Source organism: Dendrobates tinctorius, unplaced genomic scaffold (assembly GCF_039654945.1).
Source record: "Dendrobates tinctorius isolate UK_male_01 unplaced genomic scaffold, ASM3965494v1 ptg000058l, whole genome shotgun sequence".
Lineage (NCBI taxonomy): Eukaryota > Metazoa > Chordata > Amphibia > Anura > Dendrobatidae > Dendrobates > Dendrobates tinctorius.
In genome coordinates, this window is record NW_027361726.1 from 9,656,778 (window position 1) to 9,800,956 (window position 144,179).

The following is a 144,179-nucleotide window of genomic DNA, read 5'->3' on the forward strand; positions in this document are numbered from 1 at the left end:
AGTTGCGAGAAATGTCTGTGCTGCCGTTGGATGTTCTAGTTACGGAGGACGCCTTATATTGGGTCTGGACTCAGAAATCCACTGGAGACTCCGATCGGTCCGTGGAAAGTCTGCGTCCTGGATTTCAGCTGCAGAAAAATAAACGGGCTTCAATAGAGCGGTTACAGCATTTCCTCTGCGGTCAGTCCTGCAGTCGTCATCTCATATCAGCGTTTAGTTAGCAATATTTGTCCCTAGGAAAGCTGGGTATCAACCATTATGACCACCCTCTGAGTTCTTATGTTTCCCATGGTCAATATGCCATGATATGAGCAAAGCACCAGCATGAGGAGAATTAGGAAGAATTCGCCATTCCGGAGTCCTAAAGAGTTGGGCGACAAGTATGACATCTGTCTTCGTCGTAGCCATGTTTAAATGTAGAAAATAAAAAGTGAATTCACTGGAGTTTCTGATTTAAGGTGGAAATTCTCTTAAGGCGGAATCTAGTAAGTGTCGAGACTTGCTCCCCCATTAGCTCTAATCGTGTGACGTCTTTTTGGATCCATGTCATGATCTCCACAAGCCACAAATCTGCTGCCGCCGGATTATGAAGACGTCATAATTGCACCGCAGTTGCTGAATTTGATCCTTGTGGCTAACGCTGGGGACTTGTCAAGTACTCCGTCTTCATCGCAGTAAGTGATGAAACCTAAGAAGGAGGAAGGTAGTCCGGGCTTGTCCTGGGCGTAATCCCACAATGGCGGATAATTGGAAGGGATGGGACGGAAAACAAATTTGTCACGATGAGGTCATAATAAAAAATAATCAGCAAAAATAACATTTCCATTTATTTCCAGTCCCACCTATTTCTATGCAGCCGCACACTCCAGTCCCGAGTGCCGGTGGAAGTGCCGGGTATTGATGCGCGAGTTTCTCGCATTAGAAAAGAGCACAGAGAAGTGGCATGGGAGTCATGGGAATAGCCGCAAGCATTCGTCACCCTGAATCCACCATGATCGGGCCATTAAATTGCTATATTAGTCGTCACCCCCCAAAAACAAGGGTGCTGCAAAAATAATGCAGTTATGAAAATCATGTTAAGCCCTTCATGACCGATGACGTAAATTTACGTCATCGAAGGTGTCCCTGCCTTTGATGCAGGCTCTGGCGCTGAGCCAGCATCTTTCCCCACACTTCATGGCTGATTTAATCAGCCATCAAGTAACTAACAGCGGCGGGTGGATCCACCTGCGGCTGTTAACCAGTTAAATGCAGCTGTCAATCACTGACAACGGCATTTAACATGTGCAAGCTGGAAGTGCATCACGAGTTCCACCCATCCGTACCCTTGTCACATGATTGTGGGGCGCCGCACGTGGCCGGACTCCATAGAAGATTTTGCTATACATAGCAGTGCTGCAGCCATTAGGTATCACACAGGCGGTTGGACAATCGCAGCTTCAAGTCTCCTAAGGAGACTATTGAACACAGTAAAAATTAAAAGAAAAAGAAAAAAAAACATATTTGGTATCGCCGTATTCACAAATGTCAGATCAAAACCGAGTAAATTAATCCGATCAGTAAATGATGCAACGAAAAAAAAAAATGAAGCCCCCAGAATTACCTTTTTTTTTTTGGTCACTGCAACATTGCAATAAAATGAAATAACAGAAGATCAAAATATCACATCTACCAAAAAATTGTATCAATACAAATGTCAGCTTAGCGCCCAAAAAATAAGCTCTCACACAGCACCAGATCCCGAAAAATGGAAATGTTACTGGTCTCGGAAAATGGCGACAAAAATAAAAACTTTTTTTTCATAGATATTTCAGAATTTTATTTTCACCACTTAACTAAAAAAGAACCTATACATGTTTGGTATCTGCGAACTCGTACTGACCTGAGAAATAATACTGTCAGGTCAGTTCCATATAGTGAACATGGCAAATAAAAACCACACCAAAATTTGCGGAATTGCATTTTTTTGTTCGCAATTCCACCGCACTTGAAATTTTTTTTCCATTTTCCAGCACGCCATATGGTAAAATGAATGGAGTAATTCAAAAGTACAAGTCATTCCGCAAAAAAAAACAAGCCCTCAGACGGTCATGTTGATGGAAAAAATAAAGAAGTTATGGCCCTTGGAAGAAGGGGAGAAACAAGAAAAAAAAAAAGGGAAAATCGCCCAGGGTTGAAGGAGTTAAAAATGCATCATAATAATTCACTAAAATACATGAGTTACTTTGTTGCCTTTTTTTAACCGATTCTCATATCTGCAGCGTTTTTATTAATAATAAATGGCATGATTTTCCCAAACTTACAAAAATGGTGGCATAAAAATGTATCAAAATCTGTATTAAAAAAAAAAAGTTGATGCCAATTAAAAGGAACCTGCATTTGATTGGCCAAGAAAGAGAGGGGGTGCACTTATTTATTACAGCTTCTGGAAAAGTTTCTTCCACCCCCAAGTCTCCAGTCTGTAGCATCAGAAGACGCATTGAGCTTCTCTTCTTCTGCGGGGTCGCGACAATTATAGGTCTCGGAATAGACGAGCCGCTGAACGTTGGACACAGCGTAGTAATTATCCTTTAGAGTAAAAATAACTTTTCCAATTCCTAATATATAATGGACGGCCCATTGGAAACATAATTGCAGGTGATAAAAAAAAAAAAAAAAAGAGGCCATTGTTGGCTGTCGTGTTTTTACGAGGCTCCGTTCATGCTGCATGGTCATGTAACACCCACACAACGGGTTGTGGAGTGGGTAAGGTCTAGTAGTGACAGTCCCATATAATACCCATATCTATGGCCGTGGTGATGGGAGGGCATAGGGGAAGCTACATATAAAATAATACCCATATCTGTATCCATGGCTGTGGTGAGAAGAGTAGGGGGATACTGCAAAAACAGCCCATAAGTGCAGCCATGTAGAGATTGGGGATTGTAGCAAATCAAGATCAAATAAAGAAGATAATATAAAACAAATAAAATAATATAAATAAGTAATAAATAAAAGAAACATTGCAAATAGAAATAATCAAGAATATTCAAATAAAGATAAAAAAATGAAAGAAAAATATGGAAATACAAAATGTAAAAACATAATAAAATAAATACAAATGGCAAATAAAGACAAAATAAAGGAATTAAATACAACTAAAAATATAAATACATATAATCAAAATTATAATGCAATAAAGACAATATTGTAAAATACATATAATATAAATAAAAAATGCAAACAAAGATATTAAAGCATATGCCATTAAAAGAAAATAATATTAAATACATATAATATAAAAAATAAAATTGTACATAAATATTAAATAATGAAGTCTATGCAACTTGCACGCCTTCTTAGCGCCACCCCAATCACCGCGTGGTTCGCTCTGCTCCACCCAGTACCTGACCATTGCTCTGAGCTGTCTTGTGCTATGAGCCATAGGGGAGCATGGCCGAACTCTGCAGGAATTGTATCCATTCTGTCCTGCAGACATCTGCTTCCCCGGGCACATAAAGTTTTCCAGCAATTGATTAGATATATATCATTAGTCTAATTTGTCTCAGTGTTTTGACCCGTTTGATAGGAGCCATAATGCTAGGTAAAGCACAGTGGACACCTTTTTTATCAGGCCAAATATGGAATTGTAACCAATGAAATGAAAACCCAGGGACAATATATTAATAGCAAACTGATGGTTTGCACTAATTATGACACATGGGCAGCTAATACCCTCATCTGTAGCCATAGCGGTGGTGGTGGGGAGTGTAGGAGGATGTTGCAACTAAGGGTTTAATAATAGGGAACATAAAGTTTTTCACAATGGACAATTAGATATATGTAATTTGACTGATTTGATCCCAATAGCTACTCAGGAGGAGCCATGATGCTAGGTAAAGCATAGCGGACAGTTAGGAAACAGCGCCACCATCATTCAGGCCACACATGGAATTGCCATCTTTAACACGCCACCTTCTAGCGATAGGAGATCGACTGGTGTGTAAATGCAGCTTCGGATGTAAATGGAGAAGGAAACTTTAACACCAGCAGGAATAGAAGTATGTGCAAAGTGTCTCCAGGTTTCTCTAGGTTTATAAGCCATTACCTGGGGGGCTGTCTGGGGGACCCTGCCAGTAGCATGTGCTTGTCTCAGTTATTAAGCCATTGATGGTACAGTGAAACTGCGAATGGCTCCTCAAATCAGCGCAAAAGTGGAAAAGTCCCTCATTCAGGATCCTCATGTAAGTTCCAGAGAAGACAGCAGCTACAAAGAATCGCTCGCTTGGAGGACCGACATGTCTGTGCATTATACACACAGCCCGATGATTTCAATACAAACTGTGTAATGCTTCATTTCTCCTGTGGCGGCGCTGCAGGAAAACTAAACACTTCCTGCTGGACTCCCCGATTGCTGGAGAGCCTGGCAGAAGAAGAGACTGCTATGATCAGCTTATGGTGAAGGGCTTCTGAATAAAAAGAAAAAAGATAGTAAGATGCGGAGAAAATCCTTAAGCCTAATCCTTGTGGGAAAAAAATTTGTGATTTAATCTGCTCCACATGCAGATTTTTTTTCTAATTTATTTCTAATTTTTATGTTGTTCTAAGAAAAATCTTCAACATCTAGTAAATGTTCAGATGCATCAGCACTGAGGATGTTATACAGCAGTACTGAGCAGTATAGTTATGAATCCAGCACCGGATTATATTACAATACTGAACATTGTAATTGTAAATCCAGCACTGGGGGTGAGATAAATACTTACTATAAATCTGCAGGATGGAGGACATTAGACTGCAGTGCTGTACAATTTAACTGTTAATCCAGCTCTGGGGTGAGATAACCACTTAGCAGAAACCAGTAGGATGGAGGATATTATATTGCCATACTGAACACTGTAACTGTGAATCCAGCATTCTCAGAAATTAGCAGGATTATTATACTATAATACTTAACATTGTAACTTTGAATCCAGCACTGGGGTGAGATAAACACTTACTTTAAAGAAACAAAACCGGTTTAAGCTTCTCTCTCACTCTGCTCCTCCCCATAGACTTCAATAGGCAGCAGTTAACTGAACCCTCAGTGAGTCTTGTTTTGACCGGGATTTTTGCATTTATTATTTTCGCTTGTACTAACGATGTAGAGGCCATATAAAGGTGGGCTAGTTTGCAATATTTTCAAGTATACAAAACAGTGAAAAATCCAATAACACATATTAGCTGCACATGACGTCTAAGAACCAGGTCTCAGCAATAATAAAAACATCAATAACATCTGGTTGGACCAAGACGCTGGACGTCATGGATGGAATCGAATACTTATTACTGAGCTGGCTTTTGTGCCCACAGTAACTTCTGGTCCTGGCATATTGGTGTATAACTGTCAAATATAAATCATAGCAATAATATAGCCAAATAACAGAAAACACATCAAAATGGAAGAAATGCTAAAGTGTCTAAGCAATAGTAGCCATTTGCTACTAATATTTCTTGTGTATTAGTAAATAACTGTGTTCTGATAAATAATAGTAGTATTCCATTGTGCAGAAATGTGATGTTTTCTCCTTTTTCCAGCACAGCCTGAAATCCTGACTAAAGCCAGTAGCCCCCAGAGTGGGTAGAGCAGCCCCCTGGCACCTCCTCTGCTGGTGGTGGGTGCCCCACGCTCCCTCCAGTGTGCACAGCCCTGCGCTCTCCAGCTCAGCTCCGTCTCTCCCTCTCCCTCTCCGTCTCTTCAGCTCTCTCAGCCTTGCACACAGTCATTTCTCTCCCACCCCTGACCCAGTAGCACAAGCTGTGGAGAGCACACCGATCTGCAGAAGGAGCAGCAGCAGCCAGGACCCCCTACTCCAGGTGAGCCCCCCATGCCTCCTCCATCACACAGCCCCTGCCTGTGCTGTGCCCAGCTATCAGCTCATCTCTCAGGGCTTCATGTTCAACCAATTGAGTTGCAAAAGGAAGGAAGGAAATGGGAGTTAAAAATATAATAATGAAAAAACAAACTTTGCAGCCTGAGCTGTGCAGAGAACTCCCAGCCCTGCGCAGGGTCCCACAGCTCCACCTGAGCTCTCTCTGGGGGGAACGATCGTGGGGGATTCAACTGCACAGACAGCATACTTGTGCTCTGGGAAGTGAAGGGGTTAAGGACACGCAGGTAAGGACTGACTTCTCTTTCCTGGAGGTCTCCATTTGGACGCTTGATTAGGGGAATGGTAGGGGGATGCCACTTCCAGCTCAGGTGCAGTACCCAATAGTGCACCTAGGGGGCGCTGGCGAGTCAATTAGCGCCCTCTGCAGGAATGTGTTGGGTGGGTAACAAGATGGCAGCACTTACTGTCTCTGATGTTTTGCTAGAAGGGCTATTTTTTATTTTTTTTTGCTACAAACTGTTTCATCTATGGATTTGATATAATTAATCCACCATAAGAAAAATCTAAATTAGGGGGCAAAAACTACCCTAAACTGCAGTTAAGGGGAGCAGCACTGTCCATGAGTAGCCCTTAGATCAGCCAATCAGGTCACTGGGTTGCTCTGCTGGAATGACTGGTAAGAATTGGTTGATTGCAGTACCCGCCACGGCCTCTAGAGGCCACAGTTGCCAACTGTGTTTGTTCATTGGCGCCCTCTTCAGGAGAATGTTGGAAGTGCTGGATGTATCAGAAGCCTGGCAGCAGAAAGCTCAGCTAAATGAAGACTTTCTCTAGAATATTTGCAGGTAGAAGGTTTGATGTTTTATGTAGCAGATATTCAATGAGCTGCATGCTGCGAGGAAATGGACGCACAACCCAGCATTAATTGGAGCAAAGACAGCAGGTGCCCTGCGCTGTTCTGTTATCTATGGACCACAAGTGTCAGCATGACCTATCAATCTTTTTATCAGATTCTCCCACTGAGGAATAAATAACCCAAGGTAACATAGAATGTAGCAATCGTGTATGCAAGATATGGCGGTATAACTAGTAGTATAATTAGATGTACGATCTAGTGGTGTAATATAGAAGTGTAATACAGCTGTATAATAATAGTATATTATAGTGGTATGATAATGTGGTATACTATAGTGTAATACAGCTGTATATTATACTGGTGTGATATGGCGGTATATTATAGTAATATAATACAGCTGTATAATTGGGGTATATTATAGTGGTGTAATATAAGGGTATAATATAATAGTGTAATACAGCTGTAGAATAATGGTGTAATATAGCGTTGTACTTAAGGGCTATAGTGGTGTATTATGACGTAATAACAGCACGGTGATACAGCTGTATAATACAGGAGTACATTATAGTGGTGTAATTTAATGGTAGAAATAGTGTAAAACATTGGAAGATTAAAGGGGTATATTGTAGAGCTGTAATATAACAATATAACTTAGTGTAATACAGCTGTACAATAGAGTTAAATCATAGTAGTGTGTTATAACGGTATAATAATAGTATAATACAATAGCATAATACAGCTGCATAATTGTTGTTTAATGTAGGATTATAATTAAGGGGTATATTATAGTAGTATAATTGGTATAATTAAGGGTTATATTATAGCAGTATAATACATGTGACTATAGTTGCCTACTGTAATTTGATAATATAACAATATAAAATGTTACTATAATACAGCTTTATAATGAAGAAACATATTATACTGGTATAATATAGTAGTGTGATGCAGCTGTAAAATAAAATTGTATAATATAGCGGTATGTAGTGGTATAACATGGTTGTGTAATGGATCTGTATAATATAGCAGTATAACATGGTTGTGTAATGACTCTGTATAATGTAGCGGTATAACATGGTTGTGTAATGGATCTGTATAATATAGCAGTATAACATGGTTGTGTAATGGGCTCTGTATAATATAGCGGTATGTAGCGGTATAACATGGTTGTGTAATGGATCTGTATAATATAGCAGTATAACATGGTTGTGTAATGGCTCTGTATAATATAGCGGTATGTAGCGGTATAACATGGTTGTGTAATGGCTCTGTATAATATAGCGGTATGTAGCGGTATAACATGGTTGTGTAATGGATCTGTATAATATAGCGGAATATAGCAGTATAACATGGTTGTGTAATGGATCTGTATAATATAGCGGTATGTAGCGGTATAACATGGTTGTGTAATGGATCTGTATAATATAGCAGTATAACATGGTTGTGTAATGGGCTCTGTATAATATAGCGGTATGTAGCGTTATAACATGGTTGCGTAATGGATCTGTATAATATAGCGGAATATAGCAGTATAACATGGTTGTGTAATGGATCTGTATAATATAGCAGTATAACATGGTTGTGTAATGGCTCTGTATAATATAGCGGTATGGAGCAGTATACCTTGGTTGTGTAATGGCTCTGTATAATATAGCGGTATAATATGGTTGTGTAATGGATCTGTATAATATAGCAGTATAACATGGTTGCGTAATGGATCTGTATAATATAGCGGTATGTAGCAGTATAACATGGTTGTGTAATGGCTCTGTATAATATAGCGGTATGTAGCAGTATATCATGGTTGTGTAATGGCTCTGTATAATATAGCGGTATGTAGCAGTATAACATGGTTGTGTAATGGATCTGTATAATATAGCAGTATAACATGGTTGTGTAATGGGCTCTGTATAATATAGCGGTATGTAGCGTTATAACATGGTTGTGTAATGGATCTATATAATATAGCAGTATAACATGGTTGTGTAATGGATCTGTATAATATAGCAGTATATCAGTATAACATGGTTGTGTAATGGATCTGTACAATATAGCAGTATAACATGGTTGTGTAATGACTCTGTATAATGTAGCGGTATAACATGGTTGTGTAATGGATCTGTATAATATAGCAGTATAACATGGTTGTGTAATGGGCTCTGTATAATATAGCGGTATGTAGCGGTATAACATGGTTGTGTAATGGATCTGTATAATATAGCAGTATAACATGGTTGTGTAATGGCTCTGTATAATGTAGCGGTATAACATGGTTGTGTAATGGATCTGTATAATATAGCAGTATAACATGGTTGTGTAATGGGCTCTGTATAATATAGCGGTATGTAGCGGTATAACATGGTTGTGTAATGGCTCTGTATAATATAGCAGTATGTAGCGGTATAACATGGTTGTGTAATGGATCTGTATAATATAGCGGAATATAGCAGTATAACATGGTTGTGTAATGGATCTGTATAATATAGCGGTATGTAGCGGTATAACATGGTTGTGTAATGGATCTGTATAATATAGCAGTATAACATGGTTGTGTAATGGGCTCTGTATAATATAGCGGTATGTAGCGTTATAACATGGTTGCGTAATGGATCTGTATAATATAGCGGAATATAGCAGTATAACATGGTTGTGTAATGGATCTGTATAATATAGCAGTATAACATGGTTGTGTAATGGCTCTGTATAATATAGCGGTATGGAGCAGTATACCTTGGTTGTGTAATGGCTCTGTATAATATAGCGGTATAACATGGTTGTGTAATGGATCTGTATAATATAGCAGTATAACATGGTTGCGTAATGGATCTGTATAATATAGCGGTATGTAGCAGTATAACATGGTTGTGTAATGGCTCTGTATAATATAGCGGTATGTAGCAGTATATCATGGTTGTGTAATGGCTCTGTATAATATAGCGGTATGTAGCAGTATAACATGGTTGTGTAATGGATCTGTATAATATAGCAGTATAACATGGTTGTGTAATGGGCTCTGTATAATATAGCGGTATGTAGCGTTATAACATGGTTGTGTAATGGATCTATATAATATAGCAGTATAACATGGTTGTGTAATGGATCTGTATAATATAGCAGTATATCAGTATAACATAGTTGTGTAATGGATCTGTATAATATAGTGGTATGTAGCGGTATAACATGGTTGTGTAATGGATCTGTATAATATAGCGGTATGTAGCGGTATAACATGGTTGTGTAATGGATCTGTATAATATAGCGGTATGTGCAGCTCTGGAGTATAATACAGGATGTAACTCAGGGTCAGTAATGTAATTTATGTACACAGTGACTGCACCAGCAGAATAGTGAGTGCAGCTCTGGGGTATAATACAGGATGTAACTCAGGATCAGTAATGTATGTACACAGTGACTGCACCAGCAGAATAGTGAGTGTAGCTCTGGAGTATAATACAGGAGGTAACTCAGGATCAGTTATGTAATGTCTGTACACAGTGACTGCACCAGCAGCATACTGAGTGCAGCTCTGGACACACCCCAGAAGAGGAGGAGCGTCGCAGCTGAGCCTCTGCAGGCTGGGGTTTTGCTAAGCTCCTGGGAAGGGAGGTTTTTTTTCCTGCAAGGACTTTCCATCTGCCCCCTTCCCAGGAAAGAGGACTCTCCCTGGGACTGAGCGCCGGGGCTGTGCCCCTGGCTCCCACCCTCCGGCAAGCCAGCTGGGGGTGGGGGGCCTCATCCACCACAAGGAGGCCCAAGGCACAGCCAGCAAGTCCCAGGGATGGGGAAAAAGCGGACCCCAGGGGGCCGCAAGGCTCCAGGGTCCGGGACCCCCGAAGTGAAGGCTGTGGCGGGCCCTTCCCCCGGAGGTGCAGCAGCCGGCAGAGGTGAGGCGGGGCCCCCCCTTAACATCTGGGGCTCCAAGGTTGCGGGAGAGCCAGCTACCACCTACGCCTCCCGCATTCATGCCCACCTCTCCGAGTATGAGGAGGCCGGCAAGCAGCTCAGGAGACTCCGGGGGGAGTTGGAGGGAGCCCGGGTCATCAGTAAAAACAGGCTCCCTGCCTCAAAGAGAGCGGAGGTCACCGCCACGGTCAAGCGGCTGAAAGGGGAGATTCGGGCCCTGGAGGACAGGCGAAGTTCCATCATGGCCGGCAGCGGCCCCTTCCAGGAAAAGCTGCAGAACGAGGACCGGTTCAGGGCCATGGCCGGTGGGTCTCCTGGGGGGTCAGGGGTCCCCATCCAGGTGGAGGAAAGCGAGGAGGAGGAAGAACAAGATGGCGCCCACACCACATCCGGGCCACCTCCACCTGAAGACCTGGCGGACACCAGCGTGAGTCAGGTAACATGCAGCGGGATAGCCCCCGAGCAGGTGGCCCTCCCGCTGGACTCCAGTAACGCGGAGGAAAGCGGGAGCGAGGGGGAGGATGGAGGGAGCGGGAGTAGTTCTGAGGGGGGCTGCCTCATCCTTAAACAAGTACGGCAGACTGAATCCCCAGCACGGTTTGGCACGCTGTTGTTTGGGTATGAAGTCTGCCCGGAGGATGAGGCAACCGGGAAGAGGAGAAACAGGAGGCGCAGGCGTAAGGCCTCTGAAGGCGTGGAGGAACAACTGGTTTTTGCTCCTCTTCCCGGGGCCCCTCTGTCCCGCTGTGTGGAACCCGCTACCCACCCCGGCTCGGGCCCTGTGGTGGGTCCGCAGCGAGGGAGCGGGGAGAGAGATGACTGTTGTGACCTGACTGTCGCATCTGGTGACAGTTCAGACCAGGGCAGCGACATGGAGGTCGGTGCTGGTTGTGGTGTTGGTGGTGGTGTCCAGGCTCAGCCCTCGGTGGCAGGGGAGGCTGGCCTGGCACCAGGTAAAGTTGGTACAGCCAGGGCCGCACCTCCGGCGGCGAGTGCTGGGGCTTCTGGACCCCCCACGTACGGATCCGCTAAGTCTGGATCGCTAGTGGGGGTCCAGAAGCCTAGGAAGGGCGAACAGAACATCAAGCAGCAGCTGAGGCGGTGCAAAGTGCTGGTCGCTCCCATGTCGGCGCCTGTGGTGAGAGCGGGGTCTCCGGCACGTCGACCCAAAAAGGGGTCCGTGCAGGGGGCTCCGCCTCCGCTGGGCAACGAGGGGGAGTGGCCGGCCTTGCCTGTCTCAAGTGGTGGGCATGGGGTGGCAGCGGTGGTCCGTGAGAGGGGCGTGGCCTCCCCGAGTGTTGCCCGGCCTGCAAAGGCTGTGGCGTGCGGGGGGGGCATGTCCTCCTCGGCCGTCATCCCACCCGCTGCGTCTGCGTCGCCCGGGGGGGGCATGGCCTCGCAAGGGGTCGCTGCTCTGCCCGTGGTGGCTGTGACTGGCGGGGGGGGCGTGGCCTCAGTGGTCGCGACTCCGCCCGCTGTGCTCGCGTCACCCGGGGGGGCCGTGGCCTCGCAGGGGGCCGCGGCTCTGCCTGGGGTGGCTGCGACCGGCGGGGGGGGCGTGGCCGCTGCGGGCCCGCTGCCCTCTGCTCCACCCACCCTTCCAAGTAATGCTGTGCTGCCCCCAAAAGCTGGCGGGGAGTTGTCGGGGTCCCCGGCCCACCTACCTTCATCTGAGGGTGCGGGGACTCTGGCGCCCCCTGGCAAGCCGGCGGCGGGGGTGAAGAAAAATGCAGGGCAGGGAGCGGTGCCAGTGGCCGTCCCTGCCCAGAGTAAACAAAACTCAGCAAAAGAAAAAAAAATGGAGCTGAAACCAGGAGCTGCTGTTGCTCCTAGGCCCAGCCAGGGCAGAGTGCATGATGTCATCTGCACTGAGGCATTTAAAGGGGCAGCAGCGCTCCTGGACAGGAGCTGGAGTAGCTCCCAGCAAGAGAGCTCAGGGCCCCCAGCAGGCAAAGAGAGGAACTACACTGGTTTGGGAAATGTTAAAAATGTAAAAAATGTTGCTATGTTCACCAATTGTGCGAGTGAGAGTGAGTATGAAAGCGGAGTGGACATATTTGAGGAGATGTTTGCTGAAGTAAATGGTGATATGAGTGACATGGATGAGGGAATGAGTGCTACTGTGAATGTGGGTGAGTGTGCTGGAGTGAATGCAAATAATAAAAGAGTGAATGGGAGAGTGAGTGGGAGGACGAATGAGGGTGCTGGCACAAGTGGTGGTAGTGGTGGGAGGGCTGGCCCGTCTGCCCCCCTGGCCGCAAGACCCCAACATAGTTATGCGGGGGCCGCGGCTGGGGGTCGGGGTGGTCCTCGGGGTGGTCCTGGGGGGGTCTCCTCGCCTCCGGGCTCCAGGGACGGCGCTTTGCACCACCGTTTCCTGGAGGCCCTCAAAAAAGGAGAAAGGTCGATAGTGGTAGAGGGGAGGACAGTGGACTTGTCTTTCTGGATAGAGAGACACGGCCTTGCTGCCTTCCAAAACCAAAGGGAGGGAGGGACTGTTTGGTCTCTCCCCACAGCCGGGCAGGGGCCGCAAAGGAGGAATGTGGTCCGTCTTAGGTGGGGGGGCAGTGAAGCTTGTCCACCTAGGAGCAAGGTGGTGGAGCTCCTCCTTAAGATGGGCTTCGGGGCGAATGACATCTTTGCCCTGATACATCCTTCGGCGTCCCGCTTCTTCGACGTCAGCTTTGTGCGGCCAGAGGGGCTTGAGCTCTTCTGGTCTAACTATGAGCTGGTGCGGGAAGAGCCCGGATGGCGAGACTTCGTTGCGCAAGCGGTGTCTCGCCAAAATTCCGTCAAGCGAGTGACCGTGGTCACTTGTAACGAGTCACTTGCCGGCGTGGACATTATGACGTGGCTTTCCCGTTACGGGGAAGTCACCGAGGTCCCCAAAAAGAACAGGGACGAATTCGGCATCTGGTCGGGGGGCTGGACCTTCATGGTTAAACTGAAGGTTTCCGGCGGCACGGTCACCCACATCCCTTCCTCGGCGTTCCTGGGAAGGGACAGGATCCTGGTCTTCTACCAAGGGCAACCGAAGGTCTGCCACAAGTGCGGCGACCCCACTCACTTCAGCGCTAGCTGCAAGGTACAGAAATGTGCCTTGTGTGGTGGGGTAGGTCATCTGGCCGCCTCGTGTAAAGACATTCGGTGTCACTTGTGTGGTGACCTAGGTCACCCTCTCAGCCGCTGCCCTCGCTCCTTTTCTAATGCCGCTGCAGGCCCGGCGGGAGGAGTCCGTGAGGGAGAAACCTCTGGCGGCGCTCCTGCAGCTGTGGCAGGTGGTGGCAGAGGGGAAGGGGCTGAGGGACCGGTGAGGAAGGGCAATGCCAAGGTGAGGGGCCCCGCGTATGTGCGGAGGCAAGAAAAATGCCATGGGGGTGGGGGGCAGGTGAAGTCTCGGGCAACCGGGTCGATGCCTGCTCCTCCCTCCAGGCCCGTGGCAAAAGCCTCTGAGGTCCTGAGGGAGAGTGTGGTGAGAGAGGAGATCAGGAGGATGGAGAGGGAGGATAAAGCGGCTGACTCGGACGGGTCCTCACAGTATGAAAGTGTTGATGAGGAGGTCCAGGAGCAGCCTACAGCAGCGGGTGGCAAAAGTAAACGTGCCAATCGTAACAAATCGGGGGGGAAGAAGGCTGGCAAGCCTTCAAAATCTCCCCCGCCCCCGACCACCAGGGTGCGCACGGAAGGGCCCGCTGACCCCCCTCTGATTGATCTCTCCAACCGGTTCAGCGTCCTCGGAGGCTCGGATGATGGGCCGCAAGACGAGGATGCTGGGCCGGGGGTACCACCGGAGGGTCCTTCGGGGGATGGTGGGGTCCGTCCCTCAGGGGGCAGTGTTCCTCCTGGGGGGGGGACAGACCTGGAACCCGGGGGCGAGGACACCGGGGGGGGTGGGATGGACACAACGGGAGCTTCCCTGAAAAGGAAGGTGTCCGACCCCTCCCCAGGTGGAGGTGATAGCAGTGGTAAGAAGTTGGCCATCCAACTTGATCACCCATGATGGCGGAACTCGCCCCGTTGACGCTGGCATCTATTAATGTTGCCAGCATAAAGTCAGATGCGGCTCGCTTCACGGCCTTTGATTTTTTCTCCCGGATTGAGGCAGAAATTTTATTCTTGCAAGAGACCAGACTAACAGACATGGGGGCCATCTATAAAGCACGGAGGGAGTGGAGGTGCGGGCCCTCATACTGGTCTCTTGCGGCCGAGCCGTATAGCGGGGTGGCAGTCCTTTTTAAGACTGCAGCTGTTGAATGCCGACGGGTTACTGAGTTGGAAATGGGGAGGTGCCTGATCCTAGATGTCTTCATGAGGGGACAAGAGCTCCGGCTCATCAACATCTACGGCCCGCAGTCCAAGTGGGACCGCAAATGTCTCTTCCTGAGGATCAAGCCCTTTCTTTTTACGAGCCGGCAGGTGGTCTTCGGTGGGGACTTCAACACCATTACGAGGTCCCGTGACCGGGGGGGTCCCGGAGATCGCCTGGCTTATGATAGCGTCGCGTTGAATAGCATAGCCAGCGAAGCTCGCCTGGTGGATGTCCACATCCGGCACACCCCAGGTCACGGAGGTTTCACCTACCATAGGGGTAGCTGTAGGTCTAGAATAGACAGGTTTTTTTTGAAGGAGGACGCCATCTTTTCTGCTGTGTCCGCCGTTGAGGTGGAGTTCTCCGATCACTGTCTAATTTTCCTTTCTCTGAATGTTGCAGAGACTCATCGGATGGGAAGAGGGCTGTGGAAGCTCAATTCGTCCCTGCTGGAAGAAGCGGAGGTGAGACAATCCTTCGAGGACTTTCTTCAGAGCCAGGTACCGCTGTTGGATCTCTGTAGTAGTAAGTCAGAGTGGTGGGAGATCTTCAAAAAGCGGGTGGCGGGGTTCTTCCGTCAGCTCTCGAGCCTCAGGAGTCTGAACAGGCACCGCTTGTACCAGGCCCTGGGGAGGAAACTCGAGCAGCTTGTCTCGACTGGAGGTGACCGTGAGGAAATCTCCAGAGTGAAATCTTTGCTCAAGAGGTGTCAGTATGATAGACACACATCTTTAGTTTTTGAGAGGGACTTCGGGAAGTACCGCTCACCTGACCCTTACCGAAACTGTAAGATGTCAGTGAATTGTAAGATGGTGACAGGACTGATCGACAGTACGGGGTCCCTGAACAGATCCAAATCAGGGATCCTGGAGGTGGTCAGATCCTTCTACTCACACCTCTTGGAAAAGAAGGATCTGGATCGGGACAGGATGTCGGCTTTCCTGGCTGAAACCGTCCCTGAGCCAGGGGGTGATCCCTCTCTTGGTGTTTTGGCAGAGGAAATCAGGGAAGAGGAAGTGAGACTGGCCATTGATGGGCTTCGGCCCAAGAAATCGCCAGGTCCGGATGGCTTAACATCCGAGTTCTATAAGACTTTTAGGGACTCCTTGGTCCCCCTCTTGACAGGGGTATTTATTGAGTGTCTCTCCTCGGGCACTCTTCCCGACTCAATGAGGAAGTCAGCCCTCATTATTCTGTCAAAGGGTAAGGATCCGTCCCGTATCGAGAATTGGCGTCCCATAGCGCTTCTCGATACGGACCGGAAGGTTCTGGCCAAGGTGCTGTTTAATCGGCTGGTGAAGTTTGCACCCCGGCTCCTTTTAGGGGCCCAGCATTGCTCTGTTCCGGGCCGCAGTACTTTTAGTGCTGTGCTCGGTGTCCGAGAGGCAGTGGAGCAGGGTAGGGCAGGTCACTGGAGGGGGTACTTGCTGTCATTAGATCAAGCGAAAGCCTTTGACCGGGTCAACCACGAGTACCTCTGGTCCGTCCTTTTGAGGTATGGTCTGCCTGGGAGGTTTGTAAAATGGTTAGAGATCTTGTACCAAGGGGCTGAGACTGTTCCGCTGGTGAACGGTTGGTCAGGTCGCCCTTTTGAGGTGGGTTCTGGGGTCCGTCAGGGCTGTCCGCTGAGCCCGCTTTTATACGTGTTCGCGATCGATCCCTTCATAAGGAGGGTAGATCGTGGACCGTTGGCGGGAGTCGGGATGGACCAAGCGGGCTCTGGGTCCTCTCTGAGGGTGGTGGCGTATGCCGATGATGTTTCCCTTTTCGTGTCCTCGAGAAGGGAGGCGGATTGGGTCATGTCGGAGGTAGTGCGCTACTCGGAGGCATCCGGGTCCATGATCAACCGGGATAAGTGTGAAAGTCTCTGGCTGGGAGGGGGAGATCCCAGGTTTGATCTCCCGGACACCCTTCCAGGGCCCCAGGCCACCGCCAAAATTCTAGGCATCGAATTTGGCCCCGGGGATTACCCCCAGCAAAATTGGGAGGGCAGACTTAAGATCGCCGCCCAAAAGGTGGACCAATGGAAGGGTTGGTCTTTAACCCTGAGGGAAAGGGTTGCCCTGGCTAAAGGCTTTCTGCTACCTTTATTAATATACCTGGGCAGTGTGTGCATCTTGCCGGAACCTCTCTGGACACGGGTCTATAGCCTGTTCTTCCAATTGTTATGGGGGAATAGGCTTAACCTAATCAAGAGGGAGGTTACATACCGTACGAGGAGACTAGGTGGGTTGGGTATGGTCAACCCGGTGGTGTTTCTAGTAAACACCTTTCTTAAGACTAACATCTCCAACCTCTGGCTAGAGAGGGCTCCTCCGTGGGTAGTCTCCTGCAAGGGTTGGCTTTGGCCTTTCTTCCAGGAATGGGAGACAGGAGGGCAGGTGAAGGACCTACGCACACCTCATGGGCATCTCCCGGCTTACGCTACCCCGGTTCTGAAGGTGATCCGCCGGTGGGGTCTGGGAATGTGGGAAATCAGGACCATGTCGAGGCAATGCCTTGACAGGAGGGTCCTGTTGACCCATTTCCAGAAGCCCCTGGCCCTTAAGGATTGCCCAGGCCGGGATCTGGAGGTCGGGCTGGGGCTTTTAAATTCTAAGCGGATCCCCATGAAGTTTTGGGACTTGACCTGGCGTTGCTTCCACGGGAGGCTGTATGTAAAGGATAACCTGAAGTGCAGGAAATCCGATGATCGGGGTTGTCCCCGTGAGGAGTGTGGCGACGTGCTGGAAAGCATGGAGCACTTCCTGCTTCAGTGTCCCTTTAATGCAGAGGTGTACAACAGGGTGGGTGCTTCCATACGTTGGCCGCGGCTGGCGTCCCTCTCCTACGCTGAGTGGGTTTATGGAGCGTTCAGATCCCTGGGTGGCCGGGACCCGTGCACTTTATTTCTAGTCAGTGTAGTGGTTAGGTTCTACACTTGGAATGCACGGTGCCTAGTTTCGACGCGGAAAAAAACCCTCCCAAGGGATGAGGTGGTAGGAAACATCTTGGGTGACCTGGTGAAGGTCCGTTCTTTGGAGTTCGAAAGGTTGGGTGTGAGGAAGGCCTCTTGGCTTTGGAGAGGCCTCTCCTTTTAAAAACGCACTCAAGGGAGAGCTAGCTCCGTGTGAATGAGGGTAGGGATAGCATAAGTTTCACTGGGTGTTAGGGACAGAATTAGGGGCAGATAGGGACAGGGAGGGACAGGCACTGAGGGACAGATAGAGAGTTAGTTATGATAAGTTAGGTAGAGTAGGGGCAGGTAGGGACAGATAGGGACAGTTTTTTTTTAGGGACAGAAGTAGGGACAGTCTTAGTTGTTGAGGGACAGGGTGAATGTGTTAGTGAGGGATGGGGCCTCCAGAACTCCTTTCCTGGTGTTGGGCTGGTGCATGTCACTTTAGCTTTTTGTTTTGGAAGCATGAAATTTAATGGATATTGGGCTTGCAGGCACCAAACTTGGGCCTGTGGCAAGGTTTTTGGAAATGTGGTTAATACTTATTGTTTGGGTAATATTATCAATGGTTATAGCAGGTCGTATCTTAGGTGTATAACAAGTGTAGTATGTGCTTTTTGTGTATCTGTACATGTATGCAGTATTGTATGTATGTCGCTAGGATGGTGCTTTTAAAAAAAAAAATGTATATATTATAGTTAGGAAAGGGGGAAGGGGTACAGTCAGGTTGGGTGGGGGTTTCTTGCGGGAGGGAGGGGGGAAGTTTGGACCCTGGAATGGACCCTGAGAAATCAAGGGCCGAAGATCAGAAGGAGATGGCCTGGGAACTACACCAAGGACCATGGGAAATATATAAGGAAATGTAGATACGGGCCATAAACTTTCCTGGACCCTGAGGTGCTGTTTTTTTTTCTGAGGCCATAAACTTTCATGGACCTAGGTGTGGAAAAGGCTACGAACTTGTGGACCTGTGGTGTGGGTGGTGGGAAAAAAAAAAATAAATAAATAAAAAAAAAAAAAATGTATGTATGTATATGTATATGTATATATATATATATATATATATATATATATATATGTGTATGTGTGTGTATGTATGTGTGTATATATATATATATATATATATATATATATATATATATATATATATATATATATATATATATATAAAAAAAAAGGGAAAAAGGGGGGTGGTTTCTTGCTGTGTTGAGGGGAAGTAGTTGAGGGTCTGCCAAGATGGCTGTTTTTTCTGTTTAAGGCAGTGGGCCAGAAAAAGTGTTTACTTTCCTGTTTTAAATCCAGTATATAGGAATGAATGGGAGCATGAGTGAAGGTGTGAATGGGGTTGAATGTGAAGGAATCGATTTTTGTTTGTTTTCTTTGTTTGGAGTTTCCTGCTGGGGGTCCCTCAGGCTGCAAAGCCTGGAGACACTGCACTATGTCCTTCAGAGATGGACTGTCGTAAGCTAGCATATTTGCACAAGTTTTTTTTTTGTATGTCGGTGTGGTTTATTTTAGTTCATGTATCGTGGTTTTTGATTTCTGGAATGTTGTTTTTGTCTGTCTTATGTATTGTGTTTTTGATATTTTTATAATAAAAGAGATACAGGATGTAACTCAGGATCAGTAATGTAATGTATGTACACAGTGACTGCACCAGCAGAATAGTGAGTACAGCTCTGGAGTATAATACTGGATGTAACTTGACGTTGGTAGTGTGAAGTAGTCACCTAAGGGGGCACGAGCATCACAACATCCCATAGCCTCCCCCTGTGATTTCTTTTTGGAATGTTATGACCACAGCAGCCTTTATTAAACACCAAACAACAAACAGTGAATCATAAATCACAAATATATAATAACTTGAACACTGAGAAGGAGTCCTTGAAGCCCCAAGATCTTGGTGAAGAAACCCAAAATGCTGTGGACAAAACCCATCATGATTGCTCCCAGCCGTTACCCCACTGGCTCGGGAGCATCAACACCGATATATATTGTCCACTAAACTACCTGGGGATCCGCCCACTTCTGTCAGAAACTCCCCATCCACCTTTCACCAGATCACTCCCAACGTACCTTTGAACGAAGGAGACCCTAGACACTGTCTCCAAAACCAATTTTCAACCGACTTCAAGGATTCCCCCCCCCTCTCGAAACCGCCATGACCCAAAATAAAAGTAACCATCAACACATACCAAAACAAAGGGAGGGAGGGCGGGACTGCTTCTTTGCTGGGAGCAGGATCCGAAAGAGGATGGGGGCACCCCCCGCCCCTCCACTACATGCTCCCCCAACTCCTCTCCTCCCGGGTACACCCCCTGTGCTCATGACCACCCCCGTCATGCTGACCTCCGCCTATGCCTCCTTTGGGAGGGTGGGGAGGCTGTGCTCCGGCCATTTCTGTACACAGTGACTGCACCAGCAGAAAAGTGAGTGCAGCTCTGGGGTATAATACAGGATGTAACTGAGGATCAGTAATGTAATGTATGTACACAGTAACTGCACCAGCAGAATAGTGAGTGCAGCTCTGGCCTGGGGTATAATACAGGATGTAACTCAGGATCAGTAATATAATATATGTACACAGTGACTGCACTAGCAGAATAGTAAGTGAAGCTCTGGAGTATAATACAGGAGGTAACTCAGGATCAGTACGGGATCAGTAATGTAATGCAAGTACACAGTGACTGCACCAGCAGAATAGTGAGTGCAGCTCTGGAGTAAAATACAGGATGTAACTCAGGATCAATGTTGTAATGTATGTACACAGTGACTGCACCAGCAGAATAGTGAGTGCAGCTCTGGCCTGGGGTATAATACAGGATGGAACTCAGGATCAGTAATATAATATATGTACACAGTGACTGCACTAGCAGAATAGTAAGTGAAGCTCTGGAGTATAATACAGGAGGTAACTCAGGATCAGTACGGGATCAGTAATGTAATGCAAGTACACAGTGACTGCACAGCAGAATAGTGAGTGCAGCTCTGGCCTGGGGTATAATACAGGATGTAACTCAGGATCAGTAATATAATATATGTACACCGTAACTGCACCAGCAGAATAGTGAGTGAAGCTCTGGAGTATAATACAGGATGTAACCCAGGATCAGTACAGGATTAGTAATGTATGTACACAGTGACTGCACTAGCAGAATAGTAAGTGAAGCTCTGGAGTATAATACAGGAGGTAACTCAGGATCGGTACGGGATCAGTAATGTAATGCAAGTACACAGTGACTGCACCAGCAGTATAGTGAGTGCAGCTCTGGGGTATAATACAGGATGTAACTCAGGATCAGTAATGTATGTACACAGTGACTGCACCAGCAGAATAGTGAGTGTAGCTCTGGAGTATAATACAGGTGGTAACTCAGGATCAGTTATGTAATGTACGTACACAGTGACTGCACCAGCAGTATAGTGCGTGCAGCTCTGGGGTATAATACAGGATGTAACTCAGGATCAGTAATGTAATGTATGTACACAGTGACTGCACCAGCAGAATAGTGAGTACAGCTCTGGAGTATAATACTGGATGTAACTTGACGTTGGTAGTGTGAAGTAGTCACCTAAGGGGGCACGAGCATCACAACATCCCATAGCCTCCCCCTGTGATTTCTTTTTGGAATGTTATGACCACAGCAGCCTTTATTAAACACCAAACAACAAACAGTGAATCATAAATCACAAATATATAATAACTTGAACACTGAGAAGGAGTCCTTGAAGCCCCAAGATCTTGGTGAAGAAACCCAAAATGCTGTGGACAAAACCCATCATGATTGCTCCCAGCCGTTACCCCACTGGCTCGGGAGCATCAACACCGATATATATTGTCCACTAAACTACCTGGGGATCCGCCCACTTCTGTCAGAAACTCCCCATCCACCTTTCACCAGACCACTCCCAACGTACCTTTGAACGAAGGAGACCCTAGACACTGTCTCCAAAACCAATTTTCAACCGACTTCAAGGATTCCCCCCCCCTCTCGAAACCGCCATGACCCAAAATAAAAGTAACCATCAACACATACCAAAACAAAGGGAGGGAGGGCGGGACTGCTTCTTTGCTGGGAGCAGGATCCGAAAGAGGATGGGGGCACCCCCCGCCCCTCCACTACATGCTCCCCCAACTCCTCTCCTCCCGGGTACACCCCCTGTGCTCATGACCACCCCCCGTCATGCTGACCTCCGCCTATGCCTCCTTTGGGAGGGTGGGGAGGCTGTGCTCCGGCCATTTCTGTACACAGTGACTGCACCAGCAGAAAAGTGAGTGCAGCTCTGGGGTATAATACAGGATGTAACTCAGGATCAGTAATGTAATGTATGTACACAGTGACTGCACCAGCAGAATAGTGAGGGCAGCTCTGGAGTATAATACAGGAGGTAACTCAGGATCAGTAATGTAATGTACACAGTGACTGCACCAGCAGAATAGTGAGTGCAGCTCTGAGGTATAATACAGGATGTAACTCAGGATCAGTACAGGATCAGTAATGTAATGTATGTACACAGTGACTGCACCAGCAGAATAGTGAGTGTAGCTCTGGAGTATAATACAGGAGGTAACTCAGCATCAGTAGGCTATCAGTATTATAATGTATTGAGAGGGGTTGACTCACTCATCTGCTTCCCAAGGTAGACACAGGAACATTTCTTGTGGTAAATCACCTGCCGGTTTATTGTGGAACAGCATAAACCATAGCACAGTTTAGCAAAGTAAACATGGCCTTTCTGGCATAACGGCAAAACAAAAAAATAACGTATAGTAAAGTCCATATGTCTGAGGGATTAGCCTGCTCAGAGCACCATGTGTCTTCAGTTCCACCAGGAGCCACTGTTTGGAGTCTTTTCCTCAATAAAGCACAGCACACTGCCAATTTAGTCCAGCAATTTAAACCCAGACCATGTGACTGATCACATGACTGTGACATCACACAGGTCCTGTCAGCACACGGCTGTGCTGACAGTCTGTGGACATGTTCCCACCCACTCTAAAGATGTACACATAAAACCAGCCCATGTATGCAACTTTAATTTAACCCTCACAACACGTAGTGTGCTGGAGGAAAATACTCTGGTTTCACATCACTGACGCCATTACGTGCAGTGACACATATCTCCCCTCATATACCGTGCCAGTGACCCTGTCACATATCCCCCCACCTCTGCTCAACGCCGGGGGTTTTGGCACCTTCAGACACCAAGCAGGGCATTCGGGAGAGAGTATCTGCATTACCATATAACTTCCCTGGCCTATGCTCTACATGGAAACTGAAATCTTGAAGTGCTAAGAACCTCCTAGTCACATTGGCGTTTTTACCCTTCTTTTCTCTTAACCATGTCAGATGGGCCTGGTCTGACACTAGCTTAAACCTAAGGCCTAGAAGGTAATACTTTAGTTTGTCCACGGCCCACTTAATGGCTAAGCACTCCTCAACAATTGCGTAGTTTTTCTCGCAGGAAGAGAGTTTCTGGCTCAGGTATAGGATGGGGTGCTCTTCATTTATTTCCTGAGACAGCACAGCTCATAACCCAACTTCAGAAGCATCCGTCTGGACCACGAATTCTTTGCTAAATCTGGTACGACCAGATCCGGATGTTTATACAGCGCCTGCTTCAGTTCTTGAAAAGTTACCTCTGTGTCAGAAGTCCATTTCACTATCGTTGACTTGGTGCTCTTAAGGAGATCCGTTAATGGTGCAGCAAATATGGCGAAATTTGAGATAAACCTTCAGTAATACCCCACAATTCCAGGAAACGCCCTCATTTGTTTCTTGGAGAGCGGTTGCGGCCACTTCTGAATTGTCTCTATCTCGATTTCGCCTCTCCCGACAATGTAGCCTAAATACTTGGCCTCTTCCTTCCCTATGGCACAATTTTTGGGATTTATGGTGAATCCAGCTTTTCTCAATACATCCAGGATCACCTGTTCCTTTGGTAGATGACTACTCCAGTCAGGGCTGAAGACCACAATGTCAAAAAGGTATGCTGCAGCCTACTTTTTATGTGGAGCCAAGATCCGATTTATTGCCCTCTGGAAGGTAGCTGGTGCCCTCTGCAGTCCGAAGGGCATTCTAGTATACTGGAAACACCCATCAGGCGTCAATAAGGCAGTCTTCTCCTTGGCACTCTGGGACATGGGGATCTGCCAGTACCTTTTTGTCAGGTCAAGGGTTGTGCTTTACCTCACAGGCCCAAGTTGCTCAGTGAGTTCATCCACATGGGTCATTAGATATGCATCAAAACTGGACACCTCGTTCAGCCTGCTGTAGTGATAACAATATCGCCACTCGCCATCGGACTTTGGCACAAGGACGATGGGACTCCATCATCCACTTTTTGACTCCCCTATCACATCGAGGTCTAGCATTCTCTTCACCTCATTTGATAGTATCTCCTGGCGTGCTTCGGAGATTCTATAGGGCTTTAAGTTCAACCTTACATGTGGCTCTGTTAACACGTCATGTTCCACCACCTGGCTACGCTCTGGCAACTCCGAGAATAGATCATGGTTCCGCTGCAGCAGTTCTCGACACAATTGATTTTGGTCTGGCGTTGGAATCTCAGCAATTTTGACCTCCTCCACTTTCGCTTCGGGACGGGTCCCCAGGCAAGTAGCTTACAGCGATTCCTGATCTCGCTATGGTTTGAGCAAGTTTACAACCGGGCTGGTGTACCTTGTAATTCACGTGACCCAGTTTTTCCACCACCTCGTATGAGCCTTGCCACTTGGCTAGGAATTTGCTCTCCACTGTGGGGATAAGCACTAGCACGCGGTTCCCAGGCTGGAATTGCCTTAGCCTTGCTGATCGGTTATATACCCTTACCTGTGCCTGGAGAACCTGTTCCTTCACAATAGGCATCACGTATGCCATTCTCTCTTAAGGCTTACAACTGGGCGACATGCTTAGTGACCTTGGCTTCCCAGGTTTCCTTGGCATTGTCCAGGAGCCCTTGCAGATGTAAACTGTACAGGCACTCCAATGGTGAGAAGCCAGTGGAGGCTTGGGGGAACTTCTCTGATGGAAAAGAGCAGAAATGGAAGCAGATAGTCCCAGTCTTGACCTTCCTTCTCAACGACGTTCTTGAGCATGGCCTTCAAGGTCTTATTGAAGCGCTCTACCAGGTCATCGGTCTGCGGATGGTAAACTGAGGTTCGCAGCTGGGGAATCTGGAAGACTGTACACAGCTCCCTCATCACTTTGCTCATGCAATGGTATTGTGAGTTCATTTTTCCCTTCACCATTGAGGTCTGATGAACTCCCTCCTCTGGTGCAGGAAGGTAGTGAGGCTGATTACCAAACACCTGGGCAGCTAGATGATGACTGGGTGGCTGTAATTGAGAACTGGATATAAGGCTGCCGACGCCCTTCTTCCTGGCTGGTGATTTTCCTGCTGGATTCTTGGAGACCAGTCTGATTCCTGCATCTCAAAGCTAAGTTTTTCTGCTCTGCTTTCTACTCTTCAGTTTTGTTTTTGTTTTGCCTTGTTTTTTGGGAGTTCTGCCATCCCCAGCCGGGGGTGAGCTGAATTCCATTTTTGTCTCTGATCTGTTGATCTTTTGCTCTGTCTTCAGAATATACCTGAGTGCTGATATAGTCTTTTGAAGCCTAGCGACTTCAGGGCCTGTTTTTCCTATCAGTCGGTTGGCTCATTTTGATAGGGTTTTTGCGGATGGCAGACAGCAGCTTTCCTATCCTGTCCTATGTAGTTAGCTTGGGCCCCATCATTTGCTCAACCTATCTTTCTATCTGTGTTAGTGTTTTCATCTTGCTTCACCGTCATTATATGTTGGGGGCTGCCTATTGCTTTGGGGGTCTGCTCTGGGGCAGTTTAATTTTTCCCCTTTCTGTCTTTAGGCTATGTAGTTCTCCGGCTGTGATCGAGGGGTCTAGGGCACCGTAGGAACCCCCCACGGCTACTGCTAGTTGTTGTGGATAGGTCCAGGGGTCTGCAATCCGATAGCTGCCAGCCTCTCTGTTTTTTCTGGACTTAGCTGGTATTTTGATTTTTTCCTCCTTCGGTGACTCATCATAACAGAATCACCAGCCCTACCGCAGATCCTAGGGTACTCAATAGCAGGAGAGAATTGTAAAAAAAAAAAAAAAAAAAGTGTCAGAATTTTTTTTTTTTGTTTTTTTTGTGTGCATATTTTTTCCTCTATATCTCTGAGGCCGTAGGGGGAATTTTTCTCTCAATGGAGATGAAGCAATTGTCTGATCGTGTGGAGCAGCTCGCTGCTGAAGTGCGGGGAATTTCCGCCTATCTTGCTCATTCACATGCTGCTGAACCAAAGATTCCCACTCCTGATGTGTTTTTTGGGGATCGGTCAAAATTTTTGAATTTCAAGAATAATTGTAAATTATTTTTTTGCCTTGAAGCCTAACTCGTCGGGAACTCCGCACAGCAGGTTAAAATTGTCATCTCTTTGCTGCGCGGCGATCCCCAGGATTCGGCGTTTTCTTTGAAACCTGATGATCCTATTCTGAATAATGTGAACGCATTTTTTCAAGCCTTGGGGTTGTTGTATGATGAACCTAATGCTATTGATCAGGCTGAAAAGACCCTGTTGGCATTAAGCCAGGGTCGGGATTCGGCAGAGTTGTACTGTCAAAAATTCCGAAAGTGGGCAGTCCTTACTACATGGAATGATGGTGCCTTGGCAGCCCTCTTTCGGAAGGGTTTGTCAGAAACTGTAAAAGATACTATGGTGGGATTTCCTGTTCCCTCTGGTCTTGACGATTCTATGTCATTAGCCATTCAGGTGGATCGGCGTTTACGTGAACGCAAAACTACACGAGAGATGTTGCCACCTGTTGAACAAATGTCTGAACCTATGCAATGTGATAGAGTTTTGTCTAGGGCGCAACGTCAGGAGTTCAGAAGGCATAATAAGCTGTGTTTTTTTTGTGGAGATGCCTCGCATATTATTTCTGTCTGCCCTAAACGAGAGAAACATTGTGCACACACATTTTCTGTGGGTGGTGTTCAACCTAAGTTTCTTCTGGCAATTACTCTGATCTGCTCCCTGTCCACATTTTCCGCCAAGGCTTTTGTGGATTCAGGAGCAGCTCTTAACCTGATGGACTTGGATTTTGCTAAACGTTGTGGATTTCCTATGACACCTCTGCGGACCCCTATCCCTTTGAGGGGTATTGATGCTACTCCTTTGGCGAAGAATAAACCTCAGTTTTGGACCCAGGTGGTAATGCGGGTCGCCCCAGACCATCAAAAAAATTGCATATTTTTGGTGTTGCATAATTTGCATGATACCATTGTTCTGGGGTTTCCCTGGTTGCAAATCCATAATCCAGTTTTGGATTGGAAATCTGTGTCTGTGGTGAGTTGGGGTTGTCGGTGTGCCCTTAGTGATGCTCCTGTTTTCTCCACCTCTCCCCAGTCGCATGATGTTCCTGACTATTTGGCTGACTTTTATGATGTATTTAGTGAGAATGATTCTGCGTCTTTGCCTCCTCATAGGAGTTATGACTGTGCAATTGAGCTGAACCCGGGGTGTAAATTAACCAAGGGTCGGCTTTTCAATTTATCTGTACCCGAGCACGAGGCTATGCGATCCTATATTAAGGAGGCATTGGAGAAGGGTCATATTAGACCATCCTCTTCACCCTTAGGTGCTGGTTTTTTTTTCGTGGCTAAAAAGGATGGTTCATTAAGGCCTTGTATTGACTATCGTGCCCTCAACAAAATTACTGTTAAATATCAGTATCCGTTACCCCTGATTTCTGATCTATTCTCCAGAGTTAAAGGTGCTTGCTGGTTTACCAAGCTTGACCTCAGGGGGGCGTATAATCTTATTCGCATTAAGCATGGGAATGAATGGAAGACAGCGTTTAATACTCCGGAGGGACATTTTGAGTCCCTGGTGATGCCTTTTGGGCTCACTAATGCCCCTTCTGTCTTCCAGTGCTTCATGAACGATATATTCCGAGACCTTGTGGATAAATTTTTGATTATCTATCTGGATGATATTTTGATATTCTCCAAGAATTGGGACTCTCATGTGGAACTTGTTCGGACTGTGTTCCGGATTTTGAGGGAGAATTCCCTGTATGTCAAGGGATCGAAATGCCTTTTTGGGGTACAGAGGATTTCATTTTTGGGATTTATTTTGTCTCCGTCAACTATTGAAATGGACCCGGCCAAGGTACAGGCCATTTATGATTGGGGTCAGCCCACTTCTTTGAAGGCCCTCCAGAAGTTTTTGGGTTTTGCTAATTTTTATCGGAAATTTATAGCTAATTTTTCTGGTATTGCCAAGCCATTGACGGATTTAACTAGGAAGGGTGCTGATGTGCTGAATTGGTCTCCGGAGGCTGTTTCTTCCTTTCAGGAGCTGAAACGAAGATTCACTTCTGCTCCGGTTTTCCGGCAACCTGATGTCTCACTCCCGTTTTAGGTGGAGGTGGACGCTTCTGAGATTGGTGCAGGAGCGGTGTTGTCCCAAAAAGATCCTGTGACATCTAAAATGAATCCTTGTGCTTTCTTTTCCCGAAAGTTCTCCCCATCCGAACGTAACTATGATGTGGGGAATCGGGAACTGTTGGCCATGAAATGGGCATTTGAGGAGTGGAGACATTGGTTGGAGGGAGCCAAACACCAAGTCGTGGTCCTTACTGACCACAAGAATTTGATTTACCAGGAGTCGGCCAAGCGCTTGAATCCTAGACAGGCTAGGTGGGCCTTGTTTTTCACACGTTTTGATTTTGTGGTCTCTTTTCTTCCGGGCACTAAGAATGTCAAGGCAGACGCCCTCTCTAGGAGTTTCCTTGCTGATTCTCCTGTTGTGACTAAGCCTGCTACCATCTTAGGCGAGGGGGTAGTTCTTTCTGCCATCTCGCCCGATTTGAGACGTGCTCTGGAAGAGTTTCAGGAGGACAAACCTGAGCGTTGTCCCAGTGGAAAGTTGTATGTTCCTGACCAGTGTTGGAAGAGAGTGATGTCTGAAGTTCATTGCTCTGCATTGGCTGGTCATCCAGGTATTTTTGGTACTAAAGATCTGGTGAATCGGTCTTTTTGGTGGCCCGCCTTGTCTCATGATGTCAGGAATTTTGTGCAGTCCTGTGGGACTTGCTCCCGGTCTAAACCTTGTTCTCGCTCTAGTGGCTTGTTGATGCCTTTGCCGGTGCCCAGGAGGCCATGGACCCATATTTCAATGGATTTTATCTCTGATATGCCTGTCTCTCAGAGAATGACTGTTATTTGGGTGATTTGTGATAGATTCTCTAAGATGGTCCATCTTGTACCACTCCCTAAGTTGCCATCTTCCTCAGAGTTGGTGCCCTTGTTTTTGCAACAGGTGGTTCGCTTGCACGGGATTCCTGAGAACATTGTATTTGACAGAGGAGTTCAGTTTGTGTCTAGATTTTGGAGGACTTTCTGTTCCAAGCTGTTAATTCAGTTGTCCTTCTCCTCTGCGTTTCACCCTCAGACCAATGGGCAGACGGAGAGAACAAACCAGACTTTGGAGTCGCATTTGAGATGTTTTATTTCTGCCGATCAGGATGATTGGGTTTCATTTTTGCCCTTGGCCGAATTTGCTTTAAATTATAGAGCTAGTTCTGCCACTTTGATGTCACCTTTTTTTTGTAACTTTGGTTTTCACCCTCGATTTTCTTCAGGGCAGGTGGAGCCTTCTGCCTGCCCAGGTGTTGACACTGTGGTGGAGAGAATGCTCCAGATCTGGGACCAAGTAGTGGATAAGTTGTCTCTCTCCCAGGAAAAGGCCCAGCGGTTTCCCAACCAGCGTAGGACCGTTGGTCCCCAGTTTAAGGTGGGTGATATGGTTTGGTTGTCATCAAAAAATATCGCTATGAAGGTGGCTTCTCCTAAGTTTAAGCCTAGATTTATTGGACCTTACAAGATTTTGGAGATTATTAATCCTGTCTCTTTTCGGTTGGCTCTTCCTGTCACATTTAAAATTCATAATGTGTTTCATAAGTCCTTGTTGAAGAGGTTTGTTGAACCAGTAGTTCCTGTGGTGGCACCTCCTGACCTTATATTGGTTGAAGGTAACATGGAATATGAGGTAGAGAAGATACTGGATTCCCGTCTGGCTAGACGGAGACTCCAGTATTTGGTTAAGTGGAAGGGTTATGGTCAGGAGGATAATTCCTGGGTCTCTGCCTCTGATATTCATGCCGAAAGATTGGTGCGTGCCTTTCATCGGGCTCACCCGGATCGCCCTGGTGGCATGGATGAGGGTTCGGTGACCCCTCCTCAAGGGGGAGGTACTGTTGTGAGTTCATTTTTCCCTTCACCATTGAGGTCTGATGAACTCCCTCCTCTGGTGAAGGAAGGTAGTGAGGCTGATTACCAAACACCTGAATTGAGGACTGGATATAAGGCTGCCGACGCCCTTCTTCCTGGCTGGTGATTTTCCTGCTGGATTCTTGGAGACCAGTCTGATTCCTGCATCTCAAAGCTAAGTTTTTCTGCTCTGCTTTCTACTCTTCAGTTTTGTTTTTGTTTTGCCTTGTTTTTTGGGAGTCCTGCCATCCCCGGCCGGGGGTGAGCTGAATTCCATTTTTGTCTCTGATCTGTTGATCTTTTGCTCTGTCTTCAGAATATACCTGAGTGCTGATATAGTCATTTGAAGCCTAGCGACTTCAGGGCCTGTTTTTCCTATCAGTCGGTTGGCTCATTTTGATAGGGTTTTTGCGGATGGCAGACAGCAGCTTTCCTATCTTGTCCTATGTAGTTAGCTTGGGCCCCATCATTTGCTCAACCTATCTTTCTATCTGTGTTAGTGTTTTCATCTTGCTTCACCGTCATTATATGTTGGGGGCTGCCTATTGCTTTGGGGGTCTGCTCTGGGGCAGTTTAATTTTTCCCCTTTCTGTCTTTAGGCTATGTAGTTCTCCGGCTGTGATCGAGGGGTCTAGGGCACCGTAGGAACCCCCCACGGCTACTGCTAGTTGTTGTGGATAGGTCCAGGGGTCTGCAATCCGATAGCTGCCAACCTCTCTGTTTTTTCTGGACTTAGCTGGTATTTTGTTTTTTCCTCCTTCGGTGACTCATCATAACACAATGGGTTCCCTGGTCCATCAAAATCTCCTTTGACAGGCCCATCGTAGAGAAGATATGGACAATCTCCCGGGCGATACTCTTAGCCGAAGACGCTTCAGGGTACCAGGTCGCGTAGTAAATGACCACTAGGATGTACTGATGGCCCCATGTAGATTTATCTAGGGGACCTATTAGGTCCATGGCAATCCTCTCAAAGGGGACCTCGGTAACAGGCAATGGGACTAAGGGGCTTCGGAAGTGAGAAGTAGGAGCTGTTATCTGACAGGTGGGACAGAATCTACAATAATTTAGGATCTCTCGGTAACATCTTGGCCAATAAAACCTCCGTGGGAAATTCCATTCCGCGGGAAAATGCATTTTAAATTCCTGCATTTTTCCCGCGGAATGGAATTCCGGAATTGTCACGGTAACTTCCGCGGGAATTCCGCTACTTGTGAACTTAGCCTAAAGTAAACATGGCCTTTGTGGCATAACGACAAAACAAAAAGATAACGTATAGCAAAGTCCATATGTCTGAGGGATTCGCCTGCTCAGACCACCATGTGTCTTCAGCTCCACCTGAAGCCATCGTTTGGAGTCTTTCATTTCCTCTCCAAACCACAACACACCATTGCCTCTCAAGTCCAGCTATTTTTTACCAGGTGGAGATAAGATGGACATGTTCCCACCCACTCTATAAATGTCCACATAAAACCAGCCCATGTATGCAACTTTAAATTAACCCTCACAACACATACAGTAGTGTGCTGGAGGAAAATACTCTAGTTTCACATTACTGATGTCATTGTGTGCAGTGACGTATAGCTTCCCTCATACACTGTGCCAGTGACCCTGTCACGTATCCCCCCTCCTCTGTCCAAAGCCGGGGGTTTTGGCACCTTCTGACACCAAACAGGGGATACGGGAGAGAGTAATACCTGAGCAATACTTTGCTGATTGTTTCCCTTTATTGACATCAGTAGGTAAGAGTCAGTTGCTTGAAAGTTGAATCAGCACTCAAAATGTCAGTCTCCAGCATCCTGTGTGACAGATATCATTCTCCTTTCCTTGGTCCTATCTTGGGTATGTACATTGTCAGCACTACTGTGTCAGATGTAGAGAGTCACAGCGCCTCCACCAGCCCCCCGGCTACAGATGCGCTTGCCCCTGTGATGAGGCTGCAGATCTGGACCTTGTGTTGTCATCCCAGATTGTCCTGCAGTATTATTATTATTAGATTTTGTAGTAAAAACCCACAAATCGAATGTGCTACATAGTTCCCTTACACAATCGTCTTCTGTATCACAGATTTTGTAGCATGTAATGTGTGTAATGTGTGCATTTTATGATAATTGTGTCTAATCTAAAGTTTGTAAAATGATTAAATAATTAGAAAAGTGACTTTGTGGTCCGTCATCAGAAGTCATGACGCGGCGTATGGCTGCCTGTGTTACCTACTGTCTGCCTACTGGAATCTATAGCTGTATAAAAGAGAGATCCCATGTTAGAAGTACTGTTTATAGGTGTAAATGTGTATGTTCATTAATAGGAAACCATCAGCAGGTAGGATGAGAACTCCTAAGATAAATCTGTATTTAATTATCTCAGTGTGTGAAAATGGGATTTCATTATCTCCAACACAAATACCTTGAAGGGTCCATTCCCATGGAGAAGATTTTCAGCTGTGGATTTGTGAGTGGTAAATGGTCCGAGTATTAGCAGTAGCAGCATTCTGAACAAGATTCATGAAATCTCATCTACACGCAAAGAAAATCCGCAGCATAAATTTACTGGTGATGTGGATTAGAAATGTCAATTTATGTTGCAAAGGTCACCGTTTGCAAAAGTGAAATATGTATATACAGCATTTCTGCAGTGAAATAAGCAGGAGCAAAACTACGTCATTTCCTTTTTTTTATATGTGTCCCCTCCAGACTTCTCTGAACTTTGTCCCCTCCAGACCCTTCTGTCCCCCTCCAGACCCTTCTGTCCCCCTCCGTCCCCCTCCAGACGCTTCTGTCCCCCTCCAGACGCTTCTGTCCCCCTCCAGACGCTTCTGTCCCCCTCCAGACTCTTCTGTCCCCCTCCAGACTCTTCTGTCCCCCTCCAGACTTCTCTGCCTCATCCAGATAATTTCTTGTAGGGGAAGTCGGGAGACCCCCAGACAACTTAGTTGGTTGGTGAGTTCATACAACATGAATCTAATCTGTATTTGATAAACTAAAACCTTTTAATTCCCACTGACCACAGATGTTACCTGTGTCCTTGAAGGGGTCCTCCGTCCCCAAGCCCTACAAATTGCGGTACAAAGCCTATAGTGACTGACCATAGACAGTTACTCATGGCTCTGCTGGAATACCAGGAGTGGCAGTGATAATTGTGGGCACCAGGGAAGGTGGCATTTTCTTTATTGCTTTTGATCGCCATTTATTGATGTTGGAAAACACCAGAAAACAAAACCATACAAAATTTTTTTATTTTTTTTGGAAAGAAATAAAAAGCCGCCTGAACCCTGGCATCTGAACAGTTAAAAAATGAAGTCCAATATTTCCGTAACGTTTGCAAACAGATTATAATTTCACGTTACGGCGGGGAAAGCTCGCCACATCCTGCAAACAGGTCGCTGTTTGTTCTATGGGTGTGAATGTGTTTTTCACCGGTCTGCACTTTGCCAAAATTAAATCCCACAAAAATCCAGATTTCATCTAGTACAGGAGGGTATTTTTCACTCGCAGCTCTGGGGGAGTGTGGTGCCTGAAGAGTTTGTTTTTCGTGAGCTGTGGGGAAACGAATCACCACCTCAAGTTGGGAACCGAGCCAAACTCCGCACAAAAATATCTATAATGAGACAATCCGGCTATTCATGATGATGGCGAGCCTGGCGATTAAAGGGGTAATATATGTCTGTTCAATATAAAGGCCAATCACTTTATACATACACTATATGGAGAAAAGTATGTGCCCCTCCGCCTCCCAGGGCACCTTGACCTCCCGTCCTACATCATAGACATTAATATGGAGTCGCCCCTCTGCAGATATATTGTCTCCTGCTCTTATGGGAAGGATGTATACAAGGTTTTAGAGAAGTTCAAACCGTCATTGCACACAACGCGTCTCCTCCAGAGTCCAGTGTTGGCGGCTTTACACCACTCCATCTGACGCTCCACATTGTGCTTGGTGATGTACAGCTGCATGTAGCTGCTCAGCCACGAATCTCTCGGTGGAGGCGCAGTGGTTGTGCTGATACCAGAGGAGATCTGGACTCTGCTGTTATGGGGCCAGCAGAGTGGTGGTGACTTTTTTGCCCTCCCCTCCTTAGCACTCATCCACGAAGTGGAGACCCCATAACGATACAGAGCGGGGGTGTAGTTGCTGCAGTTCCTTCCTTTTCTCAATAATATGACTCACAGGTGATAGGGAAGATTCAGAAGGAAGAAATGTCATGGATGGACTTGCAATCCCGGTGGTTCCTATTACAGGAGCACACTGGGATCAGTGAACTCTGGACCACCGGCCATTCTGTCACATGTTAATGGGTCGCCCTCCCAGGGCTGTGGGGTACCGGGCCGGTATCAGCGGGATGTGTCACAGCAGCGGGGACCCGGTCCGTGGCCCTGGGTGCCCAAGTAATGGGGGAATTTAATGATTTGAATGAATAGTTTGTGACACCACCTGTGGTGTTCGGCAAGTGAGATGTTAGGCCGACGCTGCGTGCAGATCCTCTGGGGCTGGTGGTGTGTTGTAGCCAAAATGGTGAAGCTCCCCACAGGTGGAGCTGTAGCCCCAGGGCAGTGTAGATGTGGGGGAAGAGGAGAGGCACAAGCGGTGTGGAAGCTGGTACCCAGATGTAGCGGGGCTGGATGCGTTGGCGCAAGAATGAATGGAGGACACAAGGGCTTGCAGTTCCAAAGCTTTACTCACAGTCTGTAGTACACACAGGTGCCTGCCTCCATACTGTGTCCTCCGGGTCAGGGACTCGGTCAACCTCCAGGCAAGATGGAATGCTCCCTTCCAACGCTCCGCCAACATGTGCATTACTGAACGTCTCATCTATAGTGCCTATAGTGTGAAGTACTCCCAGTACTGAGTTACACTGGAGTGCCTCCTGACAGATGTTCCCAAGAACTCTACTTGTACGGCAGACAGCTGTAGCCTGCTTCGGGGACTCCCTCCTCCTGAGTCCCGGCTCACTATCCAAGTTGCTGTTGTGCCCCCAAGTCTTAGATGGGAGTAGTGCATTTACAGCCCACTACTCCACCGGTGTCTGCTGCAGAACCATTAGTGTCCATACAACCTCGGGGACCGGGCCCCGGCCTTGCGCTTAGAAATTCTAGGCAGGGTTCTTCCTCTAACCCACGTCCTCTCTGTTCCCTTTTACTCCTTCGTTCCGTTCTAATCTCTCTCTCTTAGGCTAAGTGCACACGTACCGGAACTCTCGCGGAAATTACCGCGAGAATTCCGGAATTCCATTCCGTGGGAAAATCGCATTTTAAATTCCCGCGATTTTCCCACGGAAAAACTAGCGTTTTGCAAGCGTAATTAGCTTGCAGAATGCTAGCGTTTTCCAAGCGATCTGTAGCATCGCTTGGAGAACTGATTGACAGGTTGGTCACACTCGTCAAACATAGTGTTTGACGAGTGTGACCAACTTTTTACTACTGAGGCCGCCTATGCAGCATCAGTAGTAAAAGATAGAATGTAAAAAAAAATAAAAAATGGTGTTATTCTTACCTTCCGACGTCCCACGCAGCCGTTCCCAGTAATCCTTTGCGAAAATGCCCGCGATGGCGTCCGTTCTCGCGGGATCGCGACGTCTCGCGAATGACCGCGAGACTTCGCGATCCCGCGAGAACGGACGTCATCGCGGGCATTTTCGCAAAGGATTACTGGGAACGGGAGCGGGGAGAGAGGCGGGAATACTGCGCGGGACGCCGGAAGGTAAGAATAACAATATTTTTTATTTTAAATTCTATTTTTTACAGGGATATGGTACCCAAAGCCCGGAGGACAATTTCCTCTCCTCCGGACCGTGGGTACCATCCGCAATTGTTCTGCTTACTTTCCGCATGGTGTGCACAGCCACATGCGGAAAGTAAGCGGAACAATGCATTCCTATGGGTGCAGGATCGCCGCGATTCCGCAAAATAATGAGCATGCTGCGGTTTTTACCGCAAAGCGATTCCGCCGCGGTAAAAACCGCAGCATTAGCACAGCATTGCGGAATCCCATAGGAATGCATGGGATGCTTATTTTTCGCGTTTTCGCAGCAAAATCGCGCGGTTAAAACCGCCGCGGAAACGCAAAAAAAACGCCACGTGTGAACTCAGCCTTATGGAAAATCAGGTTTCAGTACAATGTCTTTCTCCTTCTTTCCTTTCCCATGCCAGCAGACCCAGGTCACTCAGGTCTGCTGCAGCACCTCCTTCTGCCATCCCTCTCTCAGGGATCTTCTTTCCTCACTCCTCTCTGAGTGGCTTCCTCTCCTAGACTGACCCGTAATTCTAAACCTTCCCGCTCTTTTATGTATTCTCAACTCCACCCGCCTCCCAGCACGTTTCGTGTTCCAAGCAGGGAGCCTCTGCTACTCTCTAAGCAAGGAGCCGCAATGTGGCTTTGCTGAACTACTCTGTTGTGTGGGTGCGAGTGTTGGAGCGTGGTCAGGAGCCTCCAACTTACCTGGATGGTGGGGCACTACACCTCAGGAGGAGGTGCAGTACCTCTGTGGCGACTGAGCCTCAGGGGCGCCCCATTAATAACGGCAGATAACATGGCGGGGGGCCAGATATTATACACTGGGGGTGGGGGGGGCAATGAGGTCGAGCCTCATGCACCAGGATCCAAGGGGCCATGAGGTGGGACATTGTGCTCCAGATTCTGAGGGTTGGATGTTATACACAGGATAGGCGGCAATGAGGTCGAACATTATGCTCTGGGGGTCGGATATTATACGTACTGTACACAGGTGAGGGGGTAATGATGTCGGACATTATGCTCCGGAGGCTAAGGGTCTGATGTTATACATCAGTGTGAGGCAATGAGGTCAGATATTATGCTCCAGAGGCCGAGGGGCGGATGTTATACACTGGTGAGGGGGCAGTTAGGTCAGACATTATGCTCCGGAGGCCGAGGGTCGGATGTTTTACACCGGTAGGGGAGCAATGAGGTTGGACATTATACTCCAGAGGCCGAGGATCGCATGTTATATGGCCAGTGGAGAGGGGCGATGAGGTCGGACGTTATGCACCAGGGGCTAGATGTTATAGACTGGGGGGGGCCAATGAGGTCGGACGTTCTGTACTGGAGGCCGAGGGTCGGATGTTATACATTGGAGGGCGGGCAATGAGGTTGGACATTATGCACCAGAGGCAGAGTGTTGTAGAATGGAGGGGGGCAATTGGAAAGAATGAGAAACTGGAATTTACTGGTTAAGTTGTGTTTCCAGATTCTTTTCTCCATATGGTCCATGATGCATCTTAATTCTTTTGGGTGAGTAGGGAGCTTGCCCAGTAACAGGCCTTGCTTACAGGAGTGACCGTCTTTATGTGAACATACCTACCCTCTGTGCACCTCGTGCCTATCACAGTGCCATATATATGTTTACTACGGTTTTACGCATTTTTGACGCATACAGCCGTCCTACAGTGCACAGATATAAAACTCGGTCCATTGTCTAAGTGCTACATGGAGCCAATATCCAAGATCTGAGCAATGAATAATTCAATCTGTTCCGACTTCCTCTTCCTCTGCTCTTTGCAATTAACAGCATTTTTTTTTGCTCAGAATATCCGTATCATCAACTGCTAGGATGTGAACACAAGGAGGATATTGGGTTTATTATGAGGCTAAAAGACACCCACATGTGTTTTTCCATTGGATTATTATTGTTATTCAGCAGTGTGGACTTAAAATGATCATTGTCTTGCCATGTGCAAGCAGCCGGCACACTGTATGTGACTTTTATTTTATGTGGCGCCATATGGCACCATTATTAGTGCACTGTATGACACTATTGTTGTATGGCTGTAATGTTGCGCCTGTATACTATTATAATTTGGGTGCCAATGATGATTTTTCTTTATGGTACTGTTAGTAGGATATTTTATGGCGTTATTATACGGAACTAGTGATCAGGCAATCTACCAAAATTAGTATTTGTCAATTTGATCAATTTTGGCTAGGAGATTTAATTAGCATTGGATTTATTTAATGTGAATTGAATGCTCCTTTTTATGCTTTAGGGTTTCTACAAATCCCAGAGAACAATAAACATAGGGGTTAAAAAAAGATGTTATACTCACCTCGCCGATAGCCCCTCCACCCACCCCACCGTGGCATCTCCCCGCCTGGTACTCTGATGGTTCCCTTAGGCTCTGGTCTTCATTGCAGGTGTTGTATTTGTATTTGGGATGAGAAATGCTTGTAAAGTGCACGCAGGGTAAAGAAAAGGTTATTTAAAGGGGACTGGTCACTTGCCAGAAACATGTAATTTTATTACCTGGTGTGAATGCCGCTGTTCTCCTGAATCCGGCGTTGTTTTTCTTTTATTCCTGCGCCTCTCCATTCCTGAGATATGCCCTCCTCGTTCCTGTATATAAATCTAGCCTTGTTACTAAGTGAGTGTGCTCATAAACTCTTAGTGGGAGTGTCTTCAGGACCACACCCAGTTGGCTAACAGAAATAGGAGGACATATCTCTGGAATGGAGGGTGCGGGAACAAAAGAAAAACATAGCCGGATTCAGGAGAAAAGCAGGTTTTACACTAGGTAAAAATAATTACTTATTTATAAAAAGTGACAGATCCCCTTTAACACTCTCACAATGTACACTGTGGTTTTTTGTGTTTGTAGCTTTTTTCAAACAATTAGTTTTGCTTTATTCAGTTGCTTTGTGACGTTTTCTCCCTTAGAGTGCATGCATTGTTTATGTTGTCGGCATTTTTGTTGTGTTTTTGACAACATAATATTAGAGAATCACATGATCTGTGACTGGTAAAAGCAATTCTAACAGACATCACTGAAAAAATGAGAAAAATAAGAACGTGTTAAAGAAAGTATACCAGTAGTGTTAGAGAATGTGGATCTCAACATGACTCCCCTCAGCAGAGACCTGCCTGAGGTAATATGAAATGTAAGTCCATAGAATGTAAGTCCGCAAGGACAGGGTCCTCTCCCCTCTGTACCAGTCTGTCATTGTAAATTTGTTTACTGTTAACGATATCTATAACTTTGTATGTAACCCCCCCCTTCTCATGTACAGCACCATGGAATTAATGGCGCTATATAAATAATAATAAAATAATAATATGAAAGCTGAGCTCTGATTGATTGCTCTGGTAAACTGAACACTGAGCCTTGATTGGTTGCTAAAAAGACAGTGTTACTGTCACACAGTTCTGATGACTGAGGCCAAATGAGCCTCATCCTGTAGGAACCGCACCAAGGGAACGAGGGCTGGTTTTGGAGGCTGCATATGTTTGCTATGGTGCAATGCTTTTATTAGAATACTTTGTGGCGGTACTACATGGGTACTCTGGTAGTACTACATGTGTGGTCTGTGGCAGTGTTACATGGGTACCCTGTGGTGGTGTTATGCGGGTGCTCAGGTTGGTACTACATGGGTGCTGTTACGGGCTGGTGGAATGCACCAAATAATAAAGATGAAATAATATATATAAGGTGCATTCGCAGCCCAGGGCCCACCGTGCAGAGGTGACAGCTGCAGCTAAAACAATGGGGAGAAGGCGTGTAGGAGAGAGCCGGACACAGGTGGGAAAACACTAACCCAGTGCGAACAGGCACGAACCCTGTTACTTCACGAGGCACGTGCCAGCCGGCGAACAACCGCAACCTTTTAGCGTCACAGGTCACGGTAGCGTGAACCACCGCTTAGTACGGATGCACTGTCTGCCCTGACGGACGCCACTAACCAGCCTAACAACTGAGCTGGAAAGCGCTCCTATGGCGCATTGCGTTACTTAGGCGGACGCTGCGGTAGCAGTGGTCCAGAAGGCCTGTACTGGCCGACGCCCAAGGCGCAAGAGGAAGACGATGAGGAACACTGCGGCGCTTTGCAGTGTGAGAGCTGCTGTGCTGACTCCAATTCCTAACCCTAACACATGCGTAATATCCAAGGAGGGGGAATTATAATGCGTCAGTCACCAGGCTCATTCATCCATCATCACACATACACTAAGTACTATAGCCTCAGAGTCTATCATAGCGCATGGCGGGGCGGCCATGCGAACCTTTAATAGCCGTGCCCTTCCGGGAACTTCCTGATGGACCAATCAGAACTGGAGAATGACCTGAGCATGTGACTCCCAATCCCCAATGGAAGATCGTCTCATGAGCATGCCCAGCAGCCCGAAGGAAGGACTCTGGAGTCTTTTGTTGCTGGCCAGGCTGCATTGCCATAACTGAACCAGAGGTGGCAGCAGCAACCGAACCCACAATGCTGTGTGGGCTGAATGACGGGATCGTGAAGTCTACTGAGCAGGCTACACTGCGGCCGGAGAGGAATGGGAGACCGAGGATGGCAAGGCTCGGGATTCCTGCTGTGCAGCGCCCAGAACCCGACGACTAACAGGTGCTCTGTTGCCATGCGGGCTTTGGTAGTACTACATGGGTATTCTGTGGCGGTGTTATGTGGCTACTCTGGCGATACTACAAGGGTGCTCTGTGGTGATGTTACATGGGTACTCTGTGGTGGTATTATGTGAATACTCTGGTGGCACTACATGGGTACTCTGTTTCGGTGTTACATGGCTGCTCTGTGGAGCTTCTTGGGTGCTTTGCGGCGGTACTACTTGGCTACTCTTTGGTGGTATTATATAGGTTCTAAGGTTCTCTATAGCAGTATTATCCACATATTTCTGTAAATAACAGTCCATTCAAATATCCAGGACAATGGTGAAAACGTATAGAAATGTTGCTGTTGTACTTGGTGCTAGTGCAACATTGTCCACCATAGATTTAGAGGGGCCATTGAACGGCCGCTCCTTGTTTGTAGTGATCGGTTAGTTGTAGAGTTCAGACATATTTATGGGCCACCCCAGTGTTTCCTCGCTCGGCCTACCCCTTTGTGGTCTTCCTGGATGTGCTCGTGGTCTGAGTTGTGGGTGCAGATTTTGTGTGTCCTGCATGTTCCATTCTTGGCAGTCTTAGGGAATATATGAAATCCCGTGTCTGCAGCCGACTCTGCTCCCTGCGCTCTCTGACATCACTTAGACCTACAGGTTTTGTGAGTGCTGCACCTACACTCGGGAATTCCCAGACTTGCTCAAAGTTGCTTTTTTTTACCTGCAGCGTTGAAATACTTTAGTTCAGGACACGTCAGAGTCAGCTTAAAAAGACTTAATGGCTACTGCTGGATCAACAGCGGTATAAGACGCAGTGGAGCGCAGCTCTGGAGCCACTTAGCTGGGCGTCTGCAGAGCGTCCACAAAGTACAATATACACAATGGCGGAGATCACCATGCAAAGAGGCACAGGGAGCGGGATACAGGTATATAGTGAGGGGGAGTGTAATATAGGTGTATAGTGTGGCAAGGGGAGCAGGATATGGGTATTTAGTGTGGCACATGGAGCGGGATATAGGTATATAGTGAGGGGAGCGGAATATAGGTATATAGTGCGGCACATGGAGCGGGATATAGATATATAGTGAGGGGAGCGAAATATAGGTTTATAGTGCGGGATGGGGAGCATGATATAGTAATATATAGTGCGGGATGGGGAGCACGATATAGGTGTTTAGTGAGGCACGTGGAGCGGAATTTAGGTATATAATGAGGCAAGGGGACCGGTATATAGTGAGGCACGGGGAGCAGGATATAGGTATATAGTGCGGAACGGGATATAGGTACATAATGCGGGACGGGGAGCGGGATATAGGTATATGGTGCAGGACGGGGAGCAGGATATAGGTATATAGTGAGGCACAGGGAGCAGGATATAGGTATATACTGAGGCATGGGGAGCGGGATATAGGTATATAGTGCGGGATGGGGAGCAGGATAAAGGTATATAGTGCGGGATATAGGTATATAGTGCAGCACAGGATATAACACGGCAGGGGATGGGACACAGTCATGGGCGAAAGTGTGGGCACTCTTGAAATTGTTCCAGAAAATAAAGTATTTCTCCCAGGAAATTATTACAATTACATGTTTTGTTAGACACACATTTATTTCCTTTGTGTGTATTAAAACAACACAAAAAAAGAAGGAAAAAAGGCAAATTGGACATAATTTCACACAAAACCCCAAAAGGGCAAGGACAAAATTGTTGCCAAGTTTCCAAATTGTGGGTAAACAGATTTGCTTCAAGAATGTGAGTCTGAGGAAATCACTGACACCGACGCGATGGGGTAAGTGTGACTAAGAGCGGGATTATGGGTGGGATTATGGGCAGGAGAAGGGGTGAATAATCATTTCGTATTTACATACTCTTGAATTGCTGGTGCACAACTATACATTTTTGGGGGCTTACAGCAACAGAATGGGGCAACGTACAGCATTAAAAGTTATGTATCATGAAATTGCTGCCCAAGCACGATATCAGGATGCTATTAGTATGGGATGCAAAAATGACCTGACAGATTCCCTTTAACCCTAGAACGCATACCTGTTATGAATGAGTCACCCTAGGAGGCAACAGCAGAAATACAAGCTAAGTCCAGAAAACCAGAGAAGTTGGCAACTATCAGATTGCAGACCCCTGAACCTATCAACACAACTAGCAGTAGCCGTGGGGGGTTCCTACGAAGCCCTAGACCCCTCGATCACAGCCGGAGAATTACATAGGACTAAAGAAAGAAAGGGGAAATCTAAACTGCCCCAGAGCAGACCCCAAAGCAATAGGCAGCCCCCAACATATAATGACGATGAAGCAAGATGAAAATACTAACACAGACAGAAAGATAGACTGAGCAAAGACGGGGCCTGCAACTATCTAGATAGGAAAGGACAGGAAGGCTGCTGTCTGCAATCTGCCAAAACCCTATCAAAGACATAAGCCAACAAGCTGATATGAAAAAGGCCCTGAAGCAGCTAGGCTTCAAAAACTAAATCAGCACTCAGGTATTTTCAGAAGACAGAGCTAAATGAATTCAGCACACCCCAGCAGGGAATGGCAGAAATCCAGAAAAACAAAGCAAAACAAAGTCAAAGCACAAAAGCAAAAGGCCGAGCAGCAAACTTAGCTTTATAGGAGCAGGAATTCAGACTGGTCTCCAAGGATCCCACAGAGAAATCACCCGCAGGGCAGAAGGGTTTCGGCAGCCTTATATCCAGTCCGTAACTCCACTCAGCCAGTCATCATCATCAGCCTCAGGTGTTTGATAATCAGGCTCACTACCTTTACCAGAAGAGGGAGTTCCTCGGGCCTCAGTAATGAAGGGGAAAATGAACTCACAACACATACCCATAGAAATCTACACATTCACGCACCTGGGGCCTTTTAGGCCTGTTTACAATTATCATGGAATAACTCAAATAAAAATACTTTTCAAAGTTTATTGCAAAGTAAGGATGCATTCCCACTAGCGCTGGGGTCCTCCAGGACGGGATTCCGTAATGGATCTGACCTCCTGGTGACCCCAGCTAAGGCTGGCGGACGCATACCTGGGGCCTCGCAGGCCTGCCAGGTTACATGTTTTCTATTTTCTGTAAAAGTACTTTAGTTAGAATTTTGAAACTCTAGGTATTCCTCAGGCATATAGTTCTTAGTAATTTCCAGTTGTTCATATATTTTTATGTTATAGGCATTTCGGTATAACAACCTTTTTTTGGGACTACCCCATATTCACGCACCTGGGGCCTTTTAGGCCTGTGTGCAAATAACATGGAATAACTCAAATAAAAATACTTTTCAAAATTTATTTTACAATTGCAAAGTAAGGATGCATTCCCACTAGCGCTGGGGTCCGCCAGGAGGTGATCCGTAATGGATCCGTAATCCGTAGAGCAAGTGTTTTTACTATGTCGGAACATAGGTCTTTCTGGACTGGAGCATCAGCTTCTTTGCCACAGTAAATCAGACCATTCATCCCATAATAGCTTGCTGAATCGCACATCCAGAACATTTTTATGCCATACTTAGCTGGCTTACTGGGCATATACTGAATGAATTTGCAACGTCCCCTAAAGGCAAGAAGTTGCTCGTCCACTGTCACATTATCACTGGAATGGTAAAGCTTTGTACAGTTCTTGATAAAAAGATTCCAGATATAGCTAATAGGGGCTAATTTATTGGTTGCCAACCTCACAGGGCGAGTTCTCTTTTCATCAAAACGAAGGCATCTCCGAATACCCTCAAATCTATTGATGGACATAGTAGCTTTGTAGTGTGGATCTGCAAATGGGTTCTGCAATAACTCTCTGATTGGAACATCGTATGATTTTGTCGACCCTGCCAGAAGAGTAAGGCCAATATAAGCATATCGTTCCTCTATATTTATATTTTTCCATGCTTTTTTCTTCCTGACGCGATACGTTTTCCTTCTACGTTAGTACACATAACTACCTCATCTGCAATATCATCCGAAACAAATTTACAGAAAACATCTCTTTTGGACATGAATTGGGGAATTCCGACAGCTCCTTGAGCAACTCTAATAATGTTATGTGATGGGGTGCGTGCAGGAGCCGCAGCAGTACTGTTCCAAAAAATATTCGTTTTAGATGTTCTATTTGAACGTTCTGCTGGATCCACTACTTCTTCATCATCTGAAGAATCGCTGGACAATGAAGTTGATACATTAGCTGGTGGCATGTACTCTTCATCAGACAAAGAAATTTCACTTTCTTCATCACTATTGAAAACAATCACCTCGATTTCATGGTCAGTCAATCCCCTGGAAGTAGACTGTGCCATTGTAATTTTAGATGTCAGTAAACTAAAAAGAAAAAAAAAAAAGATTACAATCAGGCTTGTGCACTGTAAACAGTATGTGATAAGACTCTTTGTTAGGGTCCCAGCACACCAAGCGATATAAAGTAGGTAAAGTGCAGCCCCCCTCCTCTTACCGCCAACAGATCACTTTCTTGTAGTGCAGTAGAAGCCTCTGGTTTTGGAGCTCAGAAAGCTGACTTCTTCCTCCAAAGTCTCTCCAGCAATTAGGACAAAAAGACCTGCGATGAGGTCAGAGACACATGACTTTGTGAGGGAGTCTCCCTTCCAAGATCACATGACCATGTTGTTATGCAGAACCCACACTCTTCCCAGCAATAGCAGAGTCATAAAAGTTCTTCCCCAGCAACAATACAGACAAAAAGACTGAGTATCACATGTAAACCTAGTACAGGCCTAAAAGGCCCCAGGTGCGTGAATATGGGGTAGTCCCAAAAAAAGGTTGTTATACCGAAATGTCTGTAACATAAAAATATATGAATAACTGGAAATTACTAACAACTATATACCTGAGGATTACCTAGATTTTCAAAATTCTAACTAAAGTACTTTTACAGAAAATAGAAAACAAGTAACCTGGAAGACCTGCGAGGCCCCAGGTATGCGTTCTAGGGTTAAATATACTGTATAACACAGGACATGACTATAACGAGGCACAGGATATAATACATCAGGGGATGGGTATTGTGATGCAGCTAGGGGAATCATACACGAGGGCCGTTATGTGACCCCCAGGATGTACATAGAAGCATATTGAACCCACTGGAGAGAGATGTAATTACAGCCATTCCTGTGGTTACCATGAACAATAAAAGAGAGCATGAATTTGGGTGAACTATTTGACCAAAACAGATTTAAGGAGACCCGACATGGGATTTTATCTTTGGCGAGATCTGTATGTTGGTAGTGGGACGGATCTCTCCCTCCACTCCAGGTGTTGGGATTGGCCCATGTCCACGATTCCCATTTAAACTTTCAGTTACAGTTTGGGTGTGTCATTATTGGGTTTTTGCAAGCAGAGACTTGAGCAAAGCCGTGGATTATACAGTGCTGCAGTCATCCATGACAACGGACTGACATGGACGTTCCAACTGTGAACTGGAGGATAACGTTTTGGATTTGTTTGTAAGTTGGAAAATAAAGTTGCTTAAGTTGAACTTTCTTTGGTCATTGCCTCATTGCTGCATGGACACGAAAGCTGCTGCCTTAGAGCATATAGTGAGGAACTGGGGAGTCTAGTATTAATATCCCGATCCTTATCCAGGCTATGGGTGAAGATTTGTCTCCATGTCCCTCTTTATCATCTTGTTATGATGCGGCAGCTTAGGCTACTTTCACACATCAGGTTTTCGGCGTCAGGCGCGATCCGGCGTCGTGCCGGAATGCCGGATCCGGCAAATGTTTTGTAAAACCTGAAGTGCCGGATCCGGTTTTCTGCCGGATCCGTCTTGTTCTTGACAGACAAAACCGGATCCGTCTCATCCGGTTCATCCGTTTTTCTATCCGTTTTTCTATCCGTTTTTCGACGGATTACGCCGGATCCGGTTTTTAAAATTGACCCTTGTGGCCTTCCGAACGGGATTGGCTACTGGAAAACTAGATATAGCATGTTCCTACAGCCCTTCTTTGACAGGTTGTAGAGAAGAAAGTGCAGGTTGGAGAGAAGAGCAAGTTACTGGCGAAGATGGATGTTGTCATTGGAAATATTACCACTAGAAGTTCTGTGACGGTTTCAGGGACAATTTTCCACTATACTTTATGTCACCTCAAGGCAGAGTACACTGGGATGACAGAGTGTGAAAGATTTGTGCCCTAAACTTGTGTACCTTCTGGACCAACAGTATATACCTTTGCCAACCAAAGTTGGCTATCTTGTCATGGTCTTACTATTTTTACCTTTAGGCCACAGGTGTGTACCTGGTTGTGTTTTATGCAAAGTATTTCACCTTTTAACAAAAGTTGTGTACATTGTTAGGAAATCACCAACAATAAACACAACTTTAGGTGAAATACTTTGCTTCAAACACAACCAGGAACACAACTGTGGCAAAAAGCTAAAATTTACCCACAGTTATATACCTGGTTTTGAATACCTTTTTACCTTTGAAATACCCTGTATTTAACCTTTTTTTAAAACATAGTTCGCCGCAGAAAGAAATGACAGACAACCATTGTGAAACGATAATTTAACTTTTATTTAAATTTTTTTTTTTTTTATGTTTTTAAAGTGCAAAAAACTTTTTTAATAAAGGTTTTAAACCCAATGGGCATTTTTATTACACAAAAAAAAAAATTACAAATCTGTGTACTGTGGGGTGGAAATACTGCTGGAGGGGCTGCGGGACACTTCGACACTGGGTCTGTGGAGAGAGGACTGGGATCGTGGTGGGGAAGGAACAGTTAGAGGTGAAGGTGTGGAAAAAGCTACAGAATGGGTGGACATGTGGGAGGCAGAAGAGGTGGTGGGCGGTGGAGTGGAGGGTTGGGCAGGGACTGTAGAAGCAGATGATGTTGATGGAAAGTTGTATGGGGAAGGAGTTTGGTACGGGGAAGGAGTTTGGTACGGGGAAGGAGTTTGGTACGGGGCAGGTTGCTGGAAGTGGGGAGATGTCTGGTACTGGTGAGGTTGCTGGTATGTAATAGGAGGGGGAGGATGGAAAGTGGCTGGAGGGGGTGCAGATGTAATAGGAGGGGGAGGATGGAAAGTGGCTGGAGGGGGTGCAGATGTAATAGGAGGGGGAGGATGGAAAGTGGCTGGAGGGGGTGCAGGTGGAGGAACTACAGTGGTGGGAGGTGGAGGTTGGGAGGTAACCTGCTGTAGAGCACCGTGGCACGAATGCATTACATGCATCTGCTGGGTAGGAGATAGTGTTGCCATGCGCTCCACAACAGACCTGAAAAAGGTGTGGTTTGGCGAAGATCTTGCTTCTGAATGCATGGTTTGCAGAAGTGTCTTCACCTCCAGAATGCTGGAGTTGATCTGCTGAAAGCCTGCGGAGATTTGCTCTGACAAGACTTTGAGACAGTTCTGGAAAGATGCATTCAGATGCAAGAACTCTGGCGCATAAGTCTTTTCCTGACCCCTCTGCCGCTGCCGCCCAGTACCCGCAGGTGTACTAGAGGTGGCAGGGGCATAAGGGTGGGGTAAAGGGAAAGCGATCTCCTCACCAGCAGCTTCATGTAATGTAGGCGGCCACGATGCTCCTGTGCTGGTGGATGGGACAGATGGGTCGAATGTGTGGGAAGGCTGGGAAGGTGCAGATGTACCGGGGCGATCGAAGTGTCCCTCGGTGCCGGTCTCCTCAGGGATCGCCTCAGAAGGGTCCAATCGTGCAGGCTCCCGAGTGCTGCTCACCGTGCTGTGGAATAAAGAGAAAAAAAAACAATTAAAATACTGACATGGTATGGCCCTGGCTGAAAAAAAAAAGTTACATCTAACATTTTTTTCACATGTGGTGTGTAATATTTACCTTCTGGTGAGCATTGTTTCCCGGAGGAACGACAGGGCTTGTGCGTACTTGTACTTGCTCCTGCGTCCTCCAGATCCACTCGGGGCCCGCATCTCTTTATTGAACTCCTTCTTGAAACGATCCCTCACAGACCGCCACCGATTCACAATTCTGTTCCCTGAAACGAGAAAGGAGTGGTTAGTATACAACATCAGTGTTTCACAAACTCCAGTCCTCATGGTCCCCAGGGGTCATGTTTTCAGGATTTCCATAGTAAATAGAAATCCTGAACACATGATCCGTGGGGACCACGAGGACTGGAGTTCGGGAAACACTGGTTTACATAAAGCAACCGGTACTGTATATACTTACGCTCTTTAATCTGGGCCCGAGCTTCGAGGTCCTCCCAGCGGCCCACAAGGAGAGAACAGATTTCCTCCCAGAGTCGTCGGGTAACGATAAGGTCAGCGTGGCGGCGGTCAGCCATATTCCAGAGCGGCTCCCTTTCTCTGACGAGATCGATGAGGTGGTCCACATCGAGTTCTCCATCCTCACCGTCAGAGTCGGGAGCACGCTGTGAAGGCTGTTAAAGAAAAAGACAAAAATAACATAATTAGCCTCCACAAAAGAAATGAAATAAAAAGTGCAAAAAAACAAAGCAAAAATATTTATACTTACATGCTGGTGACCGCCGCGTTGCTGTCGCCGACGACCCTGGGAGGCACTGCGAGGACCTCTTGGCCAAGCACCAGATTGGGAAGACTAGAGAAGAAAACAAAAAATGTTATGTCTTTGGATGTAGGCATTTGTTTGCTGTGTGTGGTCTGCAGAACATTGTTTTCTATGTGTTGTGTGTAGTGTGATGTTGTGTTTCTGCGTTTGATGCAAAAAACTTACCAATTGTGAGCCCACTCCAAGCGTCTGTCCACCCCTTCCTTCTTCTTCTGGGAGCTCCTCTTCATCTTGTGATTCCTGTTTTGAAATAAAAGGCAATGAATAGACATATATTACAGAGATGATGGATTTTGGAAATAAAAACTTACCGTCAAACGCTGACGATGCGAGGGAGGGCTCCCAGAAGAAGATGTGCTGTCCTGTTGATGGCCAGACTCCATGGCTGTGGGTATTGCTGCTGCCAGTGATGCCATTTCTGCTGCTGCTGCTGCTGCTGCATCTCTTTGGCGGCTGTTGAATAAAGAGAAACAAAGGGCCAATGAATATCTTGATATTCCATGGCCCTAGTTTGGAGGAATGGGGGATTTGATAATTACCGTCTCTCATCTGCTGCTGGCCTCCCCTCCTCAGCATGTTCTATTTGCTGCTCCATTTGGGGTGGTGGTGGTGCTGATGGTGCTGCAGTGGTCTCCTGCCTTCTCCTGCTTCGCTTGGTTGCTTTCTTGGGTGGCATGTTGGGTGTGGCTGTGGGTCCCACTGTCTTGCTTTTATATATGTCTTGTGGGCAGAGCTACTGAGCATGCTCAGACCAAAAAACCGGATCCGGCCGCCGGATCCGGCTTTCGCCGGATCCGGCGCATTGCGGCGCTCATAGGCTTTCATTGTGTGAAAAAGCCGAACGCGCCGGATCCGGCGTGTCCGGCTTTTTCGCCGGAGACAAAAAACGTTACAGTAGACGTTTTTTCCAGACGCCGGATCGCGACACATTGCGACACATTGCCGGATCCGGCGAAAACCGGATGAAACGCATGGCCATCCGGCGCGATCCGGCGCAAATGCAAGTCAATGGGGGGGAAACCGGATCCGGCATTGCATTTCGCCGGATCCAGTTTCTGTCAAAAGCGCCGGATCGCGCCTGTCGGCGAAAACCTGATGTGTGAAAGAGGCCTTAGATGTTCATTATGAGGATTGCAAAGTAGGGGACCTTGAATTCTCCACTGCTGGTCCTTGTTGGAAATCCTGGTGTCAGCTTGTACTGAATACTTGTTTTTTATATGACATAGAGAACATTATATTTTTTACCCTTGGCTAGCTTTTCTTGGCAGCAGGTGAGCAAGTTTCTGTAGGGTTAGTGTTGGTGGGTTTCTCTTTGGCCTTCGTCCGCATTGACCGCTCTGCGCGTAGGGAGCTCCGGATAATATCAGGTTGCACGTTACACTTTCCTGGTGCAGAGTTATCCTGGTGTAAATGGATTTGACTGATTGATTCATCTGAATAATTATTGTGACAAAAGATCAGCGGCGCCACCCACATCAAGTGTAACAAGGAGGAGTACAGCGAGGAGAAGAGTTTCTGCCGGAGGCCTATCTCACGCTGCTCTGTAATTTTCATGTTTTATCTCTTTATTTCCAGGGATGATTGATATTGATATGACGGGAGCATGAATCACTTGTAAGGAACATATTGAACAGAGTCTATTAAACAGATTTACCCGTTAATTTGGTCTTAAAGGGATTGCCCAGAAATCATCCAAATCAATGGCATTGCACATCAGCCCATCAACTTCAGCTGCAATACCAGACACAACCTGTAGGTGTGGCGCAGTTTCTAAAAGAAAGCAGCCGCGTATCATTAGTCTGTGACAAACTCTCCCATTTTCTCTTAGTATGGTAGGAGCTTTTGTTGTGCTCAACCTTGCCCCCTGCTGTTTAGAAACTGCATTGAGGAGCAGAGGAGATGGAAGTGACAACTTCTCTAAACACATTTCTGCTTTACAATTAGTGGTTGTCAGACAAGTGTGAACAATGTGATCAGTTTGGTTACTGCGGACCGCTGCATTAGGCGGCCGGGCGGCTCGACTGCGCCCCCCTGCTGCCTGCCCCCCCCTGGATACGCCACTGCCCTGGGCCCCCAAAAAACCTTGGGCCCGGGGCGACCGCCCCATCCGCCCCTATTAAGATCCGCCATTGGTTCTGACTGCCAGAGGAGTCACATTGGATCCTAAAGTTCTCAAGACTTTTCAGGTTTTTTTGGATACAATCCCAGCAAATATAAGGCTTTGCTATATCTAAAGGGGAGCGGTTTCTATAACCCTTTCTAAAAATGGCTGGTTCCAGGTTAAAAAGAGAGGCGGGACTTAAAGGGGTTGTCCAGGATCAGAAAAAATGGCTGCTTTTTTTTTTGGAAACTGCAGCACCCCTGACCATGAATGGCGCATGGTATTGCATTTCGGCTACATTCACTCCTATGGGGATAAGTTCCAGTACCAGACATAACCAATGTTCAGGGGTGGTGCTGTTTGTGGAAGAAAAAAGAAAGCCATTTTTCTTTAAATCCTGGACGACCCCCTTTCAATATCTATTTTCTGCCAACAGCGCTGTTAATAAGTTTGGGGTTTCCTGTAAAAGTCATAAGTTTGTTGACCCTTTAAGCCTCATAGTAGCTGCACAAGATCTACAAAGTTGGCGTTTCCCAGTTCCTGGCAGAGGCGGCTGATGGAGGGCTCTTCTCACCACCTTTATGCTTCACTATGAATGCCATCCATTGGGAGAAAAGATGGCAGAACTTTCCTGATCTTGTCATGTGAAGATCTCAGAAGTGACATGTGTTCTGTGTGGGATGTCATCTCCCCGACAGACTGTTCTGGAGAACAGGAAGAGCGCTATCAAATGGACATTACAATGAAACATTGTGGAGTCCAAAAATACTGCTGAGCGTGTGGCACTGAGCCGAGGCTTCCTCATCCCAGAGACCTGACATGCAGTTTTCTATAGCTGCCAGGGGTGCACTTAAAGGGTAATTTCATTTTTTTAAAAACATTTCACCGTGTAAATCTACAGAAGAAACTGAATAACTTTGTAAATACTTTGATTTACTGATTGCATACTGATTTCCAGTTATCTCATTTTGTTTTCTCCATTCGATTCTGGTTTAGCTCCGCCCAGATGTCAGATATCTGTTACATGAGCTTCCACAGTGCGCTGCTCTGTGGATGGAGAGCAGAGGTTTCTCTGTAACTTCAGATGATGAAGAAAACACTATGAGAATGATACAGATTGTTGTGGCCTCCTTTTTACCATCCAAAGATTGTGCTGGATATCTGACACATTATGACTGGAGGGGTCTGATCTGTGGAATCCCCAAAATATCGAGAGGAGCCTCTTTAGCATTTTCTCTGTGCATTGTGGAACCTGAAGGGAGCTGGGATGAGCAAATTGGGTGGAATGTGAAAAACTGGTTCAAATTTGGCCAAAAAATTTGATTTGCATCGTATTTATTTGAATATGTAGTATTTTTGAAATCTAGGGCTGGTGAGGGCTTTTTTTTTTTTTTTTGCAAGGTTGAGAAGGGGTTAAAGAGTCTGTCAGCTGGTTTTTGCTATGTAATCTGATGGCAGCATGAAATAGGGGCTGAGATAATGACTTCAGGGATGTGTCACTTACTAGGTTGTGCACTGTTTCCATACAAACAGTGTTTTATCAGCAGGAGATTATCACTCCTGGACTGGCTCCTGCCTGCCAACTCGTCCACCCACACCCTGATTAGCGGGTTACTGTCAATAAATAATGTGCATAAAAAGCTGCTAATCAGTAATGTGGGTGGGGTTAGCCTTTTAAGCACTGTTCCATCTACAGCAGAGAGAACATGGATTGTATCACAACTGCTACACCCAGTAAACTAAGTGATAGGTCGTTGGAATCCCTACATTTTGCTGCTTTTGGATGAGGTAGTTACATTCTCGTAAGAGATTCACTTTAACATGATAGTTCTGGCCTTCAGACCTTTAGCGTCTGAGCAGTAGCTGTTGGGTTTCTTGTAATCTCCCGGAGTGAATTTCTTGGTTATTGTGTTAACCCCTGAATGCTCCTGACCAGCAAACTGGAAACATTTTTGTCTAGGACACTTGATTAGCAGCACCTGGCTACTACTTACCCACTTATTTTCTATGGAAACAGTAAGGATGTACTTAATTATTCACACACTGCTTCTACATTTTGGGCTAGTTTATGGCAAATTTGTGTAACTTGTCATGTACTATTTTTCATCAGGTTGTATTTATCTAATTTTAAGACCTTAAGGAGTAGATGTTTTTTTTTTTTTCAGTATGTCCTGATACTTAAAATCATAAAATGCAAACAGGATCTACCCATTGTTTCTCCTGACACATATATACATACAAATAAGTTGTACAGGTGTAGGACCACCTCCAAGGATCCAAAATTGCACATTTGCCTAAAACTATCTGTGACAGAAAGGGGGATACAGCTGAGACATAAATGGCAGGAATACTTTGCGCTAGTAAAGAAAATGTGAAAAATATTATTCCTAAAATTCACAAACGATAAAAAGTAATATTAATATGAAACAAGTGAGCGAATAAAAACCTGTGTATCACACACATATATGTATCTGTGTGTGGATACCTGAAGGAGATGTTAGTTTTCTCCCCAGGGACTATCTATTACTGGAGTCTGATGTATAATCTTTATATGTCTACAAGAAATTCACTGTGGCGCAGGCTGATTCTGCAGCACAATGACGCCGTCCGCCCTCCTAAGTGCTTTATTGTGGTGAGGAACATTTAAGGATATGATCAAACATTACAACACTTCAGTGAATGTGGAGGCTCAGCCACATACAAGAACTGAGCCCAAAGAGAAAGAATGTCTTATTCTAGGTGTGATGACCATCAAGGGTTCGTCAAAGGGATTGGTCATCTTTCCTCAGTCCTTACATTTCCATCCTCCCATCTCTGCATCCTGACATTCCTCTCTTATTCCTCTTGCAAAATGTATGCGTAAAATACCATTCTCCTTGTCCAGAGGGCGTGTTCTTGCATAGTCAGAGCTGATTGGACAATGTCAGCGTGTGCAGGGGCACATCCCTAACTGTTCACACCCAACTATCCATTTTTTTTCCCTAAAATTGCAGGAGAAATAATAGAGGAATTTTAAATTTTATAATTATTTAAAATTTCTTCGTCGTTAAGTATTCAGTTCTACCTCACTCAATTTTTGAAGCAAATGCCATGATTTGCTAAAGTAAATAATAATTAAAAAACAAGTGTGCTAGGGGGACACAGTGTTTCCCCATAGTGCCTTTTGTTTTTGTTTTTTAGGAATGGCACGATACAGAGATCTAAGGCAGGATGATTCAAACTTAGAATATGAATAGAACGCATGATGGGAAGATCCACTTAGCCACATCTAATACATATCTACAGCATAGGATGAACAGATGGGCAATCTATTTTTTTCCAAAAACAGCGCCACCCCCATCTACAGGTTATGCGTGGTAGTGCTGCCAGGCTCCATTCACTTCCATAGAACGGAGTTGCAACACCACACACAACCCATGGTGTGGCGCTAGAAGAAAGGACCCATGTTATTCTTACCATTGACAGAAGCTAAACATGCCTCATGCCACATTTGTATCTGTGTATGCATAGGGGTTTTTTTTTATTGGTCCTTTAAGAGATGAACTGTGAGTTTGTCACGATTGTTAATATTGATCGCCTCGGACAAGTCATCGAGGAGAATCCATTCAACCTATGACAAGGGCAAAGTAAATGTTGGCGATAAAAAAGAAACCTAACGTTTCCACGAGAGAGATTGACCGGTCGTGTGTTCTTCTTGCTCTCGGTAGATCATTGCATTGATTATAATAATACTGAATATTCACAAGGCGGCACGGCGCAGCACCTCCAACCTCCGCATGCAATCCTACATGTAGTCAGCCCTGCTTAGCTGCAAACCTGTGACCCAAATACATCTCTAATCTGATGCTTTTCACAGCTGAGGGCTTGTTACAGTTGCATCCAGTAAACGAAAGACATTCGTTTTTTACAATGTAGGAAAGCGACAGTGGACTAAATTTAGGTTTATGAATATAAACAGGAATCCTGCAACGTGACAAAAAGCAGAGATTAAAAGATAAAGTTTACTAAATATTTAAAAAAAACTTTTCATTAACGAGTCATAAAGATTTACTACCGTAACGTGGAAAACCATTTTAAAAGGATTAGAAAAATATGGCTCCTTCCTTCCAACAACAGCGCCTCACCTGTCCACAGGTTGTATATGGTATTGCTGCTAAGCCCCATTGACGTCAGTAGTGCTTGCCTGAAATGCCACACACAGCCTGTAGACCTTTAGTGGCGCCCTTTTTAAAAGAAAGTAACCCTTGTTTTTAACCACTTTCCGCAGCAACCAACTTTTGTGCTTTAGTTTTTTCCATGAGATTCAATAACTTTATTGTCTTTCTATCCCCGTGACATTTCAGTTTTCACTCTTCATAGCGATTACTATACTGGTCGATTATTATTATTTTTTTTTTCATAGATCGGACTCGTACAGATGAGGCAGCTCTGAATATGCTTATTAGCAAAAGTGGAACGATTCAAATTTTTATTCATTTATAACTTTTTTTAAAAAAACTTTTCATTTTGTGGCACCAGCGGCATTTAAGTGGTTAAGCGAAAGCTAGCTCTTATTGCTCATGTTAGAGGCAGGTGTCAGCTGTATAAAACAGCTGGCACCTGCCCTGTATGGAACGGGCTCAACTCCTGAGCTCGCTGAATACGCCCGAAATAATAAGTCATGGCGTGGGAAGGGGTGAAAGTCTCAACAGGACAAACTCTTGTCCTTATGTCCTATTGGTCACAATAAAGGGATCCCCCAATCATGACCCCCTTATTTCTGAATTACCCCCATGTAAGTACTAAATGTACCTATAGAGATTGCTGCAAAGAAAATGCTGGCATAATGTGGCTCCCACTGGCAGAATTACCGTAGCTGTCTACCAGGGCTCCTCCATGCCACGGTGACTCCATTCTTAACGGAGTCATTAATAAATGTATTAGTTTCTTAGTTCTATCTGTCTCTGGATGATAACTTAAAGGGCTACCCAACTATGTAGAAGGCTAATGTCCAGGTGACTAGATAGGAGGGGGTGGGGAAAGGGATAGCTGTGACTCTAGGAGGAATATGGAACCGCTAGTTGACACCAATGAGGAACTTGTAGGGACGGTCTTAGGCCATGTGCACACGTTGCGGATTGTGCTGCGGATTTTCCCACGCGGATTTGGCAAAATCCGTAGGTAAATCCGCAGGTCAAAAGACCTGCGTTTTACCTGCGGTTTGACACCTGCACAATGGAGCAGGTGTAAAACTGTTGCGGATTCCACACAAAGAATTGACATGCTGCGGATTTAAAACCGCAGCATGTGCACTGCGTTTTTTTATTTCCATTGAATTTAAAGGTACTGTACAACGCAGCAAAATCTGCTGTGGATCCGCAGGGCCTAAAAAGCTGCAGATCCGCAGCAGAATCCGCAACGTGTGCACATGGCCTTATTGGATGTCACCCAGCTTATTACTGAGATATGGCTATATAGAGGTTTTTTTTATACTTGGTATAAGTGGGTGACTCAAGGGCTGTTCAAGGAACTACGACTTACATGACATGAGGACATGCTGGGAGTTATACTTTCTCTGTGGTCAGTCCGAACACCGCTCTATAATAGTATTTATTTGTTACTTCTCAGACTTCATGTGTATCTGAATGTTGCAGTCAGGGATCTGGTGATGTTGTACTTTGAAAGCAGGCAGCCAAAGGTTTAGTAAATGAGAAGTAAATAAGATGTAATTGGCTGAAACACTTTCTAAATTAGTCATCGGATGAGAGAGAAATAATATAGTGTCACTGACACCGGCATCTGACTACACGAGTCCCAGATCCTATACCCTGACCTATATACATACCAAAGGAACCTGGAGAAATGTGCATAATGTACAGAATCCCTGTCTTAAAGGGAGACTGATCCACAGCAAATTGGCATTTGTAATAAAATATAACTTACATTATCCATTCATATATAAAGGTGTTCCTACAAAGACCATCAAACATTTTCACCCATACGAGGCAGTATTATATTAGTTATATTCTTGTATATAGGAGCAGTATTATAGTAGTTATATTCTTGCACATAGGGGCAGTATTATATTAGCTATATTCTTGTACATAGGAGCAGTATTATAGTAGTTATTTACAAGATTTTGCCTACTATAATACTGCCCCTATGTACAAGAATATGACTACTGTAATACTGCCCATATGTACAAGAATATGACTACTATAATACTGCTCCTATGTACAAGAATATAACTACAATAATACTGACCACTATGTACAGGAATATAACTACTATAATACTGCTCCTATGTACAAGAATACAACTACTATAATACTGCTCCTATGTACAAGAGTATAACTACTATAATACTGCTCTTATGTACAAGAATATAACTACTATAATACCGCTCCCTATATACAAGAATATAACTACTATAATACTGCCCCCTATGTACAAGAATATAACTACTATTCTACTGCCCCATGAACAAGAATATAACTACTATAATACTGCTCCTACGTACAAAAATATAACCACTATAATACTGCCCCTTATGAACAAGTATATGACTACTATTATACTGACCCTATGTACAAGAATATAATTACTATAATACTGCTCCTATGTACAAGAATATAACTACTATAATAGTGCCCCTATGTGCAAGAATATAACTACTATAATATGGCCCCTCTGTACAAGAATATAACTATTATAATACTGCTCATATATACAAGAATCTAACTACTATAATACTGCCCCTATGTACAAGAATATAACTACTATAATACTGCCCCTATGTACAAGAATATAACTACTATAATACTGCCCCTATGTGCAAGAATATAACTACTATAATATGGCCCCCTATGTACAAGAATATAACTACTATAATACTGCTCCTATGTACAAGAGTATAACTACTATAATACTGCTCCTATGTACAAGAATATAACTACTATTATACTGCCCCATGAACAAGAATATAACTACTATAATACTGCTCCTAGGTACAATAATATAACCACTATAATACTGCCCCTTGTGAACAAGACTATAACTACTATAATACTGCTCCTATGTACAAGAATATAACTACTAAAATACTGCCCCTATGTACAAGAATCTAACTACTATAATACTGCCCCTAAGTACAAGAATATAACTACTATAATACTGCCCCTATGTACAAGAATATAACTACTATAATATGGCCCCCTATGTACAAGAATATAATTACTATAATACTGTCCCCTATGTACAAGAATATAGATACTATAATACTGCTCCTATATACAAGAATATAACTACTATAATACTGCTCCTATGTACAAGAATATAACTACTATAATACTGCTCCTTTGTACAAGAATATAACTACTATAATACTACTCCTATGTACAAGAATATAACTACTATTATACTGCCCCATGAACAAGAATATAACTACTATAATACTGCTCCTAGATACAAGAAAATAGCCACTATAATACTGCCCCTTATGAACAAGAATATAACTAGTATATTACCTCTCACTATATACAAGAATATAACTATTATAATACTGCCCCCTATGTACAAGAGTATAACTACTATAATACTGCTCCTTTGTACAAGAATATAACTACTATAATACTGCTCCTATGTACAAGAATATAACTACTATTATACTGCTCCATGAGCAAGAATACAACTACTATAATACTGGTCCTATGTACAAAAATATAACCACTATAATACTTATGAACAAGAATATAACTACTATTATACTGACCTTATGTACAAGAATATAGCTACTATAATACTGCCCCTATGTACAAGTATCTCACTACTATAATACAGCCCCTATGTACAAGAATATAACTACTATAATACTGCCCCTATGAACAAGAATATAACTATTATAATACTGCCCCTATGAACAAGAATATAACTACTATAATACTGCTCCCTATGTACAAGAATATAACTACTATAATACTGCTCCCTATGTACAAGAATATAACTACTATAATACTGCTCCCTATGTACAAGAATATAACTACTATAATACTGCCTCCTATGTACAAGAATATAACTACTATAATACTGCCCCTATGTACAAGAATATAACTATTATAATACTGCCCTCTATGTACAAGAATATAACTACTATAATACTGCCCCCTATGTACAAGAATATAACTACTATAATACTGCCCCTATGTACAAGAATATAACTACTATAATACTGCCCCTATGTACAAGAATATTATAGTATTTATATTGCTGAACATAGGAACAGTATTATAGTAGTTATATGGCTGTGTCTCTGGGAAGGGCTCCATATGAGCCACATGTGTAACCTGTAGTAGTATATAACCCATATTTTGTAGGATTATGGGTATGATATATGTTTCAGTCTTTTATTTGTTGCTGTGTAGTCTCCGGATTGTTGAGCACACATTCTCCTATACATTATTGAAATGTTCCTCTGTCAGTTGTAAGCCTTAGGTGGTTGAACTATGAAATCAGGTCCAATTCCCAGCAAATAATGAAGCTAAACCCTTGACAAAGATGTTTTATGACCTTTGGTTACATACAAATATTTCTGTGAAATCTCCGCTGGGAACATTTGAAGTCATTTTGCAGTAGAAGCGGAAGAACAGCGGCAGGGGAGATCTGGGTCAGAGGTCTGGGTTGTCTTCAGGTGTCATTGAGGTCTGAGATGTCTTCAGGTGTCATTGAGGTCTGAGATGTCTTCAGGTGTCATTGAGGTCTGAGATGTCTTCAGGTGTCATTGAGGTCTGAGATGTCTTCAGATGTCATTGAGGTCTGAGATGTCTTCAGATGTCATTGAGGTCTGAGATGTCTTCAGGTGTCATTGCATACTGATTTCCAGCCGGTCGCGCCTCTTTGTACTTTTCAGGGTGCAGCTCTCGTGACCTGCTTATTGTCTTTTACATCTCTGCAGTATGACGGAAGTAATGAATACGTGTGAACCTGGGATGGAAGAGTTTACGCTTAGTGCGACGTCCGGGGCTGAAGGACATGCGGTGCAGGTAAGATCTGCTCTTTTTTTTATACTCCTGGAGCTTTTGGGCTCATTCTAAAGTTTTTACAACTTGGCAAAAACTTAGAGGTGGCCTCATGATGTGGATTTTGTCAGGACCCGATTATGAAGATGCTACTAGGATATGAAGGTCCTGGTGGCTTTTTGCATCCTCTTAGCCTGCACCTCATAGTGTCCTCCTCCTGTAGTGTCAACAAAAATGTAGCCAACTTTTAGGGTATGTGCACACATTGCGAATTTTGATGCTGATCCTCATCGTTTTTTGACACGCGGATTTGCATCAAATCCGCAGTGTAGTGCACAGGCAATGTTAGTCTATGGTAAATTAAGAATTGCTGTGCATATGCTGCGGAAAAATCTATGTAGATTTTCAGCGTTTTTTTTTCGCAGCATGTAAATTCTTTTGTGGATCCGCAGCAGCTTTTTCCAGTCTGGCTCATAAATCTCTCTCTCTCTCTCTTTCTCATACTACCTAACAAATCTGCACACCAAAAATGTGCCATAAGTAGAACGCGAGACAAGCAAAATAGAGGATATATTTTTGTCTGCTATTTCTTTCATCGAAGAATGAATGTGTCATTGTCATGTACTCTGTCATTATCCTATTCCAGATCTTTCCAGACTCCCATGACAAGCATCCAAAACTGGCAAAGCGATTACCATCGATAGTGGTGGAACCCACAGAATCTGGGGACGTAGAGAGCGGAGAACTCCGCTGGCCTCCAGAGGACGTCTCACCCACAGATGACAAACGAGAGGCAAAATCATGCCAGGGATGTTCAGATATCGGAGGTAAGAGCAAACGTGGTCTTCACTGGCCTAGAACACAGGACATAATTGTGTCTACTATGTGCAGTATCTTGACTCTGTAGTCCCACAAATGCATTGAAAACAATGGAAGACCTGTAATACTTACACATTCCTGTAATGGGGCCACAAAAGAAACAAGTATTTACACTGTTCTGGTTGTCGCAACCTTCTCATTCACCTCCACTCTAAGGTAACCTGCAATCTTGTATTGTACTCCAGAGCTGAATTCACTATTCTGCTAGTGCAGTCACTGTGTACATACATTACATTACTGATCCTGAGTTACATCCAGAAGGGGGCTGGGGAAGGGCACAGCCTAGGGGAAGCCCCCCATGACTGCCATGGGCGGGAAGTTTTAGAACTGGTGTTGTGCCAGTTTGAAATGGTTGGCCGGGACGGGGGCCGGGGGAGGGGTTTAAGGTGGGGGCAGCCTGTATTAGGGAAAAAGTGCGGGAAAAACCGCACTCACCAGCCAGGAGCAGAGAAGTCCCACCTGAATCAATGGACGACGAGCAGCAACTTTTCGCCAGGCTACAGGATGTGGCCAGGTCCAGGAGGGGAGGATGGCTACAGACCCAACTTTCCTCCCTCCTCAGCGCTGCGGAGCAGGGATCCAGCCAGCGTGGAAGGAGGACCCGTCCCCCCCGAAAGGCTGTCACTGGAGGTGTCAGCCCGCAGCAGGAGGCGGCTGCGGAGCCCCTCCAGGGACCCTGCGGGCGGCGCAACAGATGGGGCTGCATCCCCTCCCTGTGCCCGTCCCGGCAGGAATCCGCCCAGCCGGCCGGTCAGCACGGGCGGCAAGCGTGTGGGAGCCAGACAGGAACAGCAGGCCGGACCGGAAGTGTCGTCGCGGGCAGGAGCCGAAGAGTCGCGCAGCAGGGAGGAGACTGAAGGCCGCGGCAGGCCCTCACAGCGGCGAGGCCGGCGGCGGCCGGCGCCGGGTAACACAGTGGCGGGAGGCAGGATCGAGGGCGCCCCCGGGGATGAGGACCGCTCGGGGGTGTCTGCCAGCCAGGGCGCCAGACGTGGCGCGGCGGGCAGGAGGGGGCGTTGCGGCAGCGCCCTGCCTGGCCCCACCGTCATCAGAAGGACCGGAGGTGAGGCTGCCGCCCTGCCTGCCCCCATTGCAGTCCGTAGCGAGAGAGCTGCGGTCGGGAGGGGGCAGCACGAGGACGCCCTGCCTGGTCCCAGCAGCACGTGGAGCCCCGACCGATCGGCGGACGGGAGGGGGCTCAGCGGGGACGCCCTGCCCGGTCCTAGCAACGCGTGGAGCCCGGAACGGTCGGCGGGCGGGAGGCGACTTAGCGTGGTCGCCCTGCCTGGCCCCTATACAGCAGACGGGGCACCAGGCACCTGGGGGCATTTATCCGGGAGTCGCCCGGAGGGTGCTACGGACCGGCCAGTCGGGCACGGGTCCAGGGACTGTCACAGGTCCCGTTCAAGCGGGAGTTCTCGGGAGCGGCGGGTATCGCATGCTCGGGTCCCCCCTGGTGACGAGGAGGCCAGGGGCGCGGGCCTGGAGCAGCGGAGCCTGCATCAGGATCATCGAGGACATCAGGATTCCGGATTTCCAGCTGGCGGGGACACAGCACCCGCGCAGCTATGTGAGTATGGCTCCATGTCGTCTTTGTCGCCCGCAGGGGCTGTATTGCAGGATGATGGGGGCAGGCAGGGAGATGGTAGGGAGCGGATGGGGCATAGCGGGGCTGAGGTGCCGGGGCTAAGGGACATTTTGGCGAACATGTCGCAAATATTGAGGAGACTGGAGGGGGGGTAATTGGGGAGGCAGCTCCGTCCCCAGCGGGGGCATGGTTAGTGGGTCGCGGTTCGGGCACAGAGTCGGGTGGTGACGTGTTACGTGCGGTAGAATGCGATGAAGGAGCTGCGGCAGGAGTGTCTGTTTCAGTGCAGACGGAGACGGATAAGGGGGATAGGATAAAACTGGACGATAGGGCTAAGGGAGAGGTTTATGTGTGCTTTGAGGGGCCGCTGGGGGCCCATTTAAAGAAAGAAGTGAAGGAAAAGATTTGGCGGGACGAGTATGTGGAGATATTTTCATTGCTGCCGTTGGAAAAGTTTAACCTGGATAAGGGGAAGAAGGACGATAGTAAAAAAGAGGAGGAAGAAAAGAGGAGGTGGCGTCTGATCCCGCAGACTTTTGTGAATTGGATGCAGGCATTCGCTATTTTGGCTAGTGTCATAGGGGAGAAGTCTCCGGATAATTGTTCTGGCCTTTTTTGTTATTTAGATGCTATCGGGGAGGCGCATCGTATTTATGGGGGCCAGGCTTGGCTGCGATACGACGAGCAGTTTAGGCAGAGGAAGGCGGTAAGGCCAGAGATAAAGTGGGATCAAAAGGATATCGGGCTGTGGCTGAAGGTGATGGCCCCAGTGAGGTATGGGCAGTCCTTTCACGGGAGCGGGGGCAGCGGCAGTCAGCAAGCAGGTCAGGGGAGCAATGGTCAGGCAACCCAGGGAGGAAGAGAGAAGTCGGGGGCGTGCTGGCAATTTAATGACGGGCAGTGTAAGTACGGGGCGGGCTGCAAGTTCAAGCACGTATGCTCCCACTGCAACGGTAGCTCACACGGCGCTTCCAAATGTTTTAAGAAAGGGAAAGGAAAGCCAAATGTGGGTGCCGGTCAAGGGGGAGAGCCCGGTGAGGGTTCAAGAGATGGCCCCCTTTCTAAGTAGGTACCCGGCTCGGGCAGAGGCCAGTGTGCTTTTGAATGGTTTTGTTGACGGTTTCAGGATTCCACCTCCTGGCCATGTGGTTCCTTTTTCTGTTAAAAATTTGCGGTCGGCAATAACGCATGCGGAGGTAGTAGATGAGAAGTTAAAAAAGGAAGTGGATTTGGGCAGGATGGCCGGTCCGTTCCCCACGGCTCCTGTTGCGGGCGTGATTGTTTCCCCGTTGGGGGTTGTGCCTAAGAGGGAGCCGAATAAGTTTCGTTTGATTCAGCATTTGTCTTATCCAAAAGGCTTGTCAGTTAATGACGGTATCGATAGGGAGTTGTGTTCTGTGGAGTATACCTCTTTTGATAAGGCAGTTAAGTGGGTGCGACGTTATCGGTCAGGGGCTTTGTTGGCAAAGACAGACATTGAGTCCGCTTTTCGGTTACTACCTGTTCATGCAGATAGTATCCCGCTGCTGGGATGTTTTTGGAAGGGGAATTTCTACCTCGATAGGTGTTTGCCGATGGGTTGCGCAATTTCTTGTTCATTGTTTGAGACGTTTAGCACTTTCCTGGAGTGGGTGGTAAGGGATGTTACAGGAATGCAGTCGATCATTCATTATCTGGATGATTTTCTTTTTATTGGCCCCCCGGATTCGCCGTTGTGTAGGAACGCGTTGGCAGGCATGGTTTGGGTGGCGGAGCATTTTGGGGTGCCGCTGGCATCTGAGAAGACGGAAGGCCCTAAGGCCGTTATAAGTTTTTTGGGCATAGTTGTCGATTCGGAAAGGATGGAGTGTCGGTTACCAGAGGACAAGTTGGCATTGTTGAAACAGGAGGTGGAGAGGATTTCGAAGTTGCGCAAAGTGACCCTCAAGGAATTACAATCCCTATTGGGGAGATTGAACTTTGCCTGCAGGATCATGCCTATGGGTCGAATTTTTTCTCGTCGTTTGGCTAGCGCGACGGCAGGAGTGAAGGCTCCGCACCATTACGTTCGCTTGACGAAGGAGCATAGGGAAGATTTGATGGTTTGGCAGCGGTTTTTGCGGAATTACAATGGGCGGTCGCTGATGCAGGAGGAGACATTGAGCAATTTTGATTTTGAAATATTTACGGATGCAGCAGGCAGCTCTGGTTACGGCGCCTACTGTAAGGGAAGGTGGAGTGTGGGGCGGTGGCCTCAGGCGTGGAAGTTGTTGGGCCTTACCAAAAACTTGGCACTATTGGAGCTGTTTCCTATCGTGGTAGCTGTTTTGGTGTGGGGTCCCATGTTCGAAAATAGGAGAGTGCGCTTTCATTGCGACAACGCGAGTGTTGTAGCGGTCATTAACAGTTTGTCGGCCTCCTCTCCCCCCGTAGTTAGATTGGTTAGGGTTTTGGTTCTTCGATGTCTGGATTTGAACGCAGGGATTTCTGCAGTGCATGTGCCCGGGGTTACGAATTCAATAGCAGACTCTTTGTCTCGTTTTCAGTGGGGGCGTTTTCGAGAATTGGCGCCAGGAGCGGATGCCACGGGCGTGGAATGCCCTTCCTTTCTGTGGAAGGTGATTACGGAAGAGCAGGAAGACTGATTCGGGAATCCTTATCGCAGCAGACATGGTCGGCCTACGATTCTTCGTGGCGAGTATGGCAGAGTTGGTTGGCAGAGTGGGGTGGGGTAGAAAGTGATGAGGATAGGATGTTGGCGGTATTGTTTTTAATTGGGAAGGCAGCTGACAGCGGTTGGTCTGCTGCTAAGGTAAACAAGTTTGTAGCGGGTTTAGCTTTCGGTTTCAAGTTGCAAGGGGTGGGGGATGTTACGAAGAGCTTCTTAGTGAGTCAGGCGTTAAAAGGGTTTCGTAGGGGTAACAAAGCCGGCGACAAACGAAGGCCTATTTCGTTTAGTACGTTGGAAGGCTTAGGCAGAGTCCTTGGGGGTATTTGCACGTCAGTTTTTGAGTTGGCACTGTTTCAGCTGGCTTTTTCTTTGGCCTTTTTTGGGGCAATGCGCATTGGCGAGGTGGTGTCAGGCAGCAGGGTTTTGGCGGGAGGGGTGTTGGCAGAAGATGTGGAATTTTGGGCAGGGGGCATTGTTTTTTGGATTCGGCGTTCAAAAACTGATCAACAGGGTAGGGGCAGACGGGTAGTTTTGGGGCGAGTTGAAGGGGCATTAATGTGCCCACGTGGCTGTTTGGAAACGTATTGGGGCGTATGGGCGGGTAGGACGGGTCCTCTCTTGTGCCATGCGGACGGCACCTATTTGTCTCGGTTCCAGTTCATTGCGGTTTTGAAGAAGGGATTGGTAGAGTTGGGCCTTCCCCGGGACATGTATGGGTCTCATTCATTTAGGATCGGTGCTGCGACCGAAGCGGACAGCCTTGGGTTGGGGGCTGATGCGATTAGGAGAATTGGCAGGTGGCAGTCGGATCGGTATTTACTGTATGTTCAGCGTTAGCTGTGTGGTTTGCATGTCCTGGGATGTGTTTTTTCTATATTCTGTTGTGTTTTTTCAGGTGGCGGCCCCTTTCTTGCCTGGATATTCGGACGCTCTTACGTTTATTGGGGTGCGCTACGAGCCGACGCGAGGCCAGATGGTAGGCAATTGGGCTTTGGGAGGGAGCAGGTGCTGGTCCGTTGGTTGGGTTTCGGAGGAATGGTATGGAGCAGGGTGCTCCTGGAGTTAACCAAGTCCGCTCGCTTGGATAGAACCCCCGACATTATTGTTTTCCATGTGGGGGGCAATGATTTAGGGGTCAGGCCGGTGAGAGAATTAATTAGGGACATACGTTCCGATTTTTTTGAGGTTGTGGACATCGTTCCCGAACGTGGTGACGGTATGGTCGGATGTAGTACCCAGACAGAGGTGGAGGCAAGCGAGATCGTTGAAAGGGATTAACAGGGCAAGGGTAAAATTGAATCGTGCGGTGTCGGCATTTGTGTCCAGGAATGGGGGCATTAGTGTTCGTCACTTTGAATTGGAGACGGGTGCCGGTAATTTTTGGTTGGCCAATGGGGTTCATTTAAATTCTATTGGTATTGATTTATGGGCACTGTCAATACAGGAGGGGATCGAGAGGGCCTTGGTGTTTTTGGGGCACTCACGAGCCTGAGGTGGTCAGGGCTGTTCGTGGTTGGGGGGGGGGGTTCTTGGAGTTGACGGTGATTGGTCGGGGAAGGATTCGGAAGTAACATTCCCGACAGTTTAAAATGGTATGGGGGATCTGGCTTTTGGGTATGGGCTCTGGACGGGGTTTTACCTCGGGAGCTATGGTGGTTGGTCTCCCAGAAGGGGAGTTACGGTGCCCTCGAGCTGGGCTGGACGGCTGGGGGTAACATGGTGGAAATAAGTTTATAGCCAGATCTTTCTAGCTCCAAGAACCCTCCCCTCATAAATTTTAATTATTTAATGTTTATTGTTAATGTTTGTTAATAAAATTGGCCGCTGTGGCCAAAATTATCCAAAGAATTTAAATTGTACCTTGTCTTATTCTCAGGAGAAGGGAAAGAGGGGGATGATAGGAGGCGGCGAGGTATCGAGGAGAAGGTAAAACTGAAGTCGCCATATGCGGTCATGTATTTTACCCCAGAGCTGCACTCACTATTCTGCTGGTGCAGTCACTGTGTACATACATTACATTACTGATCCTGAGTTACATCCTGTATTATACTCCAGAGCTGCACTCACTATTCGGCTGGTGCAGTCACTGTGTACATACATTACTGATCCTGTACTAATCCTCAGTTACATCCTGTATTATACTCCAGAGTTGCACTCACTATTCTGCTGGTGCAGTCACTGTGTACATACATTACATTACTGATCCTGAGTTCCATCCTGTATTATACCCCAGGGCTGCACTCTGCTGGTGCAGTCACTGTGTACATACATTACATTATTGATCCTGAGTTACATCCTGTATTATACTCCAGAGCTGCACTCACTATTCGGCTGGTGCAGTCACTGTGTACATACATTACTTTACTGATCCTGTACTAATCCTCAGTTACATCCTGTATTATACCCCAAAGCTGTACTCACTATTCTGCTGGTGCAGTCACTGTGTACATACATTACATTACTGATCCTGAGTTACATCCTGTATTATACTCCAGAGCTGCAATCACTATTCGGCTGGTGCAGTCACTGTGTACTGTTATGATTGAGTCACCGTAGGAGGCAAAAACAGAAATGCTAGCTAAGTCCAGAAAACCAGAGAGGTTGGCAGCTATCGGATTGCAGACCCCTGAACCTATCAACACAACTAGCAGTAGCCGTGGGGGGTTCCTACGAAACTCTAGACCCCTCGATCACAGCCAGAGAATTAAATAGCCTAAAGACAGAAAGGGAAATCTAAACTGCCCCAGAGCAGACCCCAAAGCAAAAGGCAGCCCCCCACATATTATGACGGTGAAGCAAGAAGAAAGAACACAACACAGACTGAAAGATAGACTGAGCAAAGACGGGGCCCAAGCTAACTAGATAGGAAAGGACAGGAAGGCTGCTGTCTGCAATCCGTGAAAAACCCTATGAAAATAAGAGCCAACAGACTGACAGTGAAAAAGGCCCTGAAGACGCTAGGCTTCAAAAAGACTATGTCAGTACTCAGGAATATTCTGAAGACAGAGCAACCGGCAAAAGGAGAATCAGCTCACCCCTGCAGGGAATGGCAGAATCCAGAAAAGCAAGGCAAACAAAAACAAAACACAAATGCTAAAAGGCAAAGCAGAAAACTTAGCTTTAGAGGAGCAGGAATCAGACTGGTTTCCTAGAAGTCCACAGAGAAATCACCCGCAGGGCAGAAGGGCGTCGGCAGCCTTATATCCAGTCCGTGACTCCACTCAGCCAGTCATCATCATTAGGCTCAGGTGCCTGATAATCAGGCTCATTACCTTCCTTTACCAGAATAGGGAGTTCACCAGACCTCAGTGACGAAGGGGAAAATGAACTCACAACAGTACCTCCCCCTTGAGAGGGGTCACCGAACCCTCAACCACGCCACCAGGGCGACCAGGGTGAGCCCGATGAAAGGCACGCACCAATCTTTTGGCATGAATATCAGAGGCAGAGAGCCAGGAATTATCCTCCTGACCATAACCCTTCCACTTAACCAAATACTGGAGTCTCCGTCTAGCCAGACGGGAATCCAGTATTTTCTCTACCACATATTCCATGTTACCTTCAACCAATACAGGGTCCGGAGGTGCCACCCCAGGAACAACTGGTTCAACAAACCTCTTCAACAAGGTCTTATGGAACACATTATGGATTTTAAATGTGACAGGGAGAGCCAAACGAAAAGAGACCGGATTAATAATCTCCAAAATCTTGTGAAGTCCAATAAATCTAGGCTTAGACTTAGGAGAAGCCACCTTCATAGCAATATTTTTTGATGATAACCACACCATATCACCAATCTTTAACTGGGGACCAATGGTCCTATGTCGATTGGAAAACCGCTGGGCCTTTCCCTGGGAGAGAGATAACTTATCCACCACTTGGTCCCAGATTTGGTGCATTCTCTCCACCACAGTGTCAACACCTGGGCAGGCAGAAGGCTCCACCTGCCCTGAAGAAAATCGAGGATGAAACCCAAAGTTACAAAAAAAAGGTGACATCAAAGTGGCAGAACTAGCTCTATTATTTAAAGCAAATTCGGCCAAGGGCAAAAATGAAACCCAATTATCCTGATCAGCGGAAATAAAACATCTCAAATACGACTCCAAGGTCTGGTTTGTTCTCTCTGTCTGCCCATTGGTCTGAGGGTGAAAAGCAGAGGAGAAGGACAACTGAATTCCCAGCTTGGAACAGAAAGTCCTCAAAAATCTAGACAAAACTGAACTCCTCTGTCAGATACAATGTTCTCAGGAATCCCGTGCAAGCGAACCACCTGTTGTAAAAACAGGGGCACCAACTCAGAGGAAGACGGCAACTTAGGGAGTGGTACAAGATGAACCATCTTAGAGAACCTATCACAAATCACCCAAATAACAGTCATTCTTTGAGAGACCGGCATATCAGAGATGAAATCCATTGACATATGGGTCCATGGCCTCCTGGGGACCGGCAAAGGCATCAACAACCCACTAGAGCGAGAACAAGATTTAGACCGGGAGCAAGTCCCACAGGACTGCACAAAATTCCTGACTTCACGAGACAAGGTGGGCCACCAAAAAGAGCGACTCACCAGATCTCTAGTACCAAAAATACCTGGATGACCAGCCAATGCAGAGCAATGAACTTCAGACATCACTCTCTTCTTCCACTGGTCAGGAACATACAACTTTCCACTGGGACAACGCTCAGGTTTGTCCTCCTGGAACTCTTGCAAAGCAAGTCTCAAATCAGGCGAGATGGCAGAAAGAACTACCCCTTCGCCTAAGATGGTAGCAGGCTTGGTCACCACAGGAGAATCAGCAAAGAAGCTCCTAGAGAGGGCATCTGCCTTGACATTCTTAGTTCCAGGAAGAAAAGAGACCACAAAATCAAAACGTGTAAAAAACAAGGACCACCTAGCCTGTCTAGGGTTCAAGCGTTTAGCCGACTCTAGGTAAATCAAATTCTTGTGGTCAGTGAGGACCACAACTTGATGTTTAGCTCCCTCCAACCAATGTCTCCACTCCTCAAATGCCCATTTCATGGCCAACAGTTCCCGATTCCCCACATCATAGTTACGTTCAGATGGAGAGAACTTTTGGGAAAAGAAAGCACAGGGATTCATTTTAGATGTTACAGGATCCTTTTGGGACAAAACAGCTCCTGCACCAATCTCAGAAGCATCCACCTCTACCTGGAACGGGAGTGAGACATCAGGTTGCCGCAAAACCGGGGCGGAGGTAAATCTTCGTTTCAGCTCCTGAAAGGAAGCAACAGCCTCCGGAGACCAATTCAACACATCAGCACCCTTCTTAGTCAGATCAGTCAATGGCTTGGCAATACTAGAAAATTTTGCTATAAATTTCCGATAAAAATTAGCAAAACCCAAAAACTTCTGGAGGGCCTTCAAAGAAGTGGGCTGAACCCAATCATAAATGGCCTGTACCTTGGCCGGGTCCATTTCAATAGTTAATGGAGACAAAATAAATCCCAAAAATGAAATCCTCTGTACTCCAAAAAGGCATTTCGATCCTTTGACATACAGGGAATTCTCCCTCAAGATCTGGAACACAGTCCAAATATGTTCCACATGAGAATCCCAATCCTTGGAGAAGATCAAAATATCATCCAGATAGATAATCAAAAATTTATCGACAAAGTCTCGGAAAATATCGTTCATGAAGCACTGGAAGACAGAAGGGGCATTAGTGAGCCCAAAAGGCATCACCAGGTACTCAAAATGTCCCTCCGGAGTATTAAACGCCATCTTCCATTCATCCCCCTGCTTAATACGGATAAGATTATACGCCCCCCTGAGGTCAAGCTTGGTAAACCAGCAAGCACCTCTAACTCTAGAGAATAGATCCGAAATCAGGGGTAACGGATACTGATATTTAATAGTAATTTTGTTGAGGGCACGATAATCAATACAAGGCCTTAAAGAACCATCCTTTTTGGCCGCAAAAAAAAACCCGGCACCTAAGGGTGAAGAGGATGGTCTAATATGACCCTTCTCCAACACCTCCTTAATATAGGACCGCATAGCCTCGTGCTCGGGTACAGATAAATTGAAGAGCCGACCCTTGGGAAATTTACACCCCGGGCTCAGTTCAATTGCACAGTCATAACTCCTATGAGGAGGCAAGGACGCAGACTCATTCTCACTAAATACCTCATAAAAGTCCGCCAAATAGTCAGGAACATCATGCGACTGAGGAGAGGTGGAAAAAACCGGAGCCTCACTACAGGCACACCGACAACCCCAACTCACCACAGACACAGATTTCCAATCCAAGACTGGATTATGAATTTGCAACCAGGGAGACCCCAGAACAACGGCTTCATGCAGACCATGTAACACCAAAAATCTGCAATTTTCTTGATGGTCTGGGGCGACCCGCATGACCACCTGGGTCCAAAACCGAGGTTTATTTTTCGCCAAAGGAGTAGCATCAATCCCCCTCAAAGGGATAGGCGTCTGCAGAGGTGTCATCGGAAATCCACAACGTTTAGCAAAATCCAAGTCCATTAGGTTTAGCACTGCTCCCGAATCCACAAAAGCCTTGGCGGAAAATGTGGACAGGGAGCAGATCAGAGTAATTGCCAGAAGAAACTTAGGTTGAACACCACCAACAGAAAACGTGTGTGCAAAGCGTTTCTCTCGTTTAGGACAAACAGAAATAATATGCGAGGCATCTCCACAGAAAAAACACAGCTTATTACGCCTTCTGAACTCCTGACGTTGCGTCTTAGACAAAACTCTATCACATTGCATAGGTTCAGACGTCTGTTCTACCGGTGGCAACACCTCTCGTGCAATCCTGCATTCACGCAAACGCCAATCAACCTGAATGGCTAATGACATAGAATCGTCCAGACCAGAGGGAACAGGAAATCCCACCATAGTATCTTTTACGGCTTCTGACAAACCCTTCCGAAAGAGAGCAGCCAAGGCATTATCATTCCAGGTAGTAAGGACCGCCCACTTTCGGAACTTTTGACAGTACAACTCTGCAGAATCTCGACCCTGGTTCAATGCCAACAGGGTCTTTTCAGCCTGATCAATAGCATTAGGTTCGTCAAACAACAACCCCAAGGCTTGAAAGAATGCGTTCACATTAGTCAGAATAGGATCATCTGGTTTCAAAGAAAACGCCCAATCCTGGGGATCGCCACGCAGCAAAGAGATGACAATTTTAACCTGCTGTGCGGAGCTCCCTGACGAGTTAGGCTTCAAGGCAAAAAATAATTTACAATTATTTTTGAAACTCAAAAATTTAGATCGATCCCCAAAAAATACATCAGGTGTAGGGATCTTTGGTTCAACAGCATGCGAACGAGCAAGGTAGGCGGAAATTCCCCGCACCTCTGCAGCGAGCTGCTCCACACGATCAGACAATTGCTTTATCTCCATTGAGAGAAAAAAAAATTCCCCCTACGGCCTCAGAGATATAGAGGAAAGAATATACACACACCTTTTTTTTTTTTTTTTTAAACACAATTCTTTCCTGCAATTGAGTACCCTAGGATCTGCGGTATGGCGGGTGATTCTGTTATGATTGAGTCACCGTAGGAGGCAAAAACAGAAATGCTAGCTAAGTCCAGAAAACCAGAGAGGTTGGCAGCTATCGGATTGCAGACCCCTGAACCTATCAACACAACTAGCAGTAGCCGTGGGGGGTTCCTACGAAGCCCTAGACCCGTCGATCACAGCCGGAGAATTAAATAGCCTAAAGACAGAAAGGGAAATCTAAACTGCCCCAGAGCAGACCCCAAAGCAAAAGGCAGCCCCCCACATATAATGACGGTGAAGCAAGAAGAAAGAACACAACACAGACTGAAAGATAGACTGAGCAAAGACGGGGCCCAAGCTAACTAGATAGGAAAGGACAGGAAGGCTGCTGTCTGCAATCCGTGAAAAACCCTATGAAAATAAGAGCCAACAGACTGACAGTGAAAAAGGCCCTGAAGACGCTAGGCTTCAAAAAGACTATGTCAGTACTCAGGAATATTCTGAAGACAGAGCAACCAGCAACAGGAGAATCAGCTCACCCCAGCAGGGAATGGCAGAATCCAGAAAAGCAAGGCAAACAAAAACAAAACACAAATGCTAAAAGGCAAAGCAGAAAACTTAGCTTTAGAGGAGCAGGAATCAGACTGGCTTCCTAGAAGTCCACAGAGAAATCACCCACAGGGCAGAAGGGCGTCGGCAGCCTTATATCCAGTCCGTGACTCCACTCAGCCAGTCATCATCATTAGGCTCAGGTGCCTGATAATCAGGCTCATTACCTTCCTTTACCAGAATAGGGAGTTCACCAGACCTCAGTGACGAAGGGGAAAATGAACTCACAACAGTGTACATACATTACATTACTGATCCTGAGTTCTATCCTGTATTATACTCCAAAGCTGTGCTCACTATTCTGCTGGTGCAGTCACTGTGTACATACATTACATTACTGAACCTGAGTTACATCCTGTATTATACCCCAGAGCTGCACTCACTATTCTGCTGGCGTAGTCACTGTGTACATACATTACATTACTGATCCTGAGTTACATCCTCTATTATACTCCAGAGCTGCACTCACTATTCAGCTGGTGGAGTCACTGTGTACATACATTACATTGCTGATCCTGTGTTACATCTTGTATTATACTCCAGAGCCGCACTCAGTATTCTGCTGATGTAGTCACTGTGTCAGAGGTGTATCTAGGCTTTCTGGCACCCGGGGCAAGAATTCGGTCCTTCCCCCTTCCCCAAGAACACATGCGATTTGCACACTTAGTCATTTACCGATGAGCTGCTCTTCCTAATGTTCTCAATGTTCAGTGAGAAACTGAAAGAAGCAGGAAGAGAAGCTCGTTGTTACAGGACCATAAGTATGAAAATCGCATATGAGTGAAGTGTCCATGTGATGACTGTAACCTGCATCGCTGAATCCTGACATTGCAGCTTCTGAATTCTCACAACGAATGCACTGCACACTTTTAGGATTCTCCCGTATCGGTGGCAAGAGTGCACGGTCATGTCAGCACAAGCATGTGATTTATATACTTCTGGCCACATTCCGACTAGACGTGCCCGGCCTCGCTCCATTCATTTTCACTGAGTGAGGCCACACATGTCTAGTCAGCATGTGACCGCATGTATGTAAATTACCGGCACGAGAGAATCCTGACAGCGTTCAGTGAGCACTGTGAGAATTCAGAAGTCTGCAGTCACATAGAATGACTGCAGACTCTGCACAAACCTGGAGAACCCCTTTAATGCTTCTAACATAAATAAAAATATGAGAATAATTCAGCATCACAAATAATATTTACATCCAATTACCTTATAGATGATGTCGTCTCTGGAGACGTTCTGCTTCATCTTATCCAGACCCCATGATGAGTTTTCTCATCCACAGCAGTCTCTGCAGACTTCCATCTTCTCCGCTCTTCTGCAGCAAATCTCCACACGATCCCCTTAAAGATAGAAGTGTCATTATAATGCTCCTGAATAAAAATATCTGCAGTACACTGAGCCACTGAATAAATAATTGCCCCTCACTATATTGTCTGCACAAAATATGACCCCACACTGTCCCTCTTTTGGTACATGCTCTTCACACTGACCTCTCCTTTCCAGACTGGGATACCTTTTCATACTGTCCTCTCACACTGTGTCCTGCCTATATGGCTCATTCTCTCTACTGTACCTTTTCATCACACTCTCCCCTCCTTGGTATACTGTCCCCTACTGGCTGTACCTTTACACTGTCCCCCCCCCTGCTACTCCCCCACTACTCAGTCTCTATTCTGTGCCCACTCACTTTTCTTTCCCCATACCGTGGCCTCACAATATTCCCCTCCCTCCTTATACTGTCTCCTCTCACATCCCCCCTGTTCACCATACTGTCTCCTCATATATTTACCCCCTCACTCTCTCTACTCTCTGCTGACACATACCCCTGACTCTCCATACTGTGTCTGCACACATCCCATCAACCTCACTGCCCATACTGTGTCCACATACATTTTTCCCATCGCTGCTCATACTGTGTCCACATACATTCACCCATTTACTCCCCACCCATCCCCCCCACTCGCCATACTGTGTTTTCACCCATCCCCCATACTGTTTCCTCATACATGCCCTCATACATACATGCTTCTCATTTTGTGTCCTCAAATCTCCCCACACACATTAAATCCTCCCCACATATTAAGTACCCCCATCCCCACTTCAAATCCCTCCCACACATTAAATAATCCCCATCCTTACTCCAAATTCCCCCACACATTAAATAACCCCCCCATACCCACTCCAAATGCTTCCACACATTAAATGATCCCCCATCCCCACTTATTAAATAACCCCCCATCCCCACGCCAAATCCGACACACACATTAAGTACCCCCATCCCTTCTTCAAATCTCCCCACACATTAAATAACCCCCATCCCCATGCCAAATCCCCCCACACATTATATAATCCCCATCTCCACTCCATATCTCCCCAACCATTAAATAACCCCCCATCCCCACTCCAAATCTCCCCACACATTAAATAACCCCCCATCCCCACTCAAAATGTCCCCACACATTATGTACCCCCTCTTAGTCTTCGGTGTCTTCAGCTCCAGAGCGGAGCACTTACCACCGATGCTCTTCGCGATTCTGGGCGCTGTCGAGTGACGTCAGCAGCGTGATCACATGACCTGATCACACTGCTGGCGTCGCTCTGAAAAGGTAGTTAGAGCTTCAATTGTACTTGCGTCTGTACAGATGCCAGTACAATTGATCCCTGGGAGCCGGCGCCCTGCAGCTTCTCTGCGCCAGCTGTCAACTTGACAGCCGACATAGAGAATGGCCAACTCCCAGTCTGGGGGGCAGCATAATACAGCCGCCAGGGGAGACACTGTGGACCGCTGTATTAGGCAGCCCGATTGCGCGCCCCTGCCGGCTGTGCCCGTGGCACATGCCCCGGCTGCCCCCCCCAGATACGCCTCTGCACTGTGTACATACATTGCATTACTGATCCTGAGTTACATCCTGTATTATACCCCAGAGCTGCACTCACTATTCTGCTGGCGCAGTCACTGTGTACATACATTACTGATCCTGAGTTACATCCTGTATTATACTCCAGAGCTGCGCTCACTATTCTGCTGGTGCAGTCACTATGTACATACATTATATCACTGATCCTGAGTTACATCCTGTATTATACTCCAGAGCTGCACTCACTATTCTGCTGGTGCAGTCACTGTGTACATACATTATATTACTGATCCTGAGTTACCTCCTGTATTATACTCCAGCTTCTGCTTCTGTGAACGTTTTTGGCACTGCGTGATTGCCCATCACACCACTGATACATAATAAAGATCCTTGGTTCAGGACTGGCCAATCATCTCCTGCCTAAAGTGGAAAACCTGATCAATTCTGATACATAGTAATAAAATTAAATTAGACACAATTTCCTTCCTAAATACATTGTATCCGCGTCAAAGAGGAACGGGAATCATAGTCTTAAATCACAGATCATCCCATTACCCGCACAGTTGGGAGCTCTGTGAATATTTGAACAGGAGAATAAATGGAAATTATGAAGGCAGGGAAATCGCTCAGTACACACGGGGAGCGATGTGCAAACAACAAGCGGCTGAGCGGCAGCAGCATCGACCTGCGGCTGCACATACAGCGCAGAAGAGAGGACTGAGGGCAGGGTTCGGGCATCAATTCTACTGGAATCTGTGACCTAATCACACAAAAAGTCCTAAAATGTAATTGTAATCCCTAATCAAATGGGACTCATCCCCAACAAAAACTAATTAATCACACAACAAATTCTTCTACACAAATAGAAATACACAGGGATGTTAATAAAATTGTTTCCTTTATTCAAATATCAATATCAATAATAAAAAGAAAGGATACTGATTTTACAAAAATGCAGGGACATTACACGATAGAGTACCAACTGTGCAGGCAACACCAAAAGACTATACATGACAACAATGCCACAAAATAAGATTAATAAATCCGCTTAAAAAAGCACCATTCATATTACCTTTTTACAATTATGAAATATGGGGGGTCATACTAATACATACCCTCATCCTACAAATAACTCCTCATATATGAAATGCATCACACCATACCAATGACGACCATATATTTATTGAAAATGCACCATTATACAGGGGCATAATATTAATCGGTACCTAAAGTGACCAAAACTATATAGAGATATATTAAGAAAAATGCATAGCGCCCAACAATTGTATTTTTCTCATGAAAACAACATGAAAAAATGTACCTATACCTGGACAAAAAAATGGCCTCTATATGAGGTGCCTAGCAGTATTACTAATCATGCTGCGAATAAGAGGTAAAGAACCATTACCTGTGAAGTGCACGTGGAAACTCCTGGCGTCCCTGCTGCCCCGACGCGCGTTTCGAAGACCTTCAGGACGACATTCAGTTTTGTTTATTTTCATGACTATGAAAATTGTATATCATAGAAAAACCTCGGCACACAGTATTTGCATGAGTCCAATGTTTATTCATCCAGAGGAACATATATTATATTGTAGGGCCAAAAATATGTGATACAAATAAATAGTCATCAACGTTTCGGCTATTCAGCCTTTCTCAAGATTTTATCTGTATAAATAAAGGTCCACACATGTCACAACTTGGATTCCTCATGTGTTCATTTCATATAAGTGGCCTGTGGATTACCACCAAAGTGACCGTCCAAGGGGCGTATCGGCAAGCGCCATTGAGTGTTGCGGTGTGTTCTGTGAAAAGCTCATCAAGAGAATGCCAAAAGTGTGCAAAGCAGTAATCAACGCAAAAGGTGGCTACAGTAATCAACGCAAAGGGTGGCTACGTTGAAGAACCTAGAATATAAGACATATTTTCAGTTGTTTCACACTTTTTGGTTAATTATATAATTCCACATGAGTTAATTCGTAGTTTTGATGCCTTCAGAGTGAATCTACAATTTTCATAGTCATGAAAATAAAGAAAACTCTTTGAATGAGGTGTGTCCAAACTTTTGGTCTGTATTGTATAAATAAATGAATTAATAAATTAGAATATTAGTTTAATATAATAAAATAAATGAAATCAACTAGAATAATTTAATTTAACAATGGAAGACATAATAATAATACATTAATATTAGTTTTTTAATAAAATAATTAAATGCAACAATAAAGAAATTAAAATAAATTAGATTAATATTGGTTTAATATTAAAATAATACTAGATATAATAAAATAATTGAAATAAATTAAAATAATTTTAATTTAATAATATGAATAATAACATATGCAAATATAGAACATATGAATGTATGTGTAACAATTATATGGGTACTACAGTATCTGATTGCGTGGGATAAAATGAAACTGAGGCCAAAGTTGATGCAAATGAGTATCTTAACAAGAGAAACAAAATTAACAGAGCACTTCCTGCAATAGCAACGAAAACAGAGCACAATATAGAATAATGCAAGTAAAGCAAAACTAACAGAGCACTTCCTGCAACAGTAGCGAATACACAGCGCAACCGCTAATATGAACCAGTCCCACAGTAATATGTTGCAGGTGTACACAATATGCAAAACGTGGGAGTCCAGCAGTAAGTATGAGAGTAAGCACACCACATTTAATAAGGAAGTCCAGCTATATTATGAATGAGCACGCACACAGCACTAAAGTGTAGAAGTCCAGCAATCATATGGGTGGAAATGCACACGGCAATTATACGTAGAAGACTAGCATTATACGGGAGTGGCATTAACAGGAGAAGGTCACTACCTTTTTAGGCTGAAAGTCCTGCACAAGTCCAGCACCGCAGCCCAACAAACACAGGCCTAGAGGAGATGGTGATGTCAGGATTCTTTACAGGCCACAGCAGATCCAGAGGCAAATAGTTCCACACTAGAAGTCCAGACAGTAGTTAAGCTCAGACAGCATCATGGGGATGCACAGAGGACAGTAGGCAGCATAACGTAGAGAGGCAGAGCACCGAGTAACAAGCAGCAGCAGGGAGTCCACCAGTAATCAGGTAGGAGCTCAGGAGCCAACAGCAACAAAATACTCAGGCAAAGAGGAACACACGGCCCGGACTTAAATAAACAGAACACATAGGATGTTCCATGACAAGGCGAGGTACAAGACAATATGTGGAAGGTGACTTGACGGACAGACTTGACTGGAAGTAGGAGTGAACGGTTGGTGCACTATGGACGGAGATTGACAAGGACAGCAGGGTGATAGCTGGGAAAGACAGACAAGAGAGTGCAGTACCTAGAAATGACCACAAGATGGCAGGCGGGAGTAGTTCAGGACTCAACAGCTGCTTAGGGCTTGAGAAACGCTTAGTCATGGGGGGCAGGGAGATAGGAACCCAGGAGGGGAATTCCCGGTGAGAGAGGGGATAAATAGGTCTGGTTGGGGTTCCAGCTAGGCAGGCCCGGATTGGTAATATGCCCAACCGGGCATTTTCCCGCTGGGCCGCTGTCATGTAGGCCGCAGGCTGCAACGCCCACTCATCTGGTCGCTTGCCAGCTGATGCGGCCACTGGCCTGGCTGTTGTTCCTGCCGCCAGCCCTCTGCCCGCACTGCAGGGAGATAAGCCGCCACGCACCCCATCCTCGCCCTAACTTGAGACCCCCTCCGCAGCCACTCACAGCATCGCTTGCCTGCTCTCTTCCCTGTACACAGGACCTGTGATGAGGTCACAGGAGGGGAGGAGTAAGGGGTCACATCATCAGGAGCCTTTGTCCAGACCCCTGATCATATGACCCCTGACTCTGCCCCTCCTGTGACCTCATCACAGGTCCTGTGCGCACAGCCCTGCCTCTTGGTGTCTGCCGGACTCTGCTGTGCTGGTTGTCATGGTGCTGAGGTAAGTATGTGTGGGGTCAGGAGGGGTTTACAGCATAGATGTAGCAGAGCTATGTGTGTATGAGGTGTACGGAGCGGAGCCGTGTGTGTACGAGGTGTACGGAGCGGAGCCGTGTGTGTACGAGGTGTACGGAGCGGAGCCGTGTGTGTACGAGGTGTACGGAGCGGAGCCGTGTGTGTACGAGGTGTACGGAGCGGAACCGTGTGTGTACGAGGTGTACGGAGCGGAGCTGCGTGTGTATGAGGTGTACGGAGCAGAACCGTGTGTACGGAGCGGAGCCATGTGTGTACGAGGTGTACGGAGCCGCGTGTGTACGAGGTGTACGGAGCGGAGCCGCGTGTTTACGAGGTGTACGGAGCGGAGCCGGATGTGTGCGAGGTGTACGGAGCGGAGCCGGATGTGTGCGAGGTGTACGGAGCGGAGCCGGATGTGTGCGAGGTGTACGGAGCGGAGCCGGCTGTGTGCGAGGTGTACGGAGCGGAGCCGGCTGTGTGCGAGGTGTACGGCGTGTGTAGGAGGTGTACGGAGAGGAGCTCTGTGTGTATGAGGTGTACGGAGCGGAGCCGCGTGTGTGCGAGGTGTACGGAGCGGAGCCGCGTGTGTGCGAGGTGTACGGAGCGGAGCCGCGTGTGTGCGAGGTGTACGGAGCGGAGCCGCGTGTGTGCGAGGTGTACGGAGCGGAGCCGCGTGTGTGCGAGGTGTACGGAGCGGAGCCGCATGTGTGTGAGGCGTACGGAGCGGAGCCTCGTGTGTACGAGGCGTATGGAGCGGAGCTGCGTGTGTATGGGGTGTACTTGGTGTATGGAGCGGAGCCGCGTGTGTACGAAGCATACAAAGCGGGCTTTTCCCACGGACACAGGAGTACACGGCGGAGCCCAGAGGAGCATTTTAAAACTCACACATGACGTTCCACCGGAAGTGATATGCTGGAAGCTGACCGGAAATTAGATAATTTCATGAGGAGATTGTGACGGAACTAGGAATGCTTCAGTTCCATCACCATGTCCTCCTCCGACAGCGCAGACAGCAGGATCGCCTTGGAATCGGGGATGCCGGCCATGTGAGCGGATCATGATATGTCCTGCATCGGGAGGCTCAGGTGGGCACTACAATGGGAGCCGGGCTGTTATAGTAACCTTTTAGAATCTTTCTTTATTTCATTCTCTCTTATTCTTTCTTTCTCTGTTCTTTCTTTCTCATTCTCTATTCTGTCTTTCCCTCATTTTCTTTCTCTCTCTCTGTTCTTTCTTTCTCTCTCTAATCTTATTTCTTTCTCTCTCTCTGTTCTTTCTTTCCCCTCTTTCTTTTTCTTTCCTCTCTTTCTTTCTCTTTTCTTTACTTCTTTCTTTCTCTCTCTGTTCTTTCTCTATCTCTCTCTGTTCTTTCTTTCTCTCTGTTTTCTTTTTTCTCTCTCTCTCTGTTTTCTCTCTTCCTTAGTGCCAGTCAGTGTGCCCATAATGCCAGCCACTGTGCCCTCAGTACCAGTCAGTGTGATCAGCAGTACTAAATGGGTGCGGTTGGGCGTGGACATGGGTGTGACTAGTTGCGAAATGGATGTGGCTGGGGCGTGGCCTAAAATTTGTCACTCTTTCCCTTCAAAACTTGCGAGGTATGATAGGGGCCGCTATGACCAGGGGGTCTGGTTGCCCAATGGATAGCAGTTCTGCCAGGAATTCTGTCACCATGCGTAAAAAAGGGGACAGAGCTTTGGGAGGAGTACTGTACCTAAAAGCAATAAATAGGACTGAGCTGAAATACTGGGCACAGCTCTGACTACATGATATATAGTCGTGTTAATCTCCTCTCACTTCTTGTAACCTACAAGTGTACAAAGATATATAGTCACCTTGTGACTAGTGGGCCTGTGTAACTTCAAATGCCAGGGCTGAATTTTAGTCCCAGTCCGGCCCTGCAGGTAGGCTAGTCCCGGGAGAAGCTTGGCAGAAGACGGAGAACAGCAAAGAGCTCGACTAGGGGACTGACAGGAAAGAGACAGTCAGGGGGGTTGCCCTGACCCGACGGACTGCAGGACAGACGAGGCCACGGGGGTACCGATTGGACGACGACCTCGAGCAGGTGAAGCACTGGCGGTAGAGTGGTCTAGGACAGCCCCAGCGAAAGATCCGCGAGGGACGTTACTTCAACTGGAGGAAAGGTGCAGGTACCCGGGCCTGGAGAGGGAGAACCGTAAAGAACTGCGGTGCGTGGTTGTGGTCGTCAGGAGGACGATGAATAAAACCCGGAACTGTTACAACTGAACTCTGCCTCCACCTTGTCCTTGTTTCGCCTGGTGTCTGTGTCATCTGGATGTGGTAAGCAGTGGACCACCCCCCAATCCCGGCCCCTACCACATTTTGGCGTAGTCTGCAGGATCGCCGCCACTAATACGACATCTTCCGTGGCAGGCCTGCGCCTGGAGAACCCAAAAGGACTTGGATTGCTCCACCTGTGGATTACAACTTTGAGACTTTGTTCCGGACCATTGGTTGTCATCAGAGGATCTGGACCAGGAAAGAAACTTTGCAAGATGGTGCCCGAGTGGAATACAAATTGGGACTGTGTTTGGAATCATCAGAGGAAAACCCGAAAAAGAATCTGTGCCTCTCCAGCGCTGGTGACCGCCGGGTGGGAGGAGGTTGGCGCTGAATTGGACTACCCGGGGCAGCCGCTGGGGGAACTGTTACCGACCCCCTCTGCGGAACTATCGGGCCTGGAGGCTGGTCCTGCCAGATGGCGGGATGAAGAACAGCAGCGGACCTCCAATGACGGGACTGGGAGCTGCGGAGGAGCAGCGGAGATCAACGACTCCCCGCACCGACCCCTGGGAGAATGGTGGAACGGCCTGGAAGGAGCTGCGGTACCAGGGAAGGTGAGCGTTCCCCCGGCTTGGCCGGCGGCCCCGCAGGCAGGTCCCGTTCCCACACCCCATGCTCCCGAAGACTCTGCGGCCCCCGCAGGGCCGACCAATGCCCTCATCGATGACCCCGAGCCGCCGCGTTCGGCGGCGCCCCGTCCCGCGTCAGCGGCGCGGAGCAGACCAGCGGCCACCCCTGCCGCACTTCATACCCCAGTGGCGGCCTACCTGTCTCGGCCTGCCACTGCCGCGATCTTGCTCCAGTCTGCCACAGAGGCTGGTCCGTCTGTCTCCACGGCCTCCTTGCTGACAGCAGCCGCTACTCCATCTTCGGCCCTGGCTCCGGCCTGCTCCGCGGCTGCCTCTGGTTCGCTTGCAGTGCCGGCCGCGGCCTACCCGGCAGCACCTGCGGCCGCCTCTGCCTCGCTCATGGTTCCAGCTGTGGCCTGCTCACCGATACCCGGGGCCACCTCTGCCGCATTCCATACCGCGGCTGCCCATCAAGGTCCGCGGCTGCTCCGGCCCCACTCCGGATTGCGAATTCGGCCAGGTCATCGGGCTCCGCCGCCTCTGCGGAGCCGTCTGCCATCCACACTAGCAGGCCCCAGCTTCGCTGCTCCGCTTCTCATCGGTCAACGACCCTGGTCCCTCACCTGTGGTTGTAGCTGCAGGAGCTGGGGGCCGGATGGAGCGAAGCCACCACATCGACAGAGATGAGCGCGACCACGCCACCACCGGTGGTGGACTGCTGGTTCCCAAGCAGAGAACTGGAGCGGAACCACCTCCGGCCCCTTCTACCCCTTTTGACGCATCTCTCAGGAACTGTTACAACTGACGACGAATAAAACCCGGAACTGTTACAACTGAACTCTGCCTCCGCCTTGTCCTTGCTTCGCCTGGTGTCTGTGTCGTCCGGACGTGGTAAGCAGTGGACCACCCCCCAATCCCAGCCCCTACCACAACTCCATCTTGGAAAAAGGCAAACAGGCACAAAAGAAAGTCCGAAATTCTTACAGGATGCTAAATATTCTGCAGGGATACAATATATTATTGCATGGTTTAACAATGCAACTCACTTGGGAACGATATAAGCTATCACTGGAACCCTTTCTAGTTAAATGTCCGGCTGGTTTATTGCAGTCCTTATCAACCACATGACAGGAAAACTCAAATACAGCCTTTGTCCGGCATAAAGTGAAGCAAAGTAAAAAGTGTATACAGTAGTGCTGGTTATCCTACTTGGCACAGAGTCCAGCCATTTCCCCCAACTCTTCTGCTGCTCATAGCCAACCTGTCATTGCCTATTAACTGTAGTACCCCACGATTCCCAGACAGGGTCTAACTGTATTTTTTTGTCACTGCTTTCTGCCAGTTCGGGATTGGGTCCACAATATTGATCTGGGGTTTTATTTCACCTCTACCTAATACATGTCCAAGGTATTTGGCCTCTTCTTTCCCAATATCACATTTTCTTGGATTTAAGGAGAACACCGCCTTACTGAGAGCATCAAACATCCCTTGCACCTTTCCCAGATGATTTCCCCAATGCGCACTGAAGATTACAATATTGTCCAGGTATGCGATGGCGTAATTCTTATAGGGTGCGAGGATCCGGTCCATGGTTCTCTGGAAGGTGGCCGGCGCTCCCTGCAGTGCGAACTGCATCCAGTCATATTGGAAACAACTGTCTGGTGTAGAGAAAGCCGTCTTTTCCTTGGCTTTTTGTGATATGGGCATTTGCCTAATATCCCTTTCTTATATCTAAGATGGTTATGTATCTTGCCTGCCCAAGTCTTTTGATCAGCTCATCGACGTGCGGCATTGGATATGCATCGAATGTGGAGACTTCATTCAGCTTGGGATGATTATTACCATATCTCCATTCTCCATCGGGTTTTGGAACAAGGACGATCGGGTAAGACCACCCGCTCTTAGATTCTTCAATGACTGTGAGATACAGCATAAGGTTCTCTTCCTTGGAGATCAGTTCTCGGTGGGTGCCTGGAATTCGATAGGGCTTCAAATTCACCTGCACATGGAATTATGTCAGAACCTTGTATTATGTGACATCTATGCACCCCAGCAAATCTGAAAACAGGTCCCGTTTCTGCTGCATCAATTCCTGATATTGCTGTTTTTGGGTCTTCAACAGCGTTTCGGCTACCGTGACATCTTCAATGTATGACTCTGGCTTAACCAGCAAACATGAAGTTTCAGTGAGGTTCCTGTCTTGCCATGTCTTGATGGGTAGGGCACAAAGGGATTTTGGAAATGAGAGGTGGGCTCCTGTGCGCTGCCGTCATAACAGTTACCTTATTGAACACTTATTTTAGAGTTTGCTCCCTGTGTTCATCCCTATTTCAGGAATGTTGGCCTTCACGGATACTATTTCCTCACCTCTCACAATTACACAGAAGGGAAATCCATCAGGCTCTGGGGTTGGTGAGACTTCTTTAGGGCTAACCCATCTCTTACCTGCGCAATCGAGGTCTCTTCCCCTCCCACTCAAGTCGTAAAATAACACAATGTCCCGGCCTGTGATAATTGGTTGCAATAAATCATGGACCACACCAGCCTCATGGACTCAGTACCTCTGCCCGTTTCAATGACCACTCTGGCCACCGATAGTCTTAACATTCCCGTGAATGCAGCGGACACCCACCTTCTTTCCTGGGATCAATTGGAGAGGGAGTGTGGCCCTCAGGAGGGTCACCAAACTCATTGAGTGTAGTAATCCAGTTATTTGCAGACCATTCACTTTTGCAGGACAAGCTTGGGGCCTCTAGCCAGGTGGACAGTCCACACTTCAAGCCGGCTATGCTAAGAATGAACACCAGCGTCTCATGCTACAGTCCATTTGCCTGATGGTTGGGGAAAAACTGGCAGCTACATGACCTGGGCTGTGACAGTTCCAGCAAATTACATCTCCCAATGAGACCCCAGTATGGCCTTCATCCCCCCCCTTGGACTTTGGGTGCCCCACCCCATTTTTAGCCTCTGCCTCTGATGTAACCCCCAGTATGGAGTGGGTTTTCTCTCCATGGAACCTTCAGCCCCTGATAACTTTCGACCAGTCCCACCCAGTCATTGGCGTTTCGGGGACCTCGCTTGGCAACCGAAGTCTGCATCGAACTCGAAAGTGTGTGCATGAACTGGTCCATTACAACTCGCTCTACTCATTTGGGAGCAAGGGGGTTTGTCACGATGATATGCCCAGTGGTGGACCTGTTGTGCCCTTACAGATATTTTGTCACTCCGAAGTGCGCCAAAATTTCTGTTTTCAGTTTTGCATATTCTTTGGTGTCATGTAAGGGTAAATCATAGTAGGCCTTATGTGGCTGCCCTGTTAAGTATGGCGAGCCTTTAAAAAATGATTAAAAAGGCCTCAATGTCGTCTCCAGGGATCATTTTCTGCAAGGCTCTCTTCACCGCCTTACGGATTGGAAAATCAATCTCCTGTTGTGCCAGTTGTTGCTACTGTAGCTGTTGCTTGTGTTGCTGCTGGGCTTGCATCAGGTTTTAATCAGGTCCTTCATGCTGTCTGACGCAGCTCCTCTACCTCTAGCCGCCTTCACCCTCGACATGCAGTACTTCTTTAGCAGTCACACATGGTCCCTGGGACTGCTTTCCGCACTTCTAACAGCAAATGTAACAATGCTAGTCTCTTGGGAGTGATATGAGGTATCGCAAGAACCATTTCTATTTAAATGTCTGGATGGTTTATTCCAGTCTTTATAAACCACATCACAGGAAAACTTCAATAGAGCCCTTTTCTGGCACAAAGTGAAACAAACTAAAAAGCCCATACAATAGTGCTGGTTTCCCCACTTGGCACAGAGTCCAGCTTCATAGTCTTTTAGCAAAGCCACACAATCCAGAAGGTCTGTAACCTCCACACGCAGTGACTGTGTGAGCCTCACCCAAGGCTGGAGACTTGGCGAGCAGCCTCTCCTCCAACGTTTCAGCCACCCCAATAAACCTGCCATGGCCAATTAACCCCTTTTAGTGTATATACCACATGTACTAAAGCATTACTCCAGGTTTATCTCTTATCCACTATGTGTCCAACAACCTACTTATAATGGGTCTGAGATACTGTATATTGGAGAGATATGATGTACTATGAAGAGCGATGAGATATTCTGCATGAGTTAAAACTCTTTCTAGGGATGTGACATTCTGCAGGGATGTGAGTTGTTCTGCAGGAGTGTGATCCAGGGATGTGACATATTGTACTGGGCCTATTCTGTGCTATATGTTGCCGGAGATGTAATATTGGATATTATATTATAAGGATGTGACATTATAAGAGGGATATTATCTATGGCAGGGGAAGGAAATAATTTGGTGTTATTAAGGGCTTCTTCCCATCTTCATATTGTTGGATAGTTCTAGTAAATACAAGCAGTTTTTCAACTTACTGCTTACAAAATCTGCAGCCGTTCTTGAGATATTCACACTTTTTTTTATTTATAGCTTGTTACCTACCTAGGAGACCGCTGCTGCCTAGCTTGTAAGCACTGCGCTGAAGCTAGCCGGGATTAGGGGGTAACAGCATGCACAAGCGATCCTGGCCGGCTTCAAAACTTTGTTTACAAGATTGAGAAGTGCATGTAATTCCTGCACATGTTCTACTGTTTAGCAGCAGTGGTCGGACTCCAAGGCAACAATCTGTAAACAAACAGAAAAGTGTTAATATCACAAGAACAGCTGACAATTTTAACAAGCAGTAAATTGCAGAATCGTTTGTACTTACGAGCACTTTCCAACAGTTATCTATCTGTGATGATGGGAGTGCCCCTTTAAGGCTGGCATACGAGAAGTTTTACAAGCATATGGCATATTATGCTCTATGCCAGGGGTAGGAGATGTTACAGAAGAACATGGGATGTTATATCCGGTGATTACCGGGTCATCTTCTGTCCTCTGAGGGCCACGTCATATATGAGAGCTGATCTGCTGGTGATGGAGCTGCAAATCTTGCAAAGATTAAAGCGAATGAGTTTTAACAGGCAAAAAGAAAGATTCACAGAAACGCCACTGATTATAGGATTTAACGATTTCACAAAATGTGGGATTGCTGGAAACGCACAGTCTGTCTTCTTGGCCCGAAAAAGAGGTCAAGAGGGGATTTTAAGATATATTATACAAGAGAGAGATTTTACTGTTAACTGGCAAGTCAGCCGTGGTGGGAACACGCCGCTCGCACCGCAGCTCGCTGCCACATACCAGATGACAATGCAGCAATTATATTCTCAGCCAAAGAGATTACACTCAGATGTAACATAACTTGATCATCAGGAAGATGCCAGTATTCTCAAAAGCGGAGGATTCCTCTCCATAAAAAGTTCTTGACATAATATACTTCAGAGCTGCATTCACAATTCAGAGATAGTATCGTCTAGCAAATCATGCATGTTCTGTGCTGGCAAAAAGCTTCTTGTACTGAGTTTTATCCTGACCCCTGTGTGATAGGTTCCCTGCTAAGCATTTAGGGGAATTTCTAACAATAAGCATGCAAACTGTTTCAAAAACCAACAGCAGAATAGTGAGTGCAGCTCTGGATTATAATAGAGAAGATAACTCAGGATCATTACCCGATAAGTAATGTATGTACGCAGCGACTTCACCAGCAGAATAGTGAGTGCAGCTCTGGGGTATAATACAGGATGTAACTCAGGATCAGTAATGTAATGTATGTACACAGCGACTTCACCAGCAGAATAGTGAATGCAGCTCTGGACTATAATACAATAGGCAACTCAGGATCAATAATGTAATGTATGTACATAGTGACTAGACCAGCAGAATAGTGAGTGCAGCTCTGAGGTATAATACAGGATGTAACTCAGGATCAGTAATGTAGTGTATGTACACAGTGACTCCTCCAGCAGAATAGTGAGTGCAGCTCTGGGGTATAATACAGGATGTAACTCAGGATCAGTAATGTAATGTATGCACACAGTGACTGCACCAGCAGAATAGTGAATGCAGCTCTGGGATGTAACTCAGGATCAGTACAGGATCAGTAATGTATGCACACAGCGACTTCACCAGCAGAATAGTGAGTGCAGCTCTGGGGTATAATACAGGATGTAACCCAGGATCAGTAATGTAATGTATGTACACAGTGACTGCACCAGCAGAATAGTGAGTGCAGCACTGGAGTATAATACAGGATGTAACTCAGGTTCAGTAATGTATGTACACAGTGACTGCACCAGCAGAATAGTGAAGGCAGCTCTGGTGTATAAAACAGGATGTAGATCAGTAATGTAATGTATGTACACAGTGACTGTGTAAGGAGGTGGCAGGTACTCTCAGTTGCGCTCTCCTTCTCTATGTGACCCCCCCGTGCACCTTATATAAATATGTTGCATACCTTATTTTAAAAGTCTGTGTATTGACGTGAAAAGCTGTGTACCACTTAATGTTATTCCCATGTGTTTTACTTTGGTAATTTGCTGTGTCTGCCATGAATAATTGTGGTGCTGTGTTTGTAATGCACATACTAGAGGCAGGGACAGAACTAGTTAATGCTGGGAGCTGGGCCATCAGCAGCAGAAATAGAAAGCTGCTGTCTGGGGGCAGAAGCTGGGTACTTAGCCCTGAGCAGATGTATGGTAAAAGTCAGGGCATTGCCAGACTCCCAGATGGGGAGAGATCTGGTGCCCCACGCTCAAAAGGACTCAGAAGGATTCAGAAGAGCTCAAAAGGACTAAGGATAGCAACACGGACCCGAGGACTGTGGAAGGGACCTCACTGAAGGGGCTTTAAGCCCCCAGATCCCAGCGAGTGGACTAATGGGAACTTCGGCTACTGCGGCAGTTGTGGGTACGGCCATGGGCAGTGTCAGGGAGAGAGCAGGAAGCCAATGTTGAACTTGTCTTTTCTTTCCTCTTCATCATCGTTTAATAAAAAGTTATTCCCTGTTGGACTACAGCTGTGGTCATGGACTTCTATTGTCTGGAATGCTGTGGCCCAAAGGAAGTATAGGTAACCCGTGGGCAGAAGCTGTGTCAGTTCTTATCTATTTATGTACAAGGGACCGGGGGTTCTCGCTGACCATTTGCTCAGTGGACTCTGTCTGAAAACTGTGCCTTTAAGAAACTTGTCGATAACTACTCCCCTCCGGTCGCCTTTGTTACACTTGGCGTAGTTGGCAGGATGGACCTGAACAGCCTTGCAACCCTGGGACTGCTTGAGAAGGCGACTGATCGTGACTGTGATCTTGAAATTTGTGATGTGCTGCCAGAACCAGAAGAAATGGAGCTGTCGGCGACTCTGAGACTTGTGACTTAGAATTTGGGACGTGAGTTTTGTTGCCCGCCATGACAGAATTGCAGATGGCGGATGTTGTTGATGTACAAATGGTGCCGACCTCTACCGAAAAGATGGCGAAAACTGAAGATGGCGCCGCCTTTCGTGGGCGTCCTATAGTAAATTTGGCGCCAGAGGAGAGAAGGCCGCATCCTGTTGTGAAGTATGCCCGCCCTAAATGGGTGCGGGTGAAGGAGCTGCCACCCTTGCAGCCTGATCAGGAGAAACGGGTGGAGCAGCAAGTAGTGACTCCACCCACAAACGGGTAGAACCCAGCAAAGATAGGCTATCTGATGATAGATGAGGCACCATTACCTGCTGACATAGAGAGCAGCAGTATGTCTTACGGCAGCGGCCGTCAGGATTGGAGGCGATTCAAGGCCCGGGCGGAGACGGGCCTGCGCTTCGAAGTCTGGTGGTCCGAGGAACTGGAGGAGTGACCCTTGTTCCGGCGGCCACGCCCGCCACCTGTGGAGGCTGAGGACTATGAGAAGGATGAAGGACTAGTGATGCTTTGATGGGAGCCCGCAGGCGTGCAGAAGACTCTGGAGGCAGCCCTGCGAGGCATCACGGCGGTCATGATTGCTGACCCTGGCGGCCGCGCAAGAGGACTGTCGCTGGGTACGGCGATGAGTAAAGTCCCCCCACCTGACTGTCTCGCCACCTCATCTTCGGCTCACTTGCTTCCTGTGGCCCCGCCGTCTTCACCGAAGCCGTCCCACCAGTCCCTTCCGTTGTCATCTTCAGCAGTGATGGCCCCTGCGCTTCCCCTGGTCAAATCCATGTCAGCTGACATCTGTGGCCTGCATGTTGAGGAGCCCGGGGTGCCCCTCAGTTATGGAGGCCCAGTGGATCCACGAGGTGATCCAGGAGAAGAGGCGGAGGAAGCACGGGATCATCTGTGAGCTGCAGCGCCCCGGCGGAGGAACCGCAGCAGGCCAGATGACCTGCGGCCTTGTCAGATATCTAAACCGAATCAGGGGCTATGGTTTCCTGCAGGAGCTGGAGACTGGGGCCAAAGTTTATATTAACGCTGAGTCCCTCATGTTTCGTGGTCCTTTCCGAGAGGGGGACTATGTGGATTTCATGAAAGAACAAGGACCCCGGGGGCCCTACGCAATGGCCATAAAAATGGCCTCCGACCGGGAGACCAGCTCCCCGCAGGGGACCCCAAGTGTAGAGCGGCCGGATTCCACGGCTGCAGTCGCTCCGACTTGAATGGTGCTTCAAGGCAGTGAGGTGGCCGCCGATGAAACCGCGGAGCCGGAAGCTCCGGGAGCTGCAGGACCATCACTGGAGGGATTGTGGAGCTGGAGAAACAGCGGGGACTCCTTCTTCTCCAGTGGATCCTCATCTAATGTTTCTGTAGCTGTACAGGGGCCATATGTGGCCCACTATGCAAGTCATCAGCTGTGTACAGACTGAGCAGCCCCTTTAAGACAGGATATTGGTGCCAGTTGCACCCAGAGCAAGGGACTGTTCCGCATCCCTAAGAGGGCAGTAAGCCCTAGATGGCACTTGAGGACAATGGCGCCTGACGTGGCCACCTGCTAATGGCCATGCTTGTTTGTTTTTCCCTCCTCCCAGTTTGTTTGCACCCGTTGGTGCCTCCCTTGCTGGATCATGGGATCTAAATCCCACGGGGGGTTAATGACGGTGGACTCCGGATGTGACTGCTAAACTCTGTGTGTCCCTGAAGTTTACTCCCACTCCTACCCTTGAACTAGCCCCATGTTTAAAATGCAGCCCACCACCGTTAAAGGGCCCGTGGTCCACTGACTGGAGAGAGGGGGAAGCTACCGGGCCTGAGTAAGGCCCATCAGTGTTAAAGGGCCAACCGGATCTTATGGACTATGAACTGTTTTTCTATGGACCCATGTACAGAGAGATTGGGACTCTGAAGTCATGTGCACATTTTATAAAAGTTGCCATGGCTGGGGACGGCCATGTTTAAGGAGGGGGAAGTGTAAGTAGGTGGCAGATCCCCTCAGTTGCGCCCTATCCTTCTCTGTGTGGCCCCCCCCCGTGCACCTTATATAAATATGTTGCATACCTTATTGTAAAGGTCTGTGTATTATCATGTGAAATGCTATGTACCACTTAATGTTATCCCCTTGTGTTTTACATTGGTAATGTGCTGTGTCTGCCATGAATAATTGTTGTGCTGTGTTTGTAATGCACATACTAGAGGCAGGGACAGATCTTGTTAATGTTGGGGGCTGGGCCATCAGCAGCAGAAAGGCAGAGGAAGCTGCTATCTGGGGGCAGAAGCATGGGCACCTTAGCCCTGAGCAGATGTATGGTAACAGCTGGGGCATTGGCAGACTCCCAGATGGGGAAAGATCTGGTGCCCCAGGCTCAAAAGGACTCAGAAGGATTCAGAAGAGCTCAAAAGGACTAAGGACTGCAACACGGGCCCCAGGACTATGGAAGGGCCCCCGCTGAAGGGGCTTTACGCGCCCAGATCCCAGCGAGTGTACTACTGCGAACTTCGGCTACAGCGGCCGTTGTCGGTACGGCCATGGGCAGTCTCAGGGAGAGAGCAGGAAGCCAGTGTTGAACTTGTATGTTTTCTTTCCTCTTCATCATCGTTTAATAAAAGGTTATTCCCTGTTGGACTACAGCTGTGGTCGTGGACTTCTATTGCCTGGATTGCTGTGGCCCAAAGAAGGAAAGGTAACCCGTGGGAAGAAGCTGTGTCAGTTCTGTCTATTTATCTACAAGGGACCGGGTGGCTGACCTGCGTAAACGGACATGCGGCGTGTCTTTATAGACCGCAGCATGTCTATTTATCTTGCGAAGATGCTCAGTCTCTGCAAGATAAATAACAGTCTATGTATAGGATGCGGTGATTCCGCAAGTGTTCAATGAACACATGCGGAATTACTGCACGTACAAAAGCCGACAGGGCTTTGGGCGGGGCGGGGCGGGTGTCCGCTGCGTTCAAAGCGCTGACAATCCTGACCATGGACACATATTCTAATACAGGATGTAGCTCAGGATAAGTTAAAGCAATGTAGACACTGAGTGCTCCAGCAGAATAGTGAGTGCAGCTCTGGGGTATAATAAAGGATGTACGGTGACTCACAATCAGTAATGTAATGTATGTACACAGTGAGTGCACCAGCAGAATAGTGAGTGCAGCTCTGGAGTATAATACAGGATGTAACTCAGGATCAGTAATGTAATGTATGCACATAGTGCCTGCACCAGCAGAATAGTGAGTGCAGCTCTGGGGTATAATAAAGGATGTACGGTAACTCACAATCAGTAATGTAATGTATGTACACAGTAAGTGCACCAGCAGAATAGTGAGTGCACCTCTGCAATATAATACAGGATGTAACTCACGATCAGTAATGTAATGTATGTACATAGTGCCTGCACCAGCAGAATAGTGAGTGCAGCTCTGGAGTATAATACAGGCTGTAACTCAGGATCAGTACAGTATCAGTAATGTAATGTATGTACACAGTGACCGCACCAGCAGAATAGCGAGTGCAGCTCTGGAGTATAATACAGGATTTAACTCAGAATCATTAATGTAATGTATGTACACAGTGACTGCACCAGCAGAATAGCGAGTGCAGCTCTGGAGTATAATACAGGATTTAACTCAGAATCATTAATGTATGTACACAATGACTGCACCAGCAGAATAGTGAGTGCAACTCTGGAGTAAAGTTCAGAATGTAACTCCGGATCAGTGATGGTGATAGCGGTAGGATCCACAGCAGTCAGTAAATGATGCCCTATGTTATGGATGTAGTTGCAATTCTGGGAATAACCCTTTAATGCCTTTTAGGCTGTGTGCACACGTAGCGATTTTTGCCGCGATTTTCGCGGCGAAAACGCTTAAAAAACACATGCAGAACGCACTCCATGCATTCCTATGGCATTCCGCACATGCTGTGCTAATGCTGTGATTTTTTTCCGCTGCGGAATCGCATCGTGGAAAAAAACGCAGCATGCTCATTCTTTTTGCGGAATCGCCGCAATTTCGAAAAGAATTTCTGCGATTCCACACCCATAGGAATGCATGAGATTCGCTTACTTCCTGCATGTGGCTATGCCCACCATGCTCAATCCTTCCTTGCCGCGGAGGTTGGCACCCTAGGGGGAACGTTGTGGCGCCCCCGCTCAACGGTGGCTGTCCCTATGGACCCTGATGAACCCTGCAGCCACTAGGGATCCCTTCCCCGATGCTAGAGGGGCCCCTATCATTAGACAGAGATCAACTATAATAAGGAGGACCCTAATCCCCAAAAGGATTAAAATCAAAGGAATACCACATCAGGACACTATTTTTATTGAGACCGGCCCTCCTGATGAGCCCAGATGGGGCGAAACGCGTCGAGGCGCTTCACGTACATGGCAGAAGGCGTTTGACATGATGAGTATCTGCAGCATTGATCATTGAGTGTTTGAATTATGTATCTATTGGCACCGTATTTCTAGTCAGGTGGCATGTTCATTGTCACTATGCATGCAAATCTTTGGCTATTTAGTGATTGACCATTTGTGGAGTTTGCATCTTTGTGCCATTTTGATCTAACCTCATGTAAATGATATTGGATACCCTATATGCTGTGGACTTTCTCTACTGTATCTATTTGACTCATGTCACTGAGATGCCATCACTTTAATGCCAGTACATTAATGTGTTCCTTTGATTTTAAAAAAAAAGATCTAATGTTAAAAATAATTAAAAAAAATAAAAAAATCGGGTTATCTTCACCTTCCGGCGTCCCGCACAGATTCCCGGGCCTCAGCAATGCTTCCGTTCCCAGTAATGCCTTGCAAGACCTTTGATGACGTCGTGGTCTCTCGATAATGTAGCGGTCCCTATTCCTTGCGAGATCGCTACAGTATCGCGAGACTTTACGTCATCAGAGGTCTCGCAAAGCATTACTGGGAACGGAAGCGTCGCTGAGGCCCGGGAAGGCTGCACGGGACGCCGGAAGGTGAATATAACCCGATTTTTAAATTTTAATTATTTTTAACATTAGATCTTTTACTACTGATGCCGCATAGGCAGCCTCAATAGTAAAAAGTTGGTCACACTTGTCAAACACTATGTTTGACGAGAGTGACCAACCTGTCAATCACATTCCAAGCGATGCTTGAAATCTCTTGGAAAGTGCTTGAATTTCGCACGCGAAAAAAAGTGCAAAAAACTCGGAAAAAGACGCAAAAAACTGCACGTTTTTCCTGGGAAGAAGTGCGTTTTTTTCTGCATACGTGGGCACATAGCCTTAGGGTTTTATGAGGGGTTGACACACTCAGCTGCTTGCAGAGGAATGCCTCTTGTGGTAAATCACCTGCTGGATTAAAGCCCATCATAAACCGTAGCAGGGTCAAACAAAGTAAACGTGGCTTTTGAAGCCTAATGGCTAAACAAGACAAAGATAAAGTTTAATAGAGTCCTTTTTCCTGCAGGATTCACCCATAGGGAACACACAAATTCCTTAGCTCCTCCTGGAGCCAAGTCTGGAGACTTTCCTCTCCAAACACACAACAGAGAAAAAAAAGTGTCTCAACATTTAACTCCCCAGCCACTGCCATGAGGTGGAGATATGGTGAGTATGCATCCTGCCCATCTCTGACCTACACACCTAAAAAATTAACCCCTTCAGCACATAGGATGCTGGAGAGAAACTTGTATTTCTAGATCACGAAAGAAAGCAATCTTCGTGACACACATCTCCCCTTACTTACAGTGACAGGGACCCTGTCACATCTCCCCCCTCCACCCAAAGCCAGGGGTTTTGGCCCCTTTAGACACCAAGCAGAGGATTCTGGAGAGAGCATCCGCGTTACTTGCCGGTTCTATGCTCTATGTGGAAACTGAAATCTTGAAGGGCTAAGAACCACCTAGTCACCCGGGCATTCTTATCCTTCTTTTCTGTCTTATCTATCTCAGAGGGGCATGGTCTAACACTAGTGTGAACTTTCGGACTAGTAGGTAATATTTCAGTGTATCCAAGGCCCATTTTATGGCTAAGCACTTCTTCTCGACAATAGCATAATTGTTCTCGCAGGCAGAGAATTTCCGGCTCAGAAAAAAGATAGGATGCTGTTCCCCGTTTATTTCCTGAGACACCACGGCTCCCAACATGACTTCTGAAGCATCTGGACCACAAATTCTTTGGTAAAGTCCAGTTTACACAGTGCCTGCTTCAGCTCTTGAATCGCCATCTCTGTGTCTCTGTTGTAGATAGGCACTGAAAGGCAGCGGCCGCATCTTATAGCGGCCAAAACAGGTAACAGGTGCACTTTAACTGTTGTGACTTGATTTCGCCTCTTCCGACAACGTAGCCTAAGTACATGGCCTCTTCCTTCCCTGTGGCACACTTTTTCAGATTTACGGTGAAACATGCGAATGGGCCATGTCTAAACCCTCCGCCGGTAGGGTCCTGGAACCAACAGCTGCTCCACTCTCTCACTTCCCCCCAGTTTGGTCACTCGACACAATAAATCGCCATTGACGGCAAATTGTGGGAACCTGGTGTCAGCCACCAGCAACCCCATTACACACTACCCGGTACCATTGGGGGGAAACTCCTCCATCTTTGTTTTTGATGGAATCACTTCCAGAGGGACCTGGCTGTTGTCCAGGACACTCTGTGCAGCCCCCTTTTGCCACAAATTCCAAAATAGTGAAAAATCCCACCCCAGGATGTATTATGTTTTTTACTACCCCAACCTCATGGGACTTAGTACCACAGTCTGTTCCCATGGTCACTCTGGCTACAGGGTAATCTTTGGCGTCTCCGTGTATTCAGTGGACGCCCACAAACTTATTAGCAGCGGTGGACTCGCTGAGCTCTAACGGACATAGTTACTCCCAGGCATGCCAAGATTTTGGTCTTTAATTTGGCATATTCTTTGGCATCCTGGAGGGCCTTTTGAGGTTCGCCTGTGAATTATGGCACCAGTATCTCCGCCCACTGTTCTGGTGGAAGTTTCTCCTGTTCAGCCACCATCTTGAAAACAGTCAGAAAAGCTACCATATCATCCCCCCGGGGTCATTTTCTGCATGGCTTGTCTTACTGCTTTCCAGACGTACGCGTCCACACCTGGAGTTGGGGATCAGACTGCTGGCTTCCCACAAACCGCCTCTGCGAAGAGTTCCATTTGCGGTGTTAGTGCTTCCTTCTGCTGTCACTGCTGCTGTTCTTGAAACTGTTGTGCCAACAGTTTATTAGCTTCCTGTTGTGCCATTTGCTGCTGTCGACTGGCGAGCTGTTGATGCTGTTGGACCTGGACCAGATGCTTCACAAGCTCCTCCATGCTGCCGGATGTCTTGTACTGGATGGAGGATTTTACCCAGGACATGCAGTTGTCCACAGCCACTACGTGTTCCTGGATCGCTGTCCGCATTCGAAACACCAACTGTGCGGGGTTGACGTAATGGCAAACAAACAAAGATAAAGTTTAATAGAGTCCTTTTTCCTGTAAGATTCACCAACAGGGAACAACCAAAGTCCTCACCTCCTCCTGGAGCCACATCTGGAGTCTCTCCTCTCCAAACACACAACAGAGAATAAAAAAACAGTGGCTGAACATTTATCTCCCCAGCCACTGCTTTGAGTTGGAGATATGGTAAGTCGGCATCCCACCCATCTCTCACCTACTCACTAAAAACCTGACCCTTATCATGGCTGGTTAACCCCTTCAGCACATAGCATGCTGGGGAGAGACGTATGGGTTTCTAGATCAGGGAAGGAAGCAATCTTCGTGACACATATCTCCCCTCACATACAGAGCCAGTGACCCTGTCACAGTTTATATTACTAAAGCTTCATCAGTGTATAATAAAAAGTTCTGCGACTTTCTATTTGTTGTGTTTTATTTTCTTACCCTTTTCAAGATATCTGCTTGCTGTTAGTAAATGAGCACAATCCTTTTTTGTCCAGAGTCTAAAGAAATACTTTGCACAGCTGAGTCTTTGCCACACTGTCATCCAGCCCTGAAAATCCTCTTCATTGTTCTCTCCATATTATATTTATCTGGGATAGTGGGATAGTTCCAGGATAGAGACCACTATAGTGCATGACCGTATCTCACACCATGCGGGTGCTGGCTCACCCGGCCCTGTACTTAGGCACTCGGAGGCGTTGTCGATTGCTGCTGATCTTTATTTCCATAGATTTGTGCATTTTATGGAAAGGAAAGAAAAAGAAAAAACAGGATTTGCATGTTCATTATTTGCAAAGATTAAACCTTGAATGTGCCGTGTGGGGGAGTGGAGCTGAATCATCAGCGCTCCAAAAATATGTCAAAAAGCACATGTTTTCTACAGCTTTGGTTCCTGCACATGAAAGCATGATATAGCACGGAGGAATTAAAGGGACGATTCATCATCCCACTATTATCCTGCGGCAATTTGCATTTCACAACCCAATATCCAGCAAAGCACTGAAGCCTGGCATGCGCTGTGCAGACCCTGAACCAGCAGATCAGGGGCTGAGCGCAGCACTGGACTGGAGTATTTTAGCCCACCAGAGGAAATCATTCTTGGGGCCCACCATGCACAAGTGACACTAGTTGCAGAGTCTGCCCTTATCTTTAGCCCCCATCTTATCAAACTGATAATCGGGGAATGACCATTTAGAGGAATGATTGTTCTCAACTATTGAACTGTCCAAAAAATCCAGAAATCACCTGACATCTGTAAAACGCTCATTTGTCGGGTGCAGTGATTTTTAATCATTATTCTCATCAGCATATCATTCTGTGTAAACAGTAAGTGAACTGCTGCAATGCAGTGCTGGCTAGGGCCCACCGGAGGATCCTCCGCTCCTCTGGAGGGCCAGTCCAATGCTGGCTAAGAGGAGAGAAGGTTCAGACAGTTAAAGGGATGAGCAAATGGGCAGAATTGTGAGTGCAGCTCTGGAAGTAATTGAAGTATAAGATTTGCTGAATGATGTCTGTGCAGTTGATTTTGACAGATTGGGGTCCGCTTGTTCATTCCCTGCCTCTGCCTTGAGGGAGTAGCGTGGAAGGACCAAGATTTTCTAAAGTTTCAGTTCCAATTTTTACATGAGGTTGAAATGTCAGATTTGAGTGTCATTATATCTCCAGTGTTTGCCGCCCCTGGGGGCTTCAGTGATATTTTTGGGAAATCCAGGATGATGAGTGAAGATAATAAAGTCCAGGACCAGGAGTGATTTATGCGGCTGCTCCGTTCAGCGCCCAGTGATTGTCAGTGGATGGAAACCTTTTGTTTCTCTCCAGAAAATGACATTATATGTACAGATGAGTGGGCGTTCTGGGTGCTTTTTCTTTGGCCTCATCTCATCATTTGTGTTTTTTAATCATTTTTTTCTCTTGTCTTCTTTTTTTTTTTCAGTTTTGTTTTTTCTTTTTGTGTCAAATTAATCAAATTGGCACATGAAGTTTTATAAATCCAAAGCAAAGTTGTTTTTATTTTTGCTCTTTTGTTTTATTTAAAGCTTTTTTGAGAAAAATATCAGATGACCCTTTCAATAAGCAATAAAATGTCAAAAAAACAATCAAAAAAACAATACCAGATGGATTTTGGACTTCAATAGACGACTGATTTACAGTTTTGCGGTTGAGCAAAAAAAAAAAGAAAATTATTGAAAATGGCACACAACGTTAATGAAATTGGTGCAAACATGAAAATTCCCCAATTTTTCAGCCACCTTTCCATACATTATCAGGCATTTGTCAGCAGCGCCTCCTCCCTGTGATGTGCTGCCGACTTTTGAAAACTTTTTTGGACTAACTTTGAAACACTAAAAGGTTCAACATTTTTGCACAACTACTTGTCCAAAAAAATAGTGACATTTCGAACAGTATTTTTTTCCACAAGTCTGGAGAAATCTACTTGATAGTGTTTAGCATTCCGATACTGCAAATATTGGGTATCGTCCGATATTCACGGTATCGGAATTCCGATACTGAGTTCCGATACTTTTTGCATATCGAATACTGGAATCGGAAGTTCCCATAATGCTATGAGCGAGTTTGATTTGATTCGGCCAATGAGGAATTGTAAGAAGTGTGGGCATATCCTGTTAGGCATGTAGGCATGTTAACTAATGGCATGGCTGTGATTGGCTGCGAGCAGACCACCCAGCTGCTCCTCCCCCAGACACACGCTGAACAGTGATCTATGGAAAGTGAAACTAGTGAGGGAGGAGGAAACGACAAGTTCTCATTTCAATGCCAGAACGCCCCCCCCCCCCCCCTGGACATTTATCTTAGAAGCAAGAGATGATATCTTGGAAACCGTGCAGACTAGCCACAGAAGGTAAATTACTTATTGTCAGCATTCTGCAGCCTAGATATGCACTGAGATTGTGAAAGGCCCGGGCAACCTGTTCTGTTATGTATTTCCGCCAAGTTGGATCGCCCGCCAGGGCTGGTGGGGTACTCAGTACCGGGCCCGTTGGTTTCAATGGGAGATGTCACGGTAGCTGTAACCCGGTCCGTGGCCCTGGGCGTCCATTGTAAAAGGGAAATGTTGAACGTGTGGATGATGATTAAAGTTTATGAGTGAATGATTCGTGATGCCACCTGTGGTGTTCGGCAATGAAGATGTTAAGCCGACGCTGCAGACAGATCCTCTGGGACAGATGGTGTGGTGCAGCAATGATGTTGTGGCCCTCCACAGGTAGGGCTGTAGTCCCAGGGCAGTGTAGATGGAGAGATAGTGAAGAGACGTAGATGGTGCAGTGCCAGGCACAGAGATGTAGCAGTGCTGAGTGTGTTGGCGCAGGAATAACTGGAGGACACCAGGGCATGTAGTTCCAAAGCTTTACTCACAGTCTGTTGTGCATACAGGTGCCCACATCCGTGCCGTGTCCTCCGGGTCAGGGGCTCAGTCAACCTCCAAGCTAGATGAAGAACTGCGTTCCAACACTCCGCCAACATATGCCTTTTCTGAACGTCTCCCTCTATTGCTACACAACCCCTTTAACATAGTCAATATCTTTGTAACTCCGAACGTCTTAAAAAAATTAATTCCTGCTATTCCATTTGATTGGGCTAAACCTCTATGGCTTTAATGTCTCTTCCACCTCCCCAATACATTCTACATTATTCTTAGTTGTTTTCCTTCATGTAGAATTAACCTGCAAGGAAAGAAAGGGTTTATTTTCATTCCGATATTTCTGTCCCATTGACTTGCATTGGTTTCCGGTATCGGAATCGGCGATATCCGATACTTTTTGGGTATCGGTCCGATCCAATCCGATCCGATATTTCCCAATATCGGAAGGCATCGCTCAACACTACTATTTGATGAATCCTTTAAAGGAAATCATCAGGAATTCAACCCCTCAAACAATTTATATGTTCACGTAGCTCTTTCAAAGACAAGTCCAGCAATTCCTCCGCATGTCCAGTCAGTTCCTTCATTACTGAGAAATCATCAGTTGAATTGATTTGGAAATGAGGCTGAAGAGCTATGGTAGATCTGTTGCTTCGGTCACTCCAGCTCTATTCCCTGCCCAGTGCAGTCTCCTCCTGCTTGACTGACAGCCTCCAAGCTGTGTGACTGCAGGAAAAGAAGCTGTCAGTCAAGCAGGAGGAGATGCAGTGGGCGGTGAATAGAGCTGGAGTGACAGAGGCATCAGATCTACCATAGCTCTTCAGTTTCATTTGCATATCAATTCCAACACTGATTTCTCAGTAATGAAGGAAGGGTCTCACCAGGTAAAAGTTCTGCTGGTCTTTGAAAGAGCTAATAAATAGTTTTGTTTTTTTTAATCCTTTTAACTCCAAAAAGGAACAAAAAGACTGATGAAGTGAGATCTTCATTTTCCACCCCGTCATTACTGAAGATCTCTGCTTGCTTTAAATGAGCGACACATTCTTGTTGACACCCAGAAGCTAAAAACAAATCTTAAATTAAGGGTTAAAACTTTTTCTATTCTATATTATCACAGCTGTGGGGTTGCTACATTTGTATCCAGTTATGGCAATTCTCTGTAAGCAGCACTTTTGATTCTCAAGATCTCTTCTTGCTTCCAATGAATGGAATTTTATTTATTTATTTTTGGCTGAAAGTTTGTAAAGACCTGATGCTTCTCACAGCTCAAGCTTTGTTACAGTTGTTTCCAGTTTAGCCAATACTTGCTAAAATTCCTGTTCTGATAGTTTGGCGTCCACCCAGTGTTGTGATACAATTGTAACAACCCCTCCGCTGTGAGACGTATTCACACTGTCAAGAATTGCGCTGTGCAAAGTCGTCTCGAATTCTAAGGATTACAGCACAATTTCTGCCGTAGTTTGGCCGCTCACTGAATGCCGTTTAGCTCTATAAATATACATAAATTCACTGACAGCAAGTGGAGATGTTACAAATGGTGGAAAACTTAAATGCAAAGTATATTGGGAAGTTGTACATGAAAACTTGCTAACTCTACAGGAATGAATATGCTTCTTTGCTTTCTTGCAGGTGCCGCACGGTCTGCCCACGGGGAGGAATATTACTCCGGATGCCGAGCGGGGGGGAACGGCGCTAATTAAAAGCCTTAAATGTCGTGTCTCTCTGTGTTTTTTCTCCTCATGGTGAGAACAGGCAGAAATAGCGCAGACATCCATTCAGTATCAGTGGCGTAGTTAGCGCTTGTGAGCAGCAGTTGGGACGACGCTGATCTGCTTCCTCCAGATTTCCGGGGACGTTCCGGGGTCACTCGGCACCGTTGTCTATTCCGCGTAGTTTAGGATTGGCGCTGAGCAGAAGAATCCAACATGTACAAACCTCAGCCAAGCTGCTGAGAATGTATCGTCCTCATCCGAGGCGCAGTATAACCCCCATCAGGAGCTGTACGAGCTCCGAATCCTCCTCGTCTCAGGGCGTCACCCCCAGGAGCCCGGATCTCGCTCTCTATGTATATAGCTTTCCGTCTAGGAGTCTCGCTGTACAATAATTTACATTGATGATGTGACTAAATACATATTCATCTGATGGCAAATGGCGAGTGGTTATTTTATAGACGCGGTAAAACCTTCCGTCTGCTGGTGATTTCCTGACGCTTAAGCATCGCATAATTTCATGCATCTCCCTAGATTACCACGGACGCCATCACAAGTGTGCTGAAATGCTCTGTGCTGCTGAGATATGGATGTGACACTTTTCACATTACAGAACTTCTCCTGACTTTTTTTTTAAAGAACATTATGTCATGTGACAGGTCAATGCCCCCCCCCCCCAAAAAAAAAATAAAAAAATATACTGCTGTTCTGAAATACTCTGTGCTGCTGGGGGTCCTCACTATACACATCAGTCTATGATTTCCTATGACACTGTCCTGGTCACATACAGCCATGTCCTCATTAATATGATCACAAGAGCACAGATCACATCCCACCACAAGAGTAATATAGCCCCCATCCTGAAAAACTCTATGCGGCTGGGGGTCCCTTCCCACTATACCCATCGGTATATGATTGCCGATGACACTGTCTTGGTCACATACAGTCCTGCCCTCATTAATATCAGATACGAGCACAGATCACATCCCACCACAAGAGTAATATAGTCCCCTCCTAAAATGCTGGAGCTGCATTTCCCAATAACTCTGTCACCTCTCACTTTTCATCTTTCCCTTATTCCCATCATGATTAGTCCCTGGTACTCGGCCCCAAAAACATCAAATGGTGGAGAAGAGACATAATTTGCATATTTTTTCCCAGGGAGCATTGCTTATAAATTGGGATAACAATACCCCTTAAGGGATTAAGGGTGGGGTTGGTTGGGGGGAGTCCTATCTCAGATTCCTGGCATGGTAGAACGGATATTGGGGTTTTCAGCAGTGAAACCTGGATCTCTCCTGGGTAATGCCAGTGCCATAGACTACGGCAGCGCTGTCTGTGCCCACAGTGGAGGAGCAGCATTACCTGGTGGTGTTCTGCGTGTGATCATCTCCTGAGATATTATTTCTTATTTAATGGCCGTCGGCTCCGTCTCCAGCTATGGCGACTTGATGGATGAACACTCCGTAGGAAGGTTGGTCTCCTGCGCTCCTCAACACTGAAATTTCAGAAACAAGAAGCAAAAGTTATGGAATAAGAGAAATCACAGGATGGAGACGTCACTGATCTGTAAATGATGGAAAATTGAAACAATTTCTAAACCTCAGGATTATTCTGGAGCCCCATGCAGAAATCCAAGCACCTCCAGCCTTGGCCGATGACAATGGTTGTTAATGGTCCTCTGAGGAAGGTTCTGCTGAATGCTCTTGGGATATTCATCAAGATCCGCTGCTGGCAGCTCCTGTGTAATCACCGACCAATGACGGCCCAGCTGTGCTCGATGGGAGACGACCGGAGATACTGCCGGCAGCTCCTGTGTAAATCACCGACTACCGACGGCCCAGATGTGCTTGATGGGAGACAAGACCGGAGGCTCCTGTGTAAATCAATGACTACTGACGGCCCAGATGTGCTCAATGGGAGACAAGACCGGAAATGCTGGAAACTGATGTGCCCAGGATCACCAGCAACATGCGGCCTAGGGTTGTCATGTTGGAAAGCGGCTCCTGGGACACTTTAGAGAAATGGCTGCCCACATTGATTGTGCGACCAAATCAATGTAACACCAAGCTGTTAGTGCACCTGGAATGAAGACTAAAGGGGTCCAGCTCCAGGACACTATGCCCCTGCACATGATAATCCTAGGAGTAGGATGACTGTGACGTTCCCTCCTGGTCTCCATTCCAATCTCCGGCCATCATTTCATCCAAGACAAAGGTAGGACTCATCACTGAAAAAGGTAGACTTCCATTCCAGCATCCTTTGAGGACGACATTGGTTGGTCGGTCAGTCAGCACCTCCGGTCTTGTTTCCCATCAAGCACATCTGGGCTGTCTGGTCTGTGATTTACACAGGAGCCTCCGGTCTTGTCTCCCATCGAACACAGCTTGGCTGTCATTGGTCGGTGATTACACAGCAGCTGCCGGCAGCGTCTCTGATCTTGTCTCCCATCGAGCACATCTGGGCCGTCAAAGGTAGGTGATTACGTAATGGGGACCAGGGGAGTAGTCATGGCTGAGGGTGACAATACTGGCACACCCAGGCCCTCCATCACATAAATACATTGTCTCTTTGGTTGTGCATTTGATGGTTCACTTACTTGCACATCAGAGTCCTCACCAGTCTGCTGATGGTTGCCTTTCCCAAATACCATGCAGACAGGCAGAGTCCAGATCTAGTTTTAAACAAACAACTTTACTCAGTTCTTGTCTCAGCTCGTCCAGATTAGTCACAGGTAGAACACAGAATCCTTCACACGTCATAGCCTTTTCTTTCCCTGTGCTGTCTCTTATGCCTCCAGCAATATCACAGGGTCGTACCGTCATCTCTGGTACCATAGCGTTCTGTCTGGCCAGTCTAACTACCTTCAGGACTTCCCTGTCCGTTTCGCCCTGGACATTTAGGCGTCTTCCCACGTAGTTTACTGCAACCATGTTGAAGCTGTCCTGTATTCCTTCACCTCCAAAGTGACTGTTGTTCCTAGGCCCTGGATGAGTTGGGATCCTTTACTTCACTGTTGAATGGCACACCTGCCCTGTCCGGGCTCCCAGGTCCTACCTAAATGCAGGAAGCTCTCTAAACCTTACACCAGTTGGTGTACTACTCTACTGAATACTACTCTTTCAGATGCATATGTATATTGCGTTACGCAGCATAGCAACCTTATAATACACGTAACATTTAACAGTCACATACAATAGAGCAGCATTCTACAGTTCACAGCATAACATATTAAATATACCAGCTTGTTAGGGACGTAAAAACATGGGCAAGGCAGAGTGGGCACAACTAGTCATTATACACCTCTTACAATTACACAGGAGCTGCCGGCAGTGTCTCCGGTCTTGTCTCCCATCAAGCCCATCTGGGCCATCAGTGGTCGGTAATTACACAAGAGCTGCTGGCTGTGTCTCTGGTCTTGTCTTCCATCAAGCACATCTGGGCCATCATTGGTCAGTGATTACACAGGAGCTGCAGGTGGTGTCTCCCGTCTTGTCTTCCATCAAGCACATCGGGAACGTCATTGGTCGGTGATTACACAGGAGCTGCCGGCAGCACCTCCAGTCTTGTCTCCCATCAAGCACATCTGGGCCGTCAGTGGTTGGTGATAACACAGGAGCTACTGGTAGCACCTCCGGTCTTGTCTCCCATTGAGCACATCGGGGCCCTCAGTGGTCAATGTTCACACAGGAGCTGCCGGCAGCGTCTCTGGTCTTGTTTCCCATCTAACACATCTGGGCCGTCGTTGGTCGGTGATTACACAGGAGCCGCCAGCAGCGGATTTTGATCATTTAGAGCAGGATCTTCCTCAGACTACTATTAATGACCTCAGTGAGAGCAGCCGAGGGCGGTGTTGCTTGGATATCTGTGCTCAGACAACACTGAGTTTTGTTTCCATTTTTTTCATCATTTACCGATCATTAATGTCGCCATCCGGTGATTTCCATAATTCCACGACGTCTCCTTCTTGGTTTTTCAGTGTTGAGAAGGGTAATAAATATATATGTGTCTATATATAATGCGTTTTCTCACCCAAAGACAGCAGGCGCTGGGACCAGGAGAAGGAGCCTGACAGATCTCGCAGCAGCTGCAGCCAGCGCTCATGAATATTTGAACATGAAGGCAATTCCAGTGTGTGGGAGGAGATGAAAAAGCCAAAATTAGGTTTTCTTTGCATGTGAAAGCCCCTTTCCTGCTCCAGAGATGCCGATGCCTCGTCTTATACAGTAATTAATATGTCGTCAAGAGGCGAAAACTCATATTGTGGAGGCATATCATGGGTTAAAGGGACACTCCGGAAAAAGACTACAGCAGCCCCCGTACCATCACATGCCACTTACACAGTAGTAGTGCCGTCTTCTTCAATGGTAGTGGGGTTATCTACCCTGAACTAGACCCCCGCTGTGCTGGCCTCCTCTCTAAAGATTTTCTCCTGGCTTTGATGCATATTTAGAAAATGGCCTTAAAATAAAATGGCCATACACTTCCACTAGGGCAATATAGTAGCCATGTAAAAGTGCCACATAGTGCCCACGTACTACTGCAATATAGAGGCCATATCAATGTACCATGCAGTGCTAAGTACTACTGTAATAAAGATGTCACAAATGCCCTATAGTGCCCGTGTACTACTGCAATATGGAGGCCATATAATAGTTCCATGCATCACCATCCATGCAATATAGTCGCCAAATCAATGTACCCACGTACTACTGCAATATAGTGGCCATATAAAAGTGTCATATATTGGCTTAATACTACTGCTGTACATTGTGGCCACATAAAAGCTTTATATAGTGCTCATGTACTACTGAAATATAAAGGCCATATACAAGTGCTTCTCACTAAATTAGAATATCATCAAAAAGTTAATTCATTTCAGTTCTTCAATACAAAAAGTGAAACTCATATATTATATAGAGTCATTACAAACAGAGTGATCTATTTCACGTGTTTATTTCTGTTAATGTTGATGATTATGGCTTACAGCCAATGAAAACCCAAAAGTCATTATTTCAGTAAGCCAGAAACATTAGCAAATAAACACCTGCAAAGGCTTTCTAAGCATTTATAACGGTCCCTTAGTCTGTTTCAGTAGCTCCACAATCATGGGGAAGACTGCTGACTTGACTGATGTCCAGAAGGCAGTCACTGACACACTCCGCAAGGAAAGTAAATTTTGCATTTCATTTGGAAATCAAGGTCCCAGAGTCTGGAGGAAGAGTGGAGAGGCCACAATCCAAGCTGCTTGAGGTCTAGTGTGAAGTTTCCACAATCAGTGATGGTTTGTGTGTGGGGAGGAGGTCTCCCAGACAGTGACTGAGCCGGTACCCAGGGGACCGCCATCAGGGTTCCTGAGGGAACAATACTGGGAGAACAATAAAGGGAGAGACATGACTGCAGTTGTCAGAGCAACACAGGGGGCGGGGCTAGGACAAAAGGAGCAGGGGGCGCGCTCAAGTGGCAGTTGGGAGAGAGTGTGACAGGAGGCAGGAAGCCGGGTGATTTGAGGAGACACGGACAGGGGCCTGTGAGGACGATACTGCGCACTCACCGACAAGTGACACGTGAGAGACTTTTACCGGAGGCCGCTTCCCTCCCACGTTCACAGAGAGCCATGCCCGCCGTCCCCCGCCCTTGTGAGACAGGCTGCGCCTAAGCATAAAACGGCCACAGAGGCTTGGACACTGCCCCCCGGCCTTCTCCCACCGCGGCGACCCTGTCATCACCGGCCTCAGGGGACGCCACCTCGCCATAGGCGACATTAGAGGCCCTTGTCCCGGCTACGGAGGGACCCTTAGCGGAGGACGGCCACTGGACATTTAGGGGAACTGCGTCATTACCGCGCCCCACCGGCATCGTTTCTTCAGGGCCTGTTGCGCCCCACCGGCATCGTTTCTTCAGGGCCTGTTGCGCCCCACCGGCATCGTTTCTTCAGGGTCTGTTGCACCCCTCCGGCACCGTTTCCTTAGGGCCTGTTGCGCCCCAGCATCACCGTTTCTTCAGGGCCTGTTGCGCCCCAACGACACCGCTTCTTCAGGGCCTGTTGCGCCCCAAGTCTTCCCGGAATATCGAGACGTCAAGACAGCCGCATCAACGATCTGAAAGCGGCCGCATCTGCAATCCCGAGTGACGCAAGGAAGGATAAGTGGACTATAGCAATAAGTACCATAGTTTGGCCATATTTCGGTCTTTGCCACCCGGACTAGTCGGGTACTTCTCGCTACTTAGAAAAGTATTGTCTATTTTATTGAGTCCCTGCGAGGACAGATTTGTGTTACCCCTTCTTTTGCCTGTTCAGCATAGCCCTAGTGGCACCAGTTTATAAAAGTTGATTACACAAGTCATGCCTTGTCTCGTCACTGCATCCTGGGAATCTGCCCGAACCCTACACTTGGCGTAGTCGGCAGGATGCAGTCTCCGAGCGCAGACAGTGGTGTTCCTGATCAGGGCGGAGCTGTCAACTCTACAAATAATGAGGTACCCCGCTCCAGCATTTCATTGGGGGCCATGCTGAACAACCTGCCTAGATTCTCCGGCTCCAATACTATGTTATGGAGCTGGACAGAGCGGATGCCGGGGCTCTTTCGGATGCACCCAATGACCCCTGATCTGGAAGCCGAGGTGGCAGTCATGGCACTGGACGGGGAGGTGCGGAGGTCAGTGATGTTGAAACCTCCGGGGCACCGCAACACTTTTGAAAAAGTGTTACAGATAGTAGAACAGACCCATGGGGACCCTACTAATGTGGGAGAGTCACTGTCTGGGAGACCTCCTCCCCACACCCAAACCATCACTGATTGTGGAAACTTCACACTAGACCTCAAGCAGCTTGGATTGTGGCCTCTCCACTCTTCCTCCAGACTCTGGGACCTTGATTTCCAAATGAAATGCAAAATTTACTTTCCTTGCGGAGTGTGTCAGTGACTGCCTTCTGGACATCAGTCAGAGTTAAGAACCCGTTTATTTAGTCAGATGCAAGTAGAGGTGGAGACGATCACAGAGTATATGAATGTCCTCCAAGAATTGCATACGGCTATTGAAAGAAAGGATGGGGTAGGGGTAGGACCTGTTGACATTACCCTATGTGACCTACTGGTGACTGGTTTGCGAGATCCATTAGTCAAACAGTCACTGCGGGAACAGATCAGAATGAATCCCCGAATAGACTTTTCAGAAGTGGGAAGTCAGGCACGTGCTCGAGAGCAGGAGCAGGGGATGGCGGTCCTCGTGGGGAAAGGCCGAGGTGTGGAGGCCTCCGCGAATGCAGTCAAGGAGCCTCAGTGGGTGGAGGAGATGAAGCAAGAGCTGAAAAATATTAAGGGCGAGTTGGCCGAAGTAAAGAGAAGAACTGAGACCGGGACTGGACGACCTAGCTTTAATCCCGGCTCCTGGGGAACACGCTCCCCGCGGGGTGGTCAGTCTACACAGGCCCGGTGTTTTGAGTGTGGAGAACCAGGCCACTTCGCCCGAGAGTGTCCGCGGCGTGGGAGATACCCACCCCGGCGGCCATTAAACTAAAGTGCTCCGGGCTGGAGGGATGCCGCTCGGATCCGAAAACCACAACTAGGGGTGGTGGAAGTCCCGAAGATTTGGTAGCAAAGTGTCCGGTGGTTTGGGCAGAAGTGGAGGGCCGGTCCGTCCGGTGTCTGGTAGACACGGGGTCACAAGTAACCACCATGCCTGCAACGTACTTTCAACAAAACTTCCCGGAGGCAGCAAGACCCCAGTGGGGCTCATGATTAGACTATTAGCCGCCAACCAATTGCCGGTCCCAGTTGCCGGGGTAGTGTGGGTGCAGGTGATGTTGTGCGGTAAATCCCTTGGTCGCAGAGGGGTGGTGCTTACTCAAGGAGAAGCTGATTAACGGCACCCCGTCTCCCTAGGCATGAATATTTTACGTGAGTTCGGAAACTTGCTACTAAATGATCCCACACAGAAGATTCTGAAGCAGTGGGGTTCTCGCACAGCTCAGGGGCAAGTATTCCAACAGCTGGTGCGAGGTGCGTGGGTGCATCATGACTGCCAGGAGGGCGAGGCTCTGAGCAAGGTCATCGCGTCAGCAGCTCCCCTGCTTGTGCTACCTCCTGGACAGACAGTGGTGGCCCTGCCAATTCCAGCCCCGATACCTTTGGAGGGCGTGGACTGCCAGAAGGGCGAGGCTCTGGGCAAGGTCATCGCGTCAGCAGCTCCCCTGCTTGTGCTACCTCCTGGACAGACAGTGGTGGCCCTGCCAATTCGAGCCCCGATACCTTTGGAGGCCGTGGAGGTGCAGGTGGAGCCGTGTCACTCATAGCGCTTACCTCCTGGCATACTGGTGGCCCATTCCCTGGCTAAGGTGAAAAAAGGAACCATCCTGGTACGCTGCGTTAACCTTGAAGACCGAGACACCGTTCTGAAAGCACGGACTGTACTGGCCAAACTAGTAAGGCATTTAGAAGAAGTGCTGCCAGCTCCCGTGGTTCAATTACGAGTACACTCCGAGGATCCTTGGGAAGTAACAATACGAACCATAAAGGCCTACGAAGTCTCGGCACAAGAGAAGGGCCGAAATATTTTGGAGCAAATGCGGGCCGAGCTTTCTGGATTAACTGCAGCCCAACTCTCACAGATAAAAACACTGCTTGGACAGTACCATGAAGTATTTGCTAGTCATGAGGATGATTTTGGGTGTACCACCGCCATCACTCATGAAATCCCCACAGCAGGAGCGGCCCCTATCCGGGAACGATATCGACAGATTCTGCCACAACTCTATCAGGAGGTGAAAACTTTGCTGGCCCAAATGCTGCGAAAAGGGGTGATACGGGAAAGTCAAAACCCCTGGGTGGCCCCAATCGTGTTGGTCCGGAAGAAAGATGGTACACTACGATTCTGTGTGGATTATCGTAAACTGAATGCTTGCACTATTAAAGACTCATATCCACTGCCCCGCATAGAAGTATCCCTGTCCGCCTTGGGAACAGCAATATATTTTTCAACCCTGACTTGGCCTTGGTGCCCATGTCAGTAGAAGATAGAGCCAAGACGGTGTTCATATTGCCCATGGGACTGTTTGAGTTTAATTGGATGCCGTTTGGGTTGGCCAACGCCCCTGGGACCTTTCAGCGATTGATGGAGCGGTGTCTGGGAGATCTCAATTTTGGGGCTACGTTGATCTATCTGGACATCATCATCTATGCCGCCACCTTTGAGGACCACCTGAAGCGGTTGGGACAGGTACTCAGCCAGTTGCAAAAGTACAGGTTGAAGGTGAAGCCTCAGAAATGCCACCTGTTTCGCTCTCAGATTGAGTATCTGGGTCATGTCATTTCGGCAGAGGGTGTGAGGCCATCCCGGGAGAAGGTTGCTGCTATCCAAGAATGGCCTACCCCCGAGACGGTGAAAGATGTGCGGGCATTTCTGGGGTTAGCCGGATATTACCGTCGTTTCGTGAAGAATTTTGCATGTCGAGCTCGAGCCCTGCACGACCTGCTGAAGGGGGCTCCCACAGGGGCCAATGGGCGAAAAATCCAGTGGCAATACCCTCAGGAAGAGGCCTTCCGACACCTCAAGGCTGCGCTCTCGGATGCCCCAGTGTTGGCTTATGCGGATTTCTCACAACCGTTCATCTTGCACACTGACGGGAGTCTTCACGGGCTTGGGGCTGTGTTGTCACAGGTTCAGGATGGCCGGGAGAGGGTGATCGCATATGGAAGCCACTCACTCCATGACTCCGAGCGTAGCCCTGACAATTACAGATCCTTCAAACTCGAGCTCCTCGCAGTGGTGTGGGCCATGATGGAGAGATTCGCAGAGTACCTAGGGGGCTCCGAGGTGGTGGTGCGAACTGACAACAACCCACTGGCTCATTTGGAAAATGCCAAGTTGGGGGCTCTGGAACAGCGATGGGTGGCCCGGATGGCGAAGTACAATTATAAGATTATCTACAAAAGAGGGGCCAAGAATGTCCATGCAGACGCCCTCTCCAGGATTTGACATACAACTCCAGGACAGAATCGAGGCGAAGAATTTGAAGGAGAGGAAATACCGTTCGCTCTCACTGCTGCCGTGCTCACAACTGACAATAAAAAAATCTTCTTCTGAGACCCCAAAGGGCATACTGGAACAATCCCGAGATAAGTGGATACAACAGCAACAAGAAGACGAAGACGTTGACCTCCTCAGAACGTGGGTTGCCGCCGGGCAATTACCCACTAATTCCCAACGACAAAATTTGACTCAAGACCTGATGCTTAAGCTGCGACAATGGGAGAGGTTGGTTATATGGAAGGGAATATTGTATCGTAAAATAGTATCACAAACAACCTCGATGACGGTTTGGCAGGTGGTTACGCCAGGAGCCCAACTTCATGTATTAGCTCGGGAGGCTCACAAAAAAGGGGCCCACTTTGGAACAAAAAAAACTCTGCAATGACTGCAACAGAAAGTTTACCACCCGCGCTTGCCAGCTGTTGTGGACGAAATTTGCCGGACCTGCCGCTTATGCGAATTAGCCAAACCATCCGCTCAGCGAGCCGCAACACAGACTATTGTGACCTCAGCGCCCCTTGAGCTCCTGACGGTGGATTATCTGACCATTGGGCCCGCATTTCAGGGATACGAACACTGTCTCGTTATGGTAGATCATTTCACCAAGTTTGCTGTGGTCACCCCCACTCGGGATCAGACCGCAGAGTCAGCTGCTTCCGCAATTTGTAGAAGCTTTATACAAGTTAACGGCTGTCCTCAACTAATACATTCTGATCAGGGAGCATGTTTTTTGGGAAAAGTCATGGAAGAACAACATCACCTCTATGGAATTGACAAATCCCGGACCACACCGTATCACCCGCAAGGGAATGGGGCTTGTGAACGATTTAATCGGACATTGATTCAGATCTTGCGCATTCTGGAGAGTGACAAGAAGGCCCGTTGGCCCGAATATGTTTCTGAATTAGTTTGGGTCTATAACAATAGGGTACATTGAGTGACTGGCTATACCCCCTATTCCCAGTTGTTCGGACGAGATAAAGGGATCACGGAGGTGGAGTTGGACCCCGAAGTGCCTCAGCCCTGGACTGAAGTGTCATCTTGGGTCCGAAATCATCGCCACCGGTTGCAAACTCTTCACCCAGGGAAGGATGCAACCCCACCCCCTCATCTCCAAAGCGGGGACCAGGTGCTTGTACTAGATCAACGCCCCCAGAACAAACTAAAGCCGCGTTGGGAAGAGAGTCCTTATCGGGTCTTACGCCGTATCCATCCAGATGAACCAATGTACGAAATATGGCCTGAGGAGGATGAAACACTGCCCACTCGTATTGTACATCGTAATATGTTACGCCCGTGTACTTCCTCCGACCCGAAGCAACTGGAGCCTACCCCGTCGACATCCGAACCGTCTTCCGTATGTTGGGACCCGGACAACGACGAAGATTGTCTTCCAGGACATAGAGGCCCTCCACTCAGTAATGAATCATCTGACACAATTAGCCCGCCCGCACCAATCAGCCCACCGATGTCCACCACCCCAGACGACTCTACTCCAGCTGAACTTAGACGCTCCGAGCGGTCAACGGCCGGCAAACCCCCTGAACAATATGAACAGGATCAATTTATATGGCAACACAAATTGAAACCCCTACAGACTGATCTCAATAGACTAAGGCCCTCGCCCGAGGACTGGTGAGCTTACAGGGTGGGGGAATGTGGGGAGGAGGACTCCTAGACAGTGACTGGGCCGGTACCCACGGGACCGCCATCAGGGTTCCTGAGGGAACAATACTGGGAGAACAGTAAAGGGAGAGACATGACTGGAGTTGTCAGGGCAACAGGGGGCGGGGCGAGGACAAAAGGAGCAGGGGGCGCGCTAAGTGGCAGTTGGGAGAGAGTGTGACAGGAGGCAGGAAGCCGGGTGATTTGAGGAGACACGGACAGGGGCCTGTGAGGAGGATACTGCGCACTCACCAACAAGTGAGACGTGAGAGACTTTTATCAGAGGCTGCTTCCCACCCACGTTCACAGAGAGCCACGCCCGCCGTCCCCCACCCTTGTGAGACAGTTCCCTTACCTCAGGTCATGGCTGCAGCTACGCATAAAACGGCCACAAAGGCTTAGACACTGCCCCCCGGCCTTCTCCCACCGTGGAGACCCTGTCATCACCGGACTCAGGGGACGCCACCTCGCCATAGGCGACATTAGAGGCCCTTGTCCCGGCTACGGAGGGACCCTTATCGGAGGACGGTCACTGGATATTGAGGGGAAATGCGTCATTACCGCGCCCCACCAACATCGTTTCTTCAGGGCCTGTTGCTCCCCACCGGCATAGTTTCTTCAGGGCCTGCTGCGCCCCACCGGCATCGTTTCTTCAGGGCCTGTTGTGCCCCACCGGCATCGTTTCTTCAGGGCCTGTTGCGCCCCACCGGCATCGTTTCTTCAGGGCCTGTTGTGCCCCAGTGTTACCGTTTCTTCAGGGCCTGTTGCGCCCCAACGGCACCGCTACTTCAGGACCTGTTGCGCCCCAACGGCACCGTTTCTTCAGGGCCTGTTGCGCCCCAGCGTCACCGTTTCTTCAGGGCCTGTTGCGCCCCAACGGCACCGCTTCTTCAGGGCCTGTTGCGCCCCAACGGCACCGCTTCTTCAGGGCCTGTTGCGCCCCAAGTCTTCCCGGAATATTGAGGCGTCAAGACAGCCACATCAACGATCTCAAAGCGGCCGCATCTGCGATCCCGAGTGACGCAAGGAAGGATAAGTGGACTATAGCAATAAGTACTATAGTTTGGCTATATTTCGGTCTTTGACACCCGGACTAGCCGGGTACTTCCCGCTACTTAGAAAAGTATTGTCTATTTAATTCAGTCCCTGCAAGGACAGATTTGTGTTACCCCTTCTTTTTCCTGTTCAGCATAGCCCTAGTGGCGCCAGTTTATAAAAGTTGATTACACAAGTCATATCCTGTCTCGTGTCTCGTCACTGCATCCTGAGAATCTGCCCGAACCCTACATGGGGAGCCATGTCATCTGCTGCTGTAGGTCCACTTTGTTTTATCAAGACCAAAGTCAGCACAGCTGTCTACCAGGAAATTTTAGAGCACTTCATGCTTCCCTCTGCCGACAAGCTTTTTGGAGATGGAAATTCCATTCTCCAGCAGGACTTGGCACCTGTCCACACTGCCAAAAGTACCAATACCTGGTGTAAAAACAACAGTATCACTGTGCTTGATTGGCCAGAAAACTCGCCTGACCTTAATCCCATAGAGAATCTATGGCGTATTGTCAAGAGGAAAATGAAAGACACCAGACTCAACAATGCAGATGAGATGAAGGCTGCTATCAAAGCAACCTGGGCTTCCATAACCCCTCAGCAGTGCCACAGGCTGATCGCCTCCATGCCACGATGCATTGATGTAGTAATTGATGCAAAAGGAGACTCGACCAAGTATTGAGTGCATTTACTGAACATACATTTCAGTAGGGAAACATTTTGTATTTTAAAATAATTTTTCAAGCTGGTGTTATAAAGTATTCTAATTTATTGAGATAATGATTTTTGGGTTTTCATTGACTGTAAGCCACAATCAACAGCAACATAAATAAACACTTGAAATTAATCACTCTGTAATGACTCTATAAAATATATGAGATTCACTTTTTGTTTTGAAGAACTGAAATAAATTAACTTTTTGATGATATTCTAATTTAGTGAAAAGCACTTTTATGATACTGCTGCACATTGTGGCCATATAAAAGTGTCATATAAGGCTCATCTATTACTGCAATATAGAGACCATATAAAGGCACCATAATGCTGCATCATAGTTCCCATATAAAGTACTATAAAGTGTCCATGTCCTACTGCAATCCAGTGTCCTTATAAGAGTCAGTGCTGTAATAAAGAGCCAACAAGTAACTGCAGTATTGGACTCTTCAGCTACAGGAACCCAGAACGGCATGGTGGAGGCTGCGGGGTAAATATTCCAGAGGGTTCAGCCCTGGGAATGTTCTTACAATAAATATGTTCCTGTTCCTCCACAGGGGCCCCTGCTACTGGAGCAAAACCTTAGATTCTTCTATGTATATCCACAATGTACGATACGGAGTACGAGTTAACTTTCCCCAAAGAAGCCGTTAATGAGGGCAACATGGTCACCGACATTTCTCTAAAAACAAAATCTCTACCACCCGGAGAAGAAAGCGGGACCCAAGAAACATACTAAATTGTTTCTGTGCTCGCTGGCAGCTTCTTTGTGGGAGCCTAATAATGACATTTTCTAATTTCTAGTTAAAACCCAGAAATAAGCCATGTAAAAATAAACCACCATGGATCACGCTGCGCTGGTTTGTTGTTTTCGGGCAGCAGAATATGTTCAGCTGTATTTCCAAATTCAGAACAATCAGGAGACTTAGTTTTGTTTCTTTTTTTTCTGTTTTTTTTTCCAAGAAAAAAAAGCAAAACAGGAATTTATTTCAATAGGATTGGGAAAATGACAGTAACACATAAAGAAAGGGGAATTTGTTATTTTTCATTCCTCCACAAAGCTCAGATTGGACCGGAGGGGCAGGGTCCCATCTGCCATTGCCATTTATAGCACTTATGTCTATTAATGTGGCAGAGGGGCCCCCAGGAGCCATATGAGACCTCTACACCCCTAGACTAGTCTACCAGAGGATCCTTTGGGGGAGCCCAAGCTATGACCCAATGATCCAGCATAAGACACTGTCATGGGGTCCTTCTCTGGTATCACACAATCAACAGAGCAAGCGAAGAGTGAACAATTCCAAGACCTTTATTCAGGCAAAAATACGAAAAGGTCCATATTCAGTCCACCACACAAAGGATAAGATAGTCCAGAATAAGAATGCAGCCAAGTATCAGGATAAAATGTCCAGGGATATGAGAGTCCAAAATCCAGCTGACAGTGATAACATGTTCCATATATTCTTCTTTCTCTCCGAAGTCCTGTCTTCACACCATGCTCTGCACACAGCAACTGACTTGCCCAGCCCCTGTCCTTCCCAGCCCCCTCATTATGTCCAGGGAGATTCAAATCGGTTTGGCGGTTTTCAGGCCTCCCAGACTTGACAAAAGGTGCCTGGGGGATTATGACACTACAGGGGGTCATCAAGAGTCATAGATAAAAGTCAGGCTGCAGACATACAAGGCATCAAGATTAACACTATGCAAATCAGTGAAATAGCAATATACACAAAATGATATCCATATAGCATATCACACCATCACAACCTCTCCCCCCTCATAATAAGTGAGCACGCTATGAGGTCTACACAAACCTCTGGCCTGCTCACTATAGTCCACATTGCTCAATCGTTTATAGTTCCTTGTACAGTGGCAGGGGTTGCAATAATTATAAGCACTTGATGTTCTTCCATAAATTCCCGGGTCCTGGCGTTACGGTCATACCAGGTTTCTTGACTGGACTGGGCCATTTGCTGTTGATCATTAGCCGCTAGCTGGGCGAGACGATCTCTAAACTCTAGAACGTAGAGAATGATGGGCATTCCAATGTCTGCGATATCTCCCTCCAATTGTTCTTTCAGAAGAGTGAGAGGCCCACGGACCTTCTGGCCAAACAGATTGCTCCTCAGTGGGGTCCGGATGTTGTGGTGCTTGAAGGGCCTGTAGTCGGGTGACTGCTCCCACAAAATGACACTGTAACTCCCCAATGTCGTTCCCAAGGAGGATATCTGCAGGAAGTCCTCCCATAACTCCAATCCAGCACAGTTTTTCTCCAAAACCATAATCCAAACGCACCAAAGCTCGCTGTATATATTTGCGGACACCCCCCGCCAAGACAATGGGAATTCCCGGACCCTGGTGAATTGCCTCGGGTCGAACCACACGGGTGTCAGCGATAGTCAGAAATGCCCCCGTGTCTCTAAATCCTGACACTTTGTATCCATCAATTAAGACATCCTGCAGGTGGCGTTGCCGTTGCTCTGGGTAGCCAAAGGACAGAGGCTGAAGTCCGTACACTCCAGGAGGAGTATCTATGGTGCCGTGGTCGGTGGTCCACTCTGGTGGGGATGGTGGTAGCTCTTCCTCAGGCGGGATGGAGTGCACCAGATGCACTGGACGAGGTGGGGCTGCGTGGGGCTCCCTCCGAATCCTTGAGGGACATCCAAACTGCAAATGTTCAGGTTGCCCACACACATAAAATCTCCTCTCTGTGATACCCCCAGATCGTGGTCGGAACTGTTGGGGCCCAGAATTGGGAGGCGTGATAGTCAGCGGCTTGCGACTAGGTGGAAGGGCAGATATAATCTGAGGGGGACGGGCCGCGGGAGCAGGCCGTGGTTCATTGTCCAGAAGCCTCCTCCATTGCGGTCGGATAGTAAGAGCTTCATCGGCCAGGGCTGCAGCTTTATCCACGGTACATGGCGTGCGCTCCCGGACCCATTCCCGTACCTCTGCGGGGCACTTGGCAAGAAATTGTTCTATAAGGAACGCCTGTATAACATCTCCCACAGTAAAGGCGTTTTCTGCTTCCAGCCATCTCCGACATGCCTAGACATCTTATGTGCATACATCCTAAACGATCCCCCCGTGGTGCATGGGAGGTCTCGGAACTTGGCCCTATATGAGTCTGGGGTGATAGCATGGTAATCCAGGATAGTCCACTTTACAAAGTTATAATCCCGATTCCGCTGTGCGTCAATGGTTCGGTAAGCCTCCGCCAAGCTTCCGTTCAGGAGCCCCACTAACAAACGCATCCAGCTAGAGTGGGGCACCTCCATCACAGCACACTGCTGCTCAAAGTCCTTGAAGAACCCCTCCACATCTCCGGAAGCCTCATCAAATGGCTTAAACTCTGTCCGGGTGATCCGTACAGGCTCCCAGATCATTGGGGTTACACTCCATATTGCATTACTCCCTCTTTCAAGCTCCATTGCTTCTTGTCTCCGCTGTGCCCGGCGGGCAGCCTCCTCCTTGTACTCCTGAGAGACTCCGGGGCCCAGAACTGCCATCTCTTCTTCGTACCACACCACCCACTGGCTTTTGGTGGTGGGGATCCCAGTCTCCAGTGCTCGTCCTTCAGACATATGGGAGTAGGTGGTCTGACTAGCACCCACCAGGAGGTCAATTGAGGCCTCTTTAGTCAGTTCCTGGTAGTTCAGGCCCAGGTCTCTGGCTCTCTCCTGTAAACTGGATACAGTCCAATTTCTGTACTCACTCTGTGGGTGGTTCTCCATTGGGTTACGCTCTGTTGATCCCACCGCTGCCAACCAGTTGTCACGGGGTCCTTCTCTGGTATCACACAATCAACAGAGCAAGCGAAGAGTGAACAATTCCAAGACCTTTATTCAGGCAAAAATACGAAAAGGTCCATATTCAGTCCACCACACAAAGGATAAGATAGTCCAGAATAAGAATGCAGTCCAGTATCAGGATAAAATGTCCAGGGAGATGAGAGTCCAAAATCCAGCTGACAGTGATAACATGTTCCATATATTCTTCTTTCTCTCCGAAGTCCTGTCTTCACACCATGCTCTGCACACAGCAACTGACTTGCCCAGCCCCTGTCCTCCCCAGCCCCCTCATTATGTCCAGGGAAATTCAAACCGGTTTGGCGGTTTTCAGGCCTCCCAGACTTGACAAAAGGTGCCTGGGGGATTATGACACTACAGGGGGTCATCAAGAGTCATAGATAAAAGTCAGGCTGCAGACATACAAGGCATCAAGATTAACACTATGCAAATCAGTGAAATAGCAATATACACAAAATGATATCCATATAGCATATCACACCATCACAGACACCCTAAGTTAGACCTGACACCCCACAAGGTTGTGATCCTTTCTTGCCACAAATGCCATTAAAAGGTTGAAGTAAAAAGTTCTCACCCCTCACCAGGGTCATCCTACAAAGTTATTTTGAGTTTCTCTGTAACACTAGGTCCACATATGACCCCCATGACAAAGAACTCAACAAAACTGAATGTTTCTGGAATAATTTTTTGGAACATTTCAATGTCAAGGATATTGACGCCTTTGGGAGCTTTTTAAATGAACTTAATTTGCAATTGAGTTTCATTACAAAAATATTACACTGCTAGACTTATGTGTCCTTTGTGTTGTGCTGTTGCTGGCTGCAGGATAAGTTAACTAAGAATCCATCAGTGAACTTGTTCTGTCAGGAGTTTAGAACTCTTTTATCTGTCTCGTCCCAGCTGACTTATGACTGCATCAAAGTTGAACTGCGATAATAAAATTAGCTCAGTGAAGCTCATAAAAGACAGATGAAACAGTTCTAAACGCCTTGTCTGAAGGTACTCACTGAAGGATTCACAATTAACTTATTCTGCAGCCAAAAATTTGCCAGAAAATGAGAGACAGTAACAAAATCCAAATGCAAAAATGATTTTTTTTGTTCAAAATATATGCATTTAATAAGTAAAAAATAAGTGAAATAAAATAGACAATGGTATAACAATCCATCATCTCAAAGGGGGCTTCCAAAGTGAGGTTTGGTGCTTCCTGGTTTTCACCATTTAGCCCCTATTCAGGGATATAGTAATAACTGCAGGGGCCCCCAGGTTGAATCTCCATGTTGCATTCAGTATCAGTGAAATGGCATTAATAGTAAAAGGATCTAATTTATCACATAGTCCTGCTATTAAACAACACCTGGTTGTGATTGGAACAAATGTGGGGGATGGCAGAAAAAAATTACCAAGATAGTTGAGTAATTGGAATTTTTATATGATTTTGATCTCCAGGACCATGAACCTATAACTCCTGGCAAAAACTGGACTTAATGGTGAAAAAGTTATTTTGTTTCCATCTGAACAAGATGCAGACATTTATGGCAATGAAACATTGTATCATTCTTAGGAGTTTTTCATTGTATTTGGCTTCTGACTTAGAGGAACCGCCATGGGTTTACATTCATGCCAAAATTTTCAATGGAGGTTATGATGGCTGAAATCTATTTCAGCAGATTGTGACCTGATCTTAGAAAGCTTTTTCTGGTAGAGGCATATTAGGTTAGTGCCTAATTCAGTCAGGTCCAGCTTACATAGGTTAAAACCCATAAGTCTTCAATTTAATGTATTGATGCTGGGCTAACCAAGACTTTTGCACATATGAATATAATGGGCTATTCCAGACTAAGATATTTATCACCCATACAATAAATAAAAAAGATAGACTGGTGAGAGGTCGACCACACCACCTTTCCACAGTGATGTTGTTGGATCCTAACCCTAAAGGGGGTTTTACACATAGCGATATCGCTAGCAGTATCGCTAAAGCGTCACCGATTTTTGTGACGCAGCAGCGATATTGCTAGCGATATTGCTATGTGTGATACTTACCTTCGACCGGCTCCCCCGCTGTCTGTCGCTGATCGCGCGAGATCGGCCAGGTCCATTTCTCGTCGGGCGCTTCCTGCTGGCGCCGACGAGCGATGCGTGGACGCGGGCGGGAGGACGTCAGCATCGCTGCGTGTGAAAGGTAAGTAACGACTGCTGCTGCGTCGCTACATCGCTAGTGAGATCTGCCTGTTTGGCAACTCACTAGCGACCATTTAGCGATGCACCAGCGATCCTGACCGGGTCGTATCATGGTCGGATCGCTGGTGCATCGCTAAATGTAAAGGGGCCTTTATGCTTTACTATGAAAAAGAGGAATTAAGGAAGCTTCCAGGGCTATGATAATTACCTATCCCTATGATAAGACATCCATATCAAATTGTTGTGATTTCAACTTGCAACACCCCCACTGATGAGCTGCTAAAGGGGCCACTGTGCCTAGTATTATAGGTCATAATCGTCCATCCCATCCACTCTTCACCCTTTTAGTTTCCTTGTGGGCCCTTTAAATGCAAACAATCTGATTCTCAAATGAATTCAAGGCACAAAATAAAGGAAGATTTCCTATTTCCTGTCCACACTTGTGAAAGCAGAGTGCATTGTTGTGATCCAGATCTCCTTCCTTTCACCTGGATAATAAGTGCAACCTTGACTTGGAGGTTTTGGAAATCAAATGCCAACACCTTAAGCAAATATGTATAGATTCCTGCTGTGACATTTGTGACAGGTCAGTGAAGATTCATCTGGATCTTTCATCTTCCATTTATTTATATGTGCGCTCAATGGCTTCCTATAAAAGTAAATGGAAATCAATAGGATTTACATTATACACGAAGAGTCATTTATCACACTGCTAGTATAGTGCTAGGCATCATGGCCGATGACCCAAGACTTGTGCACCTTCATTGCTTATGGGTCATCCTGTGACCTCTCAATGGTCTTGACTGTTATCATTGGATTATCTAGTTGATTATCACCTTTAGAAATATTCTTATGTAATTCTTAGTTAACCCCTTCTCGTCACAGCCAATATAATTTTTTTTTTGCTTTTATATTTTTCTCTGCTTCTCCCAACTGTCTTAACTTTATATTTTTACTTTTTTATTCTCTTTAGGGAAATTTAACCTGCGATTTTTTGATCATTTGTTCCATATGCTGCAACAATCTGACATTGCAGCATAAAGAGAAAACAATATATTTATTTAAATTGGTCAAACAGCAGTGATTGGAGCCATCTCTGGTCTCTGCTGTTACAGGTGGGTGTCATGTGCAGCACGCAACCTCTGATCCTCACAAGATCTCCTTCTCTACTCTCTTTTTATCTCCTCTTCCCACAATCGCATACAAGATTTCTTCCGTGCATCCCCACTCCTCTGGAACTCTTTACCCCAGACTCTCGCCTATCATGGAAACCTTCAAAAAGGAACCTGAAGACCTACCTCTTCCAACAAGTCTACAACCTGCAGTAACCACCGATCCACCAAACCGCTGCACGACCAGCTCTACCCTCGCCTACTGTATCCTCACCTATCCCTTGTAGATTGTGAGCCCTCGTGGGCAGGGTCTTCTATCCTCCTGTACCAGTCATGACTTGTATTGTTTAAGATTAGCGTACTTGTTTTTTATTATGTTCATTCCTCCTCACATGTAAAGCGTCATGGAATAAATGGCGCTATAATAATAAATAATAATAATGTGTAAAGTACGGTGCAGAGTCAGTTCCTGAGCCCAGTCCATACATGGAAACCCGACATAGGACATACTATTATGTCCCACATTGGAAAAGGGTTGATAGAAAGGGTTCCTAATTCAGGACCTTCATCTATCACGCAGAGAGAATAGTCTTGGAGGACTCGGCACATCCATTCATTGCATTGACAGACTATTGATTTCAATAGACACTGCGCAATGCTTCTTTTTTCCATGCGCTGATGTTGTAGGAAAAGTGAACACTTCTTGCCAGGACTCCCAACAGATGAATTACAGCTGATTGCTGGGGCTCATAGAAGTGGTCAAAAGATAATTGTGGGGATTATCCAAAATGGTCAAACCCTTGAACCCCTTAACAGGTCACTGTGGGCTGTATGGAGCGGTCTTAAGAGGTGATCCTGCTTCATACCCAACAGATGCCAGTTGTGTTACATAACCAGTAACGACAGGGGATGGAGCTAGCTCTGATCACTGCTGTTAATCATTTACTTGCTGCTTTCACTAATTGACAATGTGCTTGCATGCTGACTTTTTGCCCATGAAGTGATCACAGAAACCCATTGAGTCACCGTATCAGTTGGGGGCATATCTGGCATTGGATTGGTGATACATTTTGATATGTGGGGATCTGAGCGCTAGTACCCCCACCCATGTTCGGAGGGAGTGGGCACTTTATCCTCACTGAAATGGTTCAACAGCAGCTTCATTCATTCTCTATGGAGCTGCTGGAAGAAGGCGATTCTTGGTAGACTCTTAAGGAACGAGTGGATAGGCAGTTAGTCATACAAATGGATGCTCCATATTCATGAGGATAAAGGTGACACGTTCTGCCGCTTGCTGCCGATTGGTGCAGGAGCCAGTGGACAGAATCCTACCGATCAATAATTTATTATATAGGCTTTGGATAGATGAAAAGTAATTTTCACTGGACAACCTCTTTAATGGAACAATGGTTACTATATTAGATGGCAAAAGGGAGATGTAGAAAGGTGCAACATGGTGGAAAGTGATGACTTTTATTCTTGATGGAACCAGCAATGACGGTGATGAGTAAGAGCAATTGAATATTATTCCTGGGGCTGTGGAGCACAGAGCTTTGTTACTACTTTGCACTTTCTTTAGTCATTCCATTTATAATACATTTCCATAAGTTGATGACAGAAATCAGGAGATTTAGCAGCCAAAAAGATAAGTAAAGAATCATGAATGCACCTCCGCTTCCACTCCCCATGATTGGGAGAGTAAATCAAACATGGACAGCTCCGGAGTACTGAAGACAAAGGACCACTCGTCATTGTGATTGACGCTTCACTTGGTGACAAACTCGCTGCTCCGTAATCAAACCGCAATTCATCAACCGTATATTAGCGGCAGATACACACAGTGTTTACCCTTGTATGTTGTTGGAATATAAAAAAGGCTATAATCACCGAATCTCCAACATCAGTAACAATCATGAAAAGACACAATTTAAAGCCAAGTCTGAGTCTTGAAGAAACGCAAGCTATGGAAGAGCGAGCAAGTCGGAGGATGACGGCGATTGAATTTACATGAAAAAATGCAAAGTCTCAGCAAACGAAGATATCCGGAAAGAGTATCTCCTGGACCCAAAATAAACCACTGAAGAATATAAAAGGAGACTAATAAGTGTCATGAAGACTAAACCGCAATTATCTAATACAGGAAATACAGTAATTAAATAACTAGTAACGTAATCTAATATTATAGCAGTTATATTCTTGTACCTAGGGAGCAGTATTATAGCAGTTATATTCTTGTACATAGGGGCAGTATTATAGTAGTTATATTCTAGTACATAGCGGGCAGTATTATAGCAGTTATATTCTTGTATATAGGGGTCAGTGTTATAGCAGTTATATTCTTGTATATAGGGAGTAGTATTATAGTAATTATAATCTTGAACATAGAGGGTAGTATTATAGTAGTTATATTCTTATACATAGGGGCAGTATTATAGTAGTTATATTCTTGTACATAGGAGCAGTATTATAGTAGTTATATTCTTGTGCATAGGGGCAGTATTATAGTAGTTATATTCTTGTACATAGGAGCAGTATTATAGTAGTTATATTCTTGTACAGAGGAGCAGTATTATAGTAGTTATATTCTTGTACATAGGGGCAGTATTATAGTAGTTATATTCTTGTACATAGGGGACAGTATTATAGTAGTTATATTCTTGTACATAGAAGCAGTATTATAGTAGCTATATTCTTGTACATAGGGGCAGTATTATAGTAGTTATATTCTTGTACATATGAGGTAGTATTATAGTAGTTATATTCTTGTGCATACGGGAGAGTATTATAGTAGTTATTATATTCTTCTACATAGGAGCAGTATTATAGTAGTTATATTCTTGTACATAGGCAGCAGTATTATAGTAGTTATATTCTTGTACATAGGGGCAGTATTATAGTAGTTATATTCATGTACATAGGAGGTAGTATAGTAGTTATATTGTTGTACATAGGGGATAGTATTATAGTAGTTATTATATTCTTTTACATAGGAGCAGTATTTTAGTAGTTATATTCTTGTACATAGGGGAGAGTATTATAGTAGTTATTATATTCTTTTACATAGGAGCAGTATTATAGTAGTTATATTCTTGTACATGGAGGAAGTATTATAGTAGTTATATTCTTGCACATAGAAGACAGTATTATATTAGTTATATTCCTGTACATAGGAGCAGTATTATAGTAGTTATATTCTTGTACATAGGGGCAGTATTATAGTAGTTATATTCTTGTACATAGGGGGCAGTATTATAGTAGGTATATTCTTGTACATAGGGGCAGTATTATAGTAGTTATATTCTTGTACATTGGAGGCAGTATACTTCAGTCTGCATTGTGATTGCTATAAGTGTGTGCTAGAAGTGTGAAGATTAATTTAAGAATTAAAACCAGAAGGATGTATACAGACTGTGCCCTGCTACCTGCCACCATCGCACTCTAACAAGCATCTCTATTCTTCCGACAGGTATGTCCATCCACCCAGCTCTCCTGCTCTCCTGCTGTCTGTCTATGAAGGACACACAGTGCATCACCCAGCTTTGCACATAGACTTGCCTCTGCACCTAGCATTCACATGGTATGTCCATCCACCCAGCTCTCCTGCTCTCCTGCTGTCTGTCTATGAAGGACACACAGTGCATCACCCAGCTTTGCACATAGACTTGCCTCTGCACCTAGCATTCACATGGTATGTCCATCCACCCAGCTCTCCTGCTCTCCTGCTGTCTGTCTATGAAGGACACACAGTGCATCACCCAGCTTTGCACATAGACTTGCCTCTGCACCTAGCATTCACATGGTATGTCCATCCACCCAGCTCTCCTGCTCTCCTGCTGTCTGTCTATGAAGGACACACAGTGCATCACCCAGCTTTGCACATAGACTTGCCTCTGCACCTAGCATTCACATGGTATGTCCATCCACCCAGCTCTCCTGCTCTCCTGCTGTCTGTCTATGAAGGACACACAGTGCATCACCCAGCTTTGCACATAGACTTGCCTCTGCACCTAGCATTCACATGGTATGTCCATCCACCCAGCTCTCCTGCTCTCCTGCTGTCTGTCTATGAAGGACACACAGTGCATCACCCAGCTTTGCACATAGACTTGCCTCTGCACCTAGCATTCACATGGTATGCCTTTCAGCTAACCCCAGCTTACCCCAGTGTTATTTATGACCTTGTTTACTCTGGCTTGATCATATACATATGGTCCACTCTTAATTGTCTGGCCAAGATGAGCAGAGACCACTCCTCTCTGCTTCACACCTGACTGCACTTAGTTGTACATATATTGCAGAGCACAAGTCTGCATAGACTTCAGTCTGCATTGTGATTGCTATAAGTGTGTGCTAGAAGTGTGAAGATTAATTTAAGAATTAAAACCAGAATTGGAACTGAAGGGAACTGGACAGTCACTGTAAACAATGTTTCTGTTTGTTATCACTTTCACCCCAATAATCCTTCACTTTCTGCTAATTCCCCTAATCCCTACTCCTAGTAAGGAACTGTTCATCTCTTCTTCAATCCTCCCCATCCACCTCACCTCTGCCTCAAAACTGTTCCTTAACATACAATCCTCTGTCTCCAAACACAGACAGCCCCCTCATGCCTTCTCCTGCTCCCACCTGCTAACACTTTCTCTGCTCCTTCTCACTGCTGGTGATATCTCTCCAAATCCTGGTCCTCCTCACCACATTCCCACAGTCATTTCTACCTCCCATCCACGCTCTATCACAACCTTCCGTAACCTCTCCAACCTTATACCCATTCACCCAGCCCCCGCTTCCCCAGTCCCACTAACAGGAGCTCTGTGGAACGCTCGCTCTGTCTGCAACAAGCTTTCCTACATCCATGATCTTTTTGTTACTACCAAACTCTCCTTCCTCGCCATCACCGAAACCTGGCTCACCCCTTCTGACACAGCCTCTCCTGCTGCACTTTCGTATGGTGGCTTCCACCTTTCTCACACCCCCCGCCCCAGCAGCAAACATGGTGGAGGAGTTGGTTTTCTCCTGTCAGATACCTGCTCCTTCACCCCAATCCCACTGCCACCCTCTGTTACCCTCCCTTCCTTTGAGGTGCACTCTGTGCGCATCTACTCCCCCTCCAACCTCCAACTGGCTGTCATCTACCGCCCCCCAGGGCCAGCCACCACCTTCTTTGACCACTTCACCACCTGGTTACTTCATTTCCTTTCCGCTGACATCCCTACCATCATCATGGGCGACTTCAACATCCCCATTGACACTTCCCTCTCAGCTGCCACTAAACTTCTATCTCTCACTTCCTCCTTCGGCCTCACTCAATGGTCTTCTACAGCCACCCACAAAGATGGCCACACACTGGACCTCATCTTCACCCGCCTCTGCTCCCTATCTAACCTCTCTAACTCACCTCTTCCTCTCTCTGACCACAACCTGCTCATATTCTCTTCCCTCTTCACTCCATGTCTACAATCCTCACCCCACAAACTTTCACACCCTCGCAGGAATCTTAAACACCTTGACCTACACTCATTCTCTGAATCCCTCCTCCCTCTTACAGATATAAGTTCCTTACACAATGCGGATGACGCTGCCGCTCTATATAACACCACAATAGCTGTAGCTTTGGAATCCGCTGCCCCACTTACACATACCAAAACTCGCAAAATCAACAGACAGCCCTGGCACACCAGCCTGACCAAAGAGCTGAGGCGAGCTTCCAGGGCTGCTGAGCGCAGATGGAAAAGATCCCACTCCAACGAGCACTTCATCGCATTCAAACAGTCCCTCACTACTTTCAAGACCACACTCGCCACAGCTAAACAAACCTACTTCTCATCTCTCATATCCTCCCTGTCTCGCAACCCTAAACAGTTATTCAACACCTTCAATTCTCTCCTCCGCCCCCCAGCACCTCCTCCCTCCCCACTCATCTCAGCTGAAGACTTTGCCTCATTTTTCAAGCAGAAAATTGATAACATCAGGGACAGTTTTGGTCAACAACCCCCAGAGCCCTTCCTCCCGACTTCCCAGCCCTCCACCTTCAAAACCAACTTCTCCACCATTACAGAAGATCGACTCTCCACTCTACTCTCAAGATCACATCTCACCACCTGTGCACTCGACCCGATCCCATCCCACTTCATCCCAAACCTCACCACAGTCTTCATCCCAACCCTAACCCATCTCTTCAACCTATCACTAACAACTGGTGTTTTCCCCTCAAGCTTTAAACATGCCTCCATCACACCTATCCTCAAAAAGCCCTCTCTTGACCCATCCTCTGTATCTAGCTATCGCCCTATATCACTTCTCCCATACGCCTCCAAGCTACTGGAACAACACGTCTACCTTGAACTGTCCTCCCATCTCTCTTCTTGCTCCCTCTTCGACCGCTTACAATCTGGCTTCCGGTCACACCACTCCACTGAAACAGCCCTTACTAAGGTCACCAATGACCTCTTAACTGCCAAGAGCAAGCGACACTACTCTGTCCTCCTCCTCCTGGACCTGTCGGCTGCCTTTGACACAGTGGACCATTCCCTATTATTACAGACCCTCTCATCCCTCGGCATCACAGACTTGGCCCTCTCCTGGATCTCATCATACCTAACAGACCGGACATTCAGCGTCTCCCACTCACACACCACCTCCTCACCTCGCCCCCTATCTGTCGGAGTCCCACAAGGTTCAGTCCTTGGGCCCCTGCTGTTCTCTATTTACACCTTTGGCCTGGGACAGCTCATAGAATCTCATGGCTTTCAGTATCATCTTTATGCTGATGACACACAGATCTACATCTCTGGACCAGATATCACCTCCCTACTAACCAGAATCCCTCAATGTCTGTCCACTATTTCATCCTTCTTCTCCACTAGATATCTGAAACTCAACATGGACAAAACAGAATTCATCATCTTTCCCCCATCTCACGCGACCCCCCCTACGAACCTATCAATTACAGTAAATGACTGCCCACTCTCCCCAGTCCCACAAGCTCGCTGCCTCGGAGTAATCCTTGATGCTGATCTCTCCTTCAAACCACATATCCAAACCCTTTCCACTTCATGCCGACTTCAACTCAAAAATATTTCACGCATCCGTTCATTCCTCACCCAAGAATCTGCAAAAACCCTAGTCCATGCCCTCATCATCTCTCGCCTTGACTACTGCAACCTCATGCTCTGTGGCCTCCCCTCAAACACTCTCGCACCCCTCCAATCTATTCTAAACTCTGCTGCCCGACTAATCCACCTGTCCCCCCGCTATTCCCCAGCTTCTCCCCTCTGTCAATCCCTTCACTGGCTCCCAATTGCCCAGAGACTCCATTACAAAACCCTAACCATGACATACAAAGCCATCCACAACTTGTCTCCTCCATACATCTGTGACCTCGTCTCCCGGTACTTTCCTGCACGCAACCTCCGATCCTCACAAGATCTCCTTCTCTACTCCCCTCTTATCTCCTCTTCCCACAATCGCATACAAGATTTCTCTCGCGCATCACCCCTACTCTGGAACTCTCTACCACATCATATCAGACTCTCACCTACCATCGAAACCTTCAAAAAGAGCCTGAAGACCCACCTCTTCCGACAAGCCTATAACCTGCAGTAACCACCGATCGACCAAACCGCTGCACGACCAGCTCTACCCTCGCCTACTGTATTACCACCCATCCCTTGAAGATTGTGAGCCCTCGCGGGCAGGGTCCTCTCTCCTCCTGTACCAGTTATGACTTGTATTGTTTAAGATTATTGTACTTGTTTTTATGTATACCCCTCCTCACATGTAAAGCGCCATGGAATAAATGGCGCTATAACAATAAATAATAATAATAATAATAAATAGTAGTTATATTCTTGTACATAGGGGGCAGTATTATAGTAGTTATATTCTTGAACATAGGGGGCAGTTTTATAGTAGTTATATTCTTGCACATAGAGGACAGTATTATATTAGTTATATTCCTGTACATAGGAGCAGTATTATAGTAGTTATATTCCTGTACATAGGAGCAGTATTATAGTAGTTATATTCTTGTACATAGGGGCAGTATTATAGTAGTTATATTCTTGTACATAGGGGGCAGTATTATAGTAGTTATATTCTTGTACATAGGAGGCATTATTATAGTAGACACGGTATATAGTTCTCAGAATACCACTATTTCAAGATGTCTCATTTCTACTTGCTGAATGTAGGAGGATTGTTTAGGCTATGTACACATGCTGCGGATTGGTGTGCGGATTTTTCCGCCCGGATTTTGCAAAATCCGCAGGGAAATCTGCAGGTCAAAAAACTTGCGGTTTATCTGCGGATTAGCCTGCGGTTTTGCCCTGCGGTTTTTCATCTCTACAATGGAGGAGATGGCAAATTGCAGCGGAATCCGCAGAAAAGAATGACATGTCAATTCTTTCTGCGGATTGGAAACCGCAGCAAAAACCGCGCGGAAAATTCCGCACCATTTGCACTGCGGTTTCCATTTTCCATAGGATATAATGGTACTGTACAACGCAGCTAATTCTGCTGCGGATCCGCAGGGCCAAAACCGCTGCGGATCCGCGGCGTGTGCACATACCCTTAGAGGAATATTGGACATTTTGTCATCTTGTTGATAAATTTTGCTTGATTCTTGTATTGGATTAATCATGTCTGTGACAGAGCATATTGAATCTCAGACTGGAACTAATGTCTCTAATCATGTACCAGTTGAACTTGACTTTAAGTGATTTACCACACTGATTTGTGATGTTTCAAGGTTTTTTTCCTAGTTAATGTTAGTATCATTGGCTGCATTACAATTTTTTTTATTGATGAGTACAGTGTAATTTCTCCTATTTTATGTTATCCCAGACATTATGCCATAAATGTAAGTTATTCCACCAAACGCGTGATACTTTTCTGATGGTGCTCGTTTCCCCTGAAGCTTGTGTTGGGTTAGGACCACCCAAGAGGGGTAAGGAATAGTCAGATAATAGAAGTCTCTAAGCTGATGCCAAAGCACTTGACAGTCAGACTTCTCTTGTTTGGCTTCTCCGTGTCCCTATTGCTTGGCCAACACCTTGCTAAATGGCACAAGGTGACTGTGTTATCATATTTGGAGGAAACATTCACAACGTCCATCCAATCCATTATCCCGGCCAAATGTCTTTGCACTGTTCACATTTCGCCCAGCACACGTCGGGTTACAGGAGGTAGCTCGTATCTCTAAGCATTAATATACGGAAAGGTTTTCCTAGAGGGCGGCCATTAAATCAGACAAGCTTTTATCTTGGCGCTGACAATTAAATTACTGTATTTAAGTTTTATTTCAATATTCTCGGATCTTGTCTAATTCTGTTCAGATTTCTGCAACTAAATGTCCAATTATCATCAAACTATGTAAAAACAAAATTGTTATGGAGGATTTTTTTCACCCCTGTACTAAAATTGGAAAAAATATTTGATTGGGGGAAGGGGCCATACAAGTCCAGAAGTTGAAGATTTACACTGCCAAGACTAGAGATGTAGCATATGTGTGGCGCCCCTGAGGCTCAGTCGCCACAGAGGTACTGCACCTTCTCCTAAGGTGTAGTGCCCCACCAACTAGGTAAGTTGGGAACTCCTTTCCACACTCCAACACCTGCACCCACACACAGGATAGTTCAGCAATGGACCAGATTGCGGCTCCATGCTTAGAGGATAACAGAGCACCTTTCGTGGGTCCTTGCTTCGTAACACGAGATGTGCTGGGAGGTGGGTGGAATTAGATATAAAAGAGTGGTAAGGTTTAGAATTGGAGTTGAGGTCAGTTCAGTTGAGTCTGGAGGAGAGGCTGGAGGTGAGCAGGCTGACTAGAGGTCAGCCTGAGGGGAGCTCAAGGCGGAGGAAGGCAGTCAGTCAGGAGAGGCTGAGGACTGGTCTTAGTGGAACGAGCTCCCTAGGAAAGGAACAGAAGAAGAGAGACGTAGAACTGCAACCTAAGCTTCCATAAGAGAGAGAAGGAACAGCGCGGAACGAAGGAGTAGGAGAACAGAGAGGAGTTGTGGGTTGGAAGAGGGACCCTGCCTATAGGTTCTCAGCGCAAGGCCGGGGCCCGGTCCCCGAGGTTGTATGGACACTTATGGTTCTGCAGCAGACACCGGTGGAGTAGTTGGCTGTAAATGCATTACTCCTATCCAAGACTTGGGACACAACAGCAACACGGATAGAGAGCCGGGATCCAGGAGGTCCCTGATCAGGCTACAGCTGTCTGTCATACAAGTAGAGTTGTTAGGAATATCTGACAGGAGGAACTTCAGAGTACCACGGTACTGGAGCTCTTCACACTAAAGGCGCAATAGAGGAGTCGTTCAGGAAGGGTACATGTTGGCGGAGTGTTGGAGAGGAGAAGCCTAACTTGCCCGGGAGGTTGATTGAGTCTCTGCCCCGGAGGACACGGCATGGAAGTGGGCACCAGTGGTTACCAAGAACTGTGAGTAAAGCGTTGAAACTGCAAGCACTGGTGTCCTCCATTCCTTCTTGCGTCCACCAGCACTGCTACATTCCCTGCGCCGGACACTACACCATCATGGTGTCCCCACATCTACACTGCCCTGGGACAACAGCCCTGCCTGTGGAGGGCTATACCACCATTGCTGCATCCCACCATCTGTCCCAGAGGATCTGTCTGCAGCGTCGGCTTAACATCTCCCTTGCCGAATACCACAGGTGGCGTCACGAACTATTCCATTACACCATTGCATTTCCCCATTACTTGGGCGCCCAGGGCCATGGACCGGGTCACTGCTGCTGTGACACATCCCACTGACACCGGCTCGGTACCGAGTACCCCACAGCCCTGGGAGGGCGACCCAATTTTGGCGTCACGAACAGGATGACGAGACCCAATGCCATCGGGTTCTGTGCGCCTGAGATTTGTGAGACTTTGAACTTTTGAAAATGTGCAGAATACCTGATTTGATAGACTGTAAAATGGACATTAGAAATGGCCGCTGGCGCGGAGAAGAAGGGCGTGAAGAGATGGGAGGTCCTAGGAAAAGACCGCGAAGAGTATTGGGCCTTCCCTGCCTGAATTACTATGTGACAGCGACATGGCCCACCCCCCTGAGGGGTTCGTATACTGGCTTGGTATGGAGGCGCTGGAAGAAGACGCCGCCCCCAGAAGGAGGGGCAGAAGAAGCCAGTGGTGGGAAAGGGGCTGAGGCAGGAAGAACGCCAGAACGCCATTTTGGAGAGTGAGGGAAGGAGGCCTGCGGAGCGCCGGGAAATGGATCTCCCCGGCGCCATGGCTGACGGCTCCAACCCGAACTCCGAAATGAACCGCCAGCAACTAGAAGAGGAGATTACTGAACTGACCACCTGTCTGCAGCTGAGGCAGGAGGCCTTGGAGCAGCTGAGACGGCAGCGCGTCACAGAGAGGCCTACACCTGCGGTACCCGCGACACCGGTACCCGCCGCTGCTGCACCGGATCTTTTCCTGGCAGACCTTGCGGAGCTTGGAGCCGCTGCAATGCCATCAGCAGCGTATACTGTCCCCTCTTTGCCGCTGATACCGGAGGAGTTGTACACAGCCCAGGGAGCAGAAGCAGAGGAAGAGAAGCTCCTGCCCGGACCTGGCGCGGCTGCGCTGGTCTCGCCAGCGACCCCCGCGGAACCGGAGCTGCCATGGGCTCCACCGCCGTCCCCGATGTCTCACCGGGCAGCGCCTGCTGCCACACCACCTGCATCGGAGCAGAGGCCGCACCTTCGGGAACTCCCAGGTATATGCCCCGACCTTCCTAATGGGTTGATCGGGAGGAGGAGGACCATGCTGGTGGGGGTACGGTTGGAGCCGGCGTGCCCAATCCGACATCTACAGGCCAGAGGGGGGTCTGGATCGTTTTGGGATGGTGATCTCGGGATTCCTTCACTGCCAAGTCCCCAGGCAGTGGCTTGTCAGAGCCGACAAGCTGCGGAAGCCTTAGGAGCTAGACCTCGTACCAGAGCAACGGAGTCACCTATTGTGGAAGAGCAGTTGATGGGCGTTGAGATACATTGTGGGTTCCATTTGCCACAGTTTCAAGGCCCTGTTGCAAGAAACCAGAATTAGGATGAGAGCAGTTCCAGTTTAGCTTCCAGAACCCCAGGAGGGGACCAGCACTAAAAATGTAACTCTCGTTACCCAGGAGGGTTTGTTTTCACCAGTTGTCCCTTTTTCTATTTTTCTATTTTTGCTATCATGTTTTTGTTTTTCGGGTAGCACTTTTGTTGCCCTGTTTTGATTGGCAGCGTTCTTCTACTTTGAACTAGCGATCATGAACTTGGAGTGATCCAAAAACTTTTATTGTAAATAGTTGCGCCTCTTTAGGTGCCCTTTCTTGGTTTTACATATAGAGACACTTTGCGAAGATATTGTTTTTGCATGGACACTTTTCGAAGATGATGTCTACCTCAAAGGACACTGCAAGAGATCCCGGCTGGGAGCGGTGTCCAGCACTTACAAGAATAATTGTTGAATGTTTTACTGTGAAGTATTTGATAATGTGTTTTATAAGAGTATTAGTAACTGAGAAATGGCTTTTATAGAAGAATTAGGAATGTCTGATCTAGAGATGAGTGATGTGAATAAGGAATTGAAAGTAGACAGGTGACGGACCAGGTACTTGCGGTCAGCGTCTTGCGTCTAGAAGAGACAGTGAAAGTAGAAAAAAATGTGTTACAGAGAATAGCACTTTGAATTAAGAATTGCACTTAGAATTAAAAATTTTAGATAGAATTTTAGATAGAATTGTTTGTAACGTTCAAGATGAGTACCTCCTATATTAGGAAGATTAGTATAAGAAATGTTTATGCAGCACTTTAAAAATTTGTATGTTTCTTTGCTGTCTACTTTGTTATCTTGCAGCCCGCGGATGTGCTGTGTTTAACGGGGGGGGGGGTATGTGGTGCCCCTGAGGCTCAGTTGCCACAGAGGTACTGCACCTTCTCCTAAGGTGTAGTGTCCCACCAACTGCAAGCCCTGGTGTCCTCCATTCCTTCTTGCGTCCGCCAGCACTGCTACATTCCCTGCGCCGGACACTACACAATCAAGGTGTCCCCACATCTACACTGCCCTGGGACAACAGCCCTGCCTGTGGAGGGCTATACAACCATTACTGCATCCCACCATCTGTCCCAGAGGATCTGTCTGCAGCGTCGGCTTAACATCTCCCTTGCCGAATACCACAGGTGGCGTCACAAACTATTCCATTACACCATTGCATTTCCCCATTCCTTGGGCGCCCAGGGCCACGGACCGGGTCACTGCTGCTGTGACACATCCCACTGACACCGGCCCGGTACCGAGTACCCCACAGCCCTGGGAGGGCAACCCATATGCCTCCCTTGCTGAGTGCCAGGGGATGCCAGGAAAGCATCAATGTCATTAGTTTTAGCTTTTTTAAATCCTTCTAACAGGTGAATTAAACCATGATCAGTCGATCACTGATGATCTGCAGTGGCCACTACAGGAGGAATGTGGTATTACATGGGAGAGATGGACTGCTGCAGAGGAATGTGCTATGAATAGGAAAGTCAGATCAATGCAACACACAGACAGCTCCAGTCCACCAAAGAGCGGGTCTTCTCCATTTTGGCTCATAGATTGGGATCCCAAGCTCTAAGATGCCCATATGCCTTGTCTTCATGAAGTATGGACACAGGAATAAGAATGTCCGCAGGGGTATCCCCACCAGTATTTAGTAGGGTGGCCAGACCACCATAGCATTGCATCTCATGGGAACTGGTTAGACTGGTTGAAGTAAAAACAATGGGTTTGGTGATGGGTGTTGCTTATTTGGAAGATTCAATGTAGCACTTCACAGATGATTCACCTGTTTTTAACCTGAAGTTCCCATCCCCAAGTGTGCGGACAGTGCCTTAGTTCAGCAGAGCCAAGTTGGCAGTCAGGTAATAGATTGTAGTATACCTGAATGTGTGAAGAAAGCCCTGGAATAGCTGAGCTGAGATTATAGTCAGGGAACATAGTTGTAGCAAAGCTGAATGGGTGGTCTGCAATTTGGAACCATGAAGCCAAGTTTGCCGTAGTTACCCTGAAATATCAGAACCCAGTAATAGCAGAGCTGGGTTTGACATATGACTAGACAGGGTCTAGACATATGGTAGCAGCAAATGCTTAATACCTTGGGATCGGGAAATGATATCAGAGATTTGCACCAGGTTACTAGTGAGCCAACATCCTTGATAGCTTTTAGACTTGACGGCGGCAGATTGCAGACATGTGGATCTGTTCTGGAGTCATGACTGGTGAGCAATTGTTACTGGCACTTTGTTCCATCATACTGTGACTAGCCATTATGTTCTGTGACTCAGCTTTGAAATATAATCACCAAGATCTGTGTGTCAGTTCTCAAATGTAACTACGAAATTCTGAGCCTAGACTCTAAAATGTAACTAGCAAGCTCTAAGCCTCATCTCTGAAATGTAACCACCAAACTCTGAGCCTCAACTCTGAAATGTATCCAAGCTCTGGGCCTCAACTCTGAAATGTAACCAGCAAGCTCTGAGCCTCAACTCTGAAATGTAACTATCAAGTTTTGAGCCCGAACTCTGAAATGTAACCACCAAGCTTTGGGCCTCAATTCTGAAATGTAATCACCAAGCTTTGGGCCTCAATTCTGAAATGTAACAACCAAGCTCTGCACCTCAACTCTATAATGTAATCACCAAGCTCTGAGCCTCAACTCTGAAATGCAACTACCGAGCACAGAGCATTAACTCTAAAATGTAATCACCAAGTTCTGAGAATCAAATCTGAAATTTAACCACCAAGCTCTGAGCCACAACTCTGAAATATAAACACCGAGAGCTAAACATCAACTCTGATATGTAACCACCACGTTCTGAGCCTCAACTCTTAAATGTAACCACCAAGTTCTGAGCCTCATCTCTGAAATGTAACCACCAAGTGTGACGGATCGCACAGGGGAGGGTGTATGTCGACTTCACTCACCTATGGGAAGGAAAGAGAAGGACCCAGCAGGGATCGGCTCTCTGGCGGCACCACTTGCCACAGGTCAGTCAGGCAACTGCATCGAGGTTAAATAGTTGCCAGAAAGGCTTCCCTTATAGTTACGAGTTATTGAGGCACTCCCAGTGACGGGGGATATATATCACTAGTCCAGACTGGGGATATATATATAAACCTCCCAGCCATCACTGCCAGAGTTCCTCACTAACACAGTACAGTATGCTGCCACCAGTTCCTCATTCGATATACAAGCCCCATCCGACAACAGGCTTATATTGGTCAGAAACCAACCCTGGGGTAGCGTATAATATAACCAACTGAGAGTGCGGCCATGGGGATTCGTGAATTGAGATAAAAGAGGAGCCCAAGATTAATTTTATGTTTAATCACCGAAAAGGCTCACTAGAAAAATACAGGTGTATATATACAAGTCCAAATATACAGGTATACAGTCAAGAGTGTAGTACAAGGGTTGGGTACAAATAGGTTACAATTACTGTGTTATGTAGCATGTGACATGATGGAACACAGGATTCAAATCTTAGTTACGTGATTCCCCTGGTCGCGTCAGCTAAAGGTCCTCCTGCCAGTAGAAAACCGAGCTCAAAATGAGGAGCTGCCTCTTGTCTCCTAGGCTGCTCCCTCCCACATTCTGTGCCCACCCCTGGGCTGGCCCGCCTTCCTTTTCCCATATTTGAAAGTATGGTTTTCCAGGCGAGAACCGTGAAGGTCCATAACTTTCTGGCCGAAGCTCTAAATAAGCTGGCACCGTCGCCACTGGTTTCTGCTGGATTTTATCTGTGCATAGAGACTAAATATGGCTACTGTATTTAATTCCTGATACCTATGCTTTGTAACTCAATAATGCAGAGTGCTAGGGGTGGCTGGAAGTTATCGGCTTGTGGAGGAAAGAATGCAGATTCCAATAATGTGCTCGGCTAGGCTTAGAAATAATGCATTCTGTTATTATACGTCATTTTCTATATTACATATCTCAGAGCCTTGCAATGGTTAGCCTGGGATCTGCTGAGCCACCATGTCAGCTTGAATGAACAAAGGGAGTTAGCTGGCTGTAACTGCACACAAGTTCACACCCTTGTGATAATTGCTGGGGGCACATTGTCTATACCTTTTAGGCCCCCCTGGAGAGAGGCCTCAAAAGACTTCTTGCTAGAGTTGATTAAAGAAAAACATTGTAGATATCATTTACCCATATCTCACACCAAGGTCTGAGCCACAACTTGGAAATGTAACCACCAAGCTCTGAGCCTCAACTCTAAAGTATAACTACCAAGCTCTGAGCCACAACTCAGAAATGTAACCACCAAGCTCAGAGCCTCAACTCAGAAATGTAACCACCAATATCTCAGCCTCAACTCAGAAATGTAACCATCAAACTGTATCTACGATACTGTCTGTAACTGCCAAAATTGAGAGACTGCAGCCGCTATTCTATGTTGCCTTGTGCTGAGTTGAGTATTGTAATGAGTTCAGAGTCATAGGCCACACATCTAAAAGTGACTCTCTGACACGTACAGTCACAATCTATAAAATGGCTGGCTTCTTAAGGGTGACCTTTAAGAACGTGACCTCCGGTGACTTCCTCTTCCTTGAAAACTTTATGTTGAATATGAATTATCTTTTGCTACATAAACATTAAACAATAATTTGCCTTTTTTGTCATTCTCATTGTTGCGAGCAGCTTGCAGCCCACACAATGTCAGGAAAACTTCCCAAATAATTGATATGAGCAGCCCAGAACATATTCATCAATCCAGCAGGCAGACATTTCCTCCCGATCCACCCGAAGCCGCATGGAATAAATGTGGAGGGAGGGGCTCACCTCACAGGAAACCTCAACTTGTACTCTTTGCCTATTCCAAGTCTATAGTGGAAGCCATAGTGAATCACCAGAAGATTAGTATTACAGCCAATGTCCGGACTCCTCTCCCTCACTCAGGCTCCTCCCTCAGTGTAAAGCAGTGTAAAGAGAGAGAGAGAGAGAGAGAGAGAGAGAGAGAGAATTCTTTCCGTCCGCCAGAAAGGATTTCAGGGTTAAATTTCCGGCTGACTTCCTTTCTCCGGGCATGCGCACTGTAAAATGCGGATCCTGCAGCAAAAAAATGTTGCATGGTCCGTCCGGGCATCTCGGCGGACGCAAAAAATTTGGCAGATCCACAAAAAAACGGATCTAACGGATGGCCATCCGTCAAGATCTGCCGGTAATGCAACTCAATGGGGAAAAAAACGGATCCGCCCCAAAAAAATGGCAGATCCGTTTTTTTTTAAAAAATGGCGGATTTTGACTGATGGTCAAAAACGGAAGTGTGAAACAGGCCTTAGATGATGATGAAATAAGAGGTGGATTTCAGATCACTTGAGACTCCGATAGACAACACAGCTCAGCTGGGCCCTGACAGGGTTGATATCAGTCAGTGAATGGATGGAAAAATCATGAAAAAAATCTAATCTGTGAATATAGCAGACAGACACCCCAGCAGCACAGAGTATTTAAGACGTTTTCATCTTAATCTGCTAGAAAAAAGCGGAAAAAAGCGGTATGATGATCTTGCAGGTGTGTCAGTTTCCAAACATAAGAAGCAAAAGGGAGACAAGTGGAAGATCTAAAAAGTCATCTGTACGATGGGCCTTAGTGGAAAAGAAACCACCAGCAGCACAGAGTATTTCAGGAGAACATTGAATTGACCTTGCTGGAGGGGAAGGCTCCACCAGCAGCACAGAGTGTTTCAGGAGAACATTGACTTGACCTTGCTGGAGGGGAAGGCTCCACCAGCCACACAGAGTGTTTCAGGAGAACATTGACTTGACCTTGCTGGAGGGGAAGGCTCCACCAGCCACACAGAGTGTTTCAGGAGAACATTGAGTTGACCTTGCTGGAGGGGAATGCTTCACCAGCAGCACACAGTGTTGACCCAAGCACATTTTCTGCATTACAGGCTCTGCAGAATCTCATGTTCCTCAGATGGAGCTGCAGGTGTCTGGGGGGACGCTGTGCAGTAATGTGGCGCGCCAGCACTTAGCAGCCCCCGGTTCTCGTGACTTCTCGAGCTCATCTGGAGCATATTACAGTCACATCAGATCATTTTTACTCAATATGCCGTATCCTCAGCAGGGAGCAGCTCATCACCTTGTCAATCTTCTGGAGGGAAAGAAGAAAATATAGGAGTGATATGGCCGGACGGCGAGATACAGATAAAACCCGGACCGGACCCTGCGGAGAACGATGATCCCAGGGCATCATTGACGACTGATACCGGGGCTGCTCTATAGGATATATCAGTATAATCCACATACAGTTCTGGAACAATTGATTATCAACAGGTTGAGGCTACCCATAAGGCCGGAGTCACACTAGCGAGAAATACGGACGACTACTATGAAAGAAAAAAATCGCATAGCACTCGGACCAATGTTAATCTATGGGGCAGCTACCATCAGCTGATTTTTTTGTCGCCCGTATTATACGTGCGGAGGAAATCGCAGCAAGCTGCGATTTGCACGTATTACGCCCGAGACTCGCCAATGCAAGTCTATGGGTGCGAGAAAAAAATGGATTACACACAGACCAGATGAGTGACTTGCGAGAAATATGGATCACCCCCCAGGGCTGTGGAATTACTCGGTACCGGGCCGGTATCTTAAAGGGATGTGTCGCGGTGGCAGTGACCCGGTCCGTGGCCCTGGGTGTCCATGTAAAATAGGTGGAATGAAGCTGAATAAGGTTTATAGGTAGATAGTTCGTGACGCCACCTGTGGTATCTGGTCAGTAGGGGGACCAGCGCTGCAGTGCAGAACCTCTGGGACAGATGGTATGATGCAGCAGAGTTAGTAAAGCTCTCCACAGGCAGAGCTGTAGTCCCAGGGCAGTAGTAGTAGATGTTAAGGTAGATGATGTAGTGTTTAGACACAGAGATGTAGCAGTGTTGAAGGAGTTTCAGGAAGGATTCAAAGAACATGACAGAGTGCAGTTTCTTTTACCTTTTACTGTGCTTTGTAGGTACAGTCCAGGATTCAGATCATAGATGGTACAGGTGTTGGTTGGCCTGGAAGCAACTTGGGAATCTCTCTATGCAGATGGGTTGTGTAGTCTCCTTTCTAGCACTAATCTGAAGTACTTGTAGTTATAAATTACACTCAAGTTCCTCTTGCTTGCTCTTACTTAGAACTCCACTCGCATGGCAGGCAGCTGTAGCCCTCTCTCTCTGGCTCACACACGTTGCTGCTGTGTTGTTGAGTCTCAGTTGGGAACAGAGCATTTACAGCATCTTGTTCCTCTGGTTTCTGCTGTGGGACCTTTAGTATCCACACAGCCTCAGACACGGGGTCCGGTCAATGCACTTCAGCTTAGAGACTCCAGCTCCAGTCCCCAGCTTGTCTCCACAAGTCCACACTCTTCCCTCTCTCTGCCCCAACTCACTAACTTCCTTCCTCCCAACCACAGAGAGCAGCTCCTCCACAGTTAGATTCAGAGCTCCCTCTGCTGGCCTGGAGTAGGAACTATGCTGTGTGCTAGATTACCTGATAGACAGACCCTTTCATTGCTTCCAAGCATGACATCAAACTCCCTAGGAGGGAGGTAATGCCAGTGTGGTGACCATACTCCTGGGGGCACCACATTCCCCCCTAGTGCAATTCAGTACTCCCTGACTGAGGAAACTTGAACAAGCATATAAACAAATGAACAATTATAACTGTTACAGGATTTCAAAAATGAAAAATTACAAAAACCATAGCTCAAAAATAGTCCTTGTGACGATTAGTCCATGTGTCATTGTCCATGATCCACTCCTGAGCAGTTGGTAACTATATACAAGTATAGTCCTGGCGACATATAGTAATGCCCAATCGTCCATCAAAAACAAAATAGGATGTTCAAAAGTTCTTACAGAGTCTCTGTAGGCACACATACTTGAAACATTGCATATTTACATTTCACATTTACATGTACTATTTACATTTTTCTATTTTCACTTTAATCTCTATTCCTAGCTGGGATCTCACCTTTTGTACTACAGGTAGATCTGCGTAGCATTGGTACTTCTAATGGCCTGTTTAGGTTTAGTGGGCTTGTCACTGCTGTTGGTAAACTAGGCAGCAGCTGCCTGCGATCTCTTAAGGTATGTGCACACGCTGCGGATTCTGCTGCGGATCCGCAGCTGCTTTGACCCTGCTGATCCGCAGCAGTTTCTGCTGCGTTGTACAGTACCATTAAAATCAATCAAAAACAAAAAAATGCTGTGCACATGTCAATTCTTTGTGCGGAATCTGCAGCGGTTTTATATGGCGCCCCTGAGGGTTCAGTTGCCACAGAGGTACTGCACCTCCTCCTGAGGTGTGGTACCACACCATCAAGGTAAGTTGGAGGCTCCTGACCACGCTCCAGCACCTGCACCCATCATCACAAAGTAGTGTAGCAAAGCCACATTGCGGCTCCCTGCTTGGAGTGTAGCAGAGCACCTTTGGTGGCTCCCTGCTTGGAACACGAAACGTGCTGGGAGGCGGGTGGAGTTAGAATACATGAAAGAGCGGGAAGGGTTAGGAGTTCAGTCAGTCAGTCAGTCAGTGAGTCAGTGAGTGGAATGTGGAGGAGAGAAGATCCCTGCGAGAGGGATGGGAGAAGTCCTCTGTTCCCTTTTACTCCTACGTTCCATACTAGTCTTTCCTTCTTATGGAAGATCAGGTTTCTCTTCAATGTCTGTCTCTCTTTCTTTCCTTTCCCATGCCAGCAGACCCAGGTCACTGACATTGAAGAGAAACCTGATCTTCCATAAGAAGGAAAGACTATTACGGAACGTAGGAGTAAAAGGGAACAGAGGACTTCTCCCATCCCTCTCGCAGGCATCTTCT

General features: G+C 46.8%; 1 protein-coding gene across 4 annotated transcripts; it reads left to right on the top strand.

The window, feature by feature from the left end:
- Positions 1-5,624: 5,624 nt before the first annotated feature.
- Positions 5,625-103,208, top strand: LBHD2 (LBH domain containing 2). Of its 4 annotated transcripts, XM_073578023.1 has the most exons (5): positions 5,726-5,835; positions 15,323-15,384; positions 60,012-60,099; positions 60,722-60,902; positions 102,689-103,208. In XM_073578023.1, exons 3-5 carry the CDS (start codon positions 60,013-60,015, stop codon positions 102,757-102,759), a joined length of 339 nt encoding a protein of 112 aa, XP_073434124.1. In that variant the 5' UTR covers positions 5,726-5,835; positions 15,323-15,384; position 60,012; the 3' UTR covers positions 102,760-103,208. The 4 variants fall into 4 exon arrangements, with proteins under 4 accessions (XP_073434123.1, XP_073434124.1, XP_073434125.1 ...); XM_073578022.1 differs by lacking the exon at positions 15,323-15,384 and having other exon boundaries at positions 5,625-5,835; XM_073578024.1 differs by lacking the exons at positions 5,726-5,835; positions 15,323-15,384 and adding an exon at positions 6,001-6,136.
- The last annotated feature ends 40,971 nt before the right edge of the window (positions 103,209-144,179 follow it).

Coding starts and splice junctions, on each gene's coding strand:
- LBHD2 (XM_073578022.1), top strand. CDS start 60,013: ATGACGGAAGTAATGAATACGTGTGAACCTGGGATGGAAGAGTTTACG. Junction 60,100..60,721: donor CTGAAGGACATGCGGTGCAG/GTAAGATCTGCT, acceptor ATCCTATTCCAG/ATCTTTCCAGACTCCCATGA. Junction 60,903..102,688: donor GGGATGTTCAGATATCGGAG/GTAAGAGCAAAC, acceptor GCTTTCTTGCAG/GTGCCGCACGGTCTGCCCAC.